Genomic DNA, 144,179 nt, shown 5'->3' on the forward strand with positions numbered 1-144,179 from the left:
TGGTATCCAGATTATGTAAGTGTGGAGCTGGGATAAATGATGCCAGCAGCTTTACAGCCCAGAAGGAAAACACTTGAAGTGATTTTAATTTCATTCTCCTTTCATTCTAGCACCCAAAGACTAGAGAAAAATGATGTGAAAGTTTTCTGTTTTTCTCTTTAACAAGGGGAGAATTTGAAGAAGGAAACACTTTTTTCTAATATCAGCTTATAATTTTTTTAAAAGCACTCAGAATATGGAGTTCGCATCGCTATTTATTTGTTGTTCTTCATTTGAACAATCTGATGTGATTGCTTTAAATGCATCTCCCGGGTTTCAGCTATTTTTAATTAGCTGTGGCTTATTCTTCTCTTCTTCTCCTTGTTTTTTCTTTTTTTACTGTTACCACTCTAGTTGATTTGTTTGATCTTCATGCTCCATTAGTTCTTGCATCCTCACCTAGCTCTTCTGTCTCCCCATCATATTCACCCATGGTTTTATAGAAGCTGGTAAAATTCTGAATTATCTGTGTCTGTAAAGAAAAAGGTCTCCAATTCTTACTCAGTGCCTCTCATTGCCTCCTCACCCTCATACTTTCAAACAGAATTGAAAGTTTATGAGGATTTGTTCCATCTGTAATGAGGAGAAAACCAATAAACTGTATCATAAAATGAATCATAACATTAGAGATAGGAGAGAATAAATTTTAACTTCTCAATTTTACAAAGGAGAAAACTGAGGTCCAGTCCAACCAAAGCCTCAGGGCTAATAGGAAACTGACCTGGACTCCAGGCTGGCACCACACGTGAGAGGCCAGCACTATGCCCACTGCACAGCCCCCTGCTCTGGGATGACAGCTGAAGTACATGAGGGGCAGAAACAGACAACATGTAGGACCCTGCCCCTCAGCTCAGGCTCCCATCTCTCCTCTCCAAGACATCTTGGTGGTTTGCTACAGTCTCTCTGCAGGGGAGTATTGTGGTGTTCTGTAGAAAACAAGAGCACAGAACTGAAAGTTGAAACATCTCCATTAGAGTCTTGCCTTTGACACTAATCAACTGTCATTTTAAGTCTCCACGTTTCAGTTTACTCTCCATGAAACAGATATAACAGTGCAATGTGCTGATAAACAACTTCTCAGTCTTTTGAAATTCTCCATTTTTGGCTTCCAGGATACCCTTCTTTTCTGGTTTCCTCAGCTGTGTGGTTATTCTTTTTGGTCTCCTCTGTGAGATGGTTTTCTTCCTTTCACCTCTTACTGTGGACTCATTTCAGGACTCTCTCCTCTTTCCACTTCTCTTCTGACTTTACATGATTTTCCTGGACAATATCACCCCGGACTTACATTGCCACGTGAGCTGATGATTCCCAGATCTCATCTGTAGCCCCCACCTCACCCCTGAGGGAACATCCACCTTCTCACTCACCAGTTTCCCTTGGGTGCTCACCAGCACTTTAACTCCCCATGCTCACCACAGACCCACTATGCTCCCCCTAAACCTTGTCCTCTTCTGGTCCTTGCCTTGGTGATGGCACCCCCTTCTACTCTGCTGCTTGTATCAGAAAAGTGGCAATCATGTTAGTTTTCTCCTCAATCCTCAGGCACATTGAATAGTTCATAATATTCTGTTATTTATTTCTCCTAAATTTTTTCCTATTTTATCCCATTTTATCCATTCTCATTGTCTAGTTAAGGCTCTAGCCTCTTATATGGACTATTTCAGCAACCTCTCACCTGTCTTCTCTTCCTTCAGGTTGTCCTTTTCCAGTGCATTTCCACACTACTGTTATACTTAACCACCCAAATCGCAATTCTGGTTGTTTTATGCCCAGACTTTTTAAAGTCCCTCATTATCTAAAAAAAAAAAAAAAAAAAAAAAAAAAAATTGAAAGTCTTTCACAATGTGCTCTATGCCAATCCTCCAATCTCATCTGTCTCTGTTGACCCCCCTCCAACTCCACTGCACTTTAGCACTACAAAAATTCCCAGTTCTTATTTGAGGTCTCCTAACAGCTTGCAGTCAACTAGCAGACACCTTTCAGACTGTCTGTGCAGCCTTCAAGTCCCCATCTTTAAAGTTTTCACCCATGGCAGAGAGCCTGGGAAACTATGTTTGAACCCTACGATCCTTCCACTCTGATCATGATGGTATGACGGGAACAGATTCTGGAGCCAGGTTGAGCCAGGTAGTTATTCTCTATCATGAATTTGGAATTTAGACTCAGAACTGTAAATTAGATATCTATGGTTCAGTAGATTCCTTTTCAGTTCTTGGTTCAACCCCCTCATTTGCCTTGGCAGCTCCGGGCCCTCGGGATCTGTGGGATGCCATGATTTTCTATCCAGCTTTCCCTTTTTGTTTAAATAAGTATGAAATGAGTCTCTTTACCTGCCACCAAATGATTCTAAGCCACTCATCAACACATCTCATACTTAGTCGTTTTTCCTCTCGTTTTCCTCCAACTGAATCATCCTGCAACTATTTTCATCTTAAAAATTTCCATGTATCCTCAGGAACCAGTGCAAGCATTGCCTCCTCTGCAAAGCTCTCCAATACTCCTTCTCCCCTAAGACAGTTTCATTTACTCCACATTATGAGCTGCCACTATACTTGCTATCACACTTAGTCGGAACTTTGTTTTATAGGACGGTTTTTCCTGTGAGAACATGAGCTCTTTGAGAGAGGCCATAGGCTTTTTTGTATCATCAATGCTAGGAGACAGCCTCACACATAGTAAATACTTAGGACATTTATCTTGAGAACTTGAGTGAGTGAGTTGACACTTGTGAAAAATATATAAAACAAACATTGTCTAAGGCTTTACACATCCAATAGATCATCCTCATGGTTCTAAAATTCTGATTAATGCTTTTTCCCGAATTTTAACTTTATCATAGGTATAATCAAGTGATTAGCTTTCTGTAAAAATTAAGACAAACACAAGAAGCATACTGACACAGTTCTCGTTTAGAGAAATAAAGGGCTTCATGCTAACGGATCAGGCTCCAGTTGGCTCTTTTATTTGAAGCCTTTTAGGTTGAGTTTTTGAGAAATATTTTGACAGCCTACTTCAACATCGTGATTTTCTTCTAGTGTTACAGAGTATAACAAAAATGTCTTTTCTTTGACCTCTGCTAATGCTTTTTAATCTTTCAAAGAAATTGGAAAATGCTCACAAGCAATCTCAAAAGAGAACTCATGCATCCTCCACTCATTCCAGGGAAAGACTTGTTTCCCTGCATCAACCACCCCAAAAAAGGATAAACAAACAGCTGCCTGAATTGTCCTTCAAGGTCCAATGGAGAATCTAGATGACAGTAACACACCTTGCAACTGACTCCTCATCATTCTGGAAACACAGCCTGTGTTTTCCTACCTGTTTTGCTATCTGTTTGACTTGGAGTGATGTTCACATGGCTCTGCCCTCTACTCTCTGTTGAAAGCCCAACTCTTCTGATTTCCCTGGATGGGAATAAGTCTTTTCTTTTGGCTGTGTCCCCATAGCAATTGTTTTGCACTTCACATGTAGGACTTCCTATACTCAGCCATGAACACATCAGTTCCCACTCTGGATGGGACTTGTCAAGGTCAAGGGCTATGTCTCTGAATATCCACAGCACCAACTCAGTGCATTGGCACTCAATATTCCTTGTAATTAAATTAAATATATACAAAGAAGATTTTGTTGACTAATCCTTGAGGACCATATGACACTGCATTTAAAATTAAACCCAGTTAGCATCAGGAAGCAATTTACCCAACTTTATTATTATATTTTAGCTTGACAGTAATTGACAACATGGCCTGCACAGTCTTACCTCCCCATAAGTCAAATTGTAAATTCTGCAATTAATATATGACAGACTCATACCTGCAAGTGTCTCACAAAGATAATGCAATGAGTACTGGTAAGAGAGCCAAGAGAATGAGGGTTTAATCCTGAATGTAACAATGGATATGACACTTTTCTTCCATAAACCTCATTTTTCTCATTTATAAAAAATAAGTTCCCAGTGTTTGAGAAAATGTCTTCCTATGGTTTGGTGATAGTAACAGACCTAAAATCCAGCATATTTTTGCTCTTATTTCAACCAAGAGCTGATCAATGCAGCATACATGCCATGAGGCAGAGTCCATCAAAAAATAAAAATAAATTGATGTACTTAACACTGTAGTTGAAATACTTCTTTTCTAGATCTTTAGAATGATTTCTAACTCTCAGAAACAAACAAAGACAAAATATAGACAACACTCAATTGTGTGCAGAGGTGGATGAAAGGATTGGAATACATGTCACACGCAAAAAAGAAAAGTAAATAACTAGGGGTGGCTAGGAGGAAAAAGAGAGCACATGGGTACTGTGAGGGGCCAGGGCATGAGAGCTCTTAGCAATGAATACTGCACCGCCAGAGGCATTTCAGCAGTGTGTGGATGACTCCTGGATAGGGCAGGTTTATATATTGAATGATGAGTTAGCTCACAGCCTCAAGAACAGATTCAAGTTCTAAATGATGGGTGAGGACATAGCCAGGAGATGCTGATTCTCTCTCGAGTCCCAACCACACCCGTCTCTGGGAAAACTCTCAGGACAGGATTTGAAGGACATTGGTGCATCCCTGGGAGATGGTAGAAGCTGTTACAGTAAAGAATTCACCGGATATAAGTAGTTTTCCTAAAAAGGCAAACTATATAGCAGATTATAAAGCCCTAGGTTATAGTGACCCAGGGTCTACACCCCAATGAACCATTGATTTTCTTTGTGGCTGGGTTCACTGAGGCAGATCAAGCCTTCACCCTGAGGTTAGCCTCTCAAGTCAGCTCCTTCCAGATGATTTTAGTTTTATAAACAAGTGTCTGATTTGTTCAACTCTCTATCTGCCTAGAAGTACCTGATGGGAACTTATGCTAACTGAAATCAAGGGAGTTTACAAAACATCTGCTGTGTTCAGCAGATTCAGAGAGTTCTCTTTACAGACAATTTCCAAAGAAGAAAGTTCAGAGAGGCCAAATCTTGATGGGATGAATAAGTACAAAGGGACAGTAAGTGGATGGACTTAATTATATGAATCTTCAAATGAAGCAAATTATAACACAAAAATTGCCTGGAAACATAAAACGCTTATGGCTAAGTGAAAGGCACTATAAGACCAGCAGAGTTATTTAGATTTTAACTTTTTTCTCTAGTAAAAAGAGATCATCCTGTTTCATGGTGTTAAAAAAGAGCTAAAGGCATCAGCAAGCTTTGTTTTCCTTCTTTATAAATGTGAAACAACTCAAATGTTTCTTACTAGAGGAATGGATATAGATATTGTGGTATATTTGTGCAATGAAATAACTATTCACAATTAAAATGACTGAAAAATTTAAATGGATAGATCTCAAAAATATAACATAAGGTAATATTCATAAAGATTGTTAAAATACAAAGTAATGCAAATATTAGTTGTTATTTTATGCACATATAGTAAAAGTTTAAAACTTTGAGGGAGAAGAATACACATTGAATTCATGATAGTACCTGTCCCTGCAGAAGAGAACAAAAAACCTTCAACTTTATTTGTATTTATTTGTTATAAATTCTGAAAAATATAAATATTTACAAATGGCATATTATATTGTAAACATAAATATTTACAAATGGCATATTAGTGACTATGATGACTTTCCAAATATACCCAAGCCTGATATTTTTTCTTACTGTCTTAAAACAGTGGTTCTCAAAATTAGTATGCATCAGTATCTCCTGGAGGGCTTGTTAAAACACATATTTCTGGCCCAATCACCAACATTTTTTAGTTATTAGGTCTGGGATTGGGCCCAAGAATCTGCATTTCTAACACATCGCTAGGTGATTCTAACACATCTCTAGGTGATTTTAACACTGTTGAAGAACTAATGTCCTGTATTATAATTACTAAACATACATTTAGACTTTGAACTAAGGACAAAGATTTTAACTTATTAACATTTGTAGCTTCCACCTCACCAAGCAAATAGACCATCAATAAACATCTGTAAATCAAAGGGGTTCATCTTAAAAAATAAAAATAAAAAACTATACACACACTCAAATACACATTCCACCATATGTGAGCCACTTAATAACAATGCAAAATAAACAATATCTTCATGATTATGAATTAACAGTTTTAGAAAAGCAAACAAAATGTTACCTTAAGAGGCATACCATACACTCAAGAAAAACCTCAGTGTGTGGCCAGGAGTGTCTCATACTAGCAGGATCTAACTATCAAGTCAGAGTCCCTAAATCATTTTTTTCATTGCACCCAGAGATGATGAATCTAATCTTGTTTTTTTTTTTTTTTTTTTTTTTTTTTTTTTTCTAATTTGAGATGGGATCTCGCTCTGTCACACAGGCTGGAGTGCAATGGCACAATCTTGGCTCACTGCAAACTCCATGTCCGAGGCTCAAGTGATCCTCCCACCTCAACTCCCTAGTAGCTTGAACCACAGACACGCACCACCATGCCCAGCTAATTTTTTTGTATTTTTGGTAGAGACAGGGTTCCACCACGTTGTGCGGGCTGGTCTCGAACTTCTGAGCTCAAGTTATCTGCCTGTCTCAGCCTCCCAAAGCGCTGAGATTACAGGAGTAAACTAACGCTCCCGGCCTAATGAATCTATTAGAGGCAAACCTTACTGACAAAACTTATATACATAGTACCAGATGTATTCAGCCAATGATGAAAAATTTAACTACCTCACAAGGGTATATGCTTCTCTAAGAAGCACCTTCCCTTCCTGAGCATCAACCTCTGTAGGAATCCAAGGTTAACTGGTAAGTGTAAACTCAGAGAAACTAAAGTGAGTTGGTGAATCACGGCAGCCGGTAGCATTGAGCTGCAATACATTGCTGTATCCATTTCCCTGTGTGGGGCCAAGCAGCCTAAAATGATTGAAGGAAAGAAGGCCCTGTATCCAAGACAGAGCTAAAGATACTCTGAAAACCTCTTACTTCTAGATTTCTTTTTCATTTCACATAGAGAAGCTATGTAACACAAATGTTCTTTTCCTCAAAATATGGTGATCGTCATGAAAACTAAATATTTCCCTTTCAGTCATGATTGATGGATAAACCCTGCCTTCCCTATGTGGGAGCTGGTAGTTAACCTGGTTTTTAAGGTGGCTTCATTTATACATTCATTTATTGAGTTGTCTATGCAAAGCAATGTACCAGTTACTGGTCTATGAGGATGAACAAGATATCATCTCTGCCATCACAGAGATTGCAGTCTAGAAGGCCAATGATATCGGATAGGTACTTACCACACAGTAAGGAAAATGCTATGGAGGTGATAAATACACTCAGGGTGTAGCGAGAGCACACCAGAGGGGCAGGTTCATGGATATCTGCAGAAAACAGATATCCATTGTATCTTCATAGCACCATCAGAGGACAAACTTTTTTGAAAAAAGCAAATTCTAGAAAATGAGGATTTCTGGTTTCAGCTCCAACCTATAAACAGTTTGGAAGTTGTAATTCCCATCTTACAATAAGAACAATTATAAGGACAACTCCAAGCTGCACAAGTTTAAAAATCGGCAGCTTTTCTTGGACTCATCAGAGAACAAAGGTAGCAGAGAACGAAGGTAGCAGGGCAAATTGTCACCTGAAATCTTGAGAAACAGTTGAATACAGAGAAATACAGCAACCTAGATCTGCTTACCTGAAGCAGAAGGAGCACTTCCATGGTAATCTTGATAAATTTCTAGAGGCAAGGTGGGCTAATGTGACAATAAGAAACTCCTGGAAGCCCCGAAACGTCTGTGGGTTTCCTTTCCAGAAATCTCACCAGGTTTTCAAGTTAGAGCTCTGAGAAAGGTCCCTTTGTTATGTCCAAGATGGCAGGAGAAAAATAACCATTTTGAAATATGCTCCAAACCTTCTTGATAACAAAGGCCTACTCTCCAGGAAAAGAGATGTCAGAAAATGGACAAATGACATGAACAGACACTTCTCAAAAGAAGGCATACAAGCAGCCAACAGATGTAAGCAAATTTCCTCAATATCACTAATCATCAAAGAAATGAAAATAAAAACCACAATAAGACACTATCTCACACTATCAGAATGGCTAAAAAAAAAAAATATCAGAAAACAACAGATGCCGGCAAGGCTGCGGACAAAAGGGAACCCTTATATATTGGCGGTGGAAGTGTAAATTTAGTTCGGCCACTGTGGAAAGCAGTTTGGAGATTTATCAGAGAACTTGAAATAGAACTACCATTCGACCCAGCAATCCCATTACTGGATATATATACAAAAAAAAAAACACCCAAATCTTTCAACCAAAAAGACATGTAGACCACCATGTTTATCACAGCACTCTCACAATACCAAAGACATGGAGTCAACCTACCTGTCCATCAGCAGTGGATTGGGTAAAGAAAATGTGGTACATCTATAACATGGAATACCATGCAGCCATTGAAAGAGCAAAACCATGTCCTTTGCAGCAACGTGGATACAGCTGGAGACCATTATGCTAAGCAAATTAATGTAGGAACAGAAAACCAAATACTGCCTGTTCTCACCTACAAGTGGGAGCTAAACATCAGGTCCTCATGGGCATCTGATGGCAACAATAGACAGTAGGGATTACTAGATGGGTGAGGGAGTGAAAGGGGGCAAAGGCTGAAAAACTATTGGGTACTACACTCACCACCTGGGTGATGGGATCAGTTGTACCCCAAATCTCAGCATTATGCAATATACCCAGGTAACAAACTGGCATTTGTACTCCCTGAATCTAAAATAAAAGTTGAAATCATTTTTTTAATGAGCAAAAGATAAAATATAAATGTTAATTTATATAAATATTTGGAATTGTATTTTTAATATAATAATTCTAGCTATTAATTAGAAAAAATCCTTGGACAGAAATACACCTACAATTTACCTCAGAATGTACTTTAAATTCTAATATATTTGAATAAGAAGAAAAAGTAGTTGGGGTATTTATCTCAAAAAATAATAATAATAACTTTGGGATACTAACAGAAAAAGCAGACAACATGTAGGAAGAGATAAGTAATGTTGCAGGGAGATAAGCTTCAAGAAACAGTCAAAAGGAAATGCAAGAAATCAAAAACAATGAAAAAAGAAGAATGCCTTCAGTGGGTTCATCAGTTGAGGAAAGAATCAGTGAACTTAAAAGTAAGGTAGATCACTAGAAATTTTCCAAATCAAAATACATAAAGAAAAGAGAACTTTAAAAAAATACAGAAGAAAACACCCAAGAAATGTGAGAATATTGGCAGGTATAACATACACATGACGGGAATGCCAGAAGAAGAAAAAAGAGAAAATAGAGCAGAAGAAATATTTAAAGTAATAATGCCTGAAAACTTTCCAAAATTAATGATGTGTACCAAACCACGTGAAGCTCAGAGAATACCAAGCAGGATAATCACTAAAGTAAACCAGACTAAAACAAAAAAAACCACCTGAATATATCATATTCAAACTGAAGAAAACCAAATACAAAGAGAAAATCTTGAAAGTAGCCAAGGGGGGTGGGGGGAAACTGTCTTATAGAGCAGATTTTTCACCAGAAATAATGCAAGCAATAAGAAAACGAATTAAAATATTTAGTGCTTAAAGAAAAAACCAACAACCTAGAATTTTATGTATAACAAAATTGTCCTTTAAAAGTAAAGCAAAAATTCTTTCTCAGAGGAACAAAAACTCACATAATTTATTGTCAGAAAACTTACCCACAAGAATTATTGAAAAAAGCTTTTCAAGCAGAAGTAATATAATATTTGTCAGAAACTTAGAACTACATAAAGAAAGATGGAGTATCAGAGGAAAAAAAAACACATCAAATATAATCTTTTTATTTTTCTTATTCTTAATTGATCTACAATATAACAGTTTATAGTAATAATAGTAATAATTTACTGGCTGATTTTAGCATATTAATAAGTGAAACATGTAACAGTAATGTCTCAAGATACAAAGGGAAGGAATAATGTTATAAGGTATCTGAACTCACATGGAGTAGCATAGTGTTATTTGAAGGAAGACATAGAATAGTTCAAAATTTATTGTGAAATCTATGGCAACCACTAAAGCCAAACATATCAAGGAAATAAGGAGAGAGGGAGCAACAACAAAGAAGAAATGCAACAAATGGAGAGTAGTTTCAACAGTCCAAACATATCACTAATCACTTTTAATGTAAATAATCTAAATATACCAATTAAAAGACATAAATTGTCAAAGAATGTGGACCAGAAAAAAGCAAGATCCAACTATATGTTATCTATAAGAAACCCACTTTACATATAAATGCTTAGCTGGATTCAAACTAAAAGAATACTTTTTTCCCCCATAAATTGAGAAGCTGATCCTAAAATTCATATGGAAATTGAAGAGATCATGAATTTTATATATATATGTATGTGTGTGTATATATATATATAGAGAGAGAGAGCGAGAACAAAATAGAGGACTCACACTTCCTAATTTTAGAGTAACTGCAAGACTACAGTAATACAGGTAGTATGGTAATAGCAAGAGGATAAGCATGTACATGAATGTAATAAAATAGGGACTCCAGAAATAAATCCTTACATATATAGTCAATTGATTTCATAAACATTGCCAAGACAATTCAATAGAGAAAGAAAAGTCTCTCTGATGGTTAGTTTTATATGTCGACTTGACTAGGTCATGGAGTGCCCAGTATTTCGTTAAACATATTCTGGGTGTGTCTGTTTGAGTATCTCTGGTTGAGATTCACATTTGAATTGGTAGATGGAGAAAAGTAGATTGCCCTCTCTGATGTGAATAGGCCTCATTTAATTTATTGAAGGCCTGAATAAAACAAACAGACTGAGTGAAAAAGGATTCTCTCTCTCTGCCTGACTGTCTTAGAGCCCCAGCTCTAAGTCAGTTTGATAAGATTAAACATTAATCTTATCCTATTTTAGGACTTGAATCAAACAGGACTATACTATGAGCTCTTCTAGGTCTCCAGATTCTCAGCTACAGAGCTAGGAACTTCTTAGTCTCCATACCTGTGTGAGCTAGTTCCTTATAAGAAATCTATTTGGAAGGATAGATAGATAGATAGATAGATAGATAGATAGATAGATAGATAGATAGATAGATAGATAGACAGACAGACAGACAGACAGACAGACAGACAGACAGACAGACAGACAGACAGACAGATAGATAGATAGATAGATAGATAGATAGATAGATAGATAGATAGATAGATAGGACAGATAGAGACTAATCTCTCATAGAAAGAAATAAATCTATTAGTCTGATTCTTGGGATAACTCAGACTAATATAGTGTCTTCTTTTACTCATTTTTAGCTTTTATTTAGATTTGGGGATACATGTGCCAGTTTGTTACATGGGTATATTGCATAATGCTGAGATTTGGGGTACAAATGATCCCATCACCCAGGTAGTGAGCATAGTGCCCAATAGTTAGTTTTGCATCCCTTCCCCCTTTCACTCCCTCACCCTTCTAGTAGTCCCTACTGTGTATTGTTGCCATTGGATGCCCATGAGGTACCCAATATTTAGCTCCCACTTATAAGTGAGAACATGTGGTATTTGGTTTTCTGTTCCTGTATTAATTTGCTTAGGATAATGGCCTCCAGCTGTATCCATGTTGCTGCAAAGGACATGGTTTTGCTCTTTCAATGGCTGCATAGTATTCCATGTTGTAGATGTACCACATTTTCTTTATCCAATCCACTGTTGATGGACAGGTAGGTTGATTCCATGTCTTTGGTATTGTGACAGTGCTGTGATAAACATGGTGGTCTCGGCCGGGCACGGTGGCGCAAGCCTGTAATCCCAGCACTTTGGGAGGCCGAGACGGGTGGATCATGAGGTCAGGAGATCAAGACCATCCTGGCTAACACGGTGAAACTCCGTCTCTACTAAAAAATACAAAAAACTGGCCGGGCGGGCACCTGTAGTCCCAGCTACTCGGGAGGCTGAGGCAGGAGAATGGCGGGAACCCGGGAGGCGGAGCTTGCAGTGAGCGGAGATCCGGCCACTGCACTCCAGCCTGGGCGACAGAGCGAGACTCCGTCTCAAAAAAGAAAAAACAAAAAAACAAACAAAAACTTGGTGGTCTATGTGTCTTTTTGGTCGAAAGCTTAGGTTTTTTCTTTTTCTTTCTTTCTTTTTTTCATTTTTTTTTTTTTTTTTTTTTTGATATATATCCAGTAATGGGATTGCTGGGTCGAATGGTAGTTCTGTTTCAAGTTTTCTGATAAATCTCCAAACTGCTTTCCACAGTGACTGAACTAAATTTACACTTCCACCATAATATATAAAGTTTCCCTTTTGTCCACAGCCTTGCCAGCATCTGTTGTTTTCTGACATTTTTTTTTAACCATTCTGGCAGTGTGAGATAGTGTCTTATTGTGGTTTTTATTTGCATTTCTTTGATGATTAGTGATGTTGAGGATTTTTTCATATGTCTTTTGGCTGCTTGTATGTCTTCTTTTGAGAAGTGTCTACTCATGTCCTTTGCCCACTTTTTTAAGTGGGGTTATTTTTTGCTTGTTGAATTAAGTTTCTTACGGATTCTAAATGTTAGACCTTTGTCAGATGCACAGTTTTCTAATATTTTCTCTTATTCTATGGGTTGTCTGTTCACTCTGATGACAGTTTCTTTTGCTGCGTAGAAGCTCTTTAATTAGGCCTCACTTGTCAATTTTTGTTTTTGTTGCAATTGTTTTTGAGGACTTAGTCATAAATTCTTTTACAAGGTCAATGTCCAGAATGGTGTTTCTTAGATTTTCTTTTAGGATTCTTACATTTGGAAGTCTTAAGTTTACATCTTTAATCCATCTGGAGTTAAGTTTTTATATGATGAAATGTAGGGGGTCTGTTTTTATTCTTCTGCATATGACTAGCCAGATATCCCAGCATCACTTATTAAATAGGGAGTCCTTTCTCCATTGCTTATTTTCGTCGAGTTTGTCAAAGATCAGATGGCTGTAGGTTTGTGGCTTTAGATCTGGGTTCTCTATTCTGTTCCATTGGTCTATGTGTCTGTTTTTGTACCAGTGCCACAGTGTTTTGATTACTGTAGCCTTACAGTATAGTTTGAAGTTAGATAATGTAATGCCTCTGGCTTTGCTGTTTTTGCTTGGGATTGCCTTGGCTATTTGGGCTCTTTTTTGGTTCCATATTAATTTTAGAATTTTTTTTCTTTTTTAGTTCTATAAAAAATGATGTTGGTAGTTTGATAGGAATAGCATTGAAATTGTGGACTGCTTTGGACCATATGGCCATTTTAACAATATTGATTCTTCTAATCCATTAGCATAGAATGTTTTTCCATTTGTTTGTGTCACCTAAGATTTCTTTAGCAGTGTTTTATAGTTCTCCTTGTAGAAATCTTTTACGTCTTTGGTTAGATGTATTCCTAGGTTTTTGTTGTTGTTGTTGTTGTTGTTGTTGTTGTTGTTTTGTGTGTGGTTACTACAAATGGGATTGAATTTTTTATTTGGCTGTCAGTTTAAATGTTACTGATTTGCAGAAATGTTACTGATTTTTAGTCACTGATTTCTATCCTGAAAGTTTACTGAAGTGTAGTATAGCACCTTCCATAAATACTGGAATAACTTGATATCTACATACAAAAGAATAAAGTTGGATCCCTACTTCATATTATATACTATGGTTAATTTAAAATGTGGCATATACCAAAATATAAGAGCTAAACATATAAAATTCTTAGAAGAAAATATAGGAATAAATCTTTGTTATCTTGAATTGGGCAAAGATTATTGCTTTTTAAATTAATAAAATGTATTTATTAGAACAGTTTTAGATTTACAAAAAATGTAGGCAGCTTGTATTGAGAGTTTCCATATATCTCCTTTCCCACACACAATATTTTCTATTATTAACATCTTGCATTAGCATGGTACATTTGTAACAGTTAATAAAGCAGTATTGATACATTATTAAGTGTAGTCCCTAGGTTACATCATGAATACATCATTATACTATTATATAGAATTATACCATTATACTATTATATGGAATATGTATCATGGCATACAGGATAGCCCTCAAATCCCTTGGGCTTTGCCTATATATCCCTTCCCACTTCCTCTGATCCCCTGGTAACCTGTGATCTTTTATGGTCTCTATAGTTTTGCCTTTCCCAGAATGTCATATGTTTGTAATTATACAGTATATACCCTCTTCAAAATGGCTTCTTTTACTTAGCATTATGTTTAGGGTTTATCTATGTCTTTCTATGGCTTAAAAGCTCATTGTTTTTATTACTAAGAAATGTTTCATTCTGTGGATGTACCACAGTTTGTTTAACCATTCACCTAATGAAGGGCCTCTTGGTTGCTTCTAGCTTTGGACAACTATAAATAAGGCTGCTAAAAACATTCACGTGCAGGTTTTTATGTGGGTATGTTTCCAACTTATTTAGGGTGCAATTGCTAGATTTATGTTAAGACTCTGTTTAGTTTTGTAAGAAACTGCCAAACTGTCTTCTAAAGTGACTGTACCATTTTTGACAATTTTGTATTCTCATTAGCAATGAATGAGAGTTCCTCTTGCTCCACATCTTCATCAGCATTTGGTATTGTCATGTTTTTGGATTGCAGCCATTCTAACAGATATGCAGTGGTGTCTCATGGTTGTTTCAATTTGCAGTTCCCTAGTGATATATCATGTTGAGGATCGTTCCCTATGTTTAACTGTTGTCTGTATATCTTCTCTGGCGATGTGTCTCTTCAGATCTTTTGCCCATTTTTGAAATTGGGTTAGTTTCTTATTGTCGAATTTTAAGAGTTCTTTATATATTTTGCATAGAAGTTGTGATGGTTAATACTGAGTGTCAACTTGATTGGATTGAAGGATGCAAAATATTGTTCCTGGGTGTGTCTGTGAGGGTGTTACCAAAGGAGATTAACATTTGAGTCAGTGGACCGGGAAAGGCAGACCCACCCTCAATCTGGGTGGGCACCATCCAATCAGCTGCCAGCATGGCCAGAATAAAAGCAGGCAGAAGAACTTGAAGCAGAAGAAAGTGAAAAGACTAGACTGGCTTAGTCTTCCAGACTTCATCTTTCTCCCTTGCTGGATGCTTCCTGCCTTCAAACACTGGACTCCAAATTTTTCAGCTTTGGGACTAGGACTCACTTCCTTGCTCTTCTGCCTGCAGACAGCCTATTGTGAGGTCTCACATTGTGATCATGTGAGTCAATACTCCTTAATAAACTCCCCTTTATATATATACATCTATCCTACTAGTTCTATTCCTCTAGAGAACACTAATACAGAAGTCCTTCATCAAATGTCTGTTTTATAATAGTTTCTCCCACTCTGTGGCTCATCTTATTATTCTCTTAGCAGTGTCTTCCACAGATAAGTTTTTAATTTTTATAAAGTTTCAACTTATCATTTTTTCACTTGGTCATCCATTTGATGTTGAATGTAAAAGTCACCCAGATTTTCTCCCATGTTATCTTCTAGATCAGGGGTCCCCACCCCCCAGGCCATGGAGTGGTACCAGTCCGTGGCCTGTGAGAAACCAGGATGCACTGCAGGAGGTGAGCAGTGGGTGAGCAAGCATTATCACCTGAGCTCCACCTGCTGTACAATCAGTGGCGACATTAAATTCTCACAGGAGTGCAAAACCTATCATGAACTGTGCACGTGAGGGACATAGGTTGCATGTTCCTTATGAGGATCTAATGCCTGATGATCTGAGGTGGAACAGTTTTATCCCCAAATCATCCCCCTACCCCTTGTCTGTGGAAAAAACATGTCTTCCATGAAACTGGTTCCTGGTGCCAAAGAGGTTGGGGACCACTGTTCTAGATCATTTATATATTTTTGTTTCCATTTGGTTACACTTTGCGTAAATTTTTGTGAAAGTTGCATCATTTGTGTTTAGATCCTTTGACTTTATGTTTTTATTTTATTTTGTTTCATTTGTTGCTTTCTTTTCTGTTTTGCCTATGAATTATCCCAATACCATTTGTTGAAAATAGTATTCCTTTTCCATTAAATTGTCTTTACCCATTTGTCAAAGATCAATTAATTGCATTCTGTGCATTTTGTTCTGTTGTAATTAACTATTCATCAATTGTTGCTCCAATATCAGGCTATCTTGACTACTGTAGTCTTATGGTAAGGCTTAATGTAGGGTACTGTCAGTCCTCCAACTTTGCTCTGCAGTATTGTGTTGGCTATTATGGGTCTTTTGTGTTTTTTGTACACTTTAGAAGGCATTTATCAACATCTACCATATTTCTTGCTGATATTTTGATTGAGAGTACATTGAATCTATAGATCAAGTTGAGAAGAATTGATATCGTTACAATGTTGAATCATCCTACCCATGATCATAGAGTATCTCTCAATTTATTTGAATTTTTAAAATTTTCTTTCATCAAATTTCCATAGTTTTCCTTATATAGATCTTGTATATATTTTGGTAGATTATATTTGGGCATTTAAAAATTTTTTTGTTTATTTATGTTTTGATGCTAATGTCATTATATTGTGTCTCAACATTAAATTTCAATTGTTCATTTATGGCATTTGGAAAATAAGTGTCTTTTGTATATTAAGCTTGTATCCCACAAACCTCACTATAATTACTTGTTAAATCCAGAGTATTTTGTTATTGTTTCTAATTCTTTGAGATTTTCTACATAGAAAATTATGTCATCTGCAAACAGAAAGAGCTTTATTTCTTTCTTTTCAATCTGTATGCTTTTTAAAATTTTCTTTTATTATCATATTACATTAACTAGGACTTCCTGTATGATGTTGAGTAGGACTGGGGTAACAGGACATACTTACCTTTTCACAGTTTTAGGGGGAAAGTATCTAGTTTCTCATCAGTAAGTATGATGTTAGCTGTAAGTTTGTTGCAGACATTCTTCATAAAGTTGAAGAATTTTCCCTCCTAGTTTGCTGAGCTCTTTTATGTTGAATAGATGTTGGATTTTGTCAAATGCTTTTTTTCTTTTTTCTTTTTCTTTTTTTGAGATGGAGTTTCACTCTTGTTGCCCAGGCTGGAGTGCAATGGCGCAATCTCGGCTCACCACAACCTCCGCCTCCAGGGTTCAAGTGATTCTCCTGCCTCAGCCTTACGAGTAGCTGGGATTACAGGCATGAGCCACCATGCCCAACTAATTTTGTATTTTTAGTAGAGATGAGGTTTCTCCATGTTGGTCAGGCTGGTCTCGAACACTTTTTTTTTTAAATCTATTGATATAATTATGCTATTTTTGTTCTTCAGTTTCTTTTTTCATAATTTCCAAGTTTTATTTTAAGTTCGGGGGTACATGTGCAGAATGTGCAGGTTTGTTACATAGGTAAAGGTGTGCCATGGTGGTTTGCTGCACAGATCCTATTCAATTGTCAGCCAGGTATTAAGATCAGCATCCATTAGCTATTCTTCCTGTTGCTCTCCCTCCCTTCGCCTCCCCTGATAGGCGCCAGTGTGTGTTGTTCTCCCCAGTGTGTCCATGTGTTCTCATAACTTAGCTCCCACTTACAAGTGAGAACAGGTGGTATTTAACTTTCTGTCCTCACATTATTTTGCTAAAGATAATGACTTCCAACTCCATCCATGTCCCTGCAAATGACATGATCTCATTCTATTTTATGGCTGCATAGTATTCCATGGTATATATGTACCACATTTTCTTTATCCAGTCTGTCACTGATGGGGATTTAGGTTGATTCCATGTCTTTGCCATTGTGAATAGTGCTCCAATGAACGTACATGTGCATGTGTTTTTATAATAGAACAATTTCTATTTATTTGGGTATATACCCAGTAATGGGATTGTTGGGTAAAATGGTATTTCTGCCTCTAGGTCTGTGAGGAATCACCACCCTGTTTTCCACAATGATTGAACTAATCTACATTCTCACCAACAGTGTAAAAGCATTCCTTTTTCTCCACAGCCTCACCAACATTGGCTGTTTTTTGACTTTTTCATAATAGCTATTCTGACTGGCATGAGATGGTATCTCATTGTGGTTTTGATTTGCATATTTCTAATGATCAGTGATATTGAGTTTCTTTTTATATGTTTGTTGGACGCATGTATACCTTCTTTTGAAAAGTGTCCATTCATGTTCTTTGCCCACTTCTGAATGAAGTAATTTGTTTTTTCTTGTAAATTTGTTTAGGATCCTTATAGATGCTGGATATTAGGCCTTTGTCAAATTGACAGATTGCAAAAATTGTCTCCCATTCTGTAGGTTGTCTGTTTACTCTAATGATAGTTTCTTTTGCCATGCAGAAGCTCTTTAGTTTGATTAGATCCCATTTGTCAATTTTAGCTTTTGTTGCAATTGCTTTTGGAGTCTTCATCATGAAATCTTTGTCTGTGCCTATGTCCTGAATAGTATTGCCTACATTGTCTTCTAGGATTTTTATAGTTTTGTGTTTTACATTTAAGTCTTTAATCCATCTTGTGTTTATTTTTGTATATGATGTAAGGAAGGAGTCCTGTTTCATTTTTTCTGCATATGACTAGCCATTTCTCCTAGCATCATTTACTAAAGAGGGAATCTTTTCTCCACTGGTTTGCTTCTGTCAGGTTTGTCGAAGATCAGATGTGTAGGTGTTCGGTCTTATTTCTGGGTTCTCTATTCTGTTCCAGTGGTCTATATGCCTGTTCTTATACCTGTACCATGTTGCTTTGGTTACAGCCTCATAGTATAGTTTGAATTCAGATAGCATGATGCTTCTAGTGTCTTTCTTTTTGCTTAGCATTGTCTTGGCTATTGAGGCTGTTTCCGGTTCTGTATCAATTTTTAAATGGTGTTTTCTAATTCTGTGAAGAATGTCAGTGGTATTTTAATGGGAATAGCATTCAATCTATAAATTGCTTTGGGCAATATGGCCATTTTCATAATATTGATTCCTCCTATCCATGAGTATGGAATGTTTTTCCATTTGTTTGTGCCATCTCTTCTTCAGTTACTTTATGTGATAGGTTACATTGATTGATTTTTGAATGTTAAACCAGACTTGTGTACTTGGAGAAAAGCCCCAGTTGGTTGTAGTTATAATTCTTTTTGTACATTGTTGGCTTTGGTTTGATTTTTTTAATGATTTTTGCATCTATGTTCATGAGAAATGTTGTGTAGATTTTCTTTCTTGTAATGCTTTATCTGCTTTCCTCTGCTTGTATTTTCTGGAAGACATTGTAAACAATAGTATAGTTTGTTCCTTAAATGTTTGGTAGTATTTAGCAGTAAAATCATCTGGGCCTGGTGCTTCATTTTTGGAAAGTTATTCATTTCTCATTCAATTGCTTTGGTAGAAATCAGCCAATTTTGATTACCTATGTCTTCTTATACAAGTATGAGTGGTTTTTATCTTTCAAGAAATTGGTCCATTTTATCTAAATTATTAAATTTGTAGACATGGATCTGTTCACAATATTCCTTTTTTATCTTTTTAGTTACTGTAACAGTAGTAACGATTACCCCTTTTGATTTATGATACTTGTCATTTTTGTCTTCTCGCTCTTTTTTTCTGTTACCTTGGCTGGAGGTTTATCCATTTAATTGATCTTTTTAAAGAACCAACTCTTGATTACATTGATTTTTTTCTATTGATTTTCTGTTTTTAATTTTTGTTCTAAATTTTATTACTCATTTTCTTCTGCTTGCTTTGGATTTACATTGCTTATCTTTCTTCAGTTTCCTGAGGTAGGTACTTAATTCAGGTCTTTCTTCTTTTCTTCCATTTTTTGAGGCAAGGTCTCTCTCTGTCTTCCAGGCTGGAGTACAGTGGCAGGATCACGGCTCACTGCAGCCTCAACCTCCCCAACTCAAGCGATCCTCCCACCTCAGCCACTGAAGTAGCTCAGAGTACAGGGATACACTACCATTCCTGGCTAATTTTTAAAAAATTTTTTTATATAGGGGGGATTTTGCCACATTGCCAAGGTTGGTCTAGAACTCCTGGGCTCAAGCCATCTGCACACCTCGGCCTCCCAAAGTGTGATTACAGGTGTGAGCTCTGTGTCTGGCCTGATCTTTCTGCTTTTATAATACATCCATTTAATGCTATAAATTTTCTACTAAGCACTGCTTTTGCTGCATCCCGCAAATTTGGATAAAGTTATATTTTCATTTTTCTTTAGTTAAAATTGTGTTTTAGTACCTATTACAAGGAAAATATTTTAAAATTTTAAAAACAGTGTTTTAATTTTTGTGACTTCTTTAATTCATGTGTTATTTAAAATTATGTTGTTTAATCCACAAATATTTGGGAGATTTCCAGCTGTTTTTCTGTTCTGATTTTTTAGTTTAATTTCATTATGTTCTTAGAGCATACTTGGTATGGTGTTTTTACTTTTTTTATTTAATTATTTTAATTCTAAAATTTTGTTTAGGTATGTTTTATGACGCAGAATATGGTCTGTCTTGGTTAATGTTCCATGTGAGCTTAAGAAAAATGTGTATTCTGCTCTTGTTGGCTGAAGTATTCTATAAATGTCAATTCGTTCTAGTTGATTAATGGTGCTTTTTAAGTCAAGTATATCCTTACTGATTTTCTGTTTGTTGGATATGCACATTATTGATAGAGAGACATTACAGTCTCCAACCATAGATTTGTTTATTTTTCCTTACACCTCTGTCAGGTTTACCTCAAACATTTTGATACTCTGTGGTTAGGTGCATACATGTTAATGATAATAATCTTCTTGGAGGACTGACTCTTTTATCATTATGTAATGTCCTCCTTATCCCTATAACTTTTCTTGTTCTGAAGTCTTCTTTGCCTGAAATTAATATGAAATGTTCCGTTTTCTTCTGATTTGATTATCACAGTGTACCTTTTTCATCATTTACTTTTAATCTATCTATGTCTTCATGCTTATACATTTCTTGTAAACAACATATAGTTAGGCCTTGGAAACATTGCAAACTCCAACTTGAGGCACTATTTTTTCATTTTATCTGTACTGCATACCTTTCCAAATATAATCTTATAATTTATTTTTTCTTCCCTGTACCTGGACACTCTAATTCCTCTGCTGCCTTTAAAATTCTTAAGAGTGGGTTTTAATTTTTTTTCTTCTACAATGTTTTATCATTCTTGCGTTCTGTGTTACTTTCCACACTGCAGAATTGAACTTGTTTGGTGAAGAGTTTGAAAGGGACAACTTGTACTGATACGCTGTTCAGAATATAGCCATTTTAGGCCATGCAATAGTTGGTCTATTGCTTATACAGATAACTGAAAAATTAGAAAAGACAAATTAGAAGAGACAATAATTTTTGCTCCCATTTATGCCATATTTTCCAGATTTATTTTCCATGACACAATTCCTTAATAATACACAGAAGCACTCATCGCTAAATGTAAATGTGTTTGAAATGTACTCTCAAGAGAGTAAGAGCTCTAATTAAAAAGTTATCAATAAAGAAGTTCTAATAAATGAGTTCGCCTACACTTCTTACCAACTGTGGCTAGTGAAGCTGGAGCTATGGTCTCCAGAATCCCCCACCTGGCATAGATTCCAGGTTAGGGCTAGACATAAAAACAATTTGCATGAGTGGCTCACGCATGTAATCCCAGCACTTTGGAAGGCCAAGGTGAAATAATTACTTGAGCTCAGGAGTTCAAGACCAGCCTGGGCAACATGGAAACCCCAACTCCATTTTTTTTAAATTCAAAAATTAGCCAGGCACGGTGGCACGCACCTGTAGTCACAGCTACTAGGGAAGCTGAGGTGAGAGGATATTTTGAGCCCAAGAGGTCAAGGCTGCAGTGAGCCATGATTGTGCCACTGCACTCTAGCCTCGGCAACACAAGGAGACCCTGTCTCAAAAAAAAAATTTTTTTTTTTTACACGAGATTTGGAAGGTGAAAGTGAGACAGCAGCCTGTACGATGTAGGATTCCAGGAAGCACTGCAATTTGCACATGTTGCCATTGATCTGCTGGCTCACCTTAGTGACCTGGAGCAGCAGCTGGGTCCATAGCTGCTCCAGCTCCCACCATATCCCCTTCTTTTTCTTCTCTGACTCCTGGGACAAGCATGTACACAGATCTCTGCCCAAGAACACCAGCTGTTTTTACAAGTCTCTCAAGTGGTTGAGGTTGGAGACAGTGAGAGACGGATAAGGATTCCAGTTAATTTTTTTTTTTTTTTTTCCCTTTTTTCTTTTGAGACGAAGTCTCACTCAGTCGCCCAGGCTGGAGTGCAGTGGCGCGATCTCAGCTCACTGCAACCTCCGCCTCCCGGGTTCACGCCATTCTCCTGCCTCAGCCTCCCGAGTAGCTGGGAGTACTGGCGCCGCCACCACGCCCGGCTAATTTTTTGCATTTCTAGTAGAGACGGGTTTCACCGTGTTAGCCAGGATGGTCTCGATCTCCTGATCTCGTGATACGCCCTCGTTGACCTCCCAAAGTGCTGAGATTACAGGTGTGAGCCACGGTGCCTGGTGGATTCCTGTTAATTCTTATGAAATCTACTTAACACAGTTCCCAGGTTTCTCTTGTTCATCTCATTTTACAGCCAGCTTTTCATCTCAACTTTTATCACTGTTGACTACAGTGACTTCAGGCAAACCACCAAAGTAGTCTCCTATAAACTTTTATCACCAGCCCCCCACAACTGTGTAAGATTTAATCTCTGTTTAAAAGTCCTGTATTCCATATCACTGATAGTGATTCTATAATCCTGATCAAATTCCAGTTGATACAGAAATTGGTACCAAAGTTTGTTCCATGGGAACAGGACCTTAAAGATCTTAAAGATGGATTCTCTGAATTGGTTCTGGGCTATCTAATTAACAGAATTCATTATACTTATAGGCATTAATAAGTCTGTGGTAAAGGGGATATTTGTAGCCCATGACATAAAAGTTACCTGAATTACCACCTGTAGGTGCCAATGATCAAGAACTTATAGAAAGCAAGGCTTTGGATGGCCAAGTACTTGCTACCAAGAACATTTTCATGAAAATAAGGAGGATACTGGAAATAACGGTATTGGACAACTTGAGAAAAAAAATATGAGCTCACGGATTTAATTTCCCAGCTCAATGTGTAGGTAAGTGACCAGAAAGCATCTATTGTTACTCGAAAAGTAACTTTTATCTCCTGAGCTATAAGGCTAAGATTTCTTAAAACTAAAACCAAAATTCAATTCTAAAAATGAAAAAATTATATGCAAATTGAATTAATAACATGAAAGGGTCTTTTAGGCTCAATGTGTTGTTTAGAGAGGAGTAGGATATCGAAGACTGGTGGATGGGGTTATGTGATCAGATTCTGGTGAAGCTGGCAAACCTGAACCCCTAAATTCTGCCAAGTCTCCTTTTACCCTTGTCCAAAGAAGTTAGTCTCCCTTTTCTTGAAGAAATTTTAATACTCCACTAAAACGGTGGCCTTAAAAGGGCTGCTGATCCTTTCTCCTTAGGATGTATCCCCACCATCTCCTTTGTTTCTGGAGCTATCACAGAATCAAATCCCAACAGTTCCTAGGCAGTAAGGTATAGGAGTGACCTTGAGAAAGTCCCACCAAAAAAATTTTACAATTTTGCTAAAAAGTGTTGAAAAAAAGACTGAGAGATTTGTATGAGAATGGATACTAAGAATGAAAGAAATATAATGTTAGATTAGACTAAACTGGTTAATGTGGGCATATTAAGGAGATATTCTTGGTTATGTGTACTATTAGCTCTGGTGGCTAGAAGTGGCTCTCAGAGTTTTCTTACTTAGTTGATTGGAACCTAAACCCTAAAGTGGCCTACACTAAATAAAGTTAAAGTAATGTTTTATTGGTTTATGACAGAGGAAATTATCCTGGATTGAGGAGCTTGGAATACTGGAGTGGCTTTATCACATAACATTTGCTCATTGACCTCCTACCTATGGCCTGTGAGAGGGACCAGCAACACTCTTTCTACCAAGGCTGTGAATGGGAAAATGCCCACAGAGCTCTGTGAAGCCTCATGAAGTCTCTCCTCTGTAGGCCGAAAATAACAGTAAAAGTTGCTGTCATTAAAATGAACTCCGTGAATTCCTGGGAGTCCACTTTATTTTCAGATCCTGGGGTATCAGAGACCAGTAATGGTGCTTAAAGCCAGAGATGAGGTGAGTGTGCTTACCACAACAAGCAGTAGAGGTAAAGTAGAAGTCAAAATGATTTGACCAACAGAGATCTTCAGTATTGTTTAATTGATCTTGGTTTTCCCTGAAATTGAAGTCAATGGGCATTATATTTTTTTATATATTATATATATATACACATTATTATATATAATATATTTTACATATATTATATAATATAGTTTACATATATTATATTAATATAGTTTACAATATATTAATATAATATATTTTACATATATTATATTTAATATATCTTACATATATTATATATAATATATCTTACATATATTATATATTATATTTTACATATATTATATTTTACACATATTATATATTATATTTTACACATATTATATATATTTTACATATATTGTATATATAATATATTTTACATATATTGTATATATAATATATTTTACATATATTGTATATATAATGTATTTTACATATATTGTATATATAATATATTTTACAATATATTGTATATATAATATATTTTACAATATATTGTGTATATATATTTCTTTTAAAAAACCCTCTAAGTCTAGTGGATATCAAGGTGACTTGAATTGCCACAATAAAAAGCTATAACACTTCAACCAGTTCCAATATTTGAGCCAGTTCACAGACCAGAGCTCCTTGAATGAAGAGAAGGCTGATCTACTTAAGGAAGAACCCTGCTAAACAGCCAAAAATGTATACTTTTAACCTCCTCAAAGAGATTTGCATGCATTGATCAGGGTAACTGTATATTAAGAAAGAAGAAATTGCCAGGGTTTGGGGGCAATTATTGGATATTAGCTCCAAACTCATGCTAATTCTTACAAAATCAAAACTCCACTGTTGTCCACAAGTCAGTGTAGGAGCTTATGGATATCAGGTGATAATAAACTTTTAGTTCAGATTCATCTCCCAATAAGCACAAGGTGTCCCTGTACCCACTTTGGGGATCTTCCCAAAGCCTAAAACACAGAGTTGAAATAGAAATTCTCCCCAACTGACAGAATTCCCAAAATGACTCCCTGATCCACAGAAAGGAGCCATTATTGTAGAAAAGGCAAATGGAAGCCATCAGAACAGCCTCAACCTATCAAAATAGCAAACCAAAAACAATACCACGTCTCAAGAGGGACTGCAGAGGTTTGTGTCACCATCAAAGACTTAAAAAATACAGAGCTAGTAATTCCTGAAGCATTTCCACACAAGTCACCTATATTTGATTTGTGCAGAAGACAGATGGATGTTGAAAAATGGCAGTGAGGTGTCATAAAATTATTAAAATAATAACTCCAACTGCAACTGTTGCTCCAGAACAGCACATTCCCTGGCGCCTGGTATATAGCTGTTGATCTGGAGAATGTATTTTCCTCTCTATACTTGTTGATAAGATCGACAGAAATAGTTTTCTTTTAGTTGGCCAGGATAGAAATATACCTTCATGATCCTAGCTGGGGGTACATCAACTCTCAAACTCTATGTTATTACATAATCCACTCAGGAGAGACTTCAGTCACCTCTACATTTCACAGGATGTTGTACCTGTTCATTACATGGATATCACTGGAGACTGGAACAGATGAGCAAAATAGAGCAATATCTCTAAACATCTTGGTAAGACACATGCATGCTACAAGGTGGCAAATGAATTCTATAAAACTTCAAGGGCCTTCAACTTCAGTGAAATATCTAGGGATCTAGTGGTCTGGGTCATATTGAGATTTTTTTTTTTTACTGTTATTTTAGGTTCAGGAGTATATTGCAGGTTTGTTATATAGGTAAATTTTGTGTCACAGGGGTTTGGTGTACAGATTATTTTGTCACTGAAATAGTAAGCATAGTACCCTATAGATAGTTTTTTATTCTTCTCCCTCCTGTCACCCTTTACCCTCAAGTAGGCTCCAGTGCCTACTATTCCTCCTTTGTATCCATATGTTCCTAATCTTTAACTCCTACCTGTAACTGACAACATGTGGTATTTGGTTCTCTGTTCCTGTGTTAGTTTGCTTGAAATTATGGCCTCCAGATCCATTCATGTTGCTGCAAAAGACATGATCTCATTCTTTTTTATGGCTGTGTAGTATTCCATGGTGTATATGCACCACATTTTCTTTATTCAGTCTGTCATTGATGGGTATTTAGGTTGATTCCATGTCTTTGCTATTGCAAATAGTGCTGCAATGAATATACATGTGTATGTATCTTCATGGTGGAATGATTAATATTCTTACCAAGATGAAGTAAGATGCACCTATTCTCGCCTCCTAACGAAAAGAAACAAAATGGCTAGTGGGATTCTAGAATGGAAGCAGTATATACCTTTTTTGGACATACAACTGAGGCCTGTTACCAAGTAATCTGAAAATCTCCCAGGTTTTAGAAAGACTTAGAAGAAAATAAGTATTTCAAATAGATCTGGGCTTCAGTATAAGCAGCTCTACCATTTTGACCATAATTCCCAAAAGAGTCATCCTGTTTGGATTGCATGTGGCACATAGGAGGGCTTTAGGGAAGATTTGGCTAGCTCCTGTAGGTGATTCATGATGAATCATGTTTTGGAATTAAGCTATTCTATCCTGTAGAGATAACCATGCTCCTTTAAAAACAAAACCAAAAACCCACAGCTTCTGGCTTCTTCCTAGACCCTAGTAGAGATTGAATGCTTGACCGGAGTCTATCAAGTTACACTGCAGTCTGAGTTTCCAGGAATTGAGTACTGACTGATCCACCAGCCCATAAGCTTGGGTGCATGCAGCAGCATTTCATTAACAAATGAGAATGATATGTACGATTTAAGGCCTATACACATCTTGAAGGCACAAGTAAGCATAAGCAAGTGGTCCCAGGTACCCACAGTCTCTACACCTACTGCACTGCTTCTTCTATGGGTAGATAGCCCACATCCACCACCTCATGAAGGGGTTCCTTATAACTACTTGATTAAGAACAAAAGTTGGGACTGATTTATAGATGGTTCTTCACAACAAGATAGCATCCACCAAAAGTGAACAGCTATAGCACTGCAGCCCCACTCTGGGGCCACATTAATAGAAGGGAACCTCTTCTACTCTAGAAGGATGAAGCAGTTCCATTTTGGAGGGTATTAATTAGCTGTCACTTGTAATATTGCATATTGTTTTGGATATCGCCCTTTAAGAAATATAGATTAATTTAAGCAGTTCTTGGACAGAGCGTCCAAAGTGGTGAGGAGAAGTTGAAATTAGGCTATGCAAGAAATGTTAAAGTAACTGAAGAAATTTAGTCTGGAGAAGAAAGCACTCAGGTAAGGGAAATAATAATTGTCCATATGTTTTTAAGGGTTAATTCTTCAGAAAAGCCGGTCTTAATTTTAAACTTTTCCTTGTAAGCTATCGGCGACTTTGGGCAAGTGGTTTAAATACCTTGAACATCAGTTTCTATATCTATAAAAATGGAGTTATAAATTACTATTCTATTGTCTAACTTATGAATTATAAAATGTGTGAAGTTCCAGTGAGATTGTAGACCACTTTAGTAAATTGGAAAATATTTTAAAAATTGTAAGTGGTTCTTTTCTTTATTATCAAAGGCATTTGTAAAGAAGCTAGTATATGCCAGTCATATACTAGAGTTTTCAAAAGATAAAAAGTCTAGTAAAGCCTAGCCTTTTTTTCCTCAGAACTTTCATGTTGAAACGTTGGGATAAACATCAATATATAAGTCGCTATAAATATGTAAACAAAAACATAACCATAGAAACACGCATGTATATGTGTACACACAACACTAGTAACACAAGATAGTACTAGGTGCATGTGAATAAGAAAAATTCGGTTAAAAGTAAAGGAAAATCTTACCCAAATGACTTTTAAAAAATAAAGAGAACTTATTGGATCATACATACCAAAAAATACAATGGTGAGGTTTTTTTCAAAATTAAGGTTAATATTGTACTTTAATAAGTACACAAAATACCCAATTTTATTACATCTCTCATTCTGCCTTCTACAACACAGGCTTTCAAACTGCAGAGAAAATCTTAATATGATTGACAGAAGCTCTCAGGACTACCTCTTCATCCACTATCAGAACTGTCAGATGTCCCAGTAGTGCCCAGAGAAGTTTATGGTCATGTGACTGTAGGTGAACCAATCCCTATGTCTAGGGGATGATATATTCTAATTGGCTTAATCCATTCTAATATCATTCCTGAACTGGAAATGGAGTCAGTTTCAACCACACTGCTGAGAATACACAGAGGGGTGGTTTACTCAAAGTGTGTATTAGAAAAGAAGAACTGGGAAGAGAAAGACGAAGAAGGAGAGGAGAATGAAGACAGAAGGCGGCAGCAACAACTTCAGAAATCAGTTTGCTGCAATGAAAACAAGTAACCCAAAAGTAAGTGTTTGGTAATTCCGATGAGAGAAAGAGCCTGATTGCTGAGGAGTTCCAGAAGACTTTGCAAAGACTGCAGAACTTGATTAGGGGTCTTACACATGAGTCCGTCCTGCTAATCCATGTATAATTACAAACAAAAATGATGATGAAGAAGGGAGTGGTGAGAAGTTTAGTAAAATCGTTGCTTTCCATCCTTGTTTGGGGGGTGAGTAAGTGTACGTGGAAAAGTGAGGGGAAAATTACGTCCTACTGCATATAGAATTTACTACATATAGTATAGAACATACTACTATATGTAGTATAGAATATACGACATATCGAATTTTAACTCTCATGATGTGCATTTTGTAGCTGAACAAATTGATACCCAAGCACAGCAGTTTTAGGACAGTTTAATATTTTCCTTCATAAAGTGTGTCATCTGACCTTAATGCAGCATTGGAAATAAAAATGTACTTTCAGGGTTTTTATACATGAAAGATAGAATTAAGCAGCAATTAACTAGAAATGCATTATCCTTCTTAACTATTTGAACTTTACCTTAAATGTCTGAATTTCTTTGAAATACTATTTATATTAATAGTACTATTTAATATCTGTATAACAACTTCATCATCCTAATGTACCATATTCTAAAGACATGTGAAGCTAACAGAAATAAAACGACAATTTCTGTGACCTGGAATATTTATATGAGACCCTTTACTACTTATGTGACCTAGAATATTCATATGAGACCCTGAGAGGTATATCAACTTCAATGACATAAATGCTTATTACATAAAAGTTAACCTCATTTATAAATCTCAAAAAAGAAATACTCAGGTCTCCAGATTTCAGCTCAGGCCAACTTCTTACAGGTACACCTACAAGGTCAGAGGGTGGAAGACATGGCTACTACCCAGTCATGACGGAGGCAGATATCATGGCCTGTGCAGTAAAGACCGTGGCCAGTCGATTTGTAGTTGCTTAAAGCTAAATGTGCCCACATCCTGAGTTGTACTAAAACCTGTGTATGAGGAATTTAATGAGAAAAGGAATGCATAAAACATGAGGTCACTGATTTTATTTTTTATGTGTCTATCCATTTATTCATTTAGTAAAGTTAAAGCTATGACATTGAATATATGAGAAGAAAGGTTACAAATAATTCCTTGGAAATAATGCCCCTAGTAAAGTCACAAAATGAAATCCCAATCCCAGAGCCTAAATCACTTTCTCCTCTAACAATAATAGAGTAGTAATACCCATTTGTATTATAAATTGAAGAGCTAAGTTAGATGGCCTAGAGCTGATCTATTCTTAATTTGCCCAGCAAGTTACAATTTTCCTTTAACTCTGCTCTTTTCCCTAAGATACAGTAGGAAGAGCACTGGATTGGAAATCAGATGACCTGGTTTCATCTCTACCTTTAAGCAGCTGGGGACACCTTTGGCAAGTTACTTAATCTCTTTGATTCTCCATTTCTTCACATGCAAGAGAAATATTAACTCATTTCAAGCTAATGTGGATTATGTTATCAAAGTGTATACTACATCATTATACCTTTAACTTATTCATTTCATGCAGAATAAAACCATTTAGAGTTCTAAAACGTAATTAAAAACCAATAAGAAAAATAGTTTAGCGAGAGAGACACAGAAAGAGAGAGGAGTCATTGACAGCTTTTCCCAACTCCTACAGGAGTCATTTCCTAGCACTCTGTACAAACTTCCATTATAGCATTGGTTATTTTTTATGAATGTATGTTACCTATTCGACTCAGCTTCCTGAAACAGGGTCCTTGACATGTAAACTTTGTTTCCCAGTTTCCAGCACATCCTTGACATTGAGGCACATTTTGGGTAATAAAAAGAAGAACCCCTGGAATTGAAGCATTCATTCTCATTTACTAAAGAGCCAGGGATGTGGTCATCAAAGTGTCTCCTTCTTAGTTTTGTGGTTGTGAACCATGACTGATTTGAAGACTACCTCTCAAGGCACACTACTATTTCTTTATTTTAAAAATTTTCTATTTTCTGGGACAGCCACTTCTTTTCCACTCCAGGACAGAAGCATCCTTTATTTCTTGGGTCTAATCTAGTGAAAGACAGTCCCTTGAGTTTCTTTTCTTCCTATTCAATGCCTTTACCACTTCTTCCTAATGTACACGTTATTTTGTACCAATTGTCTTGTTCCCTTTCAGAAGAAAACAAACTGTTTAGTGGAGGGTAAGGAAGCTCCAGGAACAAAATTAGTATTCACATCAGACTAATAAAACATAGCAATTATCTAGAATGGTAGATTCCTTGTGGGACAGTGTAGTGGAATAATCAAAATAACCCTGAGATAGGAGAGGGAGAGTCTAGCTTTGTTCAAACTCTATGGCAACTTACTGTTTTCTTAGAAACCTTGATCTCTCCAAGTCATCTTGCAGTAACATGAGTGGTGAGGACAATATCATTTCTGAGCCTCCTTTCATATTGGATACTTAGAATTAAAGGTGTACTTTGTGTCACTATAAAACTGAATTGTCAATATGTTGAGAATAGTTTCAGTAAAGGCCAAGAAAAGTGGCCATGTGTTAGGGTCAAAAATGGATCTACATAATCTTGAAATAAACAAATGTGAGAAAACGGTTAGTGAATCTAATTTTCTATAACTGTGAGCCCCATAGTTGATGGACAGTTAAGCAGCCCTGCCAAGGGTTTTGTACCACGGTTAAGGAAAATTGAATGGGTTGAAGCTTCCAGAATGACTGAGTCTGCTAACCACATGCTTTAGTGGTTATTAAAATCATAATTATGTGCTATTTCTGTCATCATACTAGCATGACAGAAAATGGCCACTAATGTCGTTTTCCTATGCCAACTAAAGCAATAAGAATGTTGCCTCCTCATAAATAGAGATTTATTTCACTAGACACTGTAAGTTCATAGATCATTCACTCACTTTTTCAATGAGCACTGAGACACTATTATACATAAGACACTGTATGAGATTCTGAGTGGACCATAAATATGAATTAGACTCATATCTATTCGAAGGAAGTTCACACACAAACACTCACTCACTCTTCTGCATACGTTCATGCAACTATCATGAATGGTTCAAAGTGATAAATAAGCACCATGAAAGAGACACAGATTAAGACACAGATTAGAGAAGGCAGGTATTCCACTTGAGGGTATAAAGCAAGAATTTTATGGGCAAAAAGTATGTAATATGGACCTTCAAGCCTAGATTAGGTTTATCCCGTGGAAACAGCAGGAAATAGCAAAGGCAAAGAAAGAGAGGCTGGGAAGCATACCACATATGAGAAAAAAAGTTGACATCAGTTGCAACATCTAACATTTATTTACTGTTCAGCATGTACTAAGAATTTTAAATACATGGTCTCAGTGAATCCTCATAAATGCAAGGGTTTAGTTCTGCTGTGTGCCTAGTTTCGGGTGGGGAAAGTAAGGTCCAGCAGTAAAGAACACCTAGCCCAATTTTTCCCATTAAAAGAAATACCAGACTGCTCAGGATGGCTGAAGCACGTGGTTGTGGCAGGCAAGAAGGAAAATATATAGATGATTCACTGTGGCTAGGTAATAAACAGGCTAGAATGCTAGACTCTTTCAGTGAATCAGACTTAAAAGGAACTCAAATGAACTAAATAGGAAGTAAAAAGCAAGATCCTCTGTATATGTAAAATAAAACAAAGCAGAACAAAGCTATACTCTATATATTACTTAAAACAGCCCAAAATCAGCCCTCCTTGAGCACCCTTGTCAATGTCAAAGCACAAAATGGCAGTCGGCAGTCACATCTAAAAGAGATGTGAGTGCCTTTTCTAATACGACCCTCTGCTTACAGAAGTGGGCAAACTGAGGCTGAAAGATAGTCGATTATGTTCAGATGTTTTACTCAATTTAAGCTTTAAAAATATGTATATATGTGAGCATATGACTACATAATTCTTGCCAATTATTCTTTTTCTTTCTTTCTTTCTTTCTTTCTTTCTTTCTTTCTTTCTTTCTTTCTTTCTTTCTTTCTTTCTTTCTTTCCTTCCTTCTCTCTCTCTTTCTTTTTTTTTTTTTTTTGACGGAGTCTCACTCTGTCATCCAGGCTGGAGTGCTGTGGTGCTATCTCGGCTCACTGCAACCTCCGCCTCCCAGGTTCATGCCATTCTCCTGCCTCGGCCTCCCAAGTAGCTGAGACTACAGGTACCCGCCACCACACCTGGCTAATTTTTTGTATTTTTTTTAGTAGAGAGGGGGTTTCACCTTGTTAACTAGAATGGTCTCTATCTCCTGACCTCATGATTCCCCCACCTCAGCCTCCCAAGCCAATTATTTTCGTACTACTATTGAGAACTGACAACAAAGATGGTACTAAAAACTCGAAATCCCCTGACACTCATACACGGCCCAGAAAATCATTAAGTTGTGTTCTCATCTGTGCTTTAATTATAATATGATGCTATTACTCCACTGAGGTTTTTTTGGTAGCCAGATGTACATAAGGCCTTTAGCACAGACAGATCCCATAAGTGGACATGCATTAATCCCCACACCTAAATGTCTTGTAAATAAAAGATATACCAGAGCATCAAAGGATGTTCTGTTTTCACAGAGATTAGTAAAGTGGCTTGGTTTTTTTTCTTTTGTTTGATCAGCTGTTCAGAAATTAACTTCCTCTAAGCCAGCCACATTCAAATGTGTATTATCTAACACAAATATTTTCTATAAAATATTAAGCTCTTCTTAAATGTTTTTATGATACGACCAGTTAGTTTATACTACAAGGATTTATATTGAGCCTAGATATTTATGTTTGGTTTTTATTCCAGTAGCTACGCAGAAATGCAGTTGACAGCTAAAACACACATCCCCCAAAGGATATCTCTTTAGGTCTCTGTAAATTAAATTAGCAATGTTTCCATTTCTGTCTTGAGTGGTCCCATTTAGCATGTTGTTATAAGACTACCACCTTTACTGAGTATTTAAGAATAATTTTTGTGTTTTTATTTGACTCCCATATTGATAAAATTAAGAGAATACCAGAGATGTCTCCTTCAGCTATTTCATAATTATGGTTTTGAGCTCCAATACCTGCAATATGGATAGCATTCAGTGAGGTAAACCAATGTGCATTTCTTGCAACCTATGGTACTTCCAGAAGGAATCTTACAATAAAAGCAATATTTCTCCCTGAGAAAAAAATATCTTAAAAGCTTGCCTTTAAAACAGTCATTTAGCACTGTTCAATTAGAGAGGATTGTCAAAGAAGATACAGAAGCAATGGTATTTCTCTAGATAAGTGTTTACAAACTAGAAACAAATTCAGAACCTCATTTTAGCTATTTAAGCCAGACTTTTTCTCAACCACTAAAAGACTTTTTTCCTTCCATCTTTTCATATGTTATGTATTTTACATATCAACCTGGTAGATAGTTGGATTTTTCAGCCTAACTATTCACACACACTCATTTCAATAGTCCAACATATAATTTAGGTATATTTAATATGTAATTAATGTTTGTGTCAGCCCCTCCCGTAATTATCATTGAATTAAAGTTTGAATGCATAGAGTTATGTGAAACTATTTAGGTTTAAAATGACTCATGTTATAATAGTTATCATTTAAAATGTAAACTTTATTGCCACTGAGAATTTTAAATAGATGTTTGTGAACATTGGAGTGCCTATCTCAAATAACTTTACTGAAACCAACACTCAAGCTTATTATGTATTATTGAACAGAAAGATTTACTCAATAGAAATCAAATTCACATTTTTCATAATTTCACCATAATTTTATTTTATATTTACAGTCTTCAATTTCTAATGCAAGGGTCTCGCTGAGGATTTGGAGGATTAGGGAAGAGAGATGGGGTTTAGGGGTGAGGGATCAGAGGTCTGGTATGGACTTTACTAATTAAGAAAGCTAACAGGATGTGAAAGTCTTCCAGAAGAAATTCTTGCAGCCAGCTTTGCGTTCTCGGGGTGCCATAGCCGGGTTTGAGTTAGCAGATCTCTGTAACTCAAGCCTCATTTCATCCTGCTCAGCAGCCTGGGACAGATCTTCGGGTTCCAGGGCATCATTCTCCGTCTGGTTGGGTTCAGATAGCAGCTCTGCCAAGAAGTACTTGGCCAGTTCCTGTATATGGCAGAAGGGATAGAAAAAGAGAGAAAGAGAAGGAGGGAGGACAATGGAAAAAAATTGAAAAGCCTAAATTAAAGAACAGATTTGGTCACACACAAAATCCAGTTTTTACAGCTGCGCATTTTTTGTCACATTTAAAATCAATCCAGTATATAAAAATAAGGGTAATTGCTATAATTACCAAGTTACACAAAAAGACTTTAAGAACTCAAATGTTTCTGCAATCTTTCTGTCCCTGTAGGCTTAAAACACACACACACACACGCACACAGACACACACACACATTAAGACCTTTCTGGTAAGATAAAGTGTGTGCCAACAATTTAATTCAATTTTCATATCACGAGCTACAAAGTAGAATTGTTTTACCATTTTACCAAGTAAACTGCAAGGGAACAAGACTTCTCACAATCTCGAACATACTGCGTTTGGTCTTTAGAGTGCCCCTCTGCCCTAGTCCCGACGTTTAGAAGTGAGATACGCCAAGAGGTAGCAGCTTCAGAGGTCTGCGTTTCAGCACCTGGGTCAGCGCTTCCCAGGGTCAGCACCAGGGATAGACGCCATCATCGCTTCGTGCCCAGACAACTACCCAGGTTTTGGAATTTTCTTGAATACCAAGTAAGAACTCACCTGAACTCTGCCCGACTCCGCTTATCATGGGGGAAAAAAGAGTTAGAAGGGGATTTTAGCCTTTGAAAGTTTTCTCAAGAGCTTTGGGAGATGAGGGACCCAGAAAAGCACCGAAACTCTTTAGAAGGACTGAGCATCCCTTACGTCCAAACCAATGGGGCAGGAGCAAGGGTAAGGGAGGGCTGGAGAATCCGGGAGACGTCGAGGGAGTCTCCTTACCTGCTTCCCTGCGGCAGCAGCCAGGGACTTCTGCAGAAACTGACGGAGTCTGGGGTCCGAGGGAGCGCCGGTGACACCGCCCAGGGCCAGGACGATGGACAGCGCAGCCAGCGCGCACTGGAGGCGGCAGGACAGCATCTCGGCGGCGCCGGGAAAGCTGAGCTGAAGAGTGGCTGGTCAAACTCTAGGCAGGGATCAGCAGGCAGCAGCGATGGCTCGGAACCTCGCGACTCCTAAAGCGGCTTGTGTGCTCTCAACCGTCTCCCTCGGTTTTAAACTCTCTCTCTGACGTCAGGCTAGGAGGCGCCCCCAGATCTCACCAGCCCTTTTACGCACCATTAGTCTCGCAAAATCAATCACAGAAGACAGGGGAGGCGACAAGATCTAAAGTGTCTTACTTAAAAAAAAAATACTGCACACGCACAGGGACTCACAACTCCACAAGCCCCACAATTTATACAATCTTTTATTTTCACTCAGTGCTATGAGCATACACATTCCATAATTTCACTCCCACACATGCACACTCAATTACACACAAACAGAGGCTCAAACACTCAGCCCTTAAAGAGCAAATACACTATCACCCTTAAATGCACATAAATGTACCCAGACAACTCCATCTGTCATCATACTCAAACATTTTAGGAAGGCCCGACAAATGCAAAAGGACATGTGTATGGCAGGGGGAGATCAGAATCATTCCTCTAATAACAGATCTGGGAATGAAATATGGACAGTAAAAGGACTGTGCCCTCTTTGTTTCCTCCATTATCTCATCAAAAGTCTTGAAGATGTAACAGGGCTCTGAAAGAACGTCACTCTTCTCTAAAATGGGGGAGAAGGTACCTCTGGCTCACTCTCCCTCCCTGATTCTCAGCAACTGAGACTTCTGATCTACCTGCCTTTCTATTGTGTCCATATGTATGTATGGCTATGTGTATATATATGGGAGGGAGAGAGACAGAGAGATTGAAATTGACTTCATTTTGGTGCTGAGAAATTTAGAACTGGAAGGCAATCTAAGAAATTATCCAATAAACCTCAGAATTTGAATCCGTAAGGCCGAGTAATGGTCAGTAAATTGTTCTCATTCACATACTGCATACTTTGAGCAAAACCAGATCTCCACATTCCAAAGCCAGAGTTTCTTCTACCAAGCTCTGAGTTTTCTAACAGATTCCTGGCCAGTAGGCATAGTTTTATGTCAGGAAGCCCCAGTTTAGACATATAAAGTCTAGGAACTCCCAAAACATATATGACCACTATTGTGTATCTATAGTGGGAAAGGATCAAAAGATTCTTAAATTCAGCTCTGCCTGATCTCCTAGACACAAAGAAAGTTTAAGAAAACCTGTCCTTGAATTCTGATTGAACTCTGGTTAAATGTTTGCTCTTCAGGCCAGAGTTCTGACTGCTTTTATCTAAATAGTTCCTTACTGAGGAAGGACCAACTAATTTCCTAGCATGGACGAGATGATCCCTACAGGATCTTTAAGAGCTGATATCTTATGAGCTTCAAAAAAGCCAATATTAGCTAAAAAGATATGCTGCATCTCCGGAAACCATGCGAAGCTCACATTATGTATTAAAATGTTCTCAGTACTTAGACCTGAACCACAGTGTTGAGAGGCAGAAGGCAGAAAGGTTTTGGAAGTATCCTGAATGGCTTGAATAATTGTCACTATTTCCTTTTGTGCCTGTAATCCAAGGCAAAGAGGAAATGCACAGCAAGAAGTGTTAAAGCTTCCAGGTCTTGACAAGACTAAGGGCAAAGTGGGGCATTAAAAAGTCATTCACATGTGTCAGAATAGTCTAAGAGATCAATGAATCCGGAGCTGTGGAACCCAGCCCTAGGAAATACATGTTATATTCTCTAAATCTTGCAACTCTCTCTGGCCCCTGACTAAGGACTCAGAGTTTAGTTCTATCAGTGTGACTGTCCCTCCGTACCTCCAAATGATCTCATATCTCCTGTATCCAGGATGTGGTCTTTGGCATTCCCACTGAGTGGGAAAGGAGGATTTTTCTAAAGCAGGAGCCAGTCGAAGAACAAATAGCAGCTCCCCATCTTCCCCTGTGCTCTAGGATCTCTTCTCTCTCCTTCCCCGGATGCTTGCTCCCTTCCTTCCCCATCCCTGTCCTCTCCCTCTACACTTTCTCTTCCTTCTTCTTCCTCCTTTTCCTTAACCTTTCTGCAAATTTATCTTTCAGAATTTTCCTCATTCAATCCTTCTTTTGTCTCCTTTCTTGACTCTGTATCCTCATTCCTTTGTTTTTCTTGCCCTTCTCAATCATTTTCTGACTTTGGTCTGGTTCAGCCCGGCTCTTTCCCTGCCTTCTCTCCCTCCTTTGCCAGGGCCTATCCCAATCTCTGCCTCAAGACATCTCTCCTTCTCCTGTCTCTCCTCTTCTCTTCTTCCCTCTTCAGCTGCTTCTCACCAAAAACAAACAAACAAAACACTTCATGATCTCTATCTGTTCAAGTACCTACTTATGAATAGTAAACAGTGGCTTCCCTCACACCCTGCTGAAGAGCTGAGGCTGTAAATGAGATGACTTATGGGTTTTGCTTTTATTGTTTTTACTTCCTGGAGAATTATGAGTCTAAGAACCACTTATTAGAGAAGCCAGGACAAAAAGGGACACAAATTCTCCCTTGAGCCCTCCATGGTGAGTTACAGCTTAAAGGTTGGTTTAGCATAAAGCACTTCAAACTTTCCAAACCTGAGCCTTCTGCAATCAACCCCCAGGGCATCTCTCCCAAGTCTCAAAGCTGGAAGGGAAAAGTGGTTTGTGGTTGTATTGGGACCCTATTTCCCAGACCAACCAAACTCACTAGGAATCCTTACCCAATCCTCTGTGGCTCACAAAGCACTTTCTCATCCAATACTTCAAGGCATGCTATTCCCACTTCACAGAGGAGGAAACTGAGGTCCTTAGACCTTCAGTGCCCTACACGAGGGCACACAGGCAGGAAGTGGCATGGTCACAGGGAGAATGTTACTTCACTTGAGAATGCTTCATGCTTCCCTGACTCAGAGATACCAGAGATTCCTGGCTGAGCAGTCTGCAGCCGGGATACATGCACCTCTAGAAGGCATCCAGGCCTCTTTCATGTGCAGTTTTTTTCTGGACAGGATATGATTTCCCACCTCCCTTGTGGAATGTACATTTTGGCGTGACTACCTGCCAGTATAAGGAGTAGAAACTTATTTTAATACAAAGCAACATAATCTGTGAATAGACATAGACATTCAATGTTAAGCAATGCAAGGAAGGAGAAAGTGCCTGTAGTGGGAGTTGAGAGACCTGGGCTCTAGTCTGGTTCTGCCACAACCAACCATGGGACATCCTCTCTGGGCCTTGGTTCTTTACTTGCAAAACAAAACTTGGCAGGTCATCTTTGTGGTTCCCTCCAGCTCTGATAATTAATGAGTATAAATTGGAGGAAATAAAAAGGCAAACTAGAATGTACTATTATTGTTAAGATGTTATCACTTTCTCAAGATGAGAATTTTATATTGGAAGAGAACCTAGTTTTTATGTAATACCAGAAAGGAGGCTGGGTGCAGAGGGCATTTCCCAGGCCTATTAGAAGATGTATTCTTGAGTCTTGCTTCTGCTACTGACCTGCCCTTCTCACTCTGGACCTCAATTTCTCCATCCATAAAATTGATTCACTCAACCTCTTTCTACAGCTAATTCCTGAGAAGCTTTGCTAGACTGACGCCGATGATACAGCAGTGAACTGGATAGGCATAGTCCTCCTGAGAAAGACAAAGAATAAACATATTAATCAAGGTATGTTCAAATATATTAGAGTTAAAGCAAAGTATAGAGCATAATGGTAGGGGGAAGATGCTTCTGAGGAGGAGCTGTTTGAACAGAGCTCTTTGAGGCAAGGGAGCTAGCCATGCAAATATCTGAATGAAGATATCTCCAACTCAGGTGAAAGGACAATCAGTGCAAAGATCTGAGGCAGAAGTATGCTTGGTAAATGCAAACAGCAGCAACAAGGCAAAGACTTGAACAGAGTGGTTAAAGCAGAGAGGGTTAGGAGATGAGGTCAGCAAGGCAGGCCAGGACCAGATCATAGAGAGCCTTGAAGGCTGTGGCAGGGAAACCCTTCTGAGCAGGAAAACTGACCTGATTTGATTCTTTTAAAAATAATGCCTTCTGCTCAGTGGGGAATTAATTGTAGGAGCACAAGAGCTCAAGAAAGGAGATAACCTCAGAGTCTAAGAAGTGTTTAAGAGAGAAGAGGAGCCAGGGCAAAAGGAACACAGATTTTATTTGAAATGTCCATGGCCAACTGTTTTTTTTTTTGTTTTTTTTTTTTTTTTTTTTTACTGGGGATCCTCTGCTCTAGACCTAGTTCAGGTGACATAAGATGATGTTTGGGGCGAAGGTGGTAGCCATGAAGAAGATGAGGACTGGTTAGACTTAAAGTTCATTTTGAAGTATAGTAAGCAGGATACAATGATGGTTTACTTGGATATTGAGTTAAGGAAATGAGAAGAATCATCGACAATGCCTAGAGAGTCATGCAGATGATCTCTCAAATGCCTTCAAGTTTCACAAATTCCAGAGAGGTCAGAAAGTGGGTTTATGCTAAAAACTTCTCCTGGACATTTTGCAAGTAGAAAACCATTTTATTTTCCAGACAGAAGACAGTGAGAAATAAAGTCAGTGAGGAGAAGCAACAAGGAACAGCATAAAGTCATGGGTTGGGAGTCTGAGGCCCCAGGCTTAAGTATTCAGTTTGCATCTGCTTAAAATGGACCTGATAATCCTCTCTTTTTCTCAAACAAGATTTGAGAACCAAATAAGACAATGTAAGTGAAAATGCTTGGTAGCCTATAAAATATCACAGGTTTTCTTATTTCTGCTCAGATGGAGGAAACCAGTCCTAAGCCGAAGGTGATTCCAATGAACCAGTCAATCGCTTTGGGAGCTGGAGACCCTGCTGAGGCTCTGACCCAAGAAGCATGCAGGCCTTTCTCAGTGGGAATGTGTCGGGTGTCATTTAAAGGTCTAGGAAGATCTCACAGAAATGCAGCAGATAGGTGCTGAAATCCTTCCATTAGAAAATACTCTCTTCTCCCTTACGTGTACTTACCTAGGAGGTATAATACATTAAAACTTAGTAACTATTAACATTTTAATGTGGATTCATTCGTTGAATTGTCTTCTAGATTTATAGCTGGCAAGTGGAAGGTTTGATTTAAGTAAAGCTGGGAGAAGGAGACCAATTTGGAGTAAGACACTATGCAGCAGAAGACGGATTGCGTGAGATGAGCTGTTGGGGATGGCGGTAGGCTATGAGCATATAGACTCTTCAAGGGTGCATGGATGAACATCGCATAGGGACCTTCTCTTCTAAGTAACCCCACCATCATGGAGCACAAGAATTAAAACTTGCAACCCTCCAAGGGCTTCCATTCAGCTGGAAAATTCCCAGTTCAAGCCCCTGGAACTGCAGATAGTAGAAGAGCCAGACCTCCCTGCCAAATTGACTTTCACCAGCTTCCACAAAGCCTAGGCCAAAGTGATTGCTTTAGGTAATAAAGGGCAAAGACCTGTAAGGTTACCTGTTCCTTGGAGAGGCATAGGTGGTGACATCTCAGGCTCATTTCTTGTAGGAGTCTCCTATCCTGTCACTTTCCAGCTCAAAAGCTTTAAATGAGTCCCCAGTGCCAGTGTGTTCAAATGCACACACAGCAGCCTGATAGTTGTGTTTCCTTTGTGACTTTCCCATGAGTCTCCCTCTTCATGGTTCCTTGTCTGCCAGCGCTCCTAATCCCTCTAAACACTCACTCTTCCCTGTACCCTCCCGTCTCCATTTGCACATGCCGTTTCCTCTCCTGGAATATCTTTAACCCGTCTCTAACTAATAAGATAATGTAGCCTGTTCTAAGATATTTCCAAGAGCTTCTCACTTAGAATCAACGGGGCCCACTCCTGTGTCCAAAAGTGTGCCTTTCAAGCCCCTAGCAGAGACCCTCACATATTTCTGTTCCTTGGGAGTCTGTACGTCTCATCTAAAAGTGTCAAGGCTCTTGGGAGGCCAAGGCAGGTGGATCACTTGAGGTCAGGAGTTCGAGACCACCCTGGCTAACATGGTGAAGCCCATCTCTACTAAAAATTTTAAAAATACAAAAAATCAACCAGGCATTGTGGCGGGTGCCTATAATCCCAGCTACTCGGGAGACTGAGGCAGGAGAATCACTTGAACCCAGGAGCCAGAGGCTGCAGTGAGTCGAGATCATGCCACTGCACTCCAGCCTGGACAACAGAGCAAAAACTCCATCTCAAAAAATAAAAAATAAAAATAAAAGTCTCGAGGCTCGCTGAGGGTAGAAACCTTGTCTCAACTATCTTTATTTTCTCCTCGGTGACTATGAAAATGTTAAGCACAGAGTATTTGTTGAAAAATGATGGTTGAGTTGAAGACAAATTTCTCTGTCCTTATTTGTGGGTCTCTGTGGATTCTGTAAGTAGGACAAGCATAATGAACGGCAGCTAACTGAGGTCTGTATTACTTGACACACACAAACACACACAGCCCCCAACCCTAGGTAGTTGATACTTTCAGGAACACGTATCTATTGATCCCTTAGTCATCTCTGAGCTTCAGAAAGGACAAAAATCTAAATACTGAGGCTCAGTGTAAATGTTCCTATATGTTAAGAACTAACTGAATTTGTCATGTGAGTATGCTAACATAGTCACTGAAAATGTAAGAGTCTTCATATTGATTGGAAGGCCAAGGGACAAAAGATCTGTTTACCACTGAAATAGGCATATGCTCCTGGTGCACATAGAAGTGAACAACAGCGCTAACTCACCTCTATGTAGTATTTCACAATTGCTTAAGTGTGTTAATAACATAATGACCCCAGCCAGGCAAGGAAATGGAGGCCTAAGTTACATAGCTAGTGTGCAGCTGGGCTGATGTCTGAGTCCTCACTGTCGCTCCAGCGTTTCCTTTCTCAGAGGAAAGGTAAGATATGCAAGGAAGTTTTGTTCCTAATTCTCTCAGCTTCCCTTTCTCTTTGTGGGTTCTTTGGACTCTCCAGAAGCTTCACACTTGTTGCTCTGATTTCTGCTCAGGGCTTCCTGATTAAATAAAATTGAACAGTGTTCCACCCACCTATGCCACCCAGAGAATATCTCCCACTTTACTTGACCTATTTTCCTTCCTAAAACAAGGCATTAAACCTGAGGTTTTCCATGAGCCTTCCCAGGGCAGTCAACAGGGGAGGTGTTATCTTGGTCAGATCCCTCCAGTGCAGGGTCTGGAAAATGAGGCCAGGAATCAATGGCCCCGTCCCCTGGAACAGTGGAAAATACATGGCAAATTTTGCCTTTGACTTGATCCAGAAACCTCCCTTTTGAAAAAGTATGATAGAAGCCACATAAGCACAAAAATCCCCTATGGAATGAAAGTATCTCTGCAACAGTTCCAATTTTCTCACACTCAAACTTATTAGTATTACTCTAGACAGGTGTTTCCTAACCTTGGCTTCACACCAGGATTGCCTGAGAAACATTTATAAACCACAGATGCTTGGATCCTAACTGAACTGATTCTGATTCACAGGTCTGGGCTGGGCTCAGAGATCTGTGTCTTTTAAAAGCTTAATTCTAGTCTGAAACTGGATTGTTACCACCCTAGAAAACTAGTAGGTCCTAAACCACTGCCCACTGTCATTCCTCTCTTATCACACTCAGCTCTGTTTCTTTTTCCCTCTCCCTGTCATCTTTCTCTTATATTTGTCTCTATTTTCTTCCTTTTTTTGCTTTGCTCTTGTCCCTGTCAATCCTCTGTCTCATTTTTCTTTTTATTTTTCTGTCTCCTATTTGTCTCTTCTTACTCAACCACTACTCCCCTTTTCTCTCTTGAGAACACCAGGGCCGATGAGGTTGGCTTTGACTTGTTGAGGCTAAAGCACCTGCTTAATTGACTTTCCTGTTATTACCCCCTAGAGTTGAGGGCAGGGGCAGGACTGAAGCCACAAAGGATCCACCTACTGAACAGAACCTAAAAAGTGATCTAGTCCTACCCCTCAGTTTACATATGGAAAAACCAAAGCCAAGAGAAGAAAAGGAGCTCTCTCGAGGCCACATAACTAGTTTCAGAGTCAGAGCCTCTGTTTTCTGTTTGTTTGTTTGTTTGTTTGTTTCCATTTTCTTTTTTGAGATGGAGTCTTGCTCTGTCACCCAGGCTCAAGTGCAGTGGTGTGATCTCAGCTCACTGCATCCTCTGCCTCGCCCGTTCAAGAGATTCTCCTGCCTCAGCCTCCCAAGTAGCTGGGATTACAGGTGTGCGCCATCACACCCAGCTAATTTTTGTATTTTTAGTAGAGATGGGATTTTACTACATTCACCAGGGTGGTCTCTATCTCTTGACCTTGTGATCCACCCTCCTTGGTCTCCCAAAGTGCTGTGAGCCTCCGTGCCCAGCTGAACCTCTGATTTTTAATCCTATCTTCTCTCCATGACACAAGTACACTGTGAGGTTCCTTGAATCTCTCCAACCAAGTGGTTGAAATCCTGTTGCAAGATTGGCAATGCCTGTCCTGTTCTCTATGTACCTGACAGTCAGCCTAAAGCCAAATCCCATTGCCTGATAAAGGTATTAGTCTACAGAGAAAGCTCTGGAGGTTCATGTGCAGAGATTTCGAGATCCCCAGGTTGGACCTTCATGCTTTGTGTCTTTATCCTTTTCTGGCTGTGCATTTCCTAATCTTACAAAACAACCAGACCTGCTGCTCAGCGCATGCTTCTGGACTGCTTCCGCCCACCGACAAGAATGCTGTGGTTAAGCTGAGTTCTCCTGCCCTCTGCTGGCTTGACTGATAGAAGGCGTCATCTAAAATTTTAGGGCAGGATGTCGTTCATTCTTTTATTTACTCCAACAACTTTTTAAGAGTGCTCACTATTAAAAAGGGTGCTCACTATGCACTAGGTTACTGCTGCTGCCGTTGCAGAGAAGCATGCAAAATAAACTCTTCCTTCAAACATTCAATTATTAAACACTTCGTGCCAGTGTCTGGGCTGGGCATTCAGATACTTGGCTTCAAAAAGAAGACAAGATTTGGTAGCTTTTATAGATTTTTGTTCTGAGTCACAAAATCAAAGAATCAGCACTAACAGGGACTACAGATACCTTCTAATTCAGAGTATTCATTATAGCTCCCCTAATTAGGTTTAGAGTACTCTGCACACAGTCCTCAGGGACTGTCAACATGGGGAGGATGCCTGTGACAGGGATACTATTTCATTGATTAGAATTCTGCCATAAAATCTCACAGAAACAAAGGGTTTCAAGGGGAAACAGTGTTCAAAAACTGCAGATTTAATACAAACCTTCTTTTTCCATGTAATCTGAAAGCTTCCCAGACTCACAAACCTGTACTTACAATTGATGTCACATTTTTAACTGGTCTCAGTGTTTACCGGCCTAATCCCGCCCCCCCCCCCCCTTTTTTTTTCACCCATATCTCAGTTTCTTTGCAAGGTCACCTTCTGGCCATGAGGCAGGGAGGGCGCCAAAGGAGGTTTCGCATGAGTTGAGTGCTCCCTCTTGTGGCTATCCAGGACATTGTTTCTGTGCCTGGCCAGAGCTCCCTCGGTCCCAGGTTAATCCCAATGTTGTGCCCAGAACTGAGGACAATTCCCTGACCCACAGCTCTCTTCATGCTGCTGTAAAGAGCCATGGTAGAGTCTCATACACTGGTGGCTTTCAAACTTTTTGATGGGAACTTATGTGAGAAAGACATTTTACATCATGATCCAGTGCACTCATGCATACCCACACATACATTTCTCAAAACAATATTTACCTTTATTTCTTACAATAAATTATGATATTCCCATTATTTTCTATTTTGCTTATTTTTTTGTTTAACGCAGGTTGTAACTGGGTCATTAAGTGTGTGATCCACTCCTGAGTCACCAGCATGAGTTTGGAATGCACTGCCTTGGGCCATGGCCCACCTGCATGCACTTGGCTGGCACTTGGAGCTTCTAGGCTGCCATTCTCTCCATGGCTGCTCAATCCTAAAGAGTCACAGGACAACATTCCTTGCTGTCCTGGGATGCTAGAACTCCCATCTTCTCTTATTTCTCTCCTCCGCGTTCCATCTTTTTAGAGGGTCTTGCCGCAGAGCTGCTTAGGCCCCTGGTTGTTAAGACAGCAGTATTTACCAAAAGCAGTGGGCTGAATGGTGGCCCACAAAAGACATGTCCACATTAGAACTCCAGGAACCCGTGAATGCGACTTTATTTAGGAAAAAAAAAAAAAAAGGATCTTTGCAGATATAAGTAAGTTGAGGATCTTCAGATAAAAGCATCCTGGATTATCCAGGTAGATCCTAAATCCAAAGATAAGGATACTTACAAGAGACAGAAGAGAAGACACAGACATAGAGATCAAGGCCACGTGAAGTCAGACACAGAGTGCAGGGACACAACCCAAGCCAAAGAATACCTGGAGCTACCAGAAGTGAAAAGAGACAATGAATAATTCTACCCTATAGGGTGGAATTGGAAAGAGTGTGGCTTTGCTGACACCTCGATTTCAGATTTCTGACCCCCAGAACGGCAAGAGAATACATTTTCATTGTTCCAAGCTACTGGTTTGTGGCAATTTATCACAGCAGTCACAGGAAACACATATACTAGCCACACCTCTCCTTTCCCCAAGCTCCAAGGGGATCAGACAGAGCTGGATTTGAGTCAGTTCCACACCATGCCTGGGACCACTGCTCCCTTCCAAACCCCAGGCTTTTTCACAGAGTCAGGCCCCTTCTACCAAACACCTTCTTCTTAAAGATTAGATTAGACTAAGAAGCCCTAGAGTCTGCTCTTGTGATGTTGCTCCTGTTGCAAGACCCCACTCCACCACACTCGCTTCTGGAAGACGTGCCTCAATCAGCTCAATCCCAACTGCGGACATGTTGGAATTTTTTCTCCCAGAGGTTCCTCAAATGTTACGCACATCAGTTGTTAAGACTGGAAAGCAGGTGTAGCACGTCAGTAGAGGTGGTGGGTTAGGTGTGAAGATAAAAGCCCAGAAGGGTGCAATGATTTGCCCAAAGCTGCACAGTAAATATGTGGCAGGTGGGTGCTTTCTCTGAATGCTAACAACAAGAACATGAAAAGTTTCAGGGTTTTTCTCCCTTCCCATAGCATTAAAGGAAAGATAAGATCAAGCCTACCTTTCTCAGGCATATTGTGCCTCAACTCAGCTTTTGACCTGTTTATATCATCAACTGCTTTGCTTAAGGGGAATCGCTGCTGTCTCCTGTTTACCTTAGCTCTGCAGTTCCTTGTCATAAAAACTTTCTGATAAATTGGTGAACCAATGCCATGCCTTACAGGAAAATAATAATAATAATAAACTATTGGCTAAGCCGCATTTGAAAGCAGGAGTCACATGGAAATAGACGTCAGCTTTGGGTTCTTAACAAGAGAACAAGTTCAGCAGAAAAACTGTGTTCTTAGAACCAGGGAGAGGCAAGATAAGCTCCAGTCAGAAAAGATTCCCACGGTTAGCAATGAGGGCACGAGATAACTTCCCAATCTCCTCCAGTCCTTAGATTCCATGTCTATCTGGAGCTGCTCCTTCGGACCCTAATCCTCATTAGGTGCGGTGGCTCATGCCTGTAATCCCAGCACTTTGGGAGGCCAAGGCGGGCGGATCACCTGAGGTCAGAAGCTCGAGACAAACCACCCAACATGGCAAAACCCCATGTCTACTAAACATGCAAAAAAAATTAGCCAGGTGTGGTGGCCCATGCCCATAATCCCAGCTACTTGGGAGGCTGAGGCAGGAGGATTGCTTGAACCAGGGAGGTGGAGCTTGCAGTGAGCCGAGATCGCGCCACTGCACTCAAGCATGGGCGACAAGAGCAAAACTCTGTCTCAAAAAAAAAAAAAAAAAAAAAAAAAAAAAAAAGGCTGGACATTTCTGCACACTCTTGACAACTTCAGAGAAGACTGATGCAAAAAACATACACCATCTTCCAAGAACCTACAACATAGGCTCCCAGAACTAAATAATTCTGAAACGAGACAATCTCCTTGTGGTTTGTTGTTGTGGTTTGCTTGCTGATTACAGCAATTATCTTATTGTCTGTCAATAGTATGTTGGCAAGTCTGGCCCCTTGCAAAAGGCTTTGTTGTAAAATGACTTTCCTCAACAACAAAAACTGTGCCTTCTGGCCAGAAGCTGTGACTCACGTCTGTAATCCCAACACTTTGGGTGGCCAAAATGAGAGGATCATTTGAGCCCAAGAGTTTGAGACCAGCCTGGTGAACACAGCGAGTCTCTGTCTCCACACACACACACAAATAAGTTTTAAAATTTAGTTGGGCATGTTGGCATGCACCTGTAAGTCCCAGCTACTTGGGAGGCTGAGGTGGAAGGATCACTTGAGCCTGGGAGATAGAGGCTGCAGCTAGCCATGATTGCATCACTGCACTCCAGCCTGGGTGACAGAGTGAGACTCTGCCAGAAACAAAACCAAAACCAAAAACAAACATCAAAAAGAACTTGCCTTCCTGTCATGGCTTCCCTAGAAAATTGCCTGGAAAATACTAATGCAAAATACTTGCAAGACGTTGAATGCATATTGACTTTAACCTCTGGTCTTACTATTGTCTGTCCTGCCTTTTTGAAGCCACATCTTACTACTCAGATCTTGTAAATTCTTCTTTAGGTGTGTATTTCTGCTTAGTCTCTCTCCATTGTCATCATAATGGGCTGCCACTCTGATTCAGGACCGTATTAGGTCTCCTGTAAACTGTTTTAAAATCTTCCTAACTAGCTTTCTCATCATCAATCCAGCCCTTCCCTCCACTCTCATCTGCCACTAACTGCTAACCTAGTCTCTTCCAATTTATTCTATACTGTATGGTCTGAGTCCAACTCTGAATACACATCTGATCATATCATTGTCCTTCAAAACTTCAAATACAAATCACTGTTTCCAAAAAATACCCACACTCCTTATGCAGGTTTTTGAAGCCCTTAAGGATGTAGTTCCAACTTCTTCTCCTTCAATTTTATTTCCCACTGATGCTTCACCCTTCAGAAAACATATGTGCTCACCATTTTCTAAAATGGTCCACAGATTTCACTCTCAAACTGCTTGTCTTGTTCCATCTGTATGCAATACATTCGTGCCCATCTCCTTCTATCAAAGTCTACTTGCTCCTTAGAGAGCATTTCCAATTTCGTATCTTCCTGGAAGAAGTGGATCTTGATATTTGGAGACCTGGAACATATACAATTTGGTATGGGGTAGGGAGCTTTTTAGGGGAAAAAAACCAAAATTATGAATAAAAAAATCTCTTTGTAGAGAAAGTTTAACAGAGATTCATAGAACAAAAACATTTAAACATATTGAACACCAAGACTCTGAGATAAATGCACTGGAAAACAGCCAAGCAGGATGATCGTAAAGATAAGAGTAAAATGCTTCTTCCCCTCAAGAAATGTATAACAGAGCAGGAGGTGTGGAGATATGCTAACAGCTATCATACAGAACAGGATGAACTCATTAAGTGCAGACTCCAGAAACAGGTTGTGGCAATGTGCCAGATGATGTTCCAATGTCCTTAATGCTGTCTCAGGGTGTCAAAGACTACTTCCTAAAGAATGGTATTTGTTGTGGGGCTTAAATAAAGGGAATAAGCAAACTTTTGGTGAAGACTGGGAGCCCAAGAATTGAAAGCTTGGAGATCCATGTGTTTGAGGACAGGGAACAGTAAAAATGCCCAGTGACGCAACACATAGTGCTATGGGACCAGTGCCCTGTGACCACTTCTGCGTTGGACCACAGTGCCAGCGTACAAGGTGATGACCTGAGAGACGAGCCTGATACACTAGCTGTGGTTATGTTCAGCTTCAAATGACAAATAAATAACCATGGCTTTAAAAGCAGAGAAGTTTATTTCTCCCTCACACAAAATTTCAGGTTGATGGTTCAGGGCTAATAAGACATGATGTTAGCTACCAAGGTAACTTCTATTCTGTTCCTCTGCTGTGTGTGGGCTTGACCATGATCAAAGATGGTAACATCTGTGTTGAGACAGCAGGATAGGAAAAATAAAGAATAAAGATGAAAATGAAACACATGGTCATTATCTATAGGAGGTGATATTTTCCAATGATTATTATAGTGATGTTCTTCTTACAATATGATTTTGACATATCTTCTATTGAAAGGTAGGGTCTTTGCCCCCAGTCTTTAAAACTAGGCAGATTTTATGACTGTTTTGATTAATAAATAGACTATATTAATAGGCTATATTAGGATTGACACTATGTGAGTTCCAAGCTAAGTCATAAAATAAATTTTTACTTCTGCTTTCCCTACTGAAATATTCATTCTTATTGCTCTCAGCCGCTAGACCAGTTTAATTGCCCCAAGGTGGCCATGCTGTGAGGAAGTCCAAAAGCCCATATGGAGAGACTACCTGGAGAAGTCTCAAGACCCAATGAAGGAAGAGAGTTACCCAGCCAGCCCTAAACACTGGTTGCAACTGCAGCCACTGTCTGACTGCAATTCCACAAAATACCCACAATCAGAACACCTTCCCATATTTCTGGCTCACAGCAACCACAAGAGATGAGGAAATGATTACTGTCATTTTGTGTTACTAAATTTTGGGATGGTTGGTTATACAGCAATCGACGATCTAAACATTGTTTAAAAAGTTTTTCTAAATTTTTCACATACAACTTCTGTGTAATTTATACTCCACTGGCCAGAATTTAGTCACATAGCCATACCCAGCTGCAAAGGAGTCTGGGAAAAGTAGTCTTTATTCTACAAGGCCTTGTGTCCAGCTAAAATCTTACTCTTGTGGGGAAAAGGGACAACAGATATTATGAGACAACTAGTGGTCTTCCACAGCTAGAAAAGTACCTCTTTTAAAAACCAGAAATGTATGAGTATAAAATGCTAATTTAAAAAAATTATTTAAATATCACCTAATATGCATCTAAATCTGTATCAGTTATTTATTTATAATCATCTTGTTTAGTTAAGATTTATGTTGGTTTAAAGGAGTAGATTTTTAAAAGGCAAATTAGAAGTAGTAACTTCAGGTTCAAGATAGTGAACTCCACCCAAGCACCTACTATCCAAACCTCCCCAACGTTCCAAATTCTCTGTTGGTGCAATGGGAAAAATGCAAAGTAGGGACAGATCTGTATTTACTGGAAGTCACAGATGCTCAATAGCAAATTTCTCAAATGTTTGGATATGTATGTACTATATAGTGGCAGTCATGATAGGATTGATTTTGGACCAATCTGTGCATCTCCATATGCAAAAGAAAAGCTCCTTACAGGAATAAGAGAAAAAGACCATTTCCTCCAATCCTAGAACGCAAGCACAAACTAATGTTTCCAAGCTGGGAGTGGCAGGGTGTGATATTGTGAAATATATATTTGACTTTGTCTTCATTTTCTGATATATATCTCTGAAAATCCTTGAAACCTCTGGAGTAGTAAGAGTGTCTTTTGCATGCAAATGAGATGACTGATGGCTGGCAACCCCTAGGTAACTTCAGGATGGAGGTTAGTCACCAGAAAGTCCAAGGCGAGGTTAGAGAGTTGGAATTTTTAGCTCTATCCACCCAACTTCTAGGAGACGAGAGGGGCTGAAGGTTGAGCTAATCACCAGAGGTCAATAATCTAATCAATCATACATACATAATAAAGTTTCCATTAAACTTAAAGAAGGCTGGGCACGGTGGCTCATGCCTGTAATCCCAGCACTTTGGGAGGCTGGAGTGGGCAGATCACAAGGTCAGGAGTTCGAGACCAGCCTGCCCAACATGGTGAAACCCCATCTCTACTAAAAATACAAAATTTAGCCAGGCATGGTGGTGCGTGCCTGTATCCCAGCTACTCAGAAGGCTGAGGCAGGAGAATTACTTGAACCCAGGAGGCAGAGGTTCAGTGAGCCAAGATCACGCCACTGCACTCCAGCCTGGGTGACAGAGCAAGACTCTGTCTTGGGGAAAAAAAAAATCAAAGAAATAGGATTTAGAAAGCTTCTGGATAGCTGAAAATGTGGAGGTTCCTGGAGAGTGGTGTGTCTAAAGAGGGCATGGGAGCTCTGCCACCCTTCCTCCATGCCTCGCCCTATGCATCTCTTCATCTGTATCCTTGAAATATCCTTTGTAATAATCCAGTAAATGTCAATGTTTCCCTGAGTTCTGTGAGCCACTGTAGCAAATTAATCAAACGCTAGGAGGGAGTGATAGAAACTCCCATTTATGGCTGGTCACCAAAGGTGCAGGCCGCAACCCGTGCTTGTAACTGACATCTGAAGTGGGGGACGATTTTGTGGGGTTGAGCCCGCAGCCTGTGGGATCTGGTGCTATCTCCTCCTGGCAGGAAGTGTCAGAATTGAACTGAATGAGAGGACACGCGGCGGGTGCCCACCAGAGAACCGGCTGCAGATGTGCTGGAGACTCGGTTGACTATTGGTGGGGAGAAATCCCCACACATTTTAGTGACCAGAAGTTGTTGTACTGAGAGGAGAAAATGTATTTTTTCCCCTGTATCCTCAGACAGGATCTGGAGATGAAGACAGGTGGAAGGACAGTTGATGGGGGCAAATCTCTATCCTGCCTCTAGAACTGCACCAGGTCCCCACACTCGGAGCATCTGGTCACTGCACTAACTTCCAGATTAAATTCGCATGGAATATAAAGAGGAAGCTTCCAAAGTCAGTTCCTAATGAGAATCTTCACGCCAGTCCGTGAGAGAGGCAGTATCCCCACAACTTGTTCTGTAGCAAAACATGAAAAGAAAATGCTTTGCTATGTTCCTATGGTCATGGAGGGAGGTTGCATCTGCGTGAAGCCCCCTTTCTACCACTCCCTTTGCAAGTCCTCTCTTCTGGTAAAGAAAATTTGGGCAAAATTGGCATTTCCCTTCTCCCTTTGTCTGAGACCAAATAATCTGAAGAAATACCACATAATCTCTAAACGAACTCCCACAGTTCCATGTCCCCATAAAAATCAGCCGAGAAATGTCATTAAGCATCTGCAAAATTGTAGTTCAAACACGTAAAAACAATCTAAAGAATCAGAGGAAGTGTCTCTTTCGCCTGTGGACAAAGTTACTGCAAGAAACAATAAAACAAGAAAAAAGCCTTAAAAACTCTCCAGCTTATATTCTTTACAAGCTCTGTGAAGTTATTGCATATGTTTGTGTGTGTGGGGGGTGTGTGTGTGTGTGTGTGTGTATCATTGCATCAGGCAATGTGGAAAAATAAAAGAACATCAGGTTGATACCAGAATTTTACTTTGCCACAGTAAATTCCAGAGACATTGAAATAGTGCCTTCTAAGTTTTGAGAGGAAAAGAAGTTAAAAGTGTGATAAAAGAATATAATGGTTGGCTGTGCCATTTTTTATGGGTAAAAGCTACAGAAGCATGCCATCTATGTACCCTCTCAGAAAATGTTACTCTCTGAAGTACTTTAAGTAAAATGAAGAAAATAAGCAAAATAAAGAACTCAAAAGTAAAGTGGACTGGTTTAAAAATGATGAGGACAAAGAAACCTGTAAAGTTTAAAAGTTCATTACTAAACTTCTTATCAATATTATGGAATACAATGCATTTGTCTAATATAATTTGTGAAAGAGAATGTATGAGTGGTATTCTATGAATTTAATTATAAAATAGTAAATTATTTTAACAACATTGGAAATCCAGTTTGGCAGGGAAGAATTTATGTTAGATTCCTTCCCACTTACCAAAAGAATTCATAGCTTATGCAAATATTTGAAATAAATATAAGAATATAGGTTAAAATATACATTTGTTTCACAACTTTCAATAGGAAAATGATTTTTTAAGGTCTAACAATTCTGTAAAATAAATGTTTAAAAGATTAAGAAACATCAAAACAAATTATTTTTACACATAGGATTTTCCTTCTCCTTAATTTCTTGATCAGCCACAAATATTTTGTTTCATTTTAATCCAAAATTTAAAACATGCTTTTAAAATTTCCAGACACTCTAATTTTATTTTATTTTAGTTTGGTTGATTTTTTTGTTTTGATTTCTCTGTTAAATATATTACAGTCAGAAACATTTTTTCTTCATGATTTTATTTCATACAGGTTCATTGAGACATCTGAGAGCCTCACAGATACTAGAAAAAGAAATATAACATCCCTTTGTCAATGACCTTTAGCCAAAGACCACCAGGAACGTACCCATCGCTGAACACAGCTGAGTTTTTTTCTTTTTTGACACTTTGCTACAAGTGAGGATGCCCACAAGAATCACGAAGCATTTCAGTAAGAGCGTATTAAAATATACTGTGGCGTTTGAGCATATGTTAGTTGGTTTGGGAGGAAGGTTCACCTAAGTGGGGCTTTGTTCTGAATTGGTTGCTGTCAAAAAGTGAGAATCACTCTATGATTGGGTACTTAGTGAATCTTCCCTAGAAGGTGAAAAGAAAAGCATGAGGCTAAAGCTGTGATTGGTAAAGAAATAGCCACTCATACTGGCCAAGATACAGGGTTGTTTAGTCATATCGTGGTTTGGACAATGTTCACGTCTCTATCTGAATTCAGATGTGACTATATAAGGTGGCCTCGGGCTTGCCTTGATCTGTCATCATCACAGAGTGGCCTTGCATGAGGCTGGTGTTCTGTGGAATTGTTTATGTACAACAGGAGAGACCTGCAGCCTGGCTGTGAGGGCCAGGCCATTCCAGGTGTCAGAGCCTGCTGCTCTTTTTCCCATCTTTTATATGCCTACTTTGATAAGAGAATACACACACATATACATATGTAGTCAAAGGTTTCATATACTTTATTTTCTCTTATTAGGAACATTTAACTTTGCTTAACGAATCTACTACATATAATGTATATGCATATATGTATATTTCTAAAGATGTAATTCATTTTTATTGTAGAAACAAACAAAAGGAAACAAAAAAGCAAAAGGGAAACCATCAGTACTATAACTGTTCTCAATTGAATTCAGCATGTGTGAACAGTTGGGACCAGAAACAAATTGTTTGGTTAGACTGGTTATTAAATTAGTTAGTTGACTTTATTTTCAGCATTAAATAAGCAAAGCTTTATGTTATTTGGCTAAAGTTATTAGTTTTGTGATTGGCAGCCTGGATTACCACTCCCCACAGAGCACTTAAAGAGATAATTTATTTCTGTACCTAAAGATGAAAACTGAAACGATTCTCAGTTATGTGAGTGAGAAAAAAAGATAGGTGGAAAAAGATCAGAATGGAGGGACTGCTGAATTCTCCCATTCAGGGACTAGGTCTAACTATCTTTGTGGTCCTGAAACTTAGGACAAGCCAAGAATAAAATAGTCCAGAATAGATATATGTTGAACTATGAATGAAAATTAAAGAAATCCAGCTGTATTCTTTAGAACATACTCCTTGCCTTGTTTTTCCAAGGTTGGTAATGGGTTCGTCATCCTCATTCCACTGTATTGTTGCACTGGTTCTCTGATTTGTAAACTACCAGCACAGCATTCTTTTGTGTAGTTTGCTGTCCTCTTCATCAGGTACTCTGCAAACAACTGCCAACCAGTAATCAGTGAAAACCGTATTTTCTCACTCAACCGTGCAAAATTAGCACAAAGATTCACAAGGGAGTTATTAAGCACTGTCTTGCAACACCTACAATACAGATATAGTTATATGATATAGACAGAAACAAAAATAAGAAGCCACTCTTGACAGGTCACACAGGCCTCATAAGAGGTGAGAAACAAATATTTATTCTATCTTAAAGCAACAAAGGTACATTATCACTGGAATAATTTCACACCAAACATCTACAAGAGTTCTTGTCCAAACCTTTTTTTTTTTTTTTTTGAGACAGGGTCTGGCTTTGCTGCCTAGGCTGGAGTGTAGTGGTACAATCTCAGCTCACTGCAACCTCCGCCCCTTGGGTTCAAGCGATCCTTCCCATCTCAGCCTCTCAAGTAGCTGGGAATGTAGGCACACACCACCATGCCTAGCCAATTTTTGCATTTGTAGAGACAGGGTTTCACCATGTTGCCCAGGCTGGTCTCGAACTCCTGTGATCAAGTGGTCTGCTCACTTTGCCTTTGCCAAGTGCTGGGATTACAGGCGTGAGCCACCATGCCAAGCTTCTCCTGAATTTCTCGTCAACTATCGTAGCAAACAATTTTTGCGCATTTCTCAGAAACATCTGTATCTAGATTTCTAGAAGTCTAACTTCCTTTTTTTGTCTTCGGATATTAGGTTTAAGTCCAGTTGTCATCCAGATGTTGGTGGGTAACTCTGCCCTCCAGGCAAGGTGCCATGGTCCTTGCCTACTATCTGAGCTGCGTCTCCATACGTGTTCATGTTGCTCAAATAGGTTAATTTAGGCGGGGTGTGGTGGTTCATGCCTGCAATCCCAGCACTTTGGGAGGCCGAGGTGGGCAGATTGCTCGAGCTCAGGAGTGCAAGACCAGCCTGGGCAACGTGGTGAAACCTCGTTTCTACTAAAAGTACAAAAAATATCTGGGTGTGGTGGGGGGTGCCTGTAGTCCCAGCTACTTGGAATGCTGAGGAGGGAGGGTCATTTGAGCCCAGGAAGCAGAGGTTGCAGTGAACTGAGATTGCACCATTGTACTCCAGCTTGGGTGACAGAGCAAGACCCTGTATCAGAAAAAAAGAAAAATAGATTTATTTAATTTTGTATTTCTTAGCAGTCTGGGCTCCTGTATCAGGTTTAAACTAAGTAGCTCACTAGGCTTACAAAACTGGACATCTCACAAAACCTCAGTTTCCCCTCTGTAAGTGTGAATAACTATAGTGTATATGTCATGGGTTTTTATTAAACAGAAATTAAATATAAAAGCTAGCACAGAGCCAACATTTCCTTCCCTTCCACCTTGGGGGTATGAAGTATTGCAGTGCATGAAATATATACAACATTGTTCTTAGGGAGAGGAAGGATGTAATCGGGAACATTGCATCTAACAAGACAAGAACTTGATCAGTGAGCCATTCTGATTAAACAGTTACTCTAAGCCAGGTGCTGAGGATAGAAAGATTTTTAAAAAACCTGACAGCGATGGGCAGATACACCTGCAAACAAGTAATGACAACACAGCACGCCAAGGGCAGTAGCAGAGGTAGCCTCAGGTGGTGAAATCCCAACCCTGCCTGGGGCTGTGAAAGAAGGCTCACAGGAAAGCTAATGCTCAAACCAAGCAAGACTGAAGGAAAAACGTTTGAAAACCAGTGGGGTAAGGTGTTCCAGAGAGAGGGAACAGTAGAATTTGAAGGGCACTGGCTTAATTGCAGTAGCAGGATGGTACAGTGGTTGAGAACTCACGTTTTGGGGTTACGGCAACCCTGGATTTCAACGTTAGCACCGAGACTTACTAACTAGGTCGCCATGAGCCAGTTTCTTACCTTCTCTAAGCCTCAGCCGTAGAATAGGGATAAAATAGTACCTGCCTCGAAGGATTGTTTTCAGAATTCGATGAGGTAATGCACATAAAAGTGCTTAGCATAGCATTTCATGCACAGTAAATAATTGTAATAGCAAATGTTTATGGATCTCCTTCTCCACAAATGTTATTTTTTATTATTTTCTGGAAATGAAGTGTACCTGGCTAATGAGACTAAGTTTTACCCAATGGCAGGAGGCAGCTCTGGAAGAGTCCAAGCACAGGACTGTGTGCATCATACATGATCATTAGAAAATCGCCCTGGGACGGTGGCAGAGTGGAGAGTGGAGTGTAAGGAAAGAGGCTATCGGCATAAAGATTATTAAGGAGGCTACTAAGCAAGAGACCCTAAATGATTGGATTTGGGCAGCAGTAGGGGGAAGGAAAGAAAGGAGACCAACCCCAGAGGGACTTGGGAAGAACAATCAACAGGATATGAGACATGGTGACCAATTATTGTGGGGTGGGGTAGGGCCATGAGAGAGGATCAGGGGACACTACCCAGATTTCTGAGAAGTAACAGAAGTGGGTTTGGATGGCAAAGTGACAGGCCCACCTTTAGTCATGCTGCCTTTGATGGGAATGCTCTGTGAACAGGCCAATTGGTCTGTGGGCCTGGAGCTCCATGGAAATGCTTAGAGAAGCCATGAAGACCAGGAGTTCCTATGGGGTGAACATGCTGGAAATTATGAGTGAGTATGTTACCGAGAAAACATGAGCAGAGTGAGACGAGACTCCCAGGATGGGTGAGGGAAAAGCTCCCACAAAGAATATTACAGTGGAGAGAAAAATGAAAGAGCAGATGGAGGAGCAAGTACTGCTGTGGAATCTTCAAGGAGGGAGTATAAAATGCAGCAGGCACATCAAGTAAGATGACTACAGACAAGTGGCCAACGGTTTGTCTCTAACTTAGAACGCCCTGTGGTCATTCAGGTGTCTATCATTAGATTGTCTGAGGTCACCCAGGTGTCCCTATCATTAGAATGCCTAGTATCAGTGAGGAGTGTCTCCCATTAGAATGCCTGTGGTCGGCCATGAGTCTCTATTTTTAGAATGCATGAGGTCGCCCTGTTGTTTCTACCCTTAGAATTCCAGGGATTGCCCGGGTGTCTCTATCATCAGAATGCCTGGGGTCGGCCAGCAGTCTCTGACCACAGACAAGTGGCTAATGGTTTGGCAGGGGAGTGTTTAGTGACAGTTTCAGAAACATGAAAATGAGATTTCCATGGATTCAGGAGTAAATAAAGAGATGGAGATAAATGTAATCTACTCCTTTGAGAAACTTGATTTTGAAAGAATTTTCTTTTTAATGAATAGTCCAAGGGGAATGTGGAATCAGAGCAGTGTCTTTCTAGTTAACTATGGAAAAGACACAGGTGTATTTATATACTGAGAAAATGAGCTGGTAGAGAAGGAGAAGTAGAATATGTTTATCTTTCGTTTTCCCAGATCCCATCTCTTTTCATCTGTTCTAGCCCCCTTGTCCTCACTTCCATTTTCAGTGGCTCATGATCACCCAACTCGCAGTCCTCACCACAGATGCCCCAGCCTTGCTGACCCTCTGAGGCATGACCTCTCCCTTGACACAGTCTTGGCTGTTTATCCTTACCGCCATCAACCACAATTTCAGTAAGAGATGCTGCTGATGCCACTTCATCCCAATCCTGTCCCTTCATGTTCCTTAAGATTCCCAGGGTTGGCCAAGTTCTCTGGAGATCACTTGACTCCCAGGCTCTTTGATGTCCATTTTCCCAGAAACCACCATGCACCTGCAGTGGGCAATGGCCCCGAGGGGCATACACCCTGCACTGGCCCCACTGAGCACCTTCTGCAGCTGACAAAAGTGAATCCAGAACCTCACGTGCCTGCTAATTTACAACCACTCCAGCCTGATGCTCTTCTTGTACCCTTTTGCTGAACCCAACCAAATAAAGGCAGAAGTTCTTTCAGATTGCCTAGTTCTTTGCTCTTGCAGGTCCACAGAGAAATCTGATGAGCCACCAGGATTCCGTTGCCAGCGCTGGAGAAGAGTAAAGCCAGCCTGGGGAGACAGATAGCAGGTGGGGCACAGTACGCAAAGCAGCCCCTCTCTGAGAGCACATCTAACCAAACACTCCATCCCTGAACGTCACCTTCAGCTCTCAGGCCCCACTTGGGGGCTCTGAAGGTGGGCTGTAGACAGATGTGAATCTCAGGGGACAATTAAGGGTGTGAATAGGAGAGTTTCTGTTTCCAGTTCCAGACAATGATGAACACAGTGTCATCGGACCCCAGCTCATGAGTCAAACTGCCCGCTTCACAGCGATGCCTGAGGGAATGGGCACAGCAAATGCATTTACCTTGATGCGGTGGTCCCATGGACTACCCAAAGGGGAAGGTGCTGGGGGACAGGTGCTGTCTGCCTCCACTTACACCTCCCCTTGGGCATGACCTCCCCTGCATGGGGACACATAGCCCTGCTCTCACCTGGAAGATCCACACCTGCAGATCTGCCTCATCTGCCCCTTCTCTCACCATCTCCAGGAACTAGGATGGCTATCAAATTTGCCACAGTGTATTTTCATACAGAATGACAGAGAAGGATCTCCCTGCATCGTGGGTAGCTAGTTGTGCCATGTCCTACCACATCTCCGCTGAGCACAGGAACGTATAAACACACTTTAAAACATGTGTATGGGCCAGGGCTGGTGGCTCATGTCTGTAATCCCAGCACTTTGGGAGGCGGATTGCTTGAGGCCAGGAGTTCAAGACTAGCCTGGCCAACATGGTGAAACCCTGTTTCTACTAAAAACACAAAAAATTAGCCAGGCATGATGGCGCATGCCTGTAGTCCCAGCTAATCAGGAGACTGAGGCAGGAGAATCACTTGAACCCGGGAGCTGGAGGTTGCAGTGAGTCGAGATCGTGCCACTGCACTATAGCATGGGCAACAGAGTGAGACTCCATCTCAACAAAACAAAACAAAACATGTGTATGATCCACCCTGTGATGTGCTTCATATCCCAGACCCAGTTGACCAGACCCACTTTCCGTCTCCTCTCCAAGCACCCACCAAACCAAGACACGCACACTGAGCTATCATCTTGCAATGAATTTCCGCAGGTCCCCCAGCTGCCTTTTGGGGCACGGCCACTTTCAATGAAAAAGAAAAGCCAGAAGTTGTGCTTCTGCTGAGATCCTTGCAGCCTCCTTACAGCTAAGTGTTGCCTGACTGGGACTCATCTCTGATATCAGGGCATCATGCAGCCAAGCCTGCCACAGCATGGACTTCCATGTTCAGGTCAGGATGGTGGATGGCTAACACAGGGCCTTCTGGAAGCATTCTGCCAGCCCAAGTACACTTCACAGCTTTGATAACATTCTACAGGATACCAAGAAAGTTTATGAGGAAGTGCTAGCGACGTCACAATCTACGACTGACTCCCTATGAGAGCACTGCCAAGAGAAGTAGTCACTGAAACCCACGTGAGGAGCATCCTAAATTAAAACATTTTATAACCTTGCCCATCTCAAGAAACACAGGCCCAGCCTAATACTCCATAAGGAAGGTGGCCTTGCTGAAGGCATAGTCTTTATGCCATCTATACTCCTGATCTTGTTTTCCCTTTTCCTTGTTCTCCATCTCCTACTTCGCAATCCACCTTGGTTTCCAACACTTATCTCAACCTTCCATTTCCTTGACAACTATTCTTGGACACACTTTTCTGTCTCAGGCTTGTATTTCCTTCAAGATACAGCAATGGGTCAGGAGTGGTGGCTCATGCCTATAATCCCAGCACTTTAGGAGGCTGAGCAGGACAGATATTGGAGCCCAGGAGTTCGAGACCAACTTGGGCAACGTAGAAAAAAACCCCATCTCTACCAAAAAAAAAAAAAAAAATACAGTAATTCCAGGTATGTTGGGGTGCCCCTGTGGTCCCAGCTACTTGTGAGGCTGAGGTGAGGGATCACTTGAGCCTGAGAGTTCAAAGCTGCAGTGAGCTGTGACGGCTCTACTGCAGTCCAGCCTGAACAACAGAATGAGACCACGTCTTTAAAAAAAAAAAAAAAGACACAGCTGTGGCATTTATGGTCTCTGAACCCTACAAAGGGACTGTAAGCAATTGGCACCCCACTCCTATGGTCTACTTTCTTTCCCAGACCTAGCTGACCAGACCCACTTTCTTCCCCCGCCCCCTTCTCCCCCACTTCCACCACACCCCCACCCCCCACCACCAAGACAGAGTCTTGCTCTGTCACCCAAGCTGGAGTGCAGTGGTGCAATCTTGGCTCGCTACAACCTCCACCTCCCAGGTTCAAGCAATTCTCCTGCCTCAGTCTCCCAAGTAGCTGGGACTACAGGTGTGCCCCACCACACCCAGCTAATTTTTGTATTTTTAGTAGAGACAGGGTTTCACCATGTTGGCCATCAGGCCCAGGTAATTTTTGTATTTTTAGTAAAGGCAGGGTTTCACCATGTTGGTCAGGCTAGTCTCAAACTCCTGACCTCATGATCTGCCCACCTTGGCCTCTCAAAGTGCTGGGATTACAGGCGTGAGCCACCACACCCAGCCCAGACCCACTTTCCATATCCTCCCAGGAAATAAGGTAAGACAATAAAAGGACCTGCAGATGCTACTCAACAGAGACCCATGAGCACAGAGGTCATCTATTTACAGTATTTATCTACCTTTATCACACCTCACCCCACCTTTACCTGCCCCCAGAAGGCTTCATGTTACACCTTTAAACCTGTGCCCACCTCTTAGTGGTAGAAGTCCACATACATTTAAGTGGGAATTTCAAGTTCTGGACCGGAGTTCACCAACAGAAATTTCTGTAATGACGTTCTATATCTGTACATTGCAATATGTTAGCCACTGGCCACATATGGGTACTGTGCACTTGATATGTGGCTGATGTGACTGAGGAACTGAATTGTTAATGTTATTTCATTCTAATTAATTTAAATTGAAATAGCCATATATGGCTAGCGGCCAACATATTGGACAGTGCAGCTCTAGACAATTCCAGCCAAGCAGACCCTAGAACCAGGGTAAAAAAACTAAGTTTCAGAACGATGGGAGCAGGCTTTCCAGGAGAGGACCAGGTACCTTGTCCCTAAGCCTTGAATGGGGCCACTGCCCTCTCCAAAAGGAAGCAAGCCAGGATGGGCAGAGGCAGCTGAATGTGAGTTTGAGGACGAGGCAGTGTTAAGACAGAATCTAATGGGGTCATAATGGGGGATGATAATGAAGCATAAGGAGAGGTAGAGATGGAGGTGGAAGAGGGAAAGGAAGCAGATTGACTTAGTACTAGCACCAATCTTGGCAAGCTCTAAAACCTTTATTACACCCTTTTCCCCTTCCCCCCTTTATTGCCACATCCAATGAAAGAATCATTACATATCTTCTAATGCAATCCCCTCATTCCACAGATGCATAAACTGAGGCCCAGAGAGGTGACCGGGCTGTCCAGTCATATGCTGAATCTGTAGCAGGATCAAGATCAGACTGTGTCCTCCCCACTCTCAAGCCCGTGTGTCCTCTCCCACGCTTAACCAGCTCCACTAAAGGAAGGCAGGGCTGCGGAAGGAGAACTGCAGGTAGACAGCGAGCAGGCAGAGAGAGGCCCAGAAGAGGCACCAACGAAGAGACAAGAAATTATAACCGGATCCTGCCTGGGCCCTCGGCTTGGAGGCTTCAGAGAAGGTGTAGGCGGTCGCCTCCTCCTCCAGCAGCTTCTCGCTGGGCTTCCAGTGCACGATACCCTCCTGGCAGGCTTCGCAGAACTCTGTACGATGTGGCCCGCTGTCCGGGCGGCTGGCCACGTGGATGCGGTACTGGCCACCGTCCTCGTCGTAGCACTGCTCGCGCAGGCTGGTGATGAGGTTGTCCACTAGGCCCTCGATGTTCTCCTCCAGCATGCTGGACTCGTCCTGCCTCGCCGTGCCGCACTCATAGCACAGCTGCTTGAAGACACGCATGCGCACCGAGCCCATCCGCCGGGCACGGTCCAGATGCATATGAAAGAGGATGACCACGTGGGCAGACTGCCAGGTGTGCCAGCACCAGGAGCAATGGAACCTGCCGGGAGGAGAAGGAGGGGTGGAGAAGGTGGGCCTCCCAGAGACAGCCCGCCCTGAGGAGCTCTGAGGGGGGAAAAAGGCCTGTGTGCCTGTGCTTGGAGATGGAGGCAGAGTGTTTACTGCCCTGTGGATTCATTAGCACTCCAAGGCCTGCCTGCTATCGCCTCCTCCTGGGTGAGCACCCCTGGGACCCAAGCAGCATCCTCAGGAGCCAGTGCCCAAGCCATCTGGCACCCAGCAGTGCTCTAGAGCGTGCCTCCTGCGGTCTCAGCTACCCCCGAGCCCAATGCACTCAGGTCTTGCACCTGGGCGCTGTGCAGGGTCATTCCCCTTCTCTGGGCTTCATTTCTCATGTGTGAAATGAAGTATATTGGCGTTCAATAAGGGTCCTTCCTCTGTGACCTCCTGCAACTCTAATAAGAAGGATGACATACACCACCTAACTCACGCATCTTGTGTACTCTGGGGAGAAGAGACGCCTCTACTTGTGCCAAGCACAGACCCTGGCACACTGTAGGTGCTCAGTATGCCACTGAGAATGACGGGATGGGTAGGATCAACTGGCTTTGGGAGGAACTACCAAGTTTAGTTACTACATCTTCACAAAGAACGCTCCCCAGTCTCTTGACAAGTCATCTCTAGATCCCCCTCTAGCCCTGCAGTGGGGACTGGAAAAGTGGGTACTCATTCCCATTGCCACTCCTCACACACACAGACACACACACACATGCTTTGTCTCTCTCTCTTACATGCACACAGGCCACTTGGCCTAACCTGGGTTTTCTGGAGTCCCAGCCTCAGGAAGTGTGGTGGGTGGTAGCCTGGGGCTCATCTAGGCCAGCCCCACTCATTCCACCCCACCACTGCCTGCACACTTCAGTGATGCACCTCCTTACCTCCAGGGCAGTTCTTTCCTTCCCTGAGATGAGCCTCCTCCAGGCCTCTGTTCCAGAGGCTTCACGGGCGGTCCATCCACTGAGGTGACCCTGCCCTCATCACTGGCCCTTTCTGGATCCATTGTATGATGGCCTTGAAGGACTTCTGTTGAGGAACTCAATTCAATCCAACAGACACCACTCAACACCTACCATATGCCAAACACCACTCAACCCAGGCTGTGGGATAGAGACGAGGCCAAGCCAGTCCCTGACCCTTGAAAGCCTGATCACATGAGCATAGAACAGTACCCAGAATGGCCCAAGTCGGGGTTGGCAGGTCAGAGGAACCTAGTTGGTACTGAACCAGGAGAGGTTACCCCGCCCCCAATGCTGGGCGAGAGCTGCAGGGCATCTGACTGTTTAGAGACAGTAAACCTGTGCACAAATAAGCTCATGGGCAACAGTTCTTCAGCCCTTCCTGAGGCCAGCTGGGAGCCACAAGTCACCAGCCAGGAGTAAGAGGAGGTTATCCCTGAGGCAAGAGGAGACATAAGTTTGCTGAGCTCAGCCCCTAAACTCTGGATCCCAGGCACTCAAGTTTCCAGGCCTCTGCCATCTCTCCCAGCAGGCAGTTCAAATGCTTTATGTTTTCAGTCTCCTTCTACACCTTTTTACATCAAGCCAACCCAGAGTTGCTTCACCTCCATCAAACCAGGCCTCACATCTTAAATTCAAAAATATCAGATCTGGGGACAGGGGAGCTTAAGAAGCATCTAGTCAGCCCTTTATTTCACTGAGGAGAGACTGATGCACAGATAGTAAGAGAGGCATCCATGTACACACAGGTAGTTAGAGGCAGAGCCAGTGCCCAGCACATAATAGGTACCCAACAGATGCTTCTTGAATTGATGGAACTGACATGAATCAGCCAACCTCTGGCTTTCTGTGTGTTTTTTTTGGTCCACAAGCCAGGTTTACTCCAATAATTCCAGGTCTTGGGGCAAAAGTACAAATGTGAGCTCCCTACCCACATCTTGCCTCCTCTGTTCCCATCCTCAGCACCATTCTGTACCACGAGAAGCTTCAAACACATACACGTGTGAACAGCCCAGCCTTTGTGTCCGTGTTCTGGCTACATCTCCAAAGCACAGTCACCTATTGGCCTCTCTTGAATCAAAGGACACAGGAAAAAGTCCTGCACAGACCCTATAGATGGCCTTTTAGATCATGATTTGGAACTGGGACTACAGAAATCCCTGCCCAAACTACCACAAGACTTGAGGGATTTCTGTAGTCCCAGTCCCAAATCATGATCTAAAAGGAGGAAAGGCATGTGGACTTTAGACGGCCTTGTCCCCTTGGCCTCAAGGACTCTTTGCACTGAGCTGGATGTGCAGTTCCTATAAAGAGTGGGACCATGGGCTCTAAGTTCCTAAAGAAGGTTTTGCTCAGAGTTAAATCTTTTTATCACAGGTACATAGATAATAGAGCTAGAGTGGGTAGGATCGATGATCTAAGACCAACCCCCTCATTTTGTAAATATAAAAACTGAGAGCCAGAAAGGGAAACAGACTTGCCAAGTTTACAGGGCTACTTAGCTATAAAGAGGCAGTTCATAGCACATAGCAGGTGGTCAATAAATATTTCTGTATTCAGATCAATTTGGATTAATTCACTAAACATATCTAGGACCAGAGCATAGCTGCATCCCCCACAACCCCCCAACTTCTAGGTTAAGGCTTTCCCCAATGGAACTCATAGCTTCTTTCCTTTAGTTCCAACTCGCTCTTTAAATGTCAGAGATTGCAAGGACGTAGAAGATATTACAGCTCTTCATTTAATGTGGACAACTAAGACCAAAAGATAGACCATAACTTGCTCAGGGTCACCCAGGGAGTCAGTGGTATTGCTAGGATTCAAACCAAGACCTCTGTGACCCAGCCGGCTGTTCTTTGTCTTTTTCCCCCATCTGAGCCGACACCAGAATGAGCCTGCCCCAGGGACGGGCTCTATCTCTCCTTGGAAAGTACCCCACAGCTGTGACCCATGGGCTGTCTTCAAGGTCCCTCCCCACTGAGCCTCTCACCTGCCTGAGGCATGCTGCTCCACATACTGCTTCCAGCCAGGGGCTAGCTCACTGGGCTTGAGGTTGGGGTCTATGATGAGCTCCCAACTGTCTGCTGGCTTTGCCACCTCCATCTTCTCATAGAAGACTTTCTTCCACTCACAAGTGGTCAAGCTGGTACACATGGTCCTGCTGGCAGAGGTGGCAGTTCGAGCTCAGCCCTGGTGAGAACACAGAAACAGCACAATTAGGTGCGTGACAATTCAGTGTCTACGATCTGAGAATCCTTATTGGCAGGACTGGGAGGAAACAGGACCCAGCTCCCTCCTTTGTTACCCTGGAACCTGTTACCATGGTAGCCAGGAAGGGCACCAAGAGGGAGGGCTGGGGAGAAGGGAAGCCCCAAGGGGGAGTTTCAGGGCCCTGAGCTAGGCTTGAGAGGCAGTGCTGGGTAGGACTGAGAGGAGCAAGCATGGTGGGAGGCCCAACCTCAGACCACACTCACTGGGGTTTCCAGAGGTCTCCAGGAGGCAAGGATATTTGGTGGCCCTGCTTCACCCAACTGCTCTTCTAGCATTCTCCACATCATGTGCTATAGTAACTATGACACCCTAGGAAGTCAAAGAGAAATGAGGGACTGGGAAAGGCAGAGCCTGCTGCTACCACACTCCCTGATGTGCTGTGACCATCACTTACTGTGTGTCTAGCACAAACTGCTTGACCTGTGTGCTGGCCAAGGCAGATCAGATCAGGAAACTGAAGTTTATGGAACCCCTAAGTGACTCATCCAAGATTCAGATCTAGGCCTTCTGAAACCAAGCTCATCTGTTTATTTATTTTAGTGCTATTGTGCTCCTAACAGGGAATTGAGTGAGAAGTAACATCTCTTTGTCGAGGGCAATCTCAGACCAGTTGGTGAGCTAGAATGTAATTTCACATGCCATGAAAAACACAGTAATAACATTTCAGATTCATAGCACCATAGAACTGTTAGAGCCCATATTCAGTTCCTGGTCCCAAGCCAGGCTAAGGCTGCTACTGGAGGAGTGAGTTTGTTCTGTGCTGCAGGCTCCTGCTGCCTCCATTGCTGCTAAGCTGGAGCAAGAGAGCATCCATAGCTCTGTGATGCCCAATTTAAATTCTTTAGAGACTAGAGGGGAATTTGATTTCAAATTTGGTAATCCAGGTGAAGACATGGTCACCTGAAGGGAGGTAGCCTTGAGCATGGAAAAGACCAGGCATGTGGCTGCTTACTCTAGCTTTGGTCCAACTTCCAGCTGTAATCATCTTATAATTCTTTAACCCAGAAATCTGGATCCCTGGACATGTGGAGTTTCAACAGTAAACAGCATCAAGAAATGAAATAGGTTGCTAAGAGCCAGAAGCTCTTGGTGTTGAGTTGCCAAGTGGTTTTCCGGAAGGGTGAGGTCAGGGGCAATGTCACTGGATTCTCTCTTGAAATGAAAACGTGTTACTCTAGTGGCTTCGTGCTAAAGACCTCAGAAAGGACACAATTGTCTTAGAACCATTGACTGGTAGCTCTAGAAGAGCTCTTTTATTTTTAAAAATCTGATTTGTTTCTTCAACTCTTCATTTCTTAACCAAAATTTCTTGACATTGAATTAAGACAACTGAGGCCTAGAAATGGAAAATTACTGGCCCAAGCTCTCAGGACTGGGTAGCTCAAACCTCACAGGGGATTCCCTCAGAAGCCAGTTACCAGACCAGGTGAGACAGAGGGATCCATGAATGGCCAGGAATTGAATGAAGCTGAGATGAGCTTATGGCCTGGCCTAGACCCTTGTGCCAGGAATGAACTTCTGAGAAATATTATACCCTTGTTCCCAGAACAAATGGCAACAAAGGAAAAACAGAAAGAGGATGAGAATTGTCAGGGTTTACCTGTTGTGTGTGTGTGTGTGTTTTTTTTTTTCCTCAAATGATGCAATCCCCTTAGGCCTAGTGTCAGGTTTAATTTAGCATAGCAGCTCTCTAAGCAGAGAGCAATATAATTCACCTTTCTGTATAACAGCACCGTTTTCACTTTTCATACAATCGGTGAGCACAATTACTACTTCAATTTTCTGCGAATGGCACTATGTTATTCCAGATCCCACGATTTAAGAGCTTACCAATGTATATTGCGTACAGCTGTGGCCACATCACACTCTGGCAACTTCATTATACATCTTTTATCTAGGTAGTACTTTTTCAAATAAAGAAATTGTTATTTCTTTATAAAATAAAATACTGTGCACCTGTATTCTGCAAACAAATCAGCAAGGGGGAGAGGATGGATAAAAGAATGACTTCTCCCCTTCAATTTGGAGTGCAGGTTAATGAAGAGCTTTGTAAAATATTTATTATTCAAATTTTACTTATTAGAGTAATGTCAGAAATGCCAGTGTGGAGCCTAAAATGACAAAGTAATGAAGAGTTGAAAAGGTGTGTACATCAAAATCATCTAGGGAGTTTTGAAAACGATATATACCTCTGCCTCAGATATTTCAATACATGTTCTTGAGGAGACAAATTTGCTCTCCACCTGCTCCAGTCCTGGGAAGGATCTCTTCTATTGCTAGCCATTGTTACTGATGTGATATGTTGTCCCACAGGCTACTGGAGGCCAAAAATGGAAAACAAAAAAAGAAGATTGAGTAAAATGAGCAAGTGGTTTCTAATATGCCTTTCCCAGGAAATAGATCCAGGACAAATGCAAGCTGTGTCCTATCTTCTCCTGTCTCTCTGCAATTCAAAGAACCATAGACGATGCTATAGGGCGAATCCAAGATCCCCTGGGGAGTATTTTCAAGCGATGTTAGGAAGGCCTCTCCATCCCCAGGTTGTAGCACTTGGCGAGAGCATGGTCCAAGCTCGCACTCTTTGGGTGGGAGCTGATCTCTGAATCTCAGGGGAGGCCACACAGAGCAGTCTGTGGCTCTCTAATAGTGGCGCATAGTGTAGAAACAACATCCCAGGAAGACTTCACGCTGCCCTTTTATTAACTGGCAGCAACCAGAGCAACTGCAGGCAGGTGACGTTCTGTTTCTGCTGATGTCCAAGGCTCCAAATTCTACGCGCTGTGCTTCCCAGTACCCCAAAGGCTCTGGAGTCTGTGTTAAGAGCAGCCATATCTACTTACCTTTTTTCAGGGCCTTATTATCCTACGTAGAGATTTGCTGCAGAATTATCACAGTATTTATGGGATGTAAATAAATTAAAAAACAGATGCAAATAGGGTGTACTCCATGCAAGGGAGAAAAATAAAAGAGACGGGGGTTGAGTTAGGAAGGAAGAATTTAGAGGGTCTGGGGACACTTTCAGCGGGTACAGCCTATGCTGCTTCTGTCCAAGAGGCTGAGGGCCTTCTTCAGAGTTCCTTAGCTATACTCAGAGAACCTGCTAGTTGCTACTGAGCTGAGTCTCAACACACACAAAAATAGCCATGACTCCTCTCTGGGACACTCCCAGCCATCAAGGCAGGGGGAAAAGGGAGCATGGGATAGATTATGCCAGCTTTTAAAGCATCCATTCTAAAAATGACAGTGCTGGGGTCAATATCCTGGGCAGATCTTTAAAAATATGTCTCTTTCCTTTTAAACCCACATTTACCCAGGAGAACGTGTGTAGTTTCAGGGCTTTCCAGGAGACACCAATTCACACAAGGAAAGGACCCATTAAAGCTGAGTCCCTTCCTGAGGCAAGTCTTTCACTATAAATAGAACTAATTTTACCTTGAGTGTCTATCTTTAGGAACCAGGTCACCTTCCAAATACTGATGGGGATTTCTCGATGAGCAGTCAGAAAGGCTGTTTGGCCCCAACACTGAGCTCAGTTAACTTCCTTGGAGACTTTCCACATGCAGAATTGACTGTGTACTTCAATTTATATGGGAGTGCGGAGGGAAAGGACTAATACACTCATTAGTATTGTATTTACCCTTAAGACTGGATACTGACTTCCCTTTTTTCCTTATCCAAAAATTAAGATAAAAGTGTTCAAGTACATAAAATTGGACAAACATTACATAGATATTACATAAACAGGCAGTTAAAAGCCCCCAGTAAAGATTTAAACAGACCACTTAGCTCTGACATTGGAATCAGAAGATACGCAGTCGATAGGAGTCACAGGCCCAAAATGATCAGGCTTTGCTTAGAGTTAAGTTAAATATGCTAGAAACACTTCAATTTATTTCCCCAGTTGTCAAGCAATTGGAAAGAGCAGATCTACATACTATAAAAATGTTTCTCACTCCCAAGGATAAGGCAGGCAGGTTTAATAGTAAAACAAAGCATATGAGTTGCAGATCTTACACGAGATGTAAAACAAAGATGTTAAACGAAGACGTTTTACATGAGATGTAAAACAAAGCATATGAGATGAAGATCTGTATATTTCTCAGGAAATTTGAGCTGTCTTGATATATGCTTATAGACGCTATAGTTAGAAAGCTATGTTTCTTGCAAAGTCCCAAGGTGAATGTAAGAAAAGCTTGGAAAGAGAGAACGCTGCAAGAAAATCCACTGACAAGAATAAAAATAATTTTAAAAGAGAAAGATCCATTGTTAGTGAAACAAGAAAATGGCCGCAACTACAAGCCAGAACATCTAACAATTATAGTTAAATTTAGATATAGAGTGGGAGCACATGAAGTACCAATGCATGCCTCACTTCATCTCACACAGACTGAATATTTCTTTTCTTTTTTTCTTTGTTCTTGGGACAGACTCTTACTATGTCACACAAGCTGGAGTGCAATGGCATGATCTCAGCTCACTGCAACCTCCACCTCCTGAGTTCAAGTGATTCTCCTGCCTCAGCCTCCTGAGCAGCAGGGATCACAGATGCGCACCACCACACCTGGCTAATTTTTGTATTTTTAGTAAAGATGGGGTTTCGCCATGTTGGCCAGGCTGGTCTCGAACTCCTGACGTTGTGATCCACCCACGTTGGCCTCCCCAAGTGCTGGGATTACAGGCGTGAGCCACTGAGTCTGGCCAGAGTGAGTATTTCTTTAAACATGACCCACCCCAGTAACAATGAACACACCTACCATGCACATCTGGGTTCCTAATACCGTTCTCCAATTAAAACAGCAGCAGCAAACTAGGTCTTCTTGAAAAAATTAGATGAAGCATCATTCATTCCTATGTCTGGAGGTTGATGCTGCCTGTGAGATGGGACCACAGCTAGGGCTATAGGCCAAAACATCTACACATGGCCTTTCTATGGAGCCTGGGCTTCCTCACAGGATGCTGGCTGAGTTCCAAGGGCTGGTGTCCCCAAAGAATCAGGCAGAAGCTGTGTCTCCTTTCATGAGCTACCCTCAAAAGTCACAAAGCAACACTTTCACCATTGCCCAGATTCAAGGTAAAGGAACATAGACCCCACATTTGGAGAGGAGGAAGGTCAAAGCTATGTTGTAAGAAGAAGATGCAAGTCGGGAGGTACCGTTGTGACGGTCTTTGGAAAACATGCGTTATCACAGCAGGTAGGGAAGTCAATAAGCCTTCCACAGAAGGAGTGTTATGTGAACAAACCCTTACAGGATGAGCAATTGGCAGCTAAATAAATTTTTTTAAAGGGGTGCTTTTCCCTAAGGAGGGGAAAGCATGGGCAAAGACTTAGAAAATGAAGTGATACAAAATCATTCTTGAAGCTCCGTATCATTTAGGACATCTGGGTCACACAGAAGAGAAAATGAAGTGATACAGAATCATTCTTGAAGCTCCATATCATTTAGGACATCTGGGTCACACAGAAGAGTGATGGAAGTTGAGGCCTGAGAGATATGTGGGACCTGGATTATGAGGGAGTTTTTAACGTCCTGGGAAAAGTAAGGTTTTTGCCTTAGAGGGGATGTGAAATTACTAAATCGTTTTAGGCCTGAACTACATGATCGTATTTGCATATCAACAACGTGCTATTTAAGCACATTGCTCTCTCTCCCTTTTCCCCATAAATTGGCTGGTGTCTAAAAATGCTGTTTCCATGACACACTTGCCGTGAATTCTAATCCGCTTAGCTCTTTGCAAATCTAGATCCCTCTGTAGGAGGTGTGAAAAGGACCTTCACTCCATTATCCAAAAGTGCTCTCTAGCGAGAACACTCCACTGAATACTCTTTTGTCCACTTCCAATTGAAACCCACTGGATTAAGTGTCATGAAAAGATGGAAACATCGTTTACAATGTTTTATATTGAAAAATAATTAATAGAATCGGAATATTAAATTTTTAATGAATTTTTATTGTCAATAAAGCTTCTATGGACTATTTTCCCCCAGTGAAGGCACATGTGAACAAGAAATAGATACACTGATGCTTATAAGTCTCCAGTAGTACATCAGCATGTGACAAATGAACACAGACACCCAGGGGCTATATCTACCAAATTGCCTTAAGTCTCCTACCTAGATTTTTCATGCTATAGGAAGACAGAAAAACCTTAATGTGGATTTATGCTGGTAGGCAGGGGGAAAGAAGGAGTTTGAAAATAATTTACAGTGAAGAGTAAACTCTGTGATGATAAAGTAGCAACTGTTGGTGCTGGTGCCATAACAGTTACTTACTCTGTGTCATGCCCTGAAAGGCAATTAAGTGAAGTCTGAGTGGGTGAAGAAACTCTTAAGATTCAGTCCAAAATGGTTTCAATGTCCAAGGAGACCCATTGATGGAAGCTGGTCATGGGCAACACCAAACTCATTCTATCCAGAGAATTTGTATGATGCAAGAAATAGCAAAAGTTTCAAGCTGATTCTTGAGGCATCAGAAGCTGGGCAAAGAAACAGCAGACTAGTTCCTCATCTTAAATACTAGTTGCAGGAGTGGACCTTACTTTAATATACCTTAATTATAATAAAAGGTAATAGTGATAAAGTCCTCACTATGCACTATGAGTTTTTCTAAGTACTTTACGTATATTAATTCATTTAAGCACACACAATAACCCTATGAGGTGGATACTATAATTATTTTCCCCATTTAGATAAGAGGAAACTGGGACTCAGAAAGGTTGAGCGATTTACTAGTGGTCATATACTTAATAAGTGACAGTTCTGGGATTTGGACTCATACAATCTGGCTTACTGACTATGCATATTTATCCACTAAGCTATTCCCTAGGCCCAGGTTTTTTGTTTGTTTGTTTGTTTTGTTTTTCCTGTCTTCCCAGGAGTAGAACCTAGGCACAGTTTTTAAAGGAATAAACTCACTGTAAAATGTCAAATGATACAAAAATATACCAACTATTAAATGAAAGTTCCATATCCTCTTCACCCCACCTCTCCCTGCCCTTCGTTTTTCCCAAGTTACTATTTTTTTCCAAGTTACTATTGTTAAACTACTTTTTCCAAGTTACTATTGTTAAACATTTAGAATTTATTTGATTAAAAAATGCATTTGATTTTTAAAACATGGCAGTGTTTTATAGGATCTCTAATGTTTAAAAAAGTTACATGGCATTGACATCTTCCAAGTTTGGTACACAATGGCTTGTAAGACACAGATTCGAAGCTTGTTTGTGAGCCTCTGTTAGCTGAGCACTATCTGAAACCGGCATCAGCACCTCACCGTGGCTTGCATGTTCCACTGCACAGGCAGTACCTTGGGAATTTATTAAAATACTGTCTCTGGTGGGCACGCCTGTAATGCCAGTACTTTGGGAGGCCGAGGTGGGCAGATTACAAAGTCAGGAGTTCAAGACCAGTCTGGCCAATATAGTGAAATCCCATCTCTACTAAAAATACAAAAAATCTGCCAGGCATGGTGGTGCACACTTGTAACCCCAGTTACTCAGGAGGCTGAGGCAGAAGAATTGTGTGAACCCGAGAGGCGGAGGTTGCAGTGAGCCGAGATCACACCATTGCACTCCAGCCTGGGTGACAGTATGAGACTCTGTCTCAAAATAAATACATACATACATACATACATACATACATACTGTCTCTGTGTGAAAATGTTTATCTAAAGAGGGAGGAACCATCATTAAAAGTTGAAAAAATGTTAACATGATGTGAGGACATGCACTGGCAACATGTGTGTGATGAATAATTTTATGTCAACTTCACTTGGCCAAGGGGTGCTCAAATATCTGCTCGGACACGATTTCTGGATGTGTCTGTGAGGGTGTTTTTGGAAGAGATCAGCCATTTGAACTGGTGAATTGAGGAAAGCAGATGGCCCTCCCCGCATGGATGGGCATCATCCAATCCATTAAGGGCCTCAATAGAACGAAAAGGCAATGCAGGAAGGTTGAATTCACTCTCTGCCTGACTTTTGAGCTGAGACATTGATCTCTTCCTACCCTCAACTCCTGGTTCTCAGGCCTTGAGACTCAGGCTAGAATCTACAAGATTAGCTCTCTGGCTGTCAGGCCTTCAAACTATGCCAGTGGCTTTCCTGGGTCTTCGGCTTGCAGCTGGCAAGACTGTGGGACTTTTCAGCCTCCGTAATCACATGAGCCAATTCCTCATAATAAATGTCTTCCTAAATATCCACACACACAATTTATATAATACATATATGTGGGTGTATGTGTATATCCTATGCAAGCACACACACATAAATATCTATCTTATTGGTTCTGTTTCTCTGAAGAACCTGGGAACCATAAGATATGTATGGTTCTCCATATATTTAGGTTTATATATATATATGTGCGTGTATACAATATACATATACATATGTGTATATATTACCTAAATATATGGAGAACCATACAAATACACATACACACACACACACACACACAGATACACACCCCACATATAGATCCTATCAATTCCGTTTATCTGGACAACGCTGACTAATACCCCATGATTCTCTCTAAATGGGATTTCAGTAAAAGCCCAAAAACCTTTGCAAACATTTCTGGGTTTTTGACTGGAGGATTCCTGAAAGCATAGGCAAAAATTCTCTGGCAATGTCAAGGGTCCCCTCTGTTGGCACAAAGCTCTCTATGGGGAGTCAGGAGACCCAGGTTCTTATCTCAAACTTGTAATAACCCTAGATAAATCAGTTGAGTACCCTGAGCATCAGTTTTCTAGATGCCGAATTAGGATTTTCAAAGGTGCTGACCTCTAAAACCCCATTCTTTGCTACAATTTTGGATGTCTAAAGGCACCATGTGAAGCAAAGTGCGTTCACTGTTCCTAATACGCGTAGCCATCCCTTTTGCTGTTTCTGTGCATCTCTATCCTGGTTTTGGTGTGCTTTTGCTTCCAATGGCTCAAAGAGTCTTCCAGCTTGGCCTGCACTTTAGGAGCCAAGGGAATATAGGCAGCGTCCAAGGGAGTCTATTTTTAAATGCATTCGGTAAGCATCTATTAACACCTTGTCAGGTGAGGCTCTGAGGCTACTGGCATGACTGAAACATGGTCCCTGCCCTCATGGATTCAGTCTGGGGCAGAGATAGTATTACCTTTATTTTTTTTCCAGCCTTGAAGCAATTGACACCTGCACCGTGCACTATGCCTTTAGGGAACCCACTGCTCTTCTGTTAGAGGGAAACTCTCAGCTTTCCTTGTTTGACCCATGAGTTGTTTTGAGGGAATTTTTTTAAAAATGTATAAACAAGTGGAATTTTTCCAGTTCCCTTTTTATTGTTGATTTCTAACTTAACAGCACTGTTCTTAGAGAATGTGGTCTGTATGGCACCAATACATTGAAGTTTTCTAAGGCAACTGTTGATCTTATGATTTTCTGTATTTAATTTTTAAACGTTTATGCTGAATCAATTTATAGAGATAATGTGTTAATTACAACCTCAGACTCTAGAGCCAGATCTAGATTTTCCTCTCAGCTCTGCCAGTGACTGGCTGCATAAAATTGGGTGATGATCTCCGTCTCTCCACATCTGTAAAGTAAGAAAAATAAAACAGACTATTGCAGTGGGTTCCAGAGAGGATCAAATAAGCTCATACTTGCACAGAACCAAAAACAGTTCTTGGCACATAGTGAGTGCTCGATAAATGTTATTTAATATTATTTTTCTACTTACATTATACATTCCATTTATAGAGCATTCTCAAAAAAAAAAAAAAAAAAAAAAAAAAAAAAAAACCAAAGTTATAGAGGTAGAGAACAGATCAGAGGTTGCCAGAGGTTAGAGATGAAGGGAGGGAAACAGGATGACCATAAAAAGGTAGCACATATTGTCTTCGGTGTGATAGTACCGTTGTGTATCTTGATTGGGGTGGTGCCTATGTGAATCTACAAATCCAACAAAATTGCATAGAAACACACACGTACACATACGCACATACACACGAGTGCATGTAAAACGAGTTAAGTCTGAATAAGGTCTGTGGATTATACCCACTGTGTCAACTTCCTGGTTTGGATATTGTGCTATCGTTAGGTAAGACCTTACCATTGAGGGAAACTTGGAGAAGGGTACACAGGACCTCTCGACACAATTTTTTGTAACTTTTTGTGAATCCATAGCTATTTAAAAATTTAAAAAACTTCTAAATTCTCCTGGCATACGGTGAATAATAAATGTTACATTTTGTCATCGCTGTTTTTCAAGTTTTTATGTATATTTAACACCTATTAATTTTGAAATTAAATTCAGAACAATAGATACTATTTTTAAAAAGACAAAGTGTATCTCAGCAAAGTTCCATATTGTTAACATGTAGAGGAACTTTGAGCCCTTTGTGAGTTGAAAAATGAATTAGAATTTCTGATAACTAGTGTCATTTTGTTCGCTCCTTTCGAATTGTGAAAATATCGGGAGGTATGAATAAGAAAACCCTAAGTCCCGAATCCATGCGTGTTGGTCTCGTGGATGCAGGAAAACTTGGGAACAATAGATGAGAATGGACTGACCCCCAGCAATTAGAACTCTGTGGCCTCAACGAATGGTTTATATTCCCAGAACACCCCGAGTGAGAGCAATCTCCTACCTCCATCACTCAGTTACTTTGACCGGAAAAGTCCTTGTCACTGTTCCCAAAAGGGGTCTTGAAGATTATCCCATATTGTCTTCACATTTGCAGTCAGAAGCTGAGGCCCGGGGACGGTAGCTGGTCAAAAGCAAAGCCTGGTCTTCAATCAAGGCGAAAGCTGTTTGCTCTGGGTCTCACTGTGGCAGGGCTAGCACAGCAGAGATTTGATACTGTCTCCCACCCACAACTATCCAGAGTCACTGAGTGTCATCAGAAGAACAATGCTTAAGGGGCACCTCCTCAGGCCCTCAGTACTGAAGGGGAACCGGGAGGGGATTGAAATGCACCCGGCCCACAGCCTAGGCACCAGCCGTCCAGGGACACCGGCCTACACTGTGATGCAGGTGGTGAGCGCCATGGCATGTCCCGGTGGCTTCCGCTCTGTCCACGCCCAGAATTTACAATTTCGACCCTAAGAGAATACCAACCCTAAAAGCCTAAATTTTCTTTTTACACCGTTGTGAGTTGAAAAAGCTGTGCTCAGGGATAGACAAATGTTACCAGAGGAGGGTGTCCAGGTTCCTGACATTTTGAACAAAGAAATGGACAAAACATACAAAGTTACGAAAGAATAAAGCAAAAAGAGCATAGATTTATTGAAACGAAAGTATACTCCACAAAGCGGCAGTAGGCTTGAGCAAGCACCTCAAGAACGCTGGTTACAGAATTTTCTGGGCTTTAAATACCCCTCTAGGGGTTCCCATTGGTTACTTGATTCACACCCCATGTAAATGAAGTAGTGGCTCACAATCAATCTAATTGGTCATGGGAGCTGACCAATCGGAGGCTGAAGTGAAGTTACAAAGTTACACTCCTATGCAAATGAAGAGTAGGCCTACAATCAGTCTGATTGGTTGCAGGAGGGGACCAATCAGACGTACTTTCGTTTTTAATCTGCAAGGCAGAAAAGCAGGAGGGGTTGGGGGAGCAGGTTGCAAAGGGAGTAGCCTCTGATCCTTTTGTTACTTGGGTGTGAAGAGGTGGGGGGGGGGTGGTTTCCTTGTGTTTTTTTTTTTTCGAGATGGAGTCTCTGTGGCCCAGGCTGGAGTGCAGTGGCCGGATCTCAGCTCCCTGCAAGCTCCGCCTCCCAGGTTCACGCCATTCTCCTGCCTCAGCCTCCTGAGTAGCTGGGACTACAGGCGCCCGCCACCTCGCCCGGCTAGTGTTTTGTATTTTTTTTAGTAGAGACGGTGTTTCACCGTATTAGCCAGGATGGTCTCAATCTTCTGACCCCGTGATTCGCCCGTCTCGGGCTCCCAAAGTGCTGGGATTACAGGCTTGAGCCACCGCGCCCGGTCCAGGATTTTCCTTTTCATTCAGTTCTAGGAAACCAGTGCAAATTGGCCTTAGGTTCTCTGTCTCCAAACCCTATTCTTCTGCCTCACAAAGATAGGTGTACCTTTTTGTTAATTCACCCACTGACACACAAAGTTACTGCCTGTGCTAGCTGAGTGTCTGACAGCAAGTCAGAAGGCAAATGGTCTGTTCCCAGCCCTCACCCACTAGCCAGATGTTCTTAGGCCCTCCTCTCCAAACCTCAGTTTTGTCATCTGCCAAATGGGATATCTTGCTTCCTTAACCGGCGAGACTGTGGTGAGGATTAAGTGAACCCTTGGAGATGAAAGGCTTTTGTGATTTGTAAAGTTTTGTCATACTAGACACTAGATTAGTGTCATATCATAAACCCCTGCCTCTCTCCACAGTTCTACTAGGAATTGACCTCTTTTGCCCAAGAATTGAGATATAACCCCTTACATTTTCAAGAAGAACTGGAAATTCTTGATCCCCAAAGGAATGATTCAGAGTGGAATTTTACACACATTCAAGTAGATCTCCGAAAGAAAGATTTGGGGGCCAGAGCCCCCCAGTCAATTCTGTTGAATGGCTCTGCTGAGATGACGAAAAGGATTTAGAAAGAGAATAGGTACAAAGGCATAGGAAATCAGCTCAAAAAATAGCACTGGTCCCATTTATACCTTCCTACTTCCCGGGAGCCAGGGAAAGTGGCACCTGCAGCCTCCACGGCTTAGTCTACCCTGCCACCTTGTGGCTATTTGCTAGACTGCACCAGTAGAACAGCCTCAGAGAAAGCAGGGACCAACAGGAACCCGTAATCACGCACTCACTCCTTTACTTCGTCACTCGACAAACTTGTACAGATGCTCACGGTTGCTCAGGCTGAAGAAATTCACAGTCTGGAAGAAGAGAGGGACTGAAGGGAGGGTAAATGGAGAAAAGAGACTTGCTAGGCAGGGGTCTTGGTGTTTGCAAAGACACTGAAGCCTCCCAGGTTTGGGAAATGGTGAGCTTCTCCATGTGACTGAAGAATAAGGTGTACCAGGTAGAAATGATGGGATATGAGGTTATAGCCTCACTATCAGAAAATGATATGTATGAAACTGTAAGCCTGTACGTTAGGAAAAAAAGAACACACAAACCAACAAAAAAACAAAGACACAACTTGGTCCCTGGAGTGCAGGTCAGTTCAGGTTACAGGAGCCATCCACTCCTCCTCAAATGGCCCCCAGACTTCCATGGCCCTTCCGTCCTGAGACTCCTAGGAGGAAACACATACTCTGAATCCCTCGCCATGATCAAAATCAGTTTCTAAATGGGATAGGATCTTATATAGTCTCAAGTTTGAAAGGGACCTTAGAGTCATTTAATCCAGCCCTCCCTGCAAGCCAAGATTGCTGACAACTCACCACGCATCTTGAACTTAAATCGCCTTCAGTGATGAGTTCGGATGCTCATTCAAAGCCCGTTCCACCTTTAGACAGCAAGAAATCCTTTATTCTATCAGGCTGAGTTCTTCCTGTTTATAATTCCTGTTCATTGATACAAGGTTCCCCCCTCCAGGGTTGTGCCAAAGAAGTAATCAGACATATGAATGTATATGAAGAAGGTAACCATTTAGTGGCAGCACTAAGGTTTCTGGAAATAGGAAATCATGGTAGTATTATTCCCGAGGAACTAATACTGACATAGGCTTTGGGGGAGCTGTGCCCTAGTCCTCATAGAATTTCTTTGCTTAATGTCACTTGGCTTCCTTTCCTTTATGGTAGAGTTGGATTTGATCAGAATTCTCACTCCTGGTTCTAAGTCAGAATCACCTGGAGAGCAGACAGCAGAAGGTCTGAAAGCTCCCTATAGTCCAGAACTGCTGGATGAGACTATTAGTGGGGTAAGCTCAAATATTCCATGATTATTCAAGACATGATTAACTATAATAGTCTTCAGTTCTTGTTAAGGGGTTTTTATCAAGCCCATGATGGTCTGGTATGTAAGTTCTTGGTGATTCTTATTTCATAAAGACCTACCTGGATCTAGAGTTTTCTCCCATCTGCATGATCAAAGTGTGGTTCACGGAGCACAATTATTTTGTTCTGTCGTGCTCTTTTGGACAGAGACCCACCAGTGACATAAAAGACAAAACTAACTAAAGAAAGAAGAGGAGACGTATTGCCTGATCTTAGCCAAGTGCCATGACCTTCTTGTTCCCCATTCACCTCATCTGTAAGAGATAAGAGAAACCCACTTCAGTGAGTTGTCATGAGGGTAATTGAGACCGTGAGTGTAAAGCCTACTGGCAATGAGAAGGCTTTCCAAATCTCAACTCCCGGAGTCTTTGACAGCTAGAACAAAGTGCAAACAAGAAGATGGGGTGGTACCTTTTCTGAGAGTCTTTTTCCTCATCTTTCTTCCCATAAACAGCCTCTGTTGAGTTGTATCATGTCCCCACAAAATTCATATGTTGAAGTCCTAACTTCTAGTACCTTAGAATGTGACCTTATTTGGAAACAGGGTCATTGCACATATAATTAGTTAAGTTGAGGTCATTAGAGTGGGCCTTAATCTAACTCAAGTGATGACCTCATAAAAAGGGAAGAACTTTGGATACAGAGACACAAACACAGAAACACCATGTGAAGATGAAAAGATTGAGGTGATACTTCTACCAGCCAAGAGTGCCAGATTGCCAGGAAATGACCAGAAGCTAGGAGAGAAGTCTGGAACAGATTCTTCTCTGGAACAGATTCTTCCTTACAGCCCTCAAAAGAAACCAACAGTGGCAACACCTTGATCTCGGACTTCCAATCTTCAGAACCATGAGGGAATAACATTCTATTGTTTAAGCCATTTCAGTTTGTGGTGCTTTGTTTCAGCAGCCTTGGCAAACTAATACACCTCTAGAGGTGATTCCTACTGGTGACATCAAAGGACAGATCTGTCCAGATGGAAGGAGGCACTGAAGTTCCACAGAACAAGTGGGAGACGCGTGAAAACCCTGAGAGTGCCTCTCCATGGTCCAGCAGCTCAACAAGGCTGTCCACCTTGTACTGCCCTGAGAGAACAATTTGCCATTCTGAGCATGCCCCTTCTCAAGATATGCTGAATCCATAAGAACATCATGTTTTTAAATTATACTTTGAGTTCTGGGATACATATGCAGAATGTGCAGGTTTGTTATATGGGTATACTTCTGTCATGGTGGTTTGCTGCGCCCATCAACCCGTCATCTACATTAGGTATTTCTCCTAATGCTATCCCTCCCCTAGACCCCAATTCCCCGACAGGCCCCGATGTTTGATGTTCCCCTCCCTGTGCCCATATGTTCTCATTGAGGAACATCATTTATTAGCCATAGTTTTATATATTTTGGTGTTTCCTTGTAATTTTCCTTCCATATATGTCCATGGTTTGTTTTGTGATTTTGACTACAAACCCTTTAAGGGCTGGAACCACATTACAAACCTCATTGGGAGTCAGGTGATGTTTGATAAGAATTCTTGGTGTGACCTCAAGCATGTCACCTTTCCTTTCAGGCCTGGTTTCCTTGCCTATGGAAGAAATTATCATCACTGAGCTCTCTCCAGTTACAATATTCTGTGATCCCAACTCCATATGTATTTACATACCCAACCTGCCTTCTTAGGGTCCTAAAGGGAAAGACCGACCCAGGAAACTCATCTCTTAGATACGCTGAGCAGCTGTCATCTGGGGTTACATGAGTCAGCCTCATTTAATAAGGGGCTAGACCCCAAAGGTTTGGGAGCAATATAGTACTCAGGAGCTCTAAACCCCACTAAGTCCCTTTCCTAGACTCCAAAATCCTCCTGCCTGGGCATCTGTCTTTCTAGAAGGCCACTTTTTATGTTATTATTTTTTTCTTTTTTTCTCCCATGAGTCATGGAGAACGAGAGAAGGCCACTTTCTTAGTGAATGCTGAAGCTTTCTCTTCTTTGGAGGCAGGCCCTGGATGCTGTATGTCATGTAATGGGGAGCATGCCCACTGGGCTTCTGTGTACCATGTGGAAGCCTCCTGTCTCTGCTTTGGGGGGTGGGAGGAACATTGCCTTTCCAACTGGGTACAGTATTTTGGGCAAATGACATCTTGTTTCCTACCTTGGAGGGATTACAGCATGCCTTGGCCTCCACTATAGAGAAGCTTGGGCCTAGTCAAAGAAGTGTAAGGGTCTTTCTAATGACAAACACCCCAGAAGCATGGCTATCTGTGTGTAAATTATGCTCTTTTGGTTCCAGGAAATAGACTCATACAGGCCAGTCCAAGTAATGGCAGTGGTGTGGAAATGGAGGCAGTGACCCCACTATAAAGTGGTTATAAGAGGGATGGATTATCCTAGAAATCTAAGACTAGAAACCCCCACACAATTATAAGCTTCATAAAACTAGATTCTGAAAGGTCGTCCTGGTTCTGGAACTCTGCCGTTAATGAGGCCCCAAGTACTCTTCAGGGTTCGGCTTTTCTCTGCTTCTCTTCCTCATTCTAATTCTCTTAGTGCTTACCAATGCACGTCTCTGGTAGAACACAAGACAGCTTATTATTATTATTAAATTTTTTTGAGACAGCATCTCACTCTGTTGCCCAGACTGGAGTGCAGTGGCACGATCTTGGCTCATTGCAAACTCCACCCCCTGGGTTCAAGCTATTCTCCTGCCTCAGCCTCCCTAGTAGCTGGGATTACAGGCTTGCACTACCATGCCTGGCTAATTGTTGTATTCTTAGTAGAGCGGAGTTTCAACATGTTGGCCACGCTGGTCTCGAACTTCTGACTTCGAGTGATCCGCCTGCCTCAGCCTTCCAAAGTGCTGGGATTACAGGGGTAAACCACCGTGACCAACCTTATTATTAATTATTACTATGAGTGAAACAGAGAGAGAAAATGGAAACCCAGATTCCAAAGGGAATAGCTCATTTCTGCAAGAAGCCTGAGGCCTAACGATTGAGTTGAACCGATTAAAGTTCTACTGACAACCATCATGTGAACTCAGCCTACCTGGACACTTTCAGCTGTGTGACCTCGGACTAGTTCCTGCCTCCATTTCCCCATATTTAAAACAGAACATGTGTAACCAGGCATGGTGGCGTGCCCCTGTAGTCCCAGCTACTCTAGAGGCTGAGGCAGGAGGATTGCTTGAGCTCAGGAGTTCAAGTGAGCTATGATCATGCCATTGCCCCCCAGCCTGAGTGACAGAGCAAGACTCCATCTCTAAGAAAAATAAAATAATAATACATAAATAAATATTAAAAAGTAAAATGGAACATTGGCCTCTGGTTGTCCTTCCCTTAGGGTTGTGTAAGGAGCAGGAGCCTGTTCTCCACTCCCCACCCCAGGCTCTGGGTGGCAGTAGGAAAGTGCCTTCACGCCTCCTGCCTCAATCTTTTCATGGGTCAGATGCAAGATCTGAGCTAGGTGATAGTACCACCCCATCCCTTCCAACTCCTAAATAGCTCTGCATAGTTCTAACCACCCTGCTTCTCTGGGATTACCCCTTACACATCCTCATCACCCTGGTCCTCATAAACCTATCCTCTAAAAATCCCACAGTGTAGAACATCATGCATATTCCATGTATTGGTGAAAAGTTGCATTTACATCATGCTTTTTAGTAAACATTTTATATTCCCTTTGCCCTGGCTTATCTGCTTAGAGACTTTTCTTTTTAGTTATTATTGATTGTCAATTGGCTCCAGTCACTCACTCTTTGATCTTCCCTTTTGTTTAAATGGCCACCCACGCTATCTGCCCTCGCCCCTCCATCTCTCTATTAAACAGTAATGAAATGCAAACAAACTTGGAGGTACTCTGGGAGCAAAGGGACCCTGGGGCCAGCTTCCCTTAGGCCTGTGAATTGTCATTCCTGAAGCTGTCTGTTTTGTAAGTTCTTCTGCCAAGTTTCTATGGGAGCAGAGGGATCATTTTCTCCCTTTTCAAAGAGCAGGGTGAGTTGAGGCCTTGAGCTGGCAAGTCCTTTAAAGTCATTTTCAAAGGAAACCTGAGCTGAAAGGCCATGCAGCTGGCAGAGGGTGCTGTGCCTTTCTGAGGCTCTCTGTGGGGCGCTGCGTGGTCAGCTCCCATAGCTTCCCAGCACGTGCTCGGAGCCTGCTGCAAAGGCACTGCCAAGGGACACGACTGCCCAACAAGTGGGCCCACGGCCCTGGGGACAGGCTCAACTCCACATGCCCTCCCCACTGCCACCCAGGAACAGGAAGTGGGGTGTGCAGGCTTCTCCTCTGGGCCAGTGACCAGAACCACACTTGTCCTCACTATTCTCAGGTCAAACTTGATCCTTGGGGTTTTTTGAGGTAAAATAAAACTAGGTGCCAAAGCAAGCTAGGTGAACTTGCATCTGAATCAGGGAATCATAAATGGTGTAGTTCACTCTCATGGACAGGTTGGAAGGGTGACCCAGAGGGAAAGTACTTGTCCCAAGTCACACTGGAGGAGGTGGCTGAGTTCTACCACAGGGCTCTTGGGACAGAGCACCTCTGCAGGGATAGAGGTTTGCTTGGCTACTAACCATTCATAAAGCTTCTGAGTCTGCAGATGTCTGCCAATCACCCAGCAGACACCAACCAGCCCACATGCACTCAGGCTGAGAAACACATGTCTGGAGTCACATGCCTTCATACTGCCCCATGAGCTGAGTGGAGAGAAATTGTTTGTGAAGCCAGGAAGCAAGATGGGCCTTCTCACTTCCAAGACTGGGCAAACTGAGGACCAGAGGAAGAAGAGATGCCTGTGTCAGCAGAGCTAGCAGGGAAGTCATTAAATACTTAGCCTAGGCTGGGCATGGTGGCTCACACCTGTAATCCCAGCACTTTGGGAGGCTGAGGTGGGCAGATCACCTGAGGTCAGGAGTTCGAGACCAGCCTGGCCAACATGGCAAAACGCCGTCTCTATTAAAAGTACAAAAAAGTAGCTGGGTGTGGTGGTGCATACCTGTAATCCCGGCTACTCGGAAGGCTGAAGCAGGAAAATCACTGGAACCCAGGAGGTGGAGGTTGCAGTGAGCTGAGATCGCACCACTGCACTCCAGACTAGGAGACAAAGCGAGACTCTGTCTCAAACAAACAAACAAACAAAATGCTTAGCCTAGAGCTGAGTGGGAGATCCTTCCAAAATCTCCCACCTGAGCTCTTCAGAAAGGGCCTGGAGTCCACAGTCCCTCCTGGTGCTGGGATCCAAATGTACGTTCATGCCAAGGTACCGGGAACCTAGCCTCATCTCAAATGATACTCCTTTTTGAGAATGCAGCAGCCAGCAGCCCCTCCCCTCCAAGAGCATTTTCCACCAGGTTAGGAGCTGAGGGAGCAAGACCCAGGCCAGGCCCCATTCCAATGCAAGAAAAGCCCTCCAGACCAAGCCCGCTTGACTTTTCAGCATTTTATTCTGATATTTGTACAGCTATATTTTACAACGCGGTGATGCAGTTTAGACACAGCCAAACCCTGTCTCCGGAGTAGTAACAACACAAGCATGACGCAGAATGGGATGAGACACACATTCCCAAAGAGAGTTTAGTTAGTAACAACTTCAAGTCCCTGTGTCTGCCTACACTTCAAAACGGGATGGCACACGCTCGCCCGTCATTGAACACTTCCGTGAAAAAAGGCACCGTGAGGACACGTTGTACAGGTATATACAAACTGAAAACTAGAACAAAATTACACGTTTTTCCTTCTGCAGATTTTTTTGTTCTTTTTGTTTTTTTTTTTAATACACACTTTGTAAATTGTAAACCTTCACTTGCAAAAAAATACAAATACACTGAGGCATTTTAGACAAAATATTTTCTTACTTATACAGATGCAATACTTAAAATATTCTCTTAAGTGCTCTTTCTCAATAAAGATTCTCAGATCCGTGTCTGCCTGCAGATACAAAATCGAGCCTTTGACGCAGTTTTATATTTTTAATATATCTTTTTTAGGTTTATATATATTTATTTTATATATATATATATTTATATATTTACAACTCTGCCATATATTCCTTCACCTTTGGTTAAAAAAATTAAAGCCCTCTCTTTGATAACATACTGAAGTCTTGTCTTTTAAAAGAATGCACATTTACATACAAAAGAAACATCTGTTCCCACAAAACATATACATTCCTCATTTTGCAGACTAAAGTCAAGTCAGAACTTTTGCATACTCCCCTGCTTTGACATATAAAATGATTTTGCTTTTTGCTGACGTGGTTCACCTTACACATAGGAGAAGAAGCAATATGATTTTCTTAATGTTTTATGGCAGTGGGGGAGGGGGAGCTGCTGCGGCTCCCCGTCCCCCAGGCCCCGACCCCCACCACCCCCCACCCCCAGCTATGATTTGCACTAGTGGATGAAAGAGGCACTACATCATGGGATGAACATTGTAAAGTGTTACAGTATCCTTTGGGTAGATTCTGAGAAGGGGCTGGAGACGAAAGCATCAACACTCCATGCTTCAGCAGGCTTTGGGGAGCTCCGGAGGCAGGTCAGTGGCTGACACGCGGTATTGCACCTTGGTGTTGGTGATGGCACCATGCTTCTGGCGCAAGTGAAGTCGCAGCTGGCTTTTGTGACGGAAATGCAGGTTACACTTCTCACACTGCAGGGATATCAGAGGCAAACTGTTAGCTGTCATCAACCCAAGAAAGGTGTCATTGCTCAAAGACCCAGAGAGGAAGATTCTCCCTACAAGGGACAGGGGCAGCCCTTGCCTCTCCAAGGCCAGGTGAAGAACCCATATACATCCGGGCTTCTGCCAACAGATAAGCTAGCATCGTGCAAATGTCCATTCCCTGCTTTCCCAAGTGTTGCTTCTGCTTCTCCTTTGCTAGAGATGTGCTTCCTTGCCTTAACTCCACAAGTTCAAGTCTTATCCAAAAATGCAGTTAGATGCAAACTCCTCTAATTATTAAGTCATTTCTGAATCTCTCAAGGATGAAAATAATCCCTGTTTTCCTTTGAGCCTCTGTAAGAGTTCTACCTTTACCACACAGCCCTCCGTGTGCATGGATCCTTCTCAAGTGGGTAACACTTTGAGGGCAATGGCTATTTTTCTCTAAACTTTATAATCTTCCTAGTACCTAACAGAATATACCTCTTATTCCAATTATGCAATTAATCTAAACACACCTGGACAAATGTACTAGATCAGTCTGAATTCATGGATATTCTGGAGTCTAGGGTAAATGTTTTTAAATGCAGTGATATTCTTTCGTAGGGTATGTATCTTAGGTAAGCTAACTAAACATTAGCAAGTGGAGTCATTTCTTGATTGAATTCAACGAATGGGTAATAAGCACTTTAGTTTAGATAAGTTACTTAAAAATAACATGGATGACGAAATGTAAAGGGGTAATCTAGAGGAGATCTTGAATGAGAAAGGACATTCTTAGATAAAAACAGAAAATGTAAGTAAAGTATGAACTTTAGCTTGTAATTATATATCAGTATTAGTTCATTAGTTGTGACAAATCTATGGAACTAATGTAAGATGCTAACAATAGGATAAAATGCGTACATGTTGGAGCCCTCGGTACAATCTTTGCAATTTTTCTATAAATCTAAAACTATTCTAAAACAAAAAGGGTAATAAAATATGTTCAGATAGAGTATATGTTTTACAGTGAAAATGGAAATAGATGAAGACAAATAAAAAATGAGCAGGGCCATGTGTAAAACCTCTGGTCTTGGGAGACATAGGGTCTGCTGTATCTATGCCATTCACCGCTGTGTGTCCCCAGCATGTCATTTCTCTCTCCGGGTCTTGGATCTCCCTTCTGAATAGCGGGGCCAATACAGGCTGAAAGTCATTCTCAACTCTGATATCCTACGCATCTAAAATTCTAGCAAATCATTATCCTAGCAGATACTTCTTTTACTATTACTATGTGCCTGTGCTACACTCGACACTTTAATAATTAGTTAATACTACAACTTCATGAAGTAGATACTATTATCAAAATCACTTTACAGACTAGGAAATTAAGGTACTAAGAGGATAACTAATTTGCCCAAGAACAAACAGCAAGTAAGAAGATATTCACTCACAGCTTGATAAACAAGAGAACAAAAATAACCATGTTTTGCAGGTTAACCTCTGGTAGGTAGGTTAACCATTCATTGATTACTTCTTGTTCCCATCACCACCTAGAAAGATGTCATCAAATCCTCAAAGCAACCATAGGCAAAATGTACACAAATGAGCATGGCTGTGTTCCAATAACCTTTTACTTAGGGACAATGAAATTTAAATTTCATATACTTTGCACACGGCACAAAATATTCTTTTACTTTTTCATTGTAAAAACCATTCCTAGTTCATGGAATGTTCAGACATTGGCACACAGGCTGTAACTGCTGAGACCAGCCCTAGAACACTACAATCCCAGGGACCCACCCACAGTGTCGTGCTGCACAGCTGGCCGCCTCCTCTTTCTTAAAATGACTCTTCTCTATGTTTTTTTTTAAATAATTTTTTCTTGTAACATCATTAATTCTTGTAACATTCTTTTTGTTCTCCTCCTCCTAAGACTGTTCCTTCTCAAGCACCTTAGCTCCTCTTAAATGTGCCTCTAGCCCAGTATGGGGTGTCCAGTAGGCACTCAATAAGTATTTGTGAAATGAATGAATCCAGGTGGAGGGAATCAAATATATATATCCACAGTCTAGACTATTCTCCAAGGCCCAGATCACCTAGTCCGATACCCCCATTTTAAAGATGAGTGCCCTAAGGCTTGGGCCAAGGTCAAGCAGGCTGTCTGGCCATCAGACCCAGATCTAGGTCTTCCAGCCATTAGCATAGTGGTTGCCCCACTGTGTGCTTGAGATGGGAGCAAACAGTTCTACTGTCTCCCTGCTCCACCTCCTTCCCTGCCCTCCACATCCCCGCAGGCCAGAGAGCGGCCTCAAGAGGCTTACGTACATGGTAAGGTTTCTCTCCCGTGTGGATTCGCAGATGGCTCTTCAGAGTCTGAAGGTGCCGGAAACGGGTGCCACAGATTTCACAGGGATAGGGCTTCTCACCAGTGTGGATGAGCACGTGGGCACGGAGGTGGGCCACCTGAACGAAGAAGAAAGCATGAGAGGCCTTCTGGGGTGGGCTGCAGGCCTCTGAGCAGCCCCTCATCAGCACACAGGGACTGACTGGGCCTTTCTCCGGGCCACTCTGCTCACCTGTACAAATCTGGCTCCACAGGTTTCGCATTTGTAGGGCTTCTCTCCAGAGTGGATTCGAGTGTGGGTTTTCAGGTTGGCTGGTCGGTTGAACTGGGCCCCACAGATGTTGCAGCGATACGGTTTCTCACCTATTACCGAGAAAAGGGGAGAAAGAAAAGCCATATTCAGTAAGGAAGGTCTCTGCAGTCCCTGGCTCCTGGATTCCTAAGCAGCCTGCTCCTCCCTGAGGCCACTTGTGTTTTCCTTTCCCTTAGGGAATGTCAGAGAGAGGATCCAGGGGCCTGCCCCATGCCTGCCAGCCCTCTCTCACACACACACCTGCATACCTTGCAGGGGACCAGGGCCAAGAAACAAGTGGTGGCATGGAGTCGCAACAATGCCAGGTGTGGGATAGGAGAGGGGGAGGTTCCAGGAAGCCCGGGCTTTAGAAGTAGCTTTGTCATTAGGATTATCTGCCTGTGAAACCTGGACAAGTCACTCTCCTTCTCTGGGCCTCAATTTCCCTTTCTGCAATCTGAGGGGCTACTTCAGATTACCTGGGAAGACTCTTCTAGCTTTTCCCTTGGATGAGACAGTTTCACTCATCAACTCATTCACCAGGGAGACACAACAGGCTGCTCTAGTTCCTATCTTTTAGAACAAACATATTTTTCCACTTGTGGCAACTACAGCTGGATTCCATTTGCAAGAGGGGTGGGGCTTGGGTCTGAGTGGATGCTCAGGCAGAGGAAACCAATAGAATGGCTGAACCTTCCTTCATGGAAAGTTTCTGGGATAATAGGGGCATTTATAGTACTAAGAGAGATTTTAAACAACAATCAGGTCATGAGAAGCTACCTGGTAAAGGAATGTGAGTTGATAAGGAACAAGTTATTGAAAGAAATCAAGAGACCTTTTTTTTTTCCCAGCTTTACAAAAATCGAATCTATTTGTCTTCCCCAGACTTACGTCTCTTCACCTGTACTGTGGGATTAACACTTCTGACCCCAGCAAAGGCAGAAAAGCAGGATAGAGCATCTCAGAGGAAAGACAAAGGACACAGGGAGTGGATGAGTCAAGTCACCAAGCAAAGACAAGACAGGGTTAGGCCCCTCGTTCAGGCCAGGATGGGGCCTGCCTCCTGCCTTGCCCCACCAGGTCTTCAGGCCCCACGCAGCTTTCTCTAGGATCCTCTCCCTGTCCTGCCCCAATAGTTGTGGAGACTTCGGGTCATGTGCGGCAGGGCCATACCGGTATGGACGGTCTTGTGGCTGGCGAGGTTGCCCTTGTAGCGGAAGGAGGCCTGGCAGCGATCACACTTGTAGGGTTTGTCACTGTGGGTCTGCAGCGTGTGCCTCTTGAGTGAGGCCTCCTCAGAGAAGCGGCAGTCACACTCATTGCAGAAGAAGGCCCCGTTCTCTGTGGGAGGGTGGTAGGGGGACACCAACGTCAGCACGAGGAAGGGAGGCAGGGCTCTAAGGCCACTCTCCTCTGTAGCTACCCGCTGTGCCAAACTGGACCCTCAGGCCCTCACTCACCCACCCGACCTTCATGGGAGCTCAGAGCAAAGGATCTGTGGGGACTTTATTTTTCTTAGCATTTAGAGTCTTAGCCATAGAGAAAGGAGAAAGGAGATGGACTGAATTAAGGTACAGAAGAGAAGGTCAAACAAATAGGTGTTCAGAGGGCCTGCGCCAGTGTGAGGAAAGCTCAACAGAGATTTTCCTTCCCCAAGAGCTCTGAGAATTGATTTTTAGAAGTAAGTTTATGGTTTTATTTACACTGATACACAGAAGCCCTCAGGCAAGACCCTTTACCTCTGAGCCTCTCTCTGTATCTCTGTCTTCAAAGTCAGATAATAAATCCCTGTCCTGCCTACCTCACAGGAGGATATTATATTACACAAAATAAAACACAGAGCATTCCAGGAATGTAAGGTCTAGGTCAATTCAATTCTACTTTGAGGTCACTGAAGGAGGAATTAATGATGAACACTGTGGTCACCCTTGCACCTATCTGGATCTCATGTCTCCAAATCCTCCTGTGAGATTGGGAGACCAAAGCTGACGGTGGAAGTGGGAACAGAGGCCCAGAGAAAAAGAACTGGAGTGCAGAGCAAAGGCAAAACTAGCCAGGGGGCAGGAGGGGACACTTCTCGCTCTCCCATCTATGGGTCCATGACCCTGTGCCAAATCTCTTGGTGTAAGCAGCTGATTTTTTTTTTTTTTTTTTTTTTTGAGACGGAGTCTTGCTCTGTAGCCCGGGCTGGAGTGCAGTGGCCGGATCTCAGCTCACTGCAAGCTCCGCCTCCCGGGTTCCCGCCATTCTCCTGTCTCAGCCTCCGGAGTAGCTGGGACTACAGGCGCCCGCCACCTCGCCCGGCTAGTTTTTTGTATTTTTAGTAGAGACGGGGTTTCACCGTGTTAGCCAGGATGGTCTCGATCTCCTGACCTCGTGATCCACCCGTCTCAGCCTCCCTAAGTGCTGGGATTACAGGCTTGATGATTTTTTTTTTTTTCATTTGTTGTAACAATTTGAAAATGACAAGTCACGGCAATTTAACCCTGATTAGGTACTACTGGGCTCTATTACTGTAGCCAGAGCTGGGTGAAGAATTCGACTTTTTTGTCTGGTAAAAACTGGGAATGCCAACCACCGACTATCCAGAAACTCCAATTTAATAATTCTCTTCAACTCTTTTAACTCGACTAGTATTACTGAGTTCCTACTCCATGCTAGGGACTTACTACTACCTATGGGGGATGCAAGAATGAATAAGGTCAGATGCTTCTCCTTGCAGAATGTACAGCCTGGCAGAGAATAACAGGCGCACAGGTCAGTCCCAGTCATTTTGGTATTGAGGAATGGAGAAAGCTCTGGGAGTTGCAGCCAGTCCCACAAGCTACTTTTGCTGGAGTGAAGCTAAAAGACTGTATGGTAAGTTCTAATTACCCCAGATTAACTCTAATACCCCATCCCTCGCTTTGGTTAGCTCGGTTCCCTAAGAAGTGAAGCGTGGGATGAACGGCTGCTGACTTGGAGTGCCCGCGGACTTCCAATTGAGGACTGCTCCAATCAGAGACAACAGCATAAGTAAAATGGAGCACACAACCCATGGAGCAGAGGGGTCTTCCTTCTCCCTGACAAGGGGAGGGAGGGAAAGGGACTCACCACAGCTGGAATCTGAGTACTCAGACTGGGTCTCTCCCATCTCCTCAGGGAACGTGGGGCCGGCGGTGTGGAGGCACATCTCTGCATGCTGTGGGGACTGAGAGCCGCAGGACGTGCACTTCGGGGGGTGCATGTAGAGTGGTGAGTGGCTCTCACTGCTGCTGCGGGGAGAGCCTGTCAGGGACCTGTGGGCAGGAGTGAAGACAGCCTCAGCACCTGGGGCAGGGCCTCAAGACCCCCTCTCCTCCCTGTGTGTTGGCAAGCCCAGAGGCCAGAGCTGGGCTGCCCGCTCAGGCTCTGAGACCCCAGCGTTGTCCTCAAGTTTATCTCCAAACAGTATCTGCGGAAAGATCACTGACCAGGGTCAAACTGAGCCAGAGCTTCTCCGTAGCCCACAATCTCTCTCAGTCCAAGGGTAGCAGGATGGTCCCGTCACATCAAGACCACAGGAAGTGCCTGTGGGATTTACAGAACACTATTCTGCCCCAGAAGGGAATTATCTCTCTTGCTGTGAAAACATATACACTACTTCAGTGTAATACACTTCCTTACTTAGACTAACTCAATCAATAGGCACTGATTCCACACCTCTAATAGGCTCAGCAATTCAGGCAAGAAAGAAGAAACCCTTGTATCCATCAGAAGAAATGACGTGGAACCCTGCCCAGGTAATCCCTGACCTCAGACCCAGACTGTCTCTGAAATCACCTGTTAACGATGTTATTGAGCCGGCTGGCTTGCGGGATGGTGGAGTCCTCCCCGCTGGCACTGAGCTTGGTTGGGGACTGGAGGTCAAGGTTCTCAGGCTCCATAGGTGGCTGGCAGGCAGGTGGGGCAGTGTAGGCTCGTGGGGAAAGGCGGCCCAGCTCAGCCTGCTCTGGCCCCTCTGGTTTGGCATTCTGGTTGAGGCTGTTGAGCACGATGAACTTGTATTTCTTCCAGTTGCAGGCTTTGGGGTCAGTGGGGCTCTTGGCTGGAGGGGAGCCAGAGGCCTGGAGGATGCAGGCATTCTTACTGCTGCAGGATTCTGTGGGCGAGTTGGGCTGGCAGTCAGATTTCTGGGGGCTCTGTGGACTAACCAGACCCTTCCGGTTCAGGGGTGCATTGGGGGGCTCGAAATGCAGGGCAATCTCATCTTCTGAGGAGGGTCTCTCTTCTTCTTTGCTGGCCTTGTCACAGGGGAAGTAGGGGGCATTTCGGGCTGAGGGGGCAGCAGGCTTGAGGCCCTCAGCCACACTGTAGTGCATATCGCTTCGTGCCTCTTCTGGGACTGTTTCCTTGGGTGAATAGATATTGCTGTGGCACACACTGGGGGACACCTCCAAGGCCGGCCGGCTGTACTCACCGGGGACTGGCCTGGTACTATCGCACGGCAGGGCCCGCTCCTTGGGGAAGGGGTTGGCCACAGGCATCCGGACATCCCGAAACTCCTCATCGGAGAAGAGGAGGCTGCTGACAGGGAGGTGGCTGTACATGGAATAAGAGGCTGGCGGTGTGGACAGGCCACTGTACAGGCTGGGGGCAAAGGCTCTGCTCTCACACCCAGGGGCGTTCCTCAGTGGCAGGTTGTTCTCCACCACCTCACGACCCCGATAGGCCATGATGTCTTGAGGCATCAGCATGCGGCTGTTGAGGAACTCTTCGTGACGGGGCTTGATGGCAGGAACCATCTCTGCTTCACTGTGAAGGAAAAGAACAGGAAAGACACCAGCTTCAAATCAGAACGGTTAAATAGATGAGCTTCCAGTGGCACTTACGTAACCACATCTGTGTTTGAATTAGCTAGACACAGGTGACATGGCTCTGGAGCTGGGAAATACAATTACAACGCATTTACACTAGAAGCCTGGAAATCTAGCCTACAATTGGGAAGATTGAGGCCCAGAGAAGGGAAGTGAGTTACCGGCATGATCTGTGCCTGATTAGACATAATCTTGTATGTTTAAGGCACATATCTATGCATGTGTGTGAATCTATAGCTCTTCTGATGTTATAAAATTTTATGGCTCACATAAAACTTTCAAAGCCCTTATCTCATTTCACCCATGCAAAATCCTGAAAGGAAGGAAAGGTGGTTATTATTATCTCCATTTTACACATAGGGAAACAGGAAAAGAAGAATTTATACAATGCTGGTATGACACATTTGGAGGATCATACACAAATGAGTAACCTACCGAAGAAAGAACTTGTCCCAGATGCTGATGAAAGCTTTCATAGAGAACAGGCAGCAAATGCCAATACAAGAATCCTTGGTCTAGAGCAGCCAGACCTGGTTTGCAAACCCAGCTGTGCCACTTAGCAGCTAGGTGACATGGAGCAAGTTACTCAGCCATTCTAAGCACAAGGCCTGATCCACTGAAAGTACTTGTAAATGATAGCAACGATGATCTTGCCACCATTAGCACCCACAGGAGACAAAGAACTCTAGCTGTATATATCTGAAGGAACATCATGTGGGTGAAATAAATAGGCAAGCTCACCATGATGACAGTTAACGGAGCTAGAACCAATAAGAAGGTTAAAGAGAAGCCAAAAAGAGAAGCTTTCTAACTGTCCAAGGTATGCTGTGTGGTTCTGGGAACACTGAGTTTCTGGCTCCTGGAGGTTTTCAAACACAGCCTGGAAACCCCTTCTGTTTGAGCGAGGATGCAATCACCCTAGCATGGCTGGATCAAATGGTTCTAAAGAAGTTAAGCTCTGAGTCTCTGTTCCACGTAGTGAAGTTCTTCCCTTCTTTGGATCTCAAGTTCCTCACCTTTAAACGAAGGTCATGTCTTATCACCCCTCAGGTGAACTCAATTCAGTTCAATAAGTGTCCTGCCTAGTAGGAGCAGCGTGACATAAAAGGTGAGTAAGATAGCCCCTGTAACCTTGAGCAGCCCACAGTCTGGTAGGGAACTAAGGCACATATGTAAATAGTTGTAATAGAAGTCTAAAGGAGAACTAAAATACATATGCAAATATCAAAATAGAAGGAAAGTTTAAAGCACAGGCAAAATGCTTCACAACACAGAGGAAGAGCTGAGGGAGGAAAAGTGGTAATCAGAAAAACTTCCACGGAAGAGCTGGCATCCAAGATTAGCCTTGCAGGATGGGTCGAGGAGAGGGTATATTAAGTGAATGGAAGAAAGCAAGATGCGGTAATGCATAGGACGTATCTGCATAGCCACAAGAGTTAAGTATGCCTGGGGCACAAGAGTTAAGAAGAGCAAAAGTGTGCAAAAAGAGTGGAAATGTGGGTTGCAGCATATCGTAGAGGAGTATTTTTTCCGTATGCATGAATTATCAAAGGTTTCTGATCAGGGACTATCTCTTCCATCTCCGAGGCTTCCACCCGGGCAGCAACTCACCTGGCCTTGATAAACTTCCGGCAGGTGTCCACAACATGCTCCATCTGCAAGTACATAGCTGTGGCCATCACAGCCATGATGTTGCCCTCCCGCAAATTGAGCCGAGATGTGTACATAAAGTCCAGGAGGATGCAGAAGCCCTCAGGGTTGATCTCAGGATCTAGATTGATCACACTAAGGTTGCATTTCAACTGGTCTGTGAAGATGCTATAGAACAGGCCACTGTAAAACAAACGAATAGCCCACTCTAGTAGATGTATAGAATCTGTGATCCATTACAGTCAGCACTGATACTTAGCCCCTTTCCCCTGGGCTATTCCCCTACCTCTAGAACTTCTATGGTAATAAATAATAGCTGCTATTTATGGAGAGCTTACCAAATGTCAGAGAGTCATTAAGCACCGTACATGCATTATCCTTTGCTCCTTAGAGCCCTGCAAGGTAGGTACTATCATTCTCTGCCTTTACAAATAGGGGAACTAACATCAGAGGGGTTAACTGAATCTTCTTAAAGTCACAGGGCCTATTTTCCTTTTAGTCTTAACTGTACGGATTACCAGAGTTAATGTAGCCCCCATTTGCAGTAACTATTCTTAGTCTATCTTTGGCATAAGCATTTCCTCTTGTTCCACTGCATTTCTACTTATTTTTTAAATTATATCTTTTTTTAGAATTTGGGTATGAATGACAACTAAATAAAAATATGCCTACATCTATACTCTACTGCTTTTATCAAAGTCCATAGATTAAAAGAGGGTCTGTTATTCCTAGAAGACCCAAGTCAAACCCCAAGCAATGCCTCCAGGTGCCATGCTGTCTGGTGGTGGAAAGAGTACTCAATTGTAAACAAGAATTCTGGGCTATCGTCTTGATTCCTGATTCTGCTTTTTCTGAGTGGGTTGCCAGAAGTGAGCCAGACTTCCACCAAGTAGCTATGCAACTTTGGGTAAGATATTTAGCTTCTCTGCATCTTGCTTTACTCATCTTCAAAGTAGGAGGAACAATCATGTCTATCTTACAGTGTTGTGGCAAGAATGAAAATGTAAAGGATATAGAATGATGCCTGGCATATAGTAAGCATTCACTAAACATTATCTATTATTTCTATATCTCTATAAGCCTCTGTTATTTCCACTATTAAAAATCAGGTGCTTAGAGTAGATGTTGGATAAGTTATCTAATAGCAATAGAGATCCCTGATTCTACATCATTTAACCTCCCTGTGCTTTCCTTTTACCATCGATAAAATGACAATAGAATAGTGCAATGCATAACACTGAAGGCTGCTAAAAAGATCCAGGGAGATGATATCATGTAATATAAAATTGCTTTGAAAACTCGAAATACTTGATGAACATGAAGAATCAGCTAGTTCACTCTCACTAACTCTTACATATACTCTGAACACCCATGGAGATTCAGTTGTAGCATAAAATAAATACCTTTATAGCATAAAAGAGCAAAATATTTCAAATTAACTTGCTTAAGCTACTTAAAGAAAGTTCATTTGAAATCTTCTGTCATTTTTTCACTAGTTAACTGAAGTTGTTCTCCATGTCTGCCCCAAACACATCCTTTCTTGGGGCAGTAAATAATTTTTCTCCCTCTCTGCCCACAGAACATGACTCTTTCTTTTCTAAAAGTGCATTCGTTCATTCATTCATTCACTTGGGAGCCTACTCTGCCAGGTCATGCTGCTGAGATCTGGAGACAAAGCAAGACGTTGTCCCAGATGCAGTAAAAGGCCTCCATGTTCCGCCTTGCTTGGCCGCCAGCACCATCACCCCACTTTGACTCACCCACCCTTTCCTTTCAGACCCCTCACCTGCAGGCCATGAGGACCGTTTTATGGGCTCTAAACTGCTCACGGCTCACAACAATGACAACATCAGTCAAGATGTCTCGACTCCGGAGACGATTAAGGTTGAGAAGAACATCACTGGCATGGCGGGTGAACTGGATGCAGCTGTCAGCCGGCGAGGCCATTTTGTCTTCACTTGAAAAAAGAAGCCAAAATCCTGTTAGTCCTCCAGAACCTGTTTCCTGCTTGCCATGGGTATCAGAGCAGGTGGCTCAGCCTGCTAAGGTACGGAATGCAACTCAGGTCCCTTGTGTTTGATCTTTGAACAATTCATAGCCCAACTCTGGCCATTATTCTTCACAGTTTTAAAATGGGGAAAATAACTTTTATACAGCAAGCTGGGATAGAAAGTCCGTTAGGGGAAAAGCAAAGGGAATGAATGTTTGTTGAGTATTTTTCCCACATACCAAATACTCTGCCAAGCACTGAGAGGCAGTGAGTACATGGCAATGGAGAGACACTGTATTTTTTGCTTTTTTTTTTCTTTTTGAGATGGAGTCTCACACTGTCACCCAGGCTGAAGTGCAATAGCGCAATCTCAGCTCACTGCAACCTCCGCCTTCCCAGATTCAAGCGGTTCTCCTGCCTCAGTCTCCTGAGTAGCTGGGATTACAGGTGCCTGCCACCACGCCCAGCTAATTTTTTCGTATTTTTAGTACAGATGGTGTTTCACTATATTAGCCAGGCTGGTCTCAAACTCTTGACCTCGTGATCCACCCAACTCGGCCTCCCAAAGTGCTGGGATTACAGGCATGAACCGCCGCGCCCGGTCGAGACACTGTGTTTTAAGATTATCAGGCTAGACTTGCCTTTTGTTAGCTGTGGGACTTTAAGCAGGTTGTTTACTGGTTTTGGGCTCTGGTTTCCCCAAATGGAAGTAGTAATACCTATGTGGTTATAAAAGTTGGAAATACATTCTTTGTTCATAGGAGGTTCTCAAAACTCACAGCTATTCTCATAAGTATCTTATTTCATCATCTCAGTCACCATTGGTCTCTCTCTAGTGTTAGGCTTCAGAGTTGCCTGACTTTCATACCTTGAGGAGCTAGCATATTGTTGGTGCACAGTAGCTGGCTAAATTAGTTTGTACAAAGAAAGAGTAATAGAATGATTGACCATGCAAGTGTTAAGACAGTCTAATAGAGAGGTGAAGGATGAGGACTAGGAGTGATGTAGAGGGAACTGGTTATCCTTGTCTCATATAATGAACAGTAGCAAAGTTCACAGAAACACATGTATTGGCAAATTCAAAAGAAACAGTTTGTCCCAACATTTTAAAGCATATAATTTTATTTACTTACCCAATGCCTTGCTTCACAGTCCAAAATTTTGCTCAAAACCTGCAGAGAAGAGAAGAAAGCAAACAGAAATTGATTTAACGAATGTAAGATTGTCCACTATAGTCTTATTTTAGGACACACACATTTAGTTTTGCTTTGATAGTTGCAGCTTGCCAGCTGGTGTGGTTTTACCACAAGCTAACAAACATTTTCCAGCTCTGCTCTTACGAAAACAACAGGCACCCAAAGCTATGAGATAATAATGTTTTTATCCTGAGTACTGGGAGTACAATTGCATACATTAATTAGTTATACATACATACATACATACATACATACATTTCCTTCTTCAAAGAAAAAATATATACCATCCAAAGGCCACTTGAGTTTATGGGAAATAAAAAACAAGAAAAATGGTTCTGTCAACATTAACAATAATGATCCGTCTGTGACCTAAATATACTGGACGTCATTCAAAACCTGCTACAATATTATCTTTCAAGTCTTAGAATGATTCCACGAGGACGATAGGGCCAATATCTTTATCCTTATTTCACTGGCAATGAAACTGAGATTTAAGGGTTCAAGTGGCTTGCTCAAGGCAAACAGCTAGGCAGTATTTCCTGCCTATCTGAAATACTAAGACTGAATATAGACTCCGCAGAACACAGCCTGAGACGTCATGTCTACGTATTCCTTGAAAACCTTTGTCTTGTTTTTCAAAGTTTTCTCTCCCTTCCCTACTGGGTCTAAGACCGGACAGAATGCTATTGCTTCCAAGTTTGTGCTTCTCCCTGCTGGTAAAAGACTTAACTACGTGATTTAGCTGAGAACTGGCCAGGGAGCACTAAACCTTAAAGAGATTTAATGAAATATGTACCTCCTTCCAAACTGGCTTCTCTAAAACAAAATCATTAAAAGCATAGGTGTGAGGCCCTCATTTATGATCAAATGCGGGCTGCAAAACAAAACAATATTCGAACTGTCTTTCCTCCTGTAAAAAGAAGAAAAAAAAAAAAGCGGAACCTTCTAGAGCTATTTTCCGGGTAAACGGGCCTGAGGCCAGCAAGGTCATGTTGGGCCATGTAGATGGTTGGTGACCTGGCCCTAGGTCTTCTGGCTCAAATTCCTGTCCCCTTTCCAAATCAGCCTACGTGCTGTAGAACATGCAAGACAGCACCCTGATGTGGGTGAATCTCATTTTTAAGTTCCTTCCCCCACACAAACACTTTGCCCCATTCCAGGCTGCTGAGTCTTACCAAATGAGCACTCTAAAATGAGAGGTTTCCTTGAGTCTGTAACCAAACACTCTGACATTTCTCTGTGGTCCCAAGTGCCCGTCACTCAATCCCATCGGCTCCAAGGTTAGTGTGTGCATGTGAGCGAGTGAGGACTGGAGGGAAGGAAGTGGGGAAGGGAGAGGACAGAAAAAGACAAAAGAACCTATCTCCTCTTCTCCCTAGCCCAACTCGAGATAGGCAGAGAGAGATAGACTAACTCCGTCTTTACCAAACTTCAAGGATTTTCTCCTTTGCAAAAGAAAGCTGAGGACACATGGGAGGTTTACTTGTAAACTTTCCTCTCTTCCCTCATGGAAGGGATCCTCAAACACTTCTGGAATACCTAGGCTGTTCTTTAACCAGCTTCAACCACCAGCTTGCTTGTGGATTTCCAGTCGCAGGCTTCTGGAACCACAGGAAGCCCAGATTTGCCATTTCACCATGACAAGTGGCAATGACTCACTCCAGATGCGGACTGAAACAAACACATTCTCCTGTGTCCACTGTCAGCTAGGCCTTGGGCTTTTCACCCTAAGCCTCTGCCTGGCCAAAAACAAATGTACATACACAAGGCGCAGTTTCACTCCTTTGTAAGCCAGCTCTTCTTAAAAGCCCCACCCCCCCACTCCTGAGTGTGTGGGTTGAGTGTGGGCAGTGTCGTCACCACCCCCACCCCAGATGCCACAGGTGTGCAAGCACCACCAGTACTTGGTGTGTACTTTTACCGAGCCCTTAGTCCTTTCCAACCCCTCAGGATTGCATCTTATCCTTATAACAGCCCTGCTTTATTAGGGAGGGAACTGAGGCCCCAGGTGAGAAGCCTTGCTCCAAATCTCAAAGCCAGTTTCCAGCAAGTTCTGGACATGACTCATCTCCTAGATTCAGCCATTCCACCAATGCCACACACAAGACTACCCACAAAAACAATCTCCAAGGAGCAGGGCTGTCAATGAGAAACTGCCACTTGCTGGCTGCCCCCACACCTGAACTTCCCATCCCAATCAACCCGCACCCGCGCTGGGTCAGTAACCACCACGGTAGAGTTACATGTTTTCTCCTCCCTTCCTCCCTTTAGCTCCTTTGACGCTTTCCTTGTGCATAGCCAACTAGGCTCCTTGAGAAGGCAGATCCTTTAAAAGAACTTTCCATTGAAGAAGAAAACAGGAACCAAAAAAAAAAAAAAAAAAAGCAAAGAGAAAGAGAGAAGACAGAAGACAGCAGAAACGAGAGAGAGAGAGAGAGAGAGAGAGAGAGAGAGAAAATAAGAGCGAGAGGCGAGGTTAAGAGCCAGAGAGCGAGCCAATACAAAAGACCCCATCCTTTTCCTTCCTCCTCCCCTGCGCTGGCACCAGGAAGCCCCATTTTCTCGCTCACACATAAGAGCACAAACACCAGCCTTGCGAGCCGGGGCAGGCCTAGGCAGACCTCGCTACCCCACCCCGACGACTCCGTACCTGTCTTCCAGGGACTGCCCGCCCCTGGGCGATCCACCTCGAAGCCCCCCGCAAGGCGCGACGGAGGCTTTGTGGTATGACCGTGGCGGCCCTTAATTTAGTTACATTCAAATAAAACCTTTCGTGCACCTCGGTAGCTAACATTGTGTGTATGCCTTTTTTTTTTTTTTTCCCTGTTACGCTGTCAAGGCAGCGGGCAATGAGGGGAATGGCACAGCCCTCTCATTCCCGGAACGTAGTCAATCTCGGCTCTGCGGATTTCACAGAACACACTTTGCCTATCGCCGGCTCCAACAAGAAGTAACTTTCCAGGAAGCTGCCGGGCCCGGGCAGCCGCCAGGATCGCTGCCTGCGCTGTGCCGGCCGCCGGGGATTCACCCGGGGAGGCGGGGCCGCCGGGGAAGGCTCGCGGGGAATACAGCACACTTTCCCCTAAATCCCTCGTCCGCGCCGAGTGCAGGGCTCTCAGAGTTCACCTAGTCCAACCTCTCACCCGCAACCATTTATAAATAGGGAAGGTCAGACAAGTTAGTAGCAGAGCTGGGTCTAGAACCCAGGAGTTCGAATACAATCCGAGGCTCATATCGAGACTTTAAGTTGTCCGATTCCGAAGTTTATTTGCTTTTTTCCCTCTTTTTGCCTTCCATTCTCCCTCACCGCCTTTCTTTTAGGGGAATGTTTGGGCGAGACTTCAAGGTCAAAAAGATGGAGTCCCTAGGGGCTGAGGGTCTCCATCATAGGCGCCCCTGGCAAGGTTGGAGAAAAACTAAATCGAAAGCCCCTTCCGCCTACGTTGGCAAGAACGGGAACCCAGCTCCCCTTGGTTTCCGCCCAAAGTCTTTAGAATAGGAGCTGCCAAGCTGTAAGGATTTCCGAAACCGATTTCCCCGAAACCGTAGAGACACTGCTTGGACTCGGCAGAGGCCGGGGCCCCGACCCCTGCGCACGCACTGGCACTCTCCAAAGTTGCCTCGCCTTCCTGTGGCCCTCCCGGGTGCCATGTCCTAATTGGCCTCGGTAGCAGGCTCCGGGGTGCGCTTTCGGGGGTCAGGGGACAGTGAAAGACTCAGCCACAAAGGCCGCAGTCTGATCCTAAAACTAGCCAGTGGCGTCACACTGCGCCGCTCATCCCTTCTGCGGCAGCGGAAGGGTCAGAGTCGGTCTGCAAAGACGGAGCCTCTTTGGTCTCAAAATCCTACACTGAGGCTTTCTCACCCCTTCGCCCGGTAGGATAAAGGTGAAAGAGACGGTTGGGATTTAATATGGGGTAGAGATGAGAATCTGGGAAGTTAAAATTAAGTAAGTGCATTTATTGGAAATTAGGAGTCCCGTGGTTCCGGGAGCTCAAACCTAATGGTGTTTTTACCGCTGCCTAACACTAGAGAGAGCCCTCCATCAAGGTTTGAAACCGTCAACCCCTTTCTCGCCCCTCCCCTCCTTCCCATTGACCTAGTTTGGCCAGAGCCTCCCGATTTGGAGAATGCCTTCCGCCCTTCCCCCTCCTCTCTAGCCAGGCCGGCTGTTGGATTATTGGTAATCTAATGACTCCAATAACCCGCTGAAAAATCCAAAGGGAAATTTGAAAGTGTAAAGCACTGTTTAGGGACAAGGATAAGGAATTTTAATAAGGCTGGAACTGCCGTAGTGAACCCCGCATCAGGGGCCCTGCCGTGGGGCTCCCGGTCTCAGCGGTGTCTCAGCCAACTAGCTGCACAGCTGCAGACACCACCGTGGTCCGGCGGCAGGGGTGAGGTCAAACGGCGGAGTTGCTTTTATTCTTGGGGGAAGACACTCTTCGCCCTCTTGGCTGGGGGACGGGAGGGTACAGGAGGCGACAGTGGATAAAAGCGAATTTGATAACGCGATGGCCTCGGCAGCCGCTTTGGATAACCGAGGTGTTCGGGGACATTATGTCCTGACTTTCATTTCTATCACGTTTCCTGCCAAAGTGCTCTTGCAAGCCTGCAAGCTTCTAGGAAATGCAATAAAACAGAGGGATGTGTTTTATCATCAAGATCTGAAGAGGAGTTGCAAAAGGGACGTTCCCCATACGCTCAGCGCGAGACAGCCTTCCAGAAGGGCCCGAAGACAATGCCAGCAAATCGCGTCCCGGAGCAGAGATCCCTCGGCCGTCCTGGCTGGACTGGGCTCAGCCTTTGCAAAAGGGCTGGCGGGGGAGGGGAGAAGCATGATCTCCTCAAGCAAACAATGCCTTTAAAAATCCGATCTGGAAAGAAGTCAGCCAAGGTCCTTATTCACGTTAATGAAGATGGAAGGCACTAACTGTCCTTGGAAAGCGATGAGTCAAACTTGACCGCGCTTCAAACACGTTCCCAGATTCGTTTCCAGCCCGAACAGAGGCGCGTTTCTCCGACGCGGCCTCGGACGGCTCCCGCAGTGGGAGAGGCTGAATTCGATCCCCGCGGACCTGGGCGGGGGAAACGGCGCGTCTCCCGCTGCAGAGCGCGCCGGCTGCCGCTAGGGGCCGCCAGCATGCGGACGCGCGTTTGCCATCTTAAGTCACGAGCTCGGAGAAAGAAAACTTTACGGAGGAGCTGTTGCGGCACAAATTCTGGCCTATCCACATGACCCCCACCCTCTCTCTCTCTCTCTCTCTCTCTCTCTCTCTCTCTCTCTCTCTCTCTCTCTCTCTCACACACACACACACACACACACACACACACACACACACACACACACGGTTTCTCGCCAGGCTACTATGCAATGGATGTTAGGAAGGGGAAGGGAGCGATTTCAGGATCGAGGCTCGCCAAGCAAGTCTTTGGCCCAGGCCTTAATCCCCATCTTAACACGCAAACCCACGAGCTCCGAGACCCACACCCCTCAGCACCATCTAGGCTTTTCTTGTCTATTACCGAAAATCTTAGGCCATATTTTCTTAAAAAAAAAAAAAAAAAATCCTCCAAGACTGCTGCGGAGCGGTTTCCAATGAGCACTGGCAACAAAGGTGGCCTAAGAGGTTAAGCTCATGGTTCTGGCTGCCGATCCATTCTCATAAATACTTCAAAGGAGCTGAGATAAACCCGCCTGTGACTTTCAGTCACTGACATGAAATTCAGAAGCTTAAAATCTGGTCCTGGTTAAGACACTAACTCACCACTAACAAGCCTCCTTGTTGGGCCTGTTTCCTCAACTGTAAAACAGAGTTGTACGTCCCAAAGACCCTGAGCTCCTAGATGGCATCCTTCCACTACCGACTTCCCCTAAGAAGGGCCACAGGGACAGGAAGATGGTGTGTTCGAAGCGGGTTATTTGTGGTTTCTTTTAGTGGAAATAGATGCTCATCGCTGAGTGATGGGCAAGCAGCGAGGCCTTTCTGATTTTTCATCCCTCTTGTCAAAACTTTGGAGGTTGCATGCCATCCCCATTGGAGGGTGCCCTCCTTCTGTCAGTCCTAGCATCTGGTCAGGGCACCGCCGCCCGAGAGGTGGAACAGCGAGCCCACCGCCCATGGCCGCGAACTCGATCTCAGCCCACCGCTAGGTGGCAGGCCAGCCCGTCCGAGAATCGCCGCGCGGCCGCAACTTCCACACCGATCCCTACCCGTCCCTCTTTATTTTCTGTCTGGTGGGGGCGAGGGTTGGGGGTGTGATTGCCTCTAAAAGCAAAGCTAGAAAACATTTAATTTAGTGGATGGCATTCCGTTCTTCCCAATGCTCCCGCCTGTAGCAACCGCAACGTGGTATCTGGGGGCTGGTTTCATGTATCATAAGTTGATTTCCCCCCCTCCCATCTCCCGAAAAGCTTTATGTACTGGGAAGGGAAAGAAGGTGCACTTGTCTTCAAAAAGCAGAATGGCACTCGACGGCATTGGCACATATTCTTGCCAAACACTGGTCGTCCAGCAAAGAAAGTCGGGAATAAACTCCTGATCTTCTCGGAGGAAAGGGGCGCTGGGGGCCGAGAGCTGGATCCCACTCAGGCTCACTGCGCCTGGCAAAGCGGGGGAGTGGGGAGTCGGGTAAGGTCTTTTGGTGAAGTTGTGGGTCTCGGGAGGGTTGGGGGGGCCGTTCCTGGCTTCCACTGGGGCAAAGAGAAACCAGCCAGTTTTACCACTACGCTGCACCCTCGCTGTGCTCGCGGCGGCAGTGGCGGTCCCACTTGTTGCGCAGTGATGGAAACCGGCACGCGCCATTCGATGTTGACTCACAGAGGGCTACAGACCAGCCTACCATTGCTCCACGCCATCCACAAACCTCCTCAACACACCCCCTACACATACGTCCTGCCACCGCCGGCAAAACTACAGCATTTCCAGCCACTGTGGTGTTTTACACCTAAACATCCCTCACTATCTCGGTATCCGACAGGCAGCAAAATTAAGATGCCCTGAGAAGTCAGTCCAAGGGGAAGGTCGGGCTACCTCCGCCTGGAGAACTCTTCTACTTAAAGTCAACCAGTGACCCTCCCCCCACCAAATATATATATATATATATATATATATATATATATATATATGAACCACGTTGCCTATTATAACACCATCCTAGTTGGAAAGCAACATTTTTCTTCCCTACTTGATAAACTGCAAAGTCCTTTTTATCCGTTAGTTTTATCCCCCCCCTTTTTTTTTTAAATCTCTGGGGGAAAAAATGTTTCATAAGTTCACTTCCCAATATTTTTCAAAAATTGACTTTTGCCAATAGTTTCACCCACCGAGGGGTGGCGCTGCTGCACCGCCTCCTCTAAATCTCTAAGTTTTTCACAACAAAGTGGGTTGTGAGTGTCATTACCCTGTAGGGGATAGAGGGAAGGAAGGGTTTTGACATCTAGCCATGGCTACCATTTACTCAACCAATAACTGGAACTCTTCAAGGGCTCAGCAAACGACAACTTAAGAATTTAGAGTCCCATTCCTATCCACCAAACCGAGAATAAGTTAGTCTTTTCAAGAAAGCATTGGAATAAAACCCTTCAAAACTGAAAAGAAAAGGGACAATTGGAGAATTCCCACTTTGTCTAGCTGTCTCCTTCAAGTCCCTAGTTTTCATGAACAGCATCTAGCCTTACTGTCCCTACCAACACACCCTTAAAACTAGCCAATGCTTCAGTCTCTAGTATTGGAAAGTCTTCCAAATAGGATACTGAGGATACTGGAAACTTCTATTTATAAACTTGGGGTGGCGGTGCGCGGGGGGGCGGGGCGGAGGTGGAGAGAGAGCTCCCATCTACAGGTTTCTATTTTGGCCTGAAGACTCAACTGCAGTCATTAGAGTAAGAGAATGCCCTGGTACTTGTTCGCCATTTCCTCCTCCCCCAGAGATAAACACCTTTTCGTCTTTTTTAAAAAAGTATGTATTTTAAAGCAAGAATGTGATTTCATCTCTCTCCTTTGAGCTCATGTTTGCTACCTCCAGGAATAGCGTGTGGACTAGGGCCAGATGAACTTCAACTTGGGCTGCAGATTTACGAGGTTCTGTTCTAGTGCCAAAGGCTCTTGGTAGTAAATAGTGAGCAAAATAGATACCTGTCTCCTGATGGATCTTGCCGCCCCCTCTTTTTTTTAAAGTTATTTATTAAAACCACACACACCTTGCAAAGAAAAAGGGAAACTGGCAGTCTCTGTAGAGGAAGCCGGTGGCATCGCTCAGAGCCACAAACTGTATTTCTAAACAGCCCTTTCCCTGGTTCCCTCTCTCCTGCCCCACTTTTTTTTAATCCAGACTGTAAAAAACACATCTACTGACACTCACTTTACTTTAAAAAAAGAAGAGAAAAAGTAAAGCGTTACAAGACTTTCCTCCTGGAAACTATAAACTGATTGAAAAAAAAATCCATAAAAGATTAAATCCTGGCGGGTTGTGGGGTGGCGGGGGCGGGGGGCGGTGGAGTGGAGATTGGCTCTTTGAGGTGGTCAGGGGCCCTGTAACAGCTTGGGACTTTCAGCACCTGGTTTGGGGTCATTTATCGGCTCAACTGTCAGGACCCCCCACCCCCAAACCCCAGCCACCAACTCAACCATCGTAGAAGGGAACACAACACAGAGGGTCTTTTTTCATTTTTTTAAAAAATCGGTTTGGTTGTGTTTTTGTTTTCCATGGGGCAGCTTTAAAACTCATTATTACAACACTAGTTCCATTTTTTCGCCAGGGTTCCAATAACACGGCATCATAAAGGCAACGCAACCCACAGTTCTCAAGACATTTACCACGGTCACTACATCCGGCAGCGGGGTGGCCCCTAGCTCTTGCTGCCCGCCCCCCCCTTCTCCTCGCCCGCCCCCGGAGCTCAGCCGATTTCTGAGGCTCCAACTCTACCCACTCCCTCCCCGGGCCGCCGCCGCCGCCGCCTTCCCCCATTCTTACTCCCTCGAGGAGAGCCACAGGTTGCAAATCCAACCAACCTCACAATCTATTTTTGCAAAATCACTCACAAAGATCTCCCTTTCGCGCCCGCGCCCGCTCCTCCCGCGCCGGGTCCCCCCAGCCACAGCCACAAAGTGCCCTTCTCTCCTCCCGAGTCTTGCACATAAGGAACGCGGGCTGGGGCTCTGTTCGTCTTTCTCCTCGCCCAAGGTAAGGACCTCGGGAATCTAAAGCCTGGCGTCCACTACGCTCAGGCCCGCAGCTCCCTTTTTACAGAGCTAGTACCATGGGAAAAAAATAAAATAAAATTTAGGAAAGGGAGGGAACAGCCATTGGGAGCCAACACAGAGTCACGCAGCACCCAAAATACAAACACCGCGGCGGCCAGAAATCCCGCCACCTTTCTCGTTCTCCCGGGCTGTCCGGTCGCGGTTCCCTGAGTCCCCCCGCACACTGAAAGGCATCGCAGGTGCAATGCGCACCCCTTTCCCACCCACCCCAGAAACCCTGTCCCGCCATCAGCCTCTCTCCTTGGGATGAGCAGGGAGAGCGCGCGGAGGTTCCCGACACCCTCGACTACAACCAAGAAAGAATAATTTTCAAAGTGTTCAACATCCCCGCCCCCAAGCTCCCCAAAACATAGGGGCAGGGGACACCAAAACACTCGGCTCTCGTTAGGAAGATCACGGCTCTGAAAGGAAATAGTAGACACGATACTTCATCTTATCTGGATTTATGACCAAAAAAACAAAAACAAAAACCAAAACCCGAGGAGTTCGCTTGCATTTTTTCCTTCCAAATCTCGGTTCGGCTGGAAGGCAGGGAATCTAAAAGACCGAGGCCGATGGAAGAGAGCCAGCGGGGCGAGCGAGCGGGCAGCCTCCCTTTTTGCCTCCCGGAGTTACCCAGAAGGACAGGGGAAGGGAAGGAAGAAGAGGCGAGGAAAAAGAGGAGGGAGGGAAGGGGAGGCCAGGAGCGAGGGAGCAAGGAAAGCAGTTTGCAAGCGAGAAAAGAGGGAAAAAACACAGCCGCACGAATCCAGAGAGATCACAAGCCGTACGCAAGCAGCAGCAGAAAGAGCGAGAGCGCGAGCGCGCGTCCTCTCCGCGGTCTGGGGCCAGACAGCCCCCAGACTTGCCCGAATCACCCCCAAGCACTGTCTCGTCCTCTCTGCTCCGGCCGCCCCCTAATTCCCCTCCTTCCTCGCCTCCACCTCCTTTCCAAAAACCAAAACAACACAAGGGAGGGTGGCAAAAGCCTCCCCAAACCGGCCGATTCACTCAAAGACAACAATAATAATAATAAATACATAAAAATCTATATCCTAGAGTGGGAGAGACGTGGGACTAATCTTCGGCATTTATTTTAACACCTGACAGCTAGAATAAATAAATATATACATTTATATCAATAGATACACATAGAAAACTTGGAGCCAAAGCATTTGGCAAGAGCGGAAAAAAAAAGAATTAAAAGGTAAAATAATGATCATGAGCAGCGGCGGCGGCAGCGGCACCAGCGGCAACAGCGGCGGCGGCGGCAGTAGCAGCAGCAGCGGCGGCGGCAGCAACAGCAATAATCACCTGGTGTCCGGCCTTTCCTAGAAACTTCTTGCATCACCACTTCTAAGAACCCCAGTTCTAAGAATCAACAGAGCTCAATTCTCGGAATTTGAGCTTCGGACTTTACCACTGCTACGTGGCAGGGGAGGACTTGGTGTCAGCTCTCTGAGCTTTTTACCTCCCCTGGCCGATCAAAAGCCCTCAAAGCCACAAGAGTTTTTCACTGTCCGGCATATTTCGAGGGCCTCATAAGGAGAATGTCTCGGATTTGGAGGTTCCCGTTCGAGGTTCGAGGGGCCTGAATGTGGCTCTCCCTCCCCGGACCCATGACGATGGTATGGCCTGCTCCGCCACCGTCACGTGGGCTCCTCCTCTGTGACGTCGGCGCCTTCGCTGTAGCAAAGCTCGGCCTCTGGAATTCTGAGAACTAATTTGCTATTCGGTGACATAAGAGGGGGAGTGCGCTTTGCTTTCCCTGGGTCTGGGGCTAATTCCTCCTCTCTTACCCATAAACTCAGCAGATCGAGCTAAATGCACAAAAGGGAGCGAGAGGTTTGAACCACTGGAAAAAGTATGTTATATATAGTAGGGTTAGAGAGGCAAGTAAGAGAGAGAGAGAGAGAGAGAAAAAAAAACAATAAACACCACAGCTCTTTCCAGCTAGAATATTAGGCACCACGAGAAAAATATTTGCCAAGCAGTTTTCGGTGGGTTCATTTGCTTTATTTTTATTTAGGATAGGGGTTTTTGCTGTCGTTCTGGGGTTTTTTCTTTCTGGTGTGGTGGCTTGGGATTTTTGGTTGCTGTATTTTGATGGTTTATGGATTTTTGCTTCTGATTTTTTGCCTTTTGCAAGTTTGTGGTGTTACGTAAATCATAGGATCGGCATCGGTTGGAATTTTTTGTGCGTGCCTTTTCTTTTCCTATCTAATCCCTCAAGCGTTTTAAAGAAGATGTGTTATTTCAATACTAACACTGTTGAAAGAAGCTTAAATTTTTGGCCATATGTAACAATCCCAGCCCCCACTTTTTTTTTTTTTTTTTTTCCTTTGGTGCAATTTTCTTTTTCCCCTTGGACTTTTGCTGAAGTGTGTCTCTCCTGCACTTGAGAGAAATGTTCAAAGGATTTGTTTTGGTTTGGTTTGTTTCTTTCCAGGACAGCAAGTGGTGGGTTTAATCTGTTATTGTTGACTCTTAGGAAATTTCTTGTTGCAAGAAACGTGTGTGTGTGTGTGTGTGTGTGTGTGTGTGTGTGTAGGGGGTGGGGGGGTATGTGTGTGTGTTTTCTACAAAATTCTATGAGCCACATACCTGTTTGTGTTTTGTTTTCTCTTAAGGTCTTGATATTTTTTTCGGGGCTCGTTTCAAGGTCGTTGTAAAAAAATCTCTTCAGTCTGTGTTTAAGAGATCAGCCGGAGGGAATTCTAAAGGCCTGCCGTGCCAGTATCACAGATACTGCCTGTATTTAGAACAGACTGCTACAACTACAACGCACTACACGCAGCACAGTCTTCTTAGCTTTGAAGCTGAGTTGGGGGTGGGGGGGGCAGAGAAGAAGGGGAAAATCTTTCCTTCTCTTTTTCTCTATTACTTTCTTTTTAAAGGCAATTGCAGTGCAGAATCATTTCATTGTGGGTCCTAGTTTGTTTGTTCAGAGCTGCTAGTTTCCTTATTTAAATGTTGGTTGGGGTTTTTTCCCCTCCTACTCATCCCTGAATAAGGGAGACTCTTGTTTCTTTTATGTCTCTCTCTTAAAAGAAGGGTGTGAGGGGAAAATAATATTTCAGATTCCTCAAGAATTAGCCCAAAATGTTTGGACCAGAAGCAGCTTTCAAAGGTCAGGCTGTTCTGAGCCTTGGCTATGAGAGTCCTTCAAGCGACTTATTAAATTACAGATGAGTTCTTAAAGGTTCCACAAAATCTCGTCACTTGTTAATTTCTAATAAAGATATGTCCTAAAATAATCTACCTATCCCAACCCAAAATTTGGGTTTATAATGGAGGAGAGATCAGAGCTGTGAAAAATTGCTCTTTGCTGGGATATTTGGAAAATCTCTTTCATTGACAGTCCCGTAAGAAGTTCCATCTATCACTGAAAATGTTGTTGGCAATGCACCCCACTACCCCACAACACACACACGTTTTTAAAGGCTGTATTTTAGGTTTTAAAACCCAGAAAGGGGCAAAGAGGTTGATTATTTTCCACAAGGGCTGGAGCTTAGGAAACATGCGTTGAGTGTCTGTCCCTGTGAAATTTGAATATTTTAATACTTATTGACAGATGGATTACTGCAGCCTCTGCAGAAAAGCCTGTCTTGTGAAGGGTTTTTGAAAAATATACATAGGCCTAATCCTGTCACTGTTGTTGAAATGTACGTTTTACCCCCAAAGACACATGATATTGTCAAGTTCAGATTTATTCTGCCGGAAGGCAGACTATCTGCTTTTTCATTTGAGTCCCCTTCCTTCTCATTTTCAAAGAGATTAAAATGAATCCCACTGGATGCAAAATGACACCCCGACTTTGCGGAAGGGATTTTCCTTGTGTGTTTATATGTGTGATAATTTTTTCTTTTATGAGCAATGAGCACTTTGGGATTTCTGAGATTTATCTATATGGTTTGTAATGTGAATTGTATGGCTCTGCCCTATTATTGGTCCTTCAAAAGATTACTTTTCTGATTTTTGGTCACATTTTTTTTTTTGTCAAAACTGCCATTCAGCCTCATCCACCGCCCCCCCAAACCTGAAACACACACAGCTTGTCCCTCCTGTGTTCCCTTTGCCACTCCACTCTTAGCCCCATGGGGGCGCTGCAGAGCAAAGGGAAATCTGCTCCCTAAGGCAGTAGTAGAACCAGCCAGAGTGGGGGCTGGGAAGGAATTCACCCTTCTCATACCTCAGCCCTCTTTAATTCTCTGCAGTGAGCCCCTAGAGGGAGAACCCACCAGGCCTGGTTTATATATAATTAACCTCATCACCAGAGACCTCAGATCTTCCCAGCACATTATTTCTGGGACCAAGTGCCAGAGTGCCACATTTTCCTTCTGCTTTTTGCCAAATCAATGTGTTTACACTGAAAGAAATTGACCAGAACAGAAGACCAGTTAGAAAGAAAGAGAAAATGATTATTGAAATTGTTCTAAAGATAGACACTTACTTTTCGGTGAGTCTCTTTTACTTTCAACTGAATGCATGGTGAGGAAAATTGTGCACCCGCCTCTCAATCTCTTTTCAATTCCTAGGAAAGTAACTTTGTCAAATATTATACCAGTTGAATTTCTTCCAGAATGTCATTTCTTTCGTTCTTGACCTCTCCTCAGTAACCAGTTGGCATCACTATGTGGGCCTCCCTCACTCCTGCAGTGCCGTGTTATAGGATTAAAGAAAGGGCTGACTTGAATGTATTCTGATTCTTTTAAATCATCCTTAAGAAGCTCTAAAGAGTGATTCCATGTCTGGGGTCGTATGAATAACTCCTGCAGACTTGGGGGTACTACAAATCACCTAGTCCCATGATTTAATGGTTACTGGCTGTTAATACTCAGAATAGAGGACCAGGCCAACCTCTTTGCCTCATGGACTGTGCATAAGAATAGGTCCCTGATCATTGCCGCTGGGTAAATATAAGCCTTATTACAAAATAAAATACCCTGGTCCTAATACTACATCTATTTAAGGAAAAGAACAGACTTCACATCCAATTCCCCCTTGCAAAACCTTCCCCACAATTCAGTCATAGCCGAAAAAGAACCTATCCTTGAAGCAAACATGGTTCTGTCCTCCTTCTAAGGGGGCTCACAAGAGGAAGTTGTTTTCACCTATCAAGAACCTCTGGCACTTTGGTAGGTCTTTAAGATATCACATCACAGGACTATAGATTTTAAAGCTGGAAAGAAGTTTTCAAATCAATCACCTCCTGTAGGCTTTCTTCTTTCAGGATTACAGGCTGGGTCCTCACTAGGAGGATGTGTGACCCGAGGAACACAACTGAAAATGGGTCTGCATGATTTGCTGGCCCTCTGTCATTTTAGAGGATCAGGGTAACCTGACAACTTGAGTCTGTAGGTGGGTATCTTGTTTCCTTATAGAACTGAGGAAAGCAAGGCTGCTATGGTCTCGTTGTAAACTGTAAAACTCAGAGCTAACTCCAAGTCATGATGAGTTTTGATGGTCATTTGGGTTTATTTATGCCTCTCAGCTACACTGAAGTACTTGGCACTACTTTTGATAGATTTGGGAGATATTATCTATCAGACTTGATAAATTTTACCTGTTCATTTTATTTCAAATCCTTCATTTAGAGCTGTTGTAAGCAAGCTCCTTGTAGTATCTTTGGAGAAAGATAGGCGTTTTTAACATAGCAAGAGGAGCAGAAAGTTTTGAGACATTAAAAAATATATAATTTCCAGCTACTGCCTTCTGAAAAGGAAGTATTAATGTTTAATTTTCATCCATATGCTGCCCGCTTTTAGCCTTTATTGTTCTGAGATTTTTTTTTTTCTTTAGAACTCTTTTCAGCCTGGCTCAGAGTTTACCCCCAAACACTAATTTTCCACACTTTTCTCACTTGCTTAAAATGGAAATAAATATCAGGAGCTTAAAATAGAGAAGTGATGGGGGTTAGGGGGTGTGTAATGATTTGTTTATTGCATTCGATCACTGTTTTGAATAGCAGAGTTTTCACTTCCTGTGAAACCTTAGCATGAAGGAAAGCAGCAGCTGGACTCTGAGAGGGATGAGGGAAGGAAAGCACTTCAGTGTTTGTAAACTCAGGGTGGCTGGTCCACCCGCTGCCCTTGCCGGGCTGCTGGCTGCTGTACTTAGCTGTCTCTACTACCTAAGGCTAGAAGTGGAAAAACTTGATTTGCGTGTTGTGCCTGCATTTTTTTTTCTTCCTCACACCGCCCTCTTGTACACCTGACCATGCAGAAGCCTATCTGAAGCCAGCTCGATGGCAGGGAGAGCTGGAGAGCGGAAGAATGTGCGGAGGGAGGGAGGGCTCGGTACTTTTCCATTCACATCTCCACAGTGGCTTTTCTTGTTTATTTCAACCTCCACCGGCAGAAATCTTTCAGCTGCCTTAAATTCGAGTCATTATACTGTTACCTGAGGTCAGACGACAGACACTTTGGTGCACGTTTCCTACATGTCAGTGTCTGTGTAACTTGTGTACATACAGAGGCACACACACACGAATGTAACTCCACGGGGGCACAGTGTAGGGAGAAGGAAAAAAATAAAACACTGTATTTGTTGCAAACACACACACACAGACGCGCGCACACACACACACACACCCTTGGTTTCTAATTACAGCTCTGCCTGAAACTCTTTATGGGACATTGAGCAAAGCCACTTGTGAGGACTCCGTTTCCTCAGCTGTGTGAAGGAATAGCCCCGATGATTTGCGGGATGGCTGCGCTTAGTTCTCTACCTTTACATTTCAATACACATTTACAGAACTGTGCAAGAGGAGTGGAAAGGAGCTGTGTGTATATGTGTACCTGGGGCTAGGGAAGGAGTTAAAATGTAAACTTCTAAGTAAAGAAGGCAGTCCCAGAATCCTCACTCTATCAATTTTTAACCAATTGTAGACCAAAGTCTGGGATTTTGCTGAGTGGGTTCAAAAGCCAATTGAAGATTTTAAACGTTAAGAGGTGGAGGAAGCAGGTTCTAAGAACTTGTACCTTTGATCTCCAGCATTCATAATGAAATGTGACAGTTCCCAAGTGTCTTTTCTGCCCTATATTTCATTTTTTATTTTCCTTCTATTTGTTTTTGGAAACTGTCCCCATCAATGATAGGAAGGAGATGACATTTGTACACTGGGTAGTATGTGAATGTAAAAAACACATCATAACATTCAAGGGAAGGAAGAGAGGGAGAGAGGGTAAGAGAGGGAGGGAGGGAGGGAGGGAGGAGAGAAGGAAGGAAGAGAAAAAGAAAAAAAAAAAAACCTAGAGAGAGATTCCTGGTAAGAAACATAGAGGTGGCTCAGACATCACTGCATTAAAGGTAATTATTTGAAGTCAGAGGAAATAACAGATGAGGAGTTTTCCCTTACTAAAGGAAAAAAAAAAAAAAAGAGGAAGAAGTCTTGATATATCAGAACGTGAAACCAATGAGATACTTTCCATCAATATTTCTTACCCTTTTTTGATCTTCATTCTTTAAAAAGAAAGGTCTAAAGTTTCTCAGGCCCAATTGTCTAGATAATCTAAAGCCTTTAACAGGCTTTGGCATTCCCAAAAAATAATAAAATGACTCTGATTTATCAGCAACGACCTCCCCACCCCCATTCCTCCACTGGTTTAGACTTTATGGAATATTAGGCCTGTATACAAATACTAGGGGAGCCAATTGTATTCCCCCAGCGTAAGACTATTGAAAATTACAGTGTGCTAGAACTGGGAGGGCCTTTAGCCATTATCCATTCTGATGTTCCTGATTTTATATCATTGGAAATTGAGGCCCAGACAGAATCCACTTGCTATATATGCTATAACACTAACACAGCTGGATTCGGAACTTTCAGGCCCTAGTTCTAAATCCAGTATGCTTTCCTTATGGCATATTATGGAAAGAGGATATGGGGTTGGCAGCCTTGCAAAAGCCATTTGTTGTGGCTGCACATTCAAAGAAGGCCTCAAATTTGGACTCCTAGGCCAGACACAATGACACAACTGTAATCCCCATACTTTGTGAGGCTGAGGTGGGAAGATCACTCGAGACCAGGGGTTCAAGACCAGCTTGGGCAACATATGAGACCCTGTCTCTAAAAAAATGGAAAAAAAAAAAAATAGCCAGGCATGATGGCACACACTTGTAGTGCTAGCCACTTGGGAGGCTGAGGCAGGAGGATTGCTTGAACCCAGGAGTTTGAGGCTGCAGTGAGCTATGATGGCACCACTCTAGCCTGGGCCACAGAGTAAGATCCTGTGTCTACATAAATAAATAAATAAAATTAGACTTCTGATATTATCTCCACTGAGGCTATACCTCTCTCTTTCAATCCTAACAGGACTGAAAGAAGATGACCATCATATGCAAGTTTTGTGTGTGGATTCCAGTGTAGGACCACAGGCTCCTATGACACCATGATTGAATGCTATTAATAAATATATGATTGTTTCATGCATAGTGCAATTGTATTATAGTTGTGTGTGTGCTGGTGTTAAAAATATAAGATTTAAAATATATTTGTCCTAGAAGCAGTGACAAGCAACAAGCACACCTGGTGCTCAGATCTCAGTTTTGTTTCATTTTTGTGTTTGTTTTTGTTTTTGACACAGAGTCTCACTCTGTTGCCCAAGCTGGAGTGCAGTGGCACGATCGTGGCCCACTGTAACCTCCGCCTCCCAGGTTCAAGTGATTCTCCTGCCTCAGCCTCCTGAGTAGCTGGGATTACAGCCATGTGCCACCACACCCAGCTAGTTTTTATATTTTCAGTAGAGATGGGGTTTTGTCATGTTGGCCAGGCTGGTCTCAGTTTTAATGCTATTTCACAGCAGCGGAAACCAAGGCTTCTTGGAGAAATGGTTGAGTCTAAAACTGCAGCAGGAAATACACAAATGAGAATGGAAGCTCTTGTAGCACCTTAAAGTAAGGAATTATTCAAAAACAAAACTCTATTGGTGAGGGATATTTCAAAAAGACACAGGAGCCACTGGAAGAGCTCCCAGTAGCCAAAGCTGAAACAATTTGAGCAACAAAATAGAACAGTATTTTACATTATAACCCGAAGTCTAAAATAAATATTAATGAGTCCAGGGCTGGGTGCGGTGGCTCGCACCTGTAATCCCAGCACTTTGGGAGGCTGAGGTGGGCAGATCACTTGATGTCAGGAGTCTGAGACCAGTCTGGCCAACATGGTGAAACCCTGTCTCTACTAAAAACACAAAAATTAGCTAGGCATGGTGTTGTGTGCCTGTAATCCCAGCTACTCGGGAGGCTGAGACAGGAGAATCCCTGGAACCCAGGAAGTGGAGGTTCAGTGAGCCGAGATCGCACCACTGCACTCCACCAACCTGGGCAACAGAGTGAGGCTCTGTCTCAAAAAAAAAAAAAAAAAAAAAGAAAAGAAAAAAATGTAATGAGTCCATACTAATATAAATAAAGTATTAAGTAAATTAATAAACCAGAGAGAAAAGACAAACATCCCTTAATTCCAAATGTATTCATATAGATGTGCACAGGGATTCCAAATAACTTATGGACATGTGCTGGCCTTAAGGAGAAGCATAAACCCCTACTCTTTAATTGTGGGCTGTAGATAGTAACTTCCTTCTGGGGAGTATATTCCGTATGGAAAGGTAGTCAGGGGAAAAATATAGGAGAAACCTGACAAACACTCTCTCAGCCAGGGGATCAAGACCAACATCAACAATGATAAATCATCTTTATAGTGTATACTCTTGATATGTCGTGATGACGATGGTTCTTTCTCTCTGTGGTCCTGCTCTCATAATACTAGTCTAATCATAAGAAAAACATCAGACAAATTCTAGTAGAGGGGTGTCCTACAAAAACCCAGTAATCCTCAAACCCATCACGGTCATCAGAAACAAGGAAAGTCTGAGAAATTGTCACAGACAAGGATTAGCATAAGGAGACATGACAACTTAATGTAATGTCGAGTCTTAGATGGAATCATTGGCCGCAAAAAGACATAAGGCATAAGATAAACCTAAACAAATCTGAATCAATGATGAACTTTAGTTAATAATAATGTACCAGTATTGTTTCACTGTTACACGTGTACCATATAATGTATTATGTTAATCATAGGGGAAACTGGGCACAGGGTTATTCTCTGCACTATCTGCTCAATTTTTCTATTAATTGAAACATGTTCTTAAAAATTAAGTCTATTATCATGAGGAGGTATCTATATCTATATATATCATATCTATATATCATATATATCTATATAGATATATAACATATAGATAGATATATAGATACATATATCATATAGAGATATATACACACTTGGAGGAGATATATGTGTGTGTGTGTATATATATAAATATATATTCAATACCAGAAACGTCCAAAAAGTGACCCAGATCTCTCCTGAAACCTGGGAGATCCTGCTTCTCACTCATTTTCCTAGAATAGAGTCAGAGAAATGGAGCACCTCATTTATTCTTTTAGTTTACTAATTTACTCAATTTCTGTATGCCACCATCTGGATAACCATCAGGAGAATACTAGGGAGGCACCAAAGGCCAAATGTTGTTGTTAGGGTAGATGGCTCAAGCCACTTCATGGACCCCCATATTCAAAACTTCTCTGTGGAAACCCGCTAAGGAAACAGTGTTCTCAAAGATCTTGTCATCAGTTTATATGGGGCATATAGAACTTAGAGATTCATTCATGAAGTTGGGGGAGCCCCAGGAGATCCCAAGAGTGTCTGCTATTTCATTGCACAATTCCAATAAAACTGTGGATCTCATCAGAGTTGTGAGTCTGGGTGTCTACAGAGGAGAAGCACCTATCAGACCCCTTAACCCTATGAGTTTGTCTGCATTATCTGAGTACAACCCAATACTCTAAGTTCTAAAAGGATCTATCTTCACCTTTCAGCTTACCAGTTCTACAGTTAAGAAAGGTCCAGAGAGGAAAACAATTTGCAAAGACCACTTAGCAAATTAGTGGTGGAGTTGATTCCCATCACCAGTTCACCCCGAATCATTTATTTTGTTGCAGTATCCACTTTGGTAAACTGAAGGCTGTTATTGTATTAATGTACATTATGACTTCGAAAATGCTTTTTAAATCTCTAACCAATTGTCAGTTTTCAATGGCTTTTACTTCTAATGTTGCGCTTGAGTTTTAAGTGTCTCTTCTCTTCTTCCCTTCATGTTTTCTGACATCTATCGGCCTCTCTGCCAAGTAGTTATAAGATCTTTGAACTAACACTTATATTCACTGTGAAAGCCAACATTTAAATAACTCTTGATGAAGTGCAGTGAGACTAGGTCCTACTGTGTTGATTAGTATGACTCTTTTTCAGATATATTGGCTACATATACCAAGAATCATAAATATAGTCAGACCCTTTGACCTAGAGATTCCACTTCTAGGAATCTATCTTTAATGCATAATTCAACATACAGGAAAAATCAATGAATGAGTATATGCATCCTAGCACTGTATCTAAGAACAAAAAATTTGAACAAAGAGCAAAACATTTGAACAACCTACATGTCCTATCATGACTAGGCTGGAAGAAAGAGTGTTGGTTGAAGAATGATTAAGTAAATTACAATACAACTAATTTCAAAAAATTAGAATTGAAAAGTACTTATGGTAATATGTAAAGTGGAAAGAAGTGGAATATGTATATAGAGATATATGCATATTATATATCTATATAATATTTGTATACAGTGTATTCACAGTAATTTTAAAAAATATACTCTGTAGAAAATAGACTGGATGTAAATAATAGCATACAATTGACAAAAATATTTTCAGTAGCTCTCTTAGAGTAGCAGGATTATGAACGCTTTTCTCATCTTTACTCTTTTCTTTATCTTCCACAACGCTTAATATCTATCTATCTATCTATCTATCTATATTATCTATATATCATCTATCTATTGTCTGTCTGTCTATCTATCTATCTATCTATCTATCTATCTATCTATCTATCTCACAAACACACACTCAAGAAATAAAAAGCCCTAATTGAAGTCTTTTAAATGCAAACAATTAGTCCCCTTATTCACAGGTTTGAATATCTGACTTAAAGTTGAAACCACCTACATCTTTAGGGACCACAGCAAAAGTGAAAAGTATCCACACACTCTTGGAGAAGGCCTTTCACTTTAGGAGACATTTGTCTCCATGCCAACAAAATGTCACCCTTTCTGAACACATTGACCATGAGATGCAGTAGGCTCTGTAGGTCTCGCACCCTTGATCATACTGTGATTATCTTGTTTGTTGGTGTTTCATGGCATTTGCAAATGTTAAAGGTTTTCCTGGTTATTATATGAGGCCACTCATGAGCTCTCCTTATAGATAGAACTTTTTGGGGGGCTATAGGTGACTTTTTAACATTTTTATGATGTTTGGTCAGTGAATGCTGAGGAAAAAAATTTCAAGTGAACTGTCTCAATGTTTTGTTCATCAGAGAATCACAGAGTTGATAAGAAGACCCATTCATTGTGTCTCTGGTCTTAAAGAAGGCCATGAGGGTAGGCATCAGAATCTAAAGCCTATGGTAAAAGAAAAAGAAAAAGAATGGAAAAGAAAAGAAGAGGGGAGGGGAAGAGAGGAGAGGGGAGAAGAGGAGAGGAGAGGGCAAAAGAATCTAAGGGCGAGGGTAAGAAGCATATGGGCCTGATAAGGCCCTTCTCCCTTCAACTGCTGATGGGATTCTCCATGCTCAGTTCATTCTCTTCACTCTCACATTCACTCCTTCAAACAACATGCATTTCACTGACTGTTTCTTGTGGGGTAGACACTGTGCTAAATGCTAGTGAAACAAATATGAATAAAATACGGGGCCCTGACTCCACAGTGCACATAGTCTACTGATGAAACAACAGCCCAGAAAGGTTCTGAAACTTGCTTTAGGTTATGCAAAAGATAGTCCTTGAGTCAGGACTGGCCTCCAAATGTCCGGATTCTGCTCCCAGTAAATCTCTATAGCCTCTTCTCAGAGGCTGTTCCCTGACCCCAATCCCCCGTCAGGGTGAGGCATTGAGTCCTTCCCTGTGCGGGTTCAGCCACTTGGAGTGGTTCATCTAGTATTTATTAGAATGATGGATAACCCAGCCACCTCAACATACCATTGAATGACAACCAGCACCTAATGCAGAAGATCTGCAAAAGCCTGGGGCACAACAGAACCTCAGCTTTCTCTACACCATCATCACCATGTTGTCTCAGCCTTCAGGCCACAGCCTTACTGCAAGAATGATCATTCCCCCACTGAGACTAGAGCGCTGTATTGGACTACAGGCCTGTACTCCTGCTTAACTTCTGTCAGCCCTCTCATTGAAGAGCCTGGATCCTGATTTTGATAACTTTTTGCGTTTGGTACCCATCAGGTTCTACCATGAACAGGCAGATCACCCAGCATTATACTATTCCAAAGCCAACCTCAATTAATGTCCACAGTCTGGACTCCAGAAACAAACACCACCCCTAGCAGGGACTTGACCTGATGCCTACTCAACTAAGACCAAGTTCACCTCAGCCCTCTGGGCATTCCAGACCTTTGGGTGATAGAGTGACAACAGGTGATATCTCCAGGTGCCAGCTCTGCACCCAGCCCAATTTCCACAGCATCCTAGTTTTCATGGCCCATCCTGCCTCAGGGTTGGCTCTGTCTGCCAGAAGTTGTAACCACTTATTTTCTGTGGCCAGGCAAGGGCAAGACGACATAATGGCACATGCATAATGCCACCAGACAAGATTTTAGCAATGTTACAATTAGCTGAAATCCAGCAGCTTTCAATGTCTAAACATCAAGTTGTTCAGACCAACCTTGCCCTTTGGGAGCACTGGCACTAAACTGCCAGCAAATTGCTCAGTAGAAAATAGGACAGAAAAAATATTAGTAATGATGCTAATGAAGGTCGCAATTTGGGAAGGCATATGAAGAAAACTTGATGATTTGGTGATGAATCCATCAATCAAGCCCTTCAGGTCCTCTGGCTTCTTTCCAGTCTTATCTCCTACCACCACAGTTTTCTACGCCAGATTCCTCATCATTTTCCAAGGATCCATGCACTTTCCTCCCTCCACACCCAAGCCTTGCTCTCTGCCTTTCTTTGCGAAGCTATAAGCTCCTCAAGGACAGAGGTACTTTGTTTTCGTTTTCATAGAATTGTGTTCAGTACATGGTGCTCACTTAGAAAATGTTGATACAATTAAAGGAGGTAAAACTGAAATAGAATTCAATGTGGGATCTGAGAATCTGGGTTTCAGTTAATCTTCACAACTGACTAACTCCTGTGGGTCTCAGTTTCTTGTTCTCTAAAATGGCAATTTCTGTAAAGGGGGTACATTGTAGGATTTTCATGGGAATCAAGCACAAGGGAGGAGAAAGTACTTTGAAAATCAATGCACAGTTCTAAGTGACTGATGAATGGACTAATGAGTGAACTCTTGCAGTTGAGTGAAGCCATCAGATTATTAAGTAACAGATTCTGAGGCTTGGATTGTATCTGCAGAACAATGTATTTAAACTGTCCTGTCTTGACTTTGTAACCATCCTCAAATACAATTATTTCACTTCCCAAAATCTTTTAACCCTTTAAGTATAGGAAGGCATATATTGCTACTAAGGATTCATACTGATCCAAAGAGAATAAAAAAAAAAAATAACCACCAGAAAGCCTTCTTGTTCTTGAAATGCAGAATTGGAAATGAACCATTTCCCAGTAGTGGGAACTGAAATCCAGTATTAGATCCTCCTTTTTGGTACCTTCTTCCTCTTTCTTCCCCCTCTTTTTACCTTAGTTCCTCCCCATCCCTCTCCTGTACCCAAATGGAAAAAAATCAGTTGTTTTGAGCTAACTTCAGTCTTAGATAAAGGTATAAGCAAAAGTCAAATTTATTAGGGCTGTTTTCTAAGATCAACAAGGTGGTTATTTATAAATTGTTTAAGCAATTGAGTTGATGAGTGAGTTATCAAAACAAAGAGTTAGGTAATTTCTTATCAGAAGCCTAAATGACAGGAAATGCCCTGGTCCTACTAAGAGAATTCCTAAATCAATCCTTCCAACCTCTGCAACAAATGCAGAGTGGATCCCATAAATGTCAAGGTGAATATAAGAAGGGATTAGGAGCAAGCTGGTTTTGATAGGAATGAAATAAAATATGAGCACCAGCTGGACAATGGTGGCTCATGCCTGTAGTTCTAGTGACTCGGGAGACTGAGATGGGAGGCCTCTTGAGACCTGAAGTTCAAGGCTGCCATGAGCTATGATCATGCAGCTGCACTTCAGCCTGAATGACAGAATGAAACCCTGTCTTCAAACAATGACAGGAAACCCAAAATGATGAGTATAGGGACTGAAGAGAAGTAGTAAGGACTTTTCATTCCAGTAACTGAATCAGGCAACCAACAGGCAGATGAAGCAACAGACATTTATTAGTGTTTTAAGAAAAAAAAAAAATAAGAAAAACTACTCAAAAACCCATTTCCTACTTCGTGTAGTCTATAACAGTAGGTAACTAAGTGGAATAAGAAGTCCAGTAGACTCAACAGGAATAGGTGCGTGACAGCTTCCAAAGAGACCAGGCATGGCGGGTGGCAGTAGCACAGGAAAACTCCTGGAATCAGGACCTGTCTGCTCATACTTGCCAGTTTTGCCAGCACCAAGGCCATGCTTATTTATTTTTGGATTCCTAGAGGTAGGAGGGAGAGAATGCTGATGTATATGGCATAAAAACTGCAATCTTAAAGATTAAAATAAATTAATGAAAAAATATTTAAATAAATATGAAAATTCCAAAGTGGATGAGCTGGGACAAAATCAGGAATCCTGGGCAACGTTCGTGCTGAGCAAGGCTGGGTACCTCCCCCATGTGGTTTCTTTCTTTCTTTCTTTCTTTCTTTCTTTCTTTCTTTCTTTCTTTCTTTCTTTCTTTCTTTCTTTCTTTCTTTCTTTCCTTTCTTTCTTTCTTTCTTTTTCTTTTTTTTTTTTTTCCTTTTTCCACCCATTCTATTCCCAACACCTCTCACCCAAACATACCTGTGGAAGCCACATTCCTTCACAAAGCTAAATATAGCTGAGGGGAGCAAAGCACAAGGGACATCATACCAAACTTCCCTACTCAACCCTGAAAACTGGGAAGGTTCAATAAGAGAATGGAGGACTGCTGCAAGATACTAGAAGCTAAGAACTGAAAAAGTTAGAGAAATGGGACATAGTCAACTATATTTCCTCATTCATCACTCACCTGGTTGCACTTTTTCAGCATGGAATAAGCATATATTCATATCATTAGATCTTACTAATATGCAGGCAAAAAGGTTATAAACTTAACCACCGATCATGAATTGAGCACCTACTCTATGCTGAGCACTGGGCTAGACTTTGCAGACGCAAAGAACAATGGAGACGCATTCCTAGGGGAGCTCAGAGTCTAGTTGAGTAGACAAGCATTGCCTAAGCCAATCCACAGTTGAGTATTTTATTATGAAGTATGATAACTGAGATACAGGAAATTGGGTGCTGTAAGATGGGAGAAGGGCTGGGCGTAGTGTCTCACACCCATAATCCCAGCACTTTGGGAGGTTGAGGCAGATGGATCACCTGAGGTCAGGAGATTGAGACTATCCTGGCCAACATGGTGAAAGCTCGTCTCTACTAAAAATACAAAAATTAGTTGGGTCTGGTAGTGCACACCTGAAATCTCGGCTACTCGGGAGGCTGAGGCAGGAGCATTGCTTGAACCCAGGAGGCGGAGGTTGAGTGAGCTGGGATCACACCACTGCACTCCAGCCTGGGTGAGAGAGCGAGATTCTGTCTCAAAAAACAAAACAAAACAAAAGACAGGGGAAGGAGATAATTTACCTACATGTACAGACCTCTCTAGTAAACTTTAAACTGGGATTTGAAAAAGGAAGATGGGTTAGTCAGGCCAAGAGTGAGGGGAAAGTATGCCAGGCAGAGGAAGTAGAGACCAGACAACACTAAAGTGGGTAAAACTGTGACATGTTCAGAGACCTGAAAGAAGCCAGCATGGTGAAAGATGAAGTTGGAGGGAGAATCAGGATCATTTAGGCCTTCATAGACCATGGGCAGGAGTTTATAGTTTAAGTGCATCAAGAAGTCATTTAAGGGTTTTATACAGGATGGTGACATGATTGACATGATCTGTTCTACATTTTAAGAAAAGGATCAGTCTGGGTGAGGTGACTCACGCCTGTAATCCCAGCACTTTGGGAGGCTGTGGCAGGCAGATCACCTGAGGTCAGGAGTTTGAGACCAGCCTGACCAACATGGAGAAACTCCTGTCTCTACTAAAAATATAAAATTAGCTGGGCATGGTGGCGCATGCCTGTAATCCCAGGTACTTGGGAGGCTGAGGCAGAAGAGTCACTTGAATCCAGGAGGCAGAGGTTGTGGTGAGCTGAGATTACACCATTGCACTCCAGCCTAGGCAACAAGAACGAAACTCCCTCTCTAAATAAATAAATAAATAAGAAAGAAAGAAAGAAAGAAAAGAAAACCATCCCAGCTATTGTGTAGAACATGAATTAGAAATGGACAAGAGGCAATTTTCTTTCTTTCTTTCTTTCTTTCTTTCTTTCTTTCTTTCTTTCTTTCTTTCTTTCTTTCTTTCTTTCTTTCTTTCTTTCTTTCTTTCTCTCTCTCTCTCTCTCTCTCTCTCTCTCTCTTTCTTTCTTTCTTTCTTTCTTTCTTTCTTTCTTTCTGAGATGGAGTCTTGCTCTGTCACCCAGGTTGGAGGGCTGGAGTGCAGTGATACAATCTCAGCTCACTGCAAGCTCCACCTCCCGGGTTCACACCATTCTCCTGCCTCAGCCTCCCACAAAAGGCAGTTTTCTAAGTGACTGTTGTAGGAGTCCTAGTGAAAGATGAAGGTAGCTTGGACTACACACCTTTGACGTATAGGTGGTGAGGTGTAGAAATATTTGAGAGATACTTTGAAGCTAGAATTGGCAAAATTTAACAATCAATCAGATTGAGCCAGAGTGTGTGGTAAAAGAAAAAGAGATATCAAGAATGAATCCCAAGTTTCTGAATTGGGCATCTGGGCAAATGTGTTTCCACTTACTGACTTAAAAAAAAAACAAAAACAAAAACAAAATAAAACAAAAAAAAAACCACTGTAAAATGAAAGTCTTTTGGAGGTGGAGAAATTGTTGAAAACTGTTTTTTTTTTTTTTTTTGAGACGGAGTCTCGCTCTGTCACCCAGGCTGGAGTGTAGTGGCCGGATCTCAGCTCACTGCAAGCTCCGCCTCCCGGGTTGACACCATTCTCCTGCCTCAGCCTCCCGAGTAGCTGGGACTACAGGCGCCCGCCTCCTCGCCCGGCTAGTTTTCTGTATTTTTCAGTAGAGACGGGGTTTCACCGTGTAGGCCAGGATAGTCTCGATCTCCTGACCTCGTGATCCGCCCGTCTCGGCCTCCCAAAGTGCTGGGATTACAGGCTTGAGCCACCGCGCCCGGCCTGAAAACTCTGTTTTAAACAACTGAGGTAGATGTCAAAATAGGCAAGGTGATATTCAAGACCTGGATTCAAAAGAGATGTCTGGCTTTGAGGTATGCATTTGCGATTCATCAAAATAGAGGTAGTATTTGAAGCTAGAAGAAAGAGTTGGCTTTCCCATCAGGCCAGGTGTTAAAAAAATAGAACCAAAAAGCAGTGAAAGTGGAATGGTCCTTAGAAATACTCAAGTTCAAACTCATTTCTCGATTGATAGTGAAATTGGGGCTTTAGGGAGGAAAGTCACTGGTGGAAATGGGGTTGGTAAGAAACTAGGTCTCCCTTCTCCTAGGCCAGGATAGTTTTTGTTGTTTCACAATATTTTCTCCACATTTGACATCAAAATCATTGAGACTGAGAAGCACTTTCTATGAGATATGTTCTAGAGACGTGGCTTATGGTCTCACCTCCTCATTTTATATTCTCACCTGCTGTATTGTGAGCTACCACACTCTTATAACTGACTTGTCCTCTGCCTTTAATCAACTTGGAATCTTTTTCCCTGGTTCCTTACTTATTGAAAAAGAAGGTACAGTTATCCCAAATGAACATACCTGGGCAATTTGATGTTGAGAAGGTCCAAATCTTAGAGAGATGACTGAGCTGCTGAACACACATCCCTGTGCTGTTTCATCTTACTCAGCTTAGTACCTATGACCCCTTGTGACTGTTTAGTATTTGCACTGTCTCTCCTCTTGAATGTGAGTGCCTGGAGGCCAGTAGCTATTTGTTTCTTCTCCTTGGTATCTTAATCCTCGCCTCGTGCCTGAGATAAGCAGCTTACCCATCTCATACATGTTTTGAAGGAAGGGGACCCAATAGACTGAGACTTTTATTGGAGTTTATGCACCTTTATTGATCTTCCCATACGTTCAAGTAAATGCATTTAGTTGGCACATACTATGTGTCAGGGAGAGTGCAAAAGGTTGTAATTTTGTTCAGTCTTGAAAATGTAGTTATTATGTAGAGAGTGTTATTAGCTGTTATATAATATGTTTAGGTTTTTTTATGTGTATACATTTGCTTTGCATACCTTCCATCCAATTCAACAAATAATGTACACTGACCATGTGTACAGAGGTAAAAGAGAAAGCCTCTGTCACTTAGGGCCCCAAAGCTGGTGGGGGAGGGAGATATAAACAAACACACGAGCAATGACCAGAGCTATCACTGAGCTACAATCAATATACTTTGGTTGAACGTGAGAACGTGACTGCTTCAGAGATATAAGAAAGTTTCTTACAGGGGTGGGATTTGAACATAATAATGAAATAATGCAAAATGGTAAACATACTCTTAAATAATAGACATCAGAACAAGCATAGCCTTGAAATAATTATGGCTAGCATTTTATATAGTATGGAGTATATACTGTTCTAAGTACTTTACACTTGTTAATTTCATCCTTACAACAATCTTATGAAATGGATATTGTTTTATTCCCATTTTACAGACTGGAAACTGAAGCACAGAAAGGTGAAGTAGCTTGCCCAAAGTCAAGCAACTAATAAAAAGCAGTGCTGGGATTCGAACCCTAGCAATCTGAAGTCTTTAATCTTAGCTATTAATGTTTTACTGCCTTATGAATGAAGGATAGAACTTCAACAGGTAGGTTAAAGAGAGGAAGTATGGGGAGGGAAGGCTTTTCATACAAAAAGAAAGACTGAAACCCTGGCACAGGGATTAGACATATACCTAATAATGCTTTATTTTATTTGAGCTATCTAGTTTTCAAAGGACTGTCTCAGCCATTCTTTAATTGTTTCTCATCATGACTCTGTGAAGTGTGTGGCAATTATTACTCTCATTAGAAGATAAGAGAAGCTGGACCCAGAATGGGGAAGGCACTGGGCTGGTGAACAGCAGAATGAGGTTCAAAACCTGGTCCTTTTACTTCAAACAAGAGTCCCAAAAATGAATACATCTGCTGAATGCTCTGAGCAAAGCTCTGTGCTAGCCTTTTCATGTATCTTCAAATTTCATCCCCATGATAGCCCTGAGAAGTAGGTGTTATCAAACAGTTCAAATCTGCCTCTACCTGACTTTTTTTTTTGGAATGCTAGTGATTCCCTATGAGGCATATTAGTTTTTTAGTTTCCGGTTTTGCGCACTCTTTGTCCCTGGGAACCCTGAGAATGGAGTATTACCTGTGCATTAGCACATGCAGCTTCTCTGAGAATGGAAAATCCCAATCAATATCTTTGCCAAAATCTTCCAGTCACTCCTGCATGTGGCCAACTTTCCTGCATGGTGAAAGTCAACATTCAAATATGAAACTCGGCTTCAGTTTCCAAAAACTGATTGCATTATTAGGAATTAGTTTCTGAAAGTGGGCTTTGTGAATCTATGTGGGAAAGGCTACGAATCAGACTGGACGATAGTCTGGTGCAATTGCTAAAATACTTGATGCAATTCTGGACTGCACTGGCAGCAATGCCATCTCCAGCTCAGTGAGCACCCATTGTGTAGGGTAGGCTAGAGTTCTAGGCCCCCAAGGGAGAATATAAATCAGTGTCTTGAGAGAATGGCTCTATCATGGATCCAGCAGCAAGCATGTCAAATGCTAAAGAAAGACAGTCAGGTAGGAGCTGGGTAAAAATTCACAGCCAGCCCCACAGCCTCAGGCAGCAAGGACTGAATTCCCAACCGTCGGCTTTGTTTGTGCATGTTCAGTCTGGGAACCAGGTATGGAAGGCTCTGTGTTCAATCCTGTTGTCTTCCAAATTTGATTAGGGCTCTTAGGAGAGAGAGTCATTACCTCAACCTGGAATGGCAACATTTAAAGGAGACAACAAAAAAGAAAGATAAGATGACTACAGCTGTGAGTGCAAGAGGAGAGAGAAGGGACAGAGTGAATTTGGGAAGTTTACACTTAATTTTCAAGGCCAAGGGTATCATGAAGGGTCTTGTTTTTGAATGCTGTTGTCAAGCCTTTAAAAGTCTTCCCTGCATGCTGATTGACAGCCAGAGGTATGGGATTATTTTCTCTATGCCTCTTGCCTTGGTTTGCTCATTTGTAAAAAGTGAAAGCAACTACTGCCTTGCAGGATTAAATGAGGTAAAGCATAGTAAATGGTTTGTAAACATAAATGTGTACAAAGCAGACTGTTTTATATACTGTCCAGCTATCTCAGCTTCCTAGTTAAAAAAAAAAAAAAAAGGGACTAGACAGTCCCATTTTTAGATGGGAGTCTTAGATATTATCTGGTCCAACACCTGAATGTGGCAGATGAGGAGGGGAGGAAGCAGTCTGTGCCTGGCCCAAGGGTATCCAGGACATTAGAGACAAAGGGAGAATTTGTGGGTATGAGGAAGGATGAAATACTGAGTAACAGGGTGAGCTGGTACTCACTCTGCTGAGCCCCTTCCAATGTAATCTCATTTCATCCTGACAGGAGACATGCGGGTCAGGTATCTTCATTTCATAAGTCAGGAGCCAGGAGTTCAAAATGCAAATAGACTCCCTGAGATGAAGAGCCAATAGGCAGATGAAGAAAGTTCAAACCCAGGTTGAAGTAAATCCAAACTGCATGCTATTGACTTTATACCATCCTACCAAATTTTCCACATCTTTGCAAATACCTATTTCTGAGAGTATCCATAGCACCTATAGAAGATAGTGGCAGCTAGAGAGGGAGTTTTTTTTATTTCTGTTTTTTTAAAAACATCTGCCTATGAATCACTGTGTAACTTTCCTTTATGCAGTTCAATCTGCAATCTAAAATGGCTAAATGCACCAGATGACCCCCGGCCTCCTTCACCCCTCACATCCTGTGATTGGTGAGTCACACCAAAGGGAAAATGGTCCTCCTTTGCCTCCAAATCCAAGCAATTCTAAACTATACAAATGATTTATTTAAAATTGTATATATGCCTTTTGTGGCTATCTGAGGCAAGTGCAAAGAGATATGCCTTCTATTTCCTTTCATCAGCACCCAGTAGGTACTCTGTAAATTTTGTGGTGCATTCATTTTCAAAGTAAGCATTCTGTCAGCATCCTATACATGATTACAGGTTATTTTGGGAGATATTTCTCTGACATCTGGGCCCAGTATCCATCCATCTGTACATTCATCATCTATACAAATGAACTTACATACATAATTATCAAAACAATACCATTACCAAACATGCTACACACACACACACACACACACACACACACACACACACACACACAGAGAGATATATGCATATATCCAGTGAGCATTTATTAAGTCCCACTATGTGACATGCAGCAGGTAACTTGCTGCAGAGGTGTTGCTAGTTAAAATCTAGACTAGGTTTGCTAATCATTCAAAATAATCGTATCATTTCTTATACCACTGCTTTTTTTTTTTGGATAGAGTCTCACTCTGTTACCCAGGCTGCTGGAGTGCAATGGCATGATCTCAGCTCACTGCAAGCTCTGACTCCTAGGTTCAAGTGATTCTCTCCCTCAGTCTGCTGAGTCATTGAGATGACAGGTGCCCGCCACAATGCCCGGCTAATTTTTGTATTTTTGGTAGAGATGGAGTTTCACCATGTTGGTCAGACTGGCCTCGAACTCCTGACCTCAAATGATCCACCTGCCTCGGCCTCCCCAAGTGGTGAAATTACAAGTGTGAGCCACCATGCCAGGCCTTTATACCACTGCTTAAAAAAAAAAAAAAAAAAAAAAAAAAAAAAAAAAAAATTCTGATGCTTAGAAAGACTAGTGGACATTGATCCAGCTTTATCATTCTTACACTCTTATTAAAACTTTAACTCAAAATCTTGGTTTCTTCTAAATTGTTACCAGGTACTGCTGAAAGGAAGCATTCATAGCACAAGGCAGTGACCTAGACAAGGGTTAGGATTCATGGGTTTAGATGCACACTGACCTTCCTTTTCACTTTCGGAATTGTGTTTAATAGCTCAGTCTGTTATCTGCCTGGGCCCCCCAATGTTAGACTTATGTATTATTCACTTGCCCAAATTTAAGTAACTGGGGTAGTGCTACTGCTGCTGCTTAATTATTTGCAGCAAGGTGTCTGAAAAGGTAGCCTACTGAAAGAGCACAGGTTCTTGACACAAAATGGTTTCTTCTGACTCTGACACCAAATAGTTGTATGACAATGAGCAAGTTACTTAACCTTTCTGAGCATTGGTTTTCCTACCTCTAAAGAATGAGATACTAGCCTGGGCATGGTGGCTCACACCTTTAATCCCAGCACTTTGGGAGGCCGAGGCGGGCGGATCACAAGGTCAGGAGATCGAGACCATCCTGGCTAACACAGTGAAACCCTATCTCTACTAAAAATACAAAAAAAAAAAAAATTAGCCGGGCATAGTGGCGGGTGCCTGTAGTCCCAGCTACTCGGGAGGCTGAGGCAGGAGAATGGCGTGAACCCGGGAGGCAGAGCTTGCAGTGGACCAAGATTGCGCCACTGCACTCCAGTCTGGGCCACAGAGTGAGACTCTGTCTCAAAAAAAAAAAAAAAGAATGAGATACTAACATTTAACTATATGTTTTTTGTAAGGGTGAAAGGAGAAGAATTAATCACCAGAACCTGGTGCATGAGGAATAAATCGCTCCTCATTTGCACGCTGGCACATCCCCAGGAAGGTACATCTTCCAATTCCTCCTCCCATGTAGCTCCCATATATAAAAGCTGAATGACGAAGGATTTCTGAACTAGTCACCAATTGGAATCCTCTAGCCCTTTCCTTAACACTGTGGTGAATAATCTGTATATGACTCTGAGTAATTATTTCAGCCATATGCAGATGCGTTTTACTAATCCCCACTATAATCATCCGACTTTCACAGTTGAAGCATTTCTCCATTTGTTGCCTCATTTGATCTTCACAACAGCCTCAAGAGAAACACAAGCCAGTGTTTTTATCCTTCTTTGACAGTTGAGCAAGCAGAGGGTTAGAGAGGTAAAGTGGCTTGTCTGGGGTTACACTTCTAGATTCAGGTCTATGACTCTGAATTCCATTCATGAGCTTTCTATTATACCAAGCAGTCACAGGATTGTTGCCACATCTTAAAAGACACTAGATATTCTGGAAGAAACCAAACCGGGAAGGTAAAGGCTGATGGAGAACAGGTCAGTTAGTCCAGCCCTAGCCATCCCCACTGGGCTCCCACCCAGGCCTTTGCTCAGTGTCCCTCTCTCCCAAGACTGTTTGTTTGCTCAGATCCTCTCTGTGGTCAGTAACATAACTCAAACCAAGGCTCTTCCATGAAGCTGTTGGCCAACCATCCCACCCAATTATTCAACTAACATTTACTGAATGCCCTCCACTGTGCTCCACTGCCCAGTGGAGTTTTGTTCTAGCAGAAGGAAATAATCAATAAGCTCAATAGTAAATATGTATGGTTTTGTTTTGCTTTGTTTCTGAGAATGGGGTCTCCCTCTGTTACCCAGACTGGAGTGTAGTGGCACAATCACTGCTCACTGCAGCCTCACCCTCCCAAGCTCAAGCGATCCTCCCACCTCAGCCTCCCAAGTAGCTGGGACTACAGGTGTGTGCCACCATGCCCCACTAATCTTCTTGATTTTTTTTTTTTTGTAAAATGGAGTCTCCTATGTTGGCTGGTCTCGAACTCCTGAGCTCAAGTGTGAGACCAACCTGGGCAACATAGGAGACCAAAGTGTTGGGACTACAGTCAGGAGCTACCACGCCTGGCTTGTATATTTTTGATGGTTATAAATGTTGAAAAAGAAAAAAAAAAGCAGGGAAAGGGGGATAGGATGTATATGAAGGGACAAATGCAATCTGAGATAAGATGGCTGGGAAAGGCTTCGCTGAGCATCAGACATTGGATTAAAGACTGAGAAGAGGTGAAGGTGAGAACCATTTGGATATCAAGGTAAGGTGGGGGCAGTGAGGGAGGACAGAGCAGTGGGAGATGAAGATGGAGAGAAAAAAAAGACACCTCATCTGACGTTGGAAGCTCTATCAATTTGGATGAGATGGAAAGTCACCGAAGGTTTAGACAGCGTTTAAATTTTACTTTCACAGAATCCTTCTTGGTGCTCTTTTGAGAAGGGCAAGGTGGAAGCATAGAGGCCATTTAGGAAGAAATTATCATAATCCTGGAGAGAGACAATGGTGGCTTGGACTGGGAGGTCGTGAGAAATGTTTGAATTCCTGCACATATTTTCAAGGCAGAGACAATAGTATTACTGATAGATTTGAAGTGGGTTATGGAGAAACAGGAGTCAAAGATGGCTCCAAGTACTTGGACCTGAGCAACTGTAACAAATAGGCTTGTTATTTACTAACATAGGAAAAACTTTAGGTAGAGCAGATTTGAAGGAGTTGGGGGCATATCAGGAACTCCCATTTGAATATGTTCAGTTAGAGAGGCCTAATAGACATTCAAAGGCAGATAACTCAGCAAGCAGATGCATTTCTGAATCTAGAGTTCTGAAGAGAAATCTAAGCTGGAGATAGAAATTTAGGAGTTCTCAAAGTCTAAGATTTTATTAAACCTGTGAAACTGAATAAAATCTTCGAGGAAGTGAGCACAGAACAAGAAGAGGTCCAATGGCTAAGTCCTGGGCCACTCCTTGTTCAGAGGTTTGGGAGAGAAGACACTAGCTCAGGAGAATGAGAAATAGCCAGGGAGATAGGAGAAAATCTTGACCATTCTTTCTGGAAAATATGACCAAAATTTGCACCTCCTCTTCAATTACTGGTTTATATTTCCTTAAAGGAGGCAGGTTAGGGAGAGGTATCTTTAGAGGGAGAATCATGCCCCTTGTTTATGCTGCACAGTGCTTAGTGTCCAGGAGCTCTTCAGTTACATTCAATTAACGTGTTAATTTACAGCTGAATCACAAAATAATGGAGTATGAGGGACCCAATAAATCATCTGTGTTTGTGATTTCCCAACTGAATTCTTTGGAGTAAGTCAAAGGACTTACTTTTTTTCTTCATTGGGAAACCTATGAAACTGTGGCCTTCCTTTCCTAGAAGAGCTAATAAAAGCAATAGCATCCTGGCAGTCAAAGACGTAGGCCTCGCCCCTTCCTTCTAAGAAATGGTTGTGATTTTCATCAGACCTCAAACCTTTCAGAAAGTTCCAAGGGCTTGGATCTAGTCAAGAATATCTACAGGGCAGAGGAGCCAAGGGAGAAACACACTGTACTCTGAGAATTTGGCCTCATTTCAGGCTGATGTGAGAAGGGAAGATACCATCTGCCACATTCCTTCCTCTTAATACCAACTAAAGGCCTAGAATCCTAGACAGGATGTTAGCCATCATCTAGTTTAACCACCTCCTAGGAAGATGAGGAACTAGAGCCTAGAAAGGCCCTGTATCTTATTCAAAATCACATATCAAGTGTGCTCCATCCAAGGTTAAAAAACCAGGTCTCAACTTACAATTTTCTGGTCAGATTCAGAATCAATTAAACTCTATTAGCATTTACTATATGCCTGGAAACATGCCAGGTGCTTTTACATGTTATTCTCTATCCTCACCACAATCTGCACCTGTAAGACTGATATGATTATCTCTCTATTACAGATGAAAGCATTGATGCTGAGACAAGAAAGTGATGGGAAAATCCCATGTCTGTTTGATTTCATGTCTAGTGCTTATTCCAGCACATCTGCTACCTTCCTCACCAGGACTCATTTCACAAGCTCATGCACTCTCACAGTGCAAGCAACTAACCAATACCCTGCCATCCCACCAATAGATTAGGCTTCTCCAACCTGGTATGTCAGTGAATGACTTAACTTTGAATCCAGCGTGTGGACTTCATAAACAAACTACCTAGGTTTGAATTATGACCCTGCCACTTATTAACTGTGCAACTTTGGCCCATCCCTGAACCCCAGTTTCTTTATCCATAACTAGGAATGACATACTTACCCCCAGGGAGTTAGGATTAAGTAATATAATACATGTACTAATAAATCACTTAGCACAGGTCTGACATGTATAGTATATGTTCAATAAACGTTAAATGTAATAGGAAATGGCTGATTCTTTTAAACCCTGTAGCTGTTTTGGAACACACTTTTCAGTGCTTCAAAATCCTTTCTTGGAAAATGTCTAGGTGGAGAACCCAATGCCAAAACCCAGATGTGACAAGGCTTGGAAGTTTCAACCACTCTTTGTACCAGTCAGGGTTCATTCAGGAAAGCAGATCCACAAGTAATAGGGAATAATGGATTTATTATAGGAATTAGATCTCATACAATTGATATAAGGCCAAAGGTATATAGTAAGTCCTAAAAAAATCTTTTGAAATATCAATGGAAAATATTTTTATATATAAAATATATACATATAGATATATGTGTATATGTATATATAAAAGATGTATGTGTATATGTGTGTGTATATATACACACATATATATGTATGTGTATATGTATATATGTGTATATATGTATATATGTGTATATATACACACACATACATATGTGCTTATTTTTGTGTGTGTGTATATGTATACACATATATACATGTGTGTGTATATGTATATGTATATATGGACATATATATGTATATGTATATATACACATATACATGTGTGTATATACACACATTACATATATATATGTATGTGTGTGTGTATGTGTATGTATATATATACACCTAAAGACACTGGAAGAAAACTTACCAAAATCTTTATAGTGGACATCTCTGATTGATGGGATAACGAGATGGTTTATTTTCACTTTCACTTACTTGCTTTCTAATTTTGTACACTAAACAAAAAGTATTCAGGCTGGGTGTAGTGGCCCATGCCTGTAATCCCAACACTTTGGGGGCCAAGGCAGGTGAATCACCTTAGGTCAGGAGTTCAAGAGCAGCCTGGCCAACATGGTGAAATCCTATCTCTACTAAAAATACAAAAATTAGCCAGGTGTGTTGTCAGGTACCTGTAATCCCAGCTACTCAGGAGACTGAGGCAGGAGAATTGCTTGAACCTGGGAGGTGGAGGTTGCAGTGAGCCAAGATAATGCCACTGCACTCCAGCCTGGGTGACAAGGCTGTCTCAAATAAATAAAGAAATAAAAATAAAAAAAGACAAGTATTCAAACTAGAAATTATTTGTTAATATTTATTGTTAATTTACTTCTTAATCTGCCTTGCACTTTTTTTCTCTCTGGAAAACTCAAAATAATGTATTATAGGCACTTGTAATTATAAAGTTAGTTATAGGAGAGAGACAAGGTAGATGGGAATCGGAGAATATCAGGCCTGGAAGTGTCAAAGACAATATCGTCCAACTCATAATTTAATAAATGAAAACATTAAAGAGCACAAAGTCAAATCATTGTCCAAGACCACAAAGAGCCTGGAGAGAACCAGGGACTCTACACCCCTTGGCTGAGTGTTCCCTCTTTGCCGCACTTCCATCTCTCCAGAGTCACACCCATGGTTGATTTTATGATGCTGATAATGATCAAGAGGAGGAAAGAGGAGAGAAATGGTCCCATAATGTTGGCCTTATTTGTAGGAACTGGAAAATTTCTCCTACATGCAGGCACACTCAGTTGGTTATTTTTCTGCAAACCCTGCCCACAACAGCATTCTGATCAACATCCATCACTTTCCTTCCCAGGATTCCAGAGGTGATCCAGGTGGTGATTAAAGATGAGACCCTGTTGGTAAAGCTCCCTTCTGGCATTGATGAGCTGATTGTAAGGTCTATCTCTTGTGCCTCCGAATGATAACAAAAATATGCTTACCTAAAGTTGCTCCCTGGATCTCAACAGAAACTTCATAACTGGTCATCGCTCCCAGAAAACCTTCCTACCATTCAGGCTTACACATAGCTGGCCACTCAGCTGAGACAAGCAATGGGCCGAGAAAAATCAAATAAAAGTGCATAGTTTTGATATACGCATTTTATTACTGGCATTAGTCAAGTAATCATGGGCCAGTGAATTTTCAAAACAGTCTTTTAATACTCAGGCACAGTGCACAGTAAGAAGGATGAGAATATAACCTTTTCAAAGCTCCATTTTCCTTAGGCCTTTTAGTAACTCCAGGGCCCCAACTCTGGAATCTGAAGACTTAATCTTAAAAGATTATGTGTGGGAAGAGGCAGCAAGGTGTAGATAAAAACATGCTGAGCCTAAAGTCAAAAAAGTGGAGACTATATTTTGATGCTAAATATCAGGTCAAGGTGCTGAATATCAGGTCAAGATGCTAAATACCTGGGCAAGGCATTTGACTTTCTGGCCCTGGTTTCTTCCATGAAAAACTGGGATAATATTCATATTTGTCATTTGTAACTACTACTGTGTTGTTCAAAGGCAAACAGAAAGGGTGTAAGATATTTGAATATTGTTGTTTTCATTAATTATAATTATAGTATTAGTGCTCAATTGTGTTAGGCTTCTCCTTAAAACAAAATCGCTTGTATGTCTGAAGGGATCAGGAAAAGAAGATGGGAGGAGCAAAAAAAGGAAAGTCACTCTTTTCCTGGAAAGCTTTGTTGTTTAATTCTTTTCCTGGAGTAAAAAATCCCAGCCACGCTGTAGGGAACAGAACATAAGCTTCTCTTTAATATCACCCCTCACCCAATAGTATCACTTCCCTTTTTTCACCAACCGCTTCAAAGATCTTACGTCTGGGCTTCTCTAGTGACCATGCCAAACATTTAAATCCCCCACTTAAAGAAGTACCAGAGCTGAAACAACCAAAAGAAAGACAAAGCAAGAGGAGAGAGGGTAGAAAGAGGGCAACACACAAAAAAAAGGATGATGGTTAATGAGACTTACTTTAGAGCCAAATAGTTTTCTTCCAACAGAGACGGTCATAGCAAACCCAGACAGGAACAGGCAGGAGCAGAAACATGAGCCCTGCTCTCTAACTAGTGGTATTATCACCCATTTGTGGCTCCTGAGAGAGAACAGTGGGGCAAGCCAGGCCTTAGCACTCTGCCTTGCATTGACAAGCATGGACCTGGCCTTTCAGGTACACTTGGGATGGGCCTGTCTCCCCCATCTTAGGTTCTGCTGGAAGCCAGGGTGAGTCCTGTACAGATTCTGAACCCTTCTTTATGTGCACAGACCCAACTCTCATGCTTACCGATGTTGGTCTGTGCTACTCCTTCATCCAGGCAGCAAGTCTGCACGAACCCAGGGTAAGCCATAGAAATCAGGAAAATGAGGAAGGCACAGAGCCTTCTAAGGAGCCCGAGAAGTGAGAGTTAGGGCAGAAAACCTCTTCAGTCACTCCTTCACTGGGCCATTCTTTTACTTCTGAGTCACCCTCCACACCCCACCATTCAGATTGAGACTCATCGCTCTTACCAGTTATGGACAGATGCCACAAATGCTGCCTTTTGTACGACTATGGCAATTTGACACGATGTTCTTCCTGTTGTATTTGAAATCTCCCCGTGCACCTCCTTTCAAGTGGTTGTTTCTTAGCTGGATCGAGGAAAGACCAGCCTTGCATAAGACAAAGCCAGTGATCATCAGCCAGTGTGGAGCCTTGAGCAGTGCATGCGTAGTTATTCTAATTGGTTGATTGATGCAGGTTCTGTTGGAAAATACTGCATTTTAAGGAAGTGCAACCTTTTAACTTCTGACATGGAGTAGGCAGCATGCCAAGAGAAGGACTGGACTAGTCATAGAGCAATCCGTTGAGCTGTGGGCACTGAATTGAACACAAAATAAGCAGTGTTCACAGATTCGCAGAGGATCCAAGGAGAAGAGAGCCGGCAGGTAATTGTCAGGTACCACAGCAAATACCAGTAAGGTGATCTTGGCCCCTCCTGTTTGCCAGGTCCAGGTTTGGGCATGTCAGTTACCTGTACTACACTTCTTTTTTTTTCCCCCAGTGCTGCCATCTATATCTAATCTAATTTCATTATGCAGAACCCCATGGCTCAGAATCCTGGAATATCGGTGTCTTTAGTATTAAAAGACTCAATTAGCCCATGTGCACAGCGGGCTTCTCTCTCTTCCCCAAAAGGGCAGGACAACTTGTTTTTGTTGTTTTTTAATATATCCAAAAATAAAACTCATTACTCACATTTCCAGAGTTGGCCTGGTAAGAGTAAACAGAACCAAAGAATCATAAAATGTTTGGATTACTCCAGATCCGCATCTCCAACATATAATACCCCTACCAAAGTGTCTATCCAGATTTTTCTTGGATATCTCAGGGCAAGGAACTCTTCACCTTCCAAGGTGGCTCATACCATGGTTGATCATATTTAGAAGTTGAATAGTTTAAATTTGGACTTATTTGTTGGTTCAATTACAGGAAGAAATTTACCACAGCAAGTTAGCACTTACCAATGATATCTGGGGGCTACGTGTGGCTGCTGACCTCAATGGATGCAAATAGGATCTATGACCACAGAATATACCCCCACTCTCAACTTATATGTAAGTCCTTGGTCAGCAGAATGGATAGACAAAATTGTATGCTGAATAATACACATCTATTGACAGGACTAGAGGAATATTTATAAATCATAGATTTAGGTATTGATGATAAAGGCTTATATGGGAGTCTTTCCTTGGTCACAGAGAAGGGAGCTAGATCTGGTCTACTTTGATTTTGGCTTGCAGGGGATCATGTGGAAACCAGGACAATATCACATTCTTGGAAATAAGATGTGCAATTATTGTGTCCTAGTTCCTTAGTCATTTTTACAGGTTTTTCCTCTTCTTTTTTGTCTTGAACCCATGTCTAGGTCAGAAAATCATAGAATTAAATTCCTAATACAGTTTTGGAACTGAAATTTTCCCAGAAGAAATCTTATCTGATTTTCTCATCCTAAAACTAGAAAACTGAGGCCTGGAAAAGGTAGGCAGCTAGCCCAAGCTCAAGAGCTCTCTTGAGATGAAGCCAGAACTAAAATAAGTCTCCCAGCTCCTAGTGGAGTGTTTTACTCTTTATTATCAATGATAATATGTTGCGTATGTACAGGGTGTGATGGTTTCTCTAACGTACTTTGGAGCAAGAACTATAGAAAGTTTTGTGGAACAGAGAAATGAGCCAACCCTGTAGTCTCCCCAGGTGGCAACCTTTTGTAGTGAGGATTGCTAACAGGCCTTTTAAATGATCGAAACACAACAAGCAAACACATGGCAAACACTGTCTGATTGTATCTGCATGCAAATAAATCAAAATGATCCCCTGATAAGATGCTAGTTATTAAGAATCTACTGTGATCTAGGCACTTTTACATACATTATTAGAGCTAATCTTCCCAATGACTCTCTAAGATTGGTGTTATTATGCTTGTTTTTCAGGTGAGTAAACTGAGGCTCAGAAGAATGATAGCCAATATAGCAGAGATAAGATTTAAAGCCCAGTCTTCTGACCTCAAAATCTGCTATTTTTCACCATGTCTACCATCTTCTCTAGATTTCTCAAATGCATTCTGTACCCCACCCACCAACAAAGCCCAAACATTTTACATGGCTGGTGCTGGTATGGAAAAAACTTGAGGCTTTTTAAAAATTCCATGGCTATTAGTTTAATTATCTCATCAGTCAATTAAGGAAGTATCTCCTTCATTTATTGGTGTGTTCTTCATATTTAATGCATAGTATTAATGTATTAAATTAATAATATTGATGCATATTAAAACTGTAGCATCTGGTGTTAAGTGGCAATGTTTGATATATAAACTTAAATAAATAAATAACATTCTGAAATATTTATTCACCAGTCATAATTTTAAAAATTGTTTATACCAAAACATATTTATAGTAAAGACTATCTGCAAAATTTAAAGTCAGAACTTGTGGGGTATTTTGCAGTAATGCTAAGTCCAGCATTTGGTTATAAATTCTTTGCATACTTTTTTCTTTAATGTATACATCTTAAAAATATATATTTTTATGTTTTAAATAGAAAATATGGATTAAATAAATATTTACCTTAATAAAGAAAGAGCTACTTTCCAGGTTAGAATAATACTTATATACCAACAACAGATCATGGGTTCTAATAGTTCCAGTGGTCCGAAAGTAAAAGAAAATGAAACGTATGATTTTAGCAGAATCCTTCTATTGCTGCTGTTAAAGTCTTGGGTGAAAGTCCATAAACAAAACATAATGGTCCATGGGGAGTTTTACTGCAGAGGACGATTATGTGGCAGTTTAGAGAAGCCAGTCCTTGGGCTGATGAAAGAATGTCATCTTGTGAATAAAGTTGTTATGAGATGTAAGATGTATGATTTATACTCTTGTTTCATACCCAAGTGACATGTAAGCATCTTCTCTTCCTTCTAAAATTCACAGAGAATTCTTCAGTTCAAATATACAAACAATTAGAGTCAGCAATAGAAGTACAATAAAAATAGCTAACCTCCAGTGAGTGCTTAGTACAAGCCAGGCACTGTTGTATGCACTTACAGTTATTAACTCTCAGTCTTCATAATAACTCGGTGCATAAGGAACTGTTATTATCTCTACTTTTACAAATGCCCAAGTTTGTACAGCTGCTACATGAGGGAGTCTTTGTTCAGAGCGAGGCAGCGGCTCCAGGGCCCGAGGTCTTTTTAACACAGTGCTTCACTGCCTCTATCAAGTCCTGGTCAGTGGACAGGTCTTCCACTCCAGAGACAGTAGCCCAAGTAGCAAGAGTGAAGTCTGCTATGTGATAAGTGTTTGAGGAGGATCTTTGTGGTTTCTGCCACCTCAATGCCACCATCTTCCTTACCATAGGGAACTTCCTATTTTGATGGGTGAGTCATCTAGTTATTCTTCGTGATCTTCAGTTCAATTTCCTCTTTAAGGAGAAGCTCATTCATGCTCAGAATTAGACTTGTCTTACTGGTTACCTCTGAATATTCTGTTGATCACTCCCTGAGGTTGAATAATCTTTTCTCTGCCAACATCTACTCTTCCCTAAACTTGAAAAATACCAGTCAATTCTCATCTTCCCCAAATGTAAGTCCCCAAAGAACAGGACTCACGTCTGTTGAAAAATGAGTGAATGACTCACCTCTGCGGCCTTTCTTGTCTCAGCAGTCCCCTAGACATCTGCTCTAGTACAGATCCTCTGTCATTGAACTCAGCAGACATTCATTGTGCAGTCACTATCGAAAGAGGATGTGAGGTCCTGCATATGGAGTGAGAACATTCATACTAGAAGATTCACACTTTCTTCATTCATCTGTTTGTTCATTCACTCAGTTAAGAACTTCCTGTGCCAAACACCTACAATAAGTGGAGGCATGGATGTTAAGAATTAAGGATTTACACTGGAAATTCCTGGTTTCCAATTTGACTTCATCACCTAATACCTGTGAACTCAGGCAACTTTCTTAACCTCTCTGGGCCCCTGTTACATCATTTACAAAATGAAAAATATCAGTATCAACAGCCTTAGTTAGTTGTGATGGTTAAAAGAGATCACACATGTTACGTGTTTGATAAATGTCATCCGTTAGCTATCAGACATAATCCTTGTTCTCAAGGAACCAACAAACTCAGGAGAAGACAAATTATTAGAACATGAGGTACAAATAAAAATGATATGGGACTGGGCACAGTGACTCACACCTGTAATCTCAACTTTGGGAGACTTAGGTGGGAGGATTGCTTGAGACCAAGAGTTCAAAACCAGCCTGAGAAACATAGTGAGACCCCATCTCTAAAACAAAAAATATTAGCCAGGCGCAATGGCACATGCCTATAGTCCCACCTGCTCAGGACTCTGAGATGGGAGGATCACTTGAGACCAGGAGTTTGAGGCTGCAGTGAGCCATGATCATGCCACTGCACTCCAGCCTGGGTGACAGGGTGAGACCCTGTCTCTAAAATAAATAAAAATAAATAAATAAATTTTTTTTTTTAGAATGATAAGTGGTGCTCAGATTAAGGTTGAGATGACTTACAACAGAGAAAATCAAGGAAGACTTCCTTTTAGAAGGAGGCTGCATTTGAGCAGGTCTGCACACACAAACATGCAGAGGACAGGCCTTCCAGGAGGTGGAAATGCCCCAACAAACAAGTGGAGGTATTAAAGAGTAAGTTCATGTTCTGAACTCCTGAGTCACTGGGTGATTAATTTGACAAAAGTATAGGAGACATAAAGGGGATAGACTGAGCCAATCCTAGAGAAAAGAGTTGGAAATATCTTGGTGAGTACCACAAAAACTAGTTGAGCAGTTTGGGTTCCATACAAACGGGCCATAGCTGTACATTTATGTGCATTATTCACTAGTTTCTTTTGTGTTTTCAATTGTGGATGGGTGTGGACATCTGCATTCTCACCTTTAGATTTTAAGGCATCTTTTCCTTCATGTTTGGGGGATTTGATCGCCTCCCAGTGTGTTTAACCATCCATCATATAACCTGAGCGA

At 42.1% G+C, this 144,179-nt stretch overlaps 3 protein-coding genes and 2 long non-coding RNA genes across 7 annotated transcripts; 2 read left to right on the plus strand and 3 right to left on the minus strand.

Moving 5' to 3' along the window:
• Nucleotides 1-34,258: 34,258 nt before the first annotated feature.
• SST (somatostatin) lies at nt 34,259-35,733 on the minus strand. The gene is made up of 2 exons (XM_008009501.3): nt 35,487-35,733; nt 34,259-34,630 (listed from the first exon to the last, which is right to left on the minus strand). The coding sequence occupies exons 1-2, from the start codon at nt 35,622-35,624 to the stop codon at nt 34,418-34,420; spliced, it is 351 nt and encodes a 116-aa protein (XP_008007692.1). The 5' UTR covers nt 35,625-35,733; the 3' UTR covers nt 34,259-34,417.
• A 26,331-nt stretch (nt 35,734-62,064) lies between these two features.
• RTP2 (receptor transporter protein 2) lies at nt 62,065-66,611 on the minus strand. The gene is made up of 2 exons (XM_008009502.3): nt 66,018-66,611; nt 62,065-63,051 (listed from the first exon to the last, which is right to left on the minus strand). The coding sequence occupies exons 1-2, from the start codon at nt 66,179-66,181 to the stop codon at nt 62,535-62,537; spliced, it is 681 nt and encodes a 226-aa protein (XP_008007693.2). The 5' UTR covers nt 66,182-66,611; the 3' UTR covers nt 62,065-62,534.
• On the plus strand, nt 66,421-96,948 carry LOC119625803 (uncharacterized). The gene is made up of 3 exons (XR_005241945.2): nt 66,421-66,593; nt 80,015-80,133; nt 96,598-96,948. It is a non-coding gene; the product is annotated as an uncharacterized lncRNA (long non-coding RNA).
• BCL6 (BCL6 transcription repressor) lies at nt 85,625-109,786 on the minus strand. Of its 3 annotated transcripts, none has more exons than XM_008009504.3 (10): nt 109,711-109,786; nt 99,089-99,127; nt 97,752-97,922; nt 95,927-96,148; nt 93,282-94,253; nt 92,574-92,758; nt 90,654-90,821; nt 89,421-89,551; nt 89,170-89,307; nt 85,625-86,847 (listed from the first exon to the last, which is right to left on the minus strand). In XM_008009504.3, the coding sequence occupies exons 3-10, from the start codon at nt 97,910-97,912 to the stop codon at nt 86,704-86,706; spliced, it is 2,121 nt and encodes a 706-aa protein (XP_008007695.1). In that variant the 5' UTR covers nt 97,913-97,922; nt 99,089-99,127; nt 109,711-109,786; the 3' UTR covers nt 85,625-86,703. The 3 variants fall into 3 exon arrangements, with proteins under 3 accessions (XP_008007695.1, XP_008007698.1, XP_008007697.1); XM_008009507.3 differs by lacking the exon at nt 109,711-109,786 and adding an exon at nt 101,802-108,015; XM_008009506.3 differs by lacking the exon at nt 109,711-109,786 and adding an exon at nt 100,327-108,015.
• A 103-nt stretch (nt 109,787-109,889) lies between these two features.
• LOC119625804 (uncharacterized) lies at nt 109,890-116,832 on the plus strand. The gene is made up of 2 exons (XR_005241946.2): nt 109,890-110,396; nt 116,714-116,832. It is a non-coding gene; the product is annotated as an uncharacterized lncRNA (long non-coding RNA).
• Nucleotides 116,833-144,179: the final 27,347 nt, after the last annotated feature.

The sequence above is a fragment of the Chlorocebus sabaeus genome, chromosome 15 (genome assembly GCF_047675955.1).
Source record: "Chlorocebus sabaeus isolate Y175 chromosome 15, mChlSab1.0.hap1, whole genome shotgun sequence".
Taxonomy (NCBI): Eukaryota; Metazoa; Chordata; class Mammalia; order Primates; family Cercopithecidae; genus Chlorocebus; species Chlorocebus sabaeus.

Bases quoted from the DNA above. Each gene is read 5' to 3' on its own strand.
- BCL6 (XM_008009504.3), bottom strand. From the start codon at position 97,912: ATGGCCTCGCCGGCTGACAGCTGCATCCAGTTCACCCGCCATGCCAGT. The intron at 96,149-97,751 runs GTGAGGGGTCTG...TTTGTTTTACAG, and splicing joins ACGGTCCTCATGGCCTGCAG to TGGCCTGTTCTATAGCATCT. The intron at 92,759-93,281 runs GTGATTTCAGAG...TCCTGCCCACAG, and splicing joins CTCAATAACATCGTTAACAG to GTCCCTGACAGGCTCTCCCC.
- SST (XM_008009501.3), bottom strand. From the start codon at position 35,624: ATGCTGTCCTGCCGCCTCCAGTGCGCGCTGGCTGCGCTGTCCATCGTC. The intron at 34,631-35,486 runs GTAAGGAGACTC...TGCCATATACAG, and splicing joins CTGCTGCCGCAGGGAAGCAG to GAACTGGCCAAGTACTTCTT.
- RTP2 (XM_008009502.3), bottom strand. From the start codon at position 66,181: ATGTGTACCAGCTTGACCACTTGTGAGTGGAAGAAAGTCTTCTATGAG. The intron at 63,052-66,017 runs GTGAGAGGCTCA...TCCTCCCGGCAG, and splicing joins GAGCAGCATGCCTCAGGCAG to GTTCCATTGCTCCTGGTGCT.